The following is a 144,179-nucleotide window of genomic DNA, read 5'->3' as shown; positions in this document are numbered from 1 at the left end:
TGCCAGTTTCACCGCTTGGAGCATTCCCTCAATGGCATCGATTGTGGATTACCCCGCTCTAAAATCATATTGTGTTGTGAGTAACCTCCTGCAGCACATATTACGTCAGTCAGTCATGCCTTCATGAGCGTGTTTCAAGCAGCTTCCTCGCGTGTCCAACATAGCGAGCGGATGATACGTTGACGACGCCTCTGGGTCGCTTTTGCCCTTGCTTTATCAGCACAAGTCTCGTCACACTTCAACGGGGGAGAACACCAGCTTTCAAACATGCATTGAATACGTCGAGAGCCAAGTTCGGTCTGTATTTACATGCGAGCTTCAACACTTCGCTAAGAATACCATTCGGTCCTGACGCTGTTTTGTCCCTTATCGCCCTCTCTAGTTCCTTTGCAATGAAGAGTAGGAATTCCTCAGTGCTCACTCCTTCATTGACAGCGTTCTGCCTGCTGATTTCGTGGCGGAGTTCCTTTCTCCCACTCTTATATTCTGCGGATGTAAACGTTACCCCGTCTTAGCCTCTTGCACGCTGAGCAATCCGCCGAAGTCTGAGGCAATTCCTTTGTAAGTTTGCAATTTCAGCGATCCACCAACAAGCGGGTAATTTTCCGAGACGCTGTTTCCTTTTGGAAGCCAATGCATTACAAGCCGCAGTGATAAGGCTTCTTGTTGAATGGACTAGCGATTCAATTGCAGTTTTTTGTCTGCTCCTGGGTCTTGTCGCTGATTTGCCCCTTTTGAGAAAGCTTCGACAAATTTTGCAATTTCGATTATCCCAATTTTCCACCCGGTAGGCATTTGCCGGATGGCACAACATTGCGAAGAGTCGTTTGTCATTTTGAAGGAAATGTGCTGATGATCATTGGCCATGAAGTTTTCCAGTACCTTCTGTCGTAGGGACTGCTGACACTAAATACTTTGTAGCAAAAGTTACATCAGGGATAGTGGCTTCTCAACCTGGCGTTAAAGTCTCCTCCCACTAGAATTCTCCCTTTCGTGTTTTTAATCTCGTCCTTATTCCGGAAAGCTTGCATAGATTCGTTCGGTGTGAGGTAAACGCTAAAAAACGTGACTTGCAATTATAAGAAGGGCTATTGACTATGGGCGCTCACTCTCAATTGAATTGTATATCTCACCCAGACGGCAGCAGTGCCAGATATATCGGCATACCACGATGGTGGGTTCCTATCTCGGTACTCTGCACTGAATAGCAACAATACATATCCGCTTTCTTGCACCATCTGCCCCGTTAGTTCGTGAGCAGTTGCGCTCCTTTGCATACTTGCTTTCGAGATGTGGGATTCATGATGCTTGATTTCTCCTTTTCTGTAACTCTTCTTTGAAGACCTGGCAACGCTCAGAACCGGGGGCATGGGCCACATCTTCTTTCTGCAGACCGCGATCCTGGTAAAGGACACAGCACTTTGCCGATTAACAAGTCTTCGCTTTGTGTCCAGGTTAATCATATTTGTAACACAAATTGCTTGTATCCTACCTCGTGCAAGTTATTATATGTCCGTATGCCCAGCAGTCCCAACTGCGGGTGGGAACTGCCTTTCGCCTCGTTTTGCAAATAATTCATCAGATCGACTGTCTTCCATCTCCATTATGTCGTCATGTTTGTTGTTGCTGTTGTTGTTATTTGTGCTGCTGTCATTATAAAAAAAATTAAAATGCAGTCGCCTTAAATGATCCCCGTGACTCTTTATGTGAGTAGGGTGGTTACTCGTAGGTCTTAATGGTGTCACACTTTGAACGTACTTGCAGCCCTGCCAAGGTTATTATTGGGATGGAGGCAACTGCAATATTAACATGAAAGCCAATTCCACGAGGAATCACTCTCGTGTACTAAGGTACCGGAATGCCACAGCTATCAGCTCATGTGCTACCTATTCCGAATCGTTTGCGAAATCGTAAATCACTACCATGCCGGTCTTCGCCGTTTCCACCGCTCACGTTAGTTTACCATCAGGTTGACTAGTGGTTATCCTGGGCTAGAAACTGGGAAGTTTGAATTGATTTGGTTGGAAATAACAAGAATCGTCGCCATCCAGTAACTTTGCTCTGTCCGAATCCGTTCGGCTGAAAAATTTAAAAACCAAATATGGTAGTCCATCCACAATGTATCATATATATGCCTCGAAATACACTCCGTTTTGATATCTACTTAAGTAAATTTAATAATAGGATGTTATTATATTTTGAAAACTTACATACTACATTCATCTGATACTCCACATGGCTATATTCGGTGAAAAAAAATTTGCAACCCTGTTTAAGGTATATGGGGATCCCCTTATGTTCAACGTGCAGCAATGTAATTTACTGCAGGCGTAACCTTTCTACAGAATTGCGTGTAAATAGCTAGAACCGTTTTTGAGGAAAATGTGACAGACATACAGACGGATGGACAGACAGATAGTCAACCGATTTTAATAAGCTCTCGTTTTCAACAAACCTGAAGCTTAGAGCTTGCAGTTTCGGACATGTTAACATGTTAACCAATACGTAGTAAAATATAAAATATTCTTATGTACAGAAGAAAGGATAAATTTTCTTTCGCATATTGTAACATGATTCCTTCGACTTAAAGGAATTAATTTATTTCATAATCTATTCGCCTGGTCATGTGATGAAATTAGGTAGGTTTCTCCACTGGCGGTAAGGATATGGTCAGCTGGCGTCGATAGTATCTACATTCAACTCATTTTCTTAATATAAACGCACCCTAACCACCTAATTATAATTAACATTGTGTTTTGATAGATGAATCGAAACAGCAACTTTCACCATACACCATGCATGCAGTAATTGTAATTGAACAGTCTTACATAGTCTCCGACACCTTCAGCAGATCGACTTCAAGGAAGGCTGAAGCATCTCTGGATACCTAGCAAAAGATGCGCGAAAAAGATTCATTAAAACTACATAATTCACTGTCGGATGTTTTTGTTGATAACATGTTCAGCAATTGTAAGATGAGCAGCGACAATTAATGGTGGTTAATAACTGCTTGAAGATATGAGGCAAATTCTTTTCATGTTATTCATTGTGAATAATCATTGTGCTTTGTATTTCACAGCGTGGAAGATCTCTTGTTATGAAACCAAAGGCTTCGAGTTTTGAAGAATAGTGGACCCTTCGCCTCGTTGTTGCGCCGTGAGTGGATTATTGTAAGCACACATTGTTGTGTCTAGTTCAACGATTCTCAAACAAAAATAATTTCCTCGAATTGCAAGGTTAAAAGCATGTGTTTTGTTAAATGCACATATTTTGTAACATTTTTGCTGCCCCTTCCTTATCCTCGTTTTAAAAACTATGCCTTCGTATAACCTAGCCTTGGCAACCTTAGTAGTAGTAACAGTAGAAATGATTTGGTATTACAGGAGCGATACTGTCAATTCAAAAGTTGATGCTACTGGTATAGTACTGAGAATGATGAAGCAATTTAGATTGTATATATAAAATTAACTTGTGACCTGACATGAATATTTTTATGTAGTATGTGTATGACTCTTTTTTTGGCAGATTTTTTCTTACTAATTAGGTTCGTTTTAAGTTCATCATCATCAATGGCGCCACAACCGGTATCCGGTCTAGGCCTGTCTTAATAAGGAACTCCAGACTTCCCGGTTTTGCGCCGAGGTCCACCAATTTTATATCCCTAAAAGCTGTCTATCGTCCTGACCTACACCATTGCTCCATCTTAGGCAGGGTCTGCCTCGCCTTCTTTTTCTAGTATAGATGTTCCCCTTATAGACTTTCCGGGCTGGATCATCCTCATCCATACGGATTAAGTGACCCGTCCAGCGTAACCTATTGAGCCGGATTTTATCCACTATCTGACGGTCTTGGTATCGCTCATAGATTTCGTCGTTATGTAGGCTACGGAATCGTCCATTCTCATGCTATCATAGGAGGCTTTAAATTCGCAGCGAGAAAATCTACTCTGTGGCTGATTTGCCTGGAGTGAAGCCTCTTTGGTATGGGCCAATGATGTTCTGGGCGTATGGCGCTATCCGGCCTAGCAAGATAGCGGAGAATATCTTATATATGGTACTCAGCAACGTGATACCTCTATAATTGCTGCACTGTGTGGTATCTCCTTTTTTATGTATGAGACAGATAATGCCTCGTTGCCAATCGGCAAGCATTGATCCGCTGTCCCATACCTTCAGCACAAATTGATGAACCACTTGGTGTAACTGGTCGCTTCCATATTTAACTAATTCGGCTGTAATTCCATTGGCTTCTGGCGACTTATGATTTTTTAGCCGATGAATTGCACGGACTGTTTCTCCTGAACTTGGTGGTGGCAGTATTTGTCCGTCTTCAGTTGGCGGGACCTCCAACTCGCCGATGTTCTGGTTGTTCAGTAGCTCATCAAAGATCTCAACCCATCGCTCCAATATGTCCATTCTGTCGGAAATCAGATTTTCGTCTTCATCTCGATAGGATGAACATCGAGGTGTGAGCTTCTACCTGCTGACTTGTTGGTAAAACTTCCGCTGCGGTTGCTCCCTGTAATTTTCGAATTCATAGACCTGTTGGTTCTCCCAGGCTTCTTTTTTCCGTCTTTGAAGTCACTTCTCCGCTCGCCGGAGTTCGTGATAAATCCTCGCGCGTGCTCGCGTCCTTTGAGAGTGGAACATTACTCGGTATGCGGCATCCTTCCGTTTTGTTGCTAGCTTACATTCATCGTCAAACCAGCCGTTCCCACTTTTTTTGCGGCTGGGGCCAAGTTGCTTGGTGGCCGTATCAATGATACCGTTCTTCAGGTGGTTGTGAAGATCATTAATTAATTAAATTAATATAATTAATAAAAATGCCAAATAAAGATACAGGTATGCTACACCTTTAGGGGATTTTTCGGGGTAAATCAGATTTTCAAAGTACAAAGGAACTGACGAATAGAGGACTATGCGACGTAAATGCCTTTACAAGCATGTTCAGAGGATTATTTTGAAAGAAAAATGAAATTTTGATTATTAGTCTTTTCCTAACAGTGCGACTGGATACGGATTTCTAGATTATTATTTTAAACATCAGAAATACAGGACGGATTGCATTTAAGTAAACATTTTTGTAATATGCGCTTCAGCTCCTGGCACTTGCGTGCGATGTGGACATTTTGATACGTTTCAATTATTTTATTGAATGATGAGTAAACCACATATTGAGATATATATATTTCTCAACAAAGAGAGCAGTGCTAGCCTATAGAAATTATATACAAGTCGCGAAATCAGAAGCTGCTCGCTTCAGGTATGAAAGGTTTCATGTATTCCTTGTATACCATTTTTTGAGTGGAATTTGTCGAATTAGTACCTAACACTTAATGTATATGAATATATTATGTCAGAATATTCACTTTCGCGTGGTACTGACATCCAAAGTCAAGGGATTTGCACTGGAGAGACAAGCTTGATCTATTATAACTTTGCTAGTAACGATGCGATTTTCACCAAACGTGGTCGGACCATGCGTTATATCGGTATGACGGTATTTCGAAGATTAAGTACCGTTTAATGGCAGCTTCCTGAGTTTTTTCCGGATTTTTCGGTTGGGCAGGTTCTAAGAACTGGGCTGTGAAAGAAATGACCATTTTCCGCCCCACTCTCTCCCCTCGTTCATTAAATATAACTAAGACCAGCTTTGGAAAATACTAATTGAGGTCTGAATATATTGGGTGAAAAAAATGTACAGCTCCCTTTTGCATGTGTGGAGATCCCCCTTGAATTTCACGTAGAATGTTGATACTCACTGTATTCATGTCCGTTCACAGTTCCCACCTTTCTACTTGGTCAAAACGAGGGTGCGGGAAGACGGTCATTCAGGAAATTTGTAGGTTCCCAAAAAACATAAAGGCATATTGCCCACTTTGAGGGGGAAAATAGTGCTTAAAACACTGGCGCCGCCAAAAAATGTTCAAAAGGTACTCAATGGTTGGACTAAAGTTTGACAAAAAAATTCCAAAAAAGCATAAGGAGTGAATGAGGACCCGTCCCGAGACGATCATAATTTCAAGCTCGGGTAGTATGTCCTACGCAGACATACTAAGAAGAATAGAAGCTGAAGCTGGTCTCAAAGATTTGGGAGGAAATGTAAGCAGGATCGGGAGAAAAGAAAGCGTATAGAGATGCATAGACGGTGACCATCCAGCTACCCGCAGAAGTAGCGCACAAAGAAAGTCTGACATTGCCGGAACCGGCAAGTGTCCTGGTTGGTCTAAATCAACCTTAATCACTGTAGGGTTGTTCGAGATGGACTCAGGGGGGGGGGGGGGGGGGGCGTTGTCTTTTGGAGGTTTTTGCGCAATTAGACATCATATTGGCTAACGGCGGTCAGGTTAGTTCTTACCGGAAAGGGTGGTCCGGTTCGGGTCTGGATCTAATTTTTGTTAGTCCTTCACTAGCTCGCGATATACATTACAGTGTCAGTGAACATTACACCGACTGTGATCACCAGGCAATAGTTTTTCTTTTGAGCAAATCAAGCGGTTAAAAACCTACTCGTACAAGAATCAGGAGAACGACAGGTTGATCTGCAAAAGCTATTGATAAGCAGACGTTCAAAAATGTCTGTGGGCCTGGACACTATACCAAGCACAACCTCGGAATGAGCTATCCATATCAGGGGGGCGGTACCGCGACGGCATGCGACTCATGGATGCAAAGACGTTATACTTCCCCAATAGAAGGCCCAGCTGCTAGTGAAATAGTGAACTGACTCATCGTCGGCCGCCATGTTATCGGACCAAACAAGCGGCTCAGAGAGCAACCGGTAGGATTCACCAGGAGGTGAAGCAGCGAGCTTACAAGGAAGGTCGAAAAAAAAACTGGAAGCTGGCTATACAGCGAAGCAAACACTTCTGCATAGAGGCAGATATAGTTCCATGGGGAAGTGGCTACAAGGTTGTAATGAGAGGATTTAGAGGCCAGAGAACACCTTCAATTAATGTCCCGGTATCTTACTGAAAATTATGCAGAGTTAGTTTCCCTAGGAGAGCACACGCGGTTACAGTCTATAGACACCTTTAGATATGACTGTAATATCTCCAGTAACGACGAAAGATATTACTATAGATTAGCAGTAGGCTGGGAGATAACAAAGCGTCGGGCCTCGATGCTATACCAAACAAAGCCCTTAAGTTAGGTGTTCAGTCGAGATCAGACTCATCTGTAGAGTTGTTTGAAGCATGCTTAGTTTATGGGATCTTTCCCAACACATGGAAGAGACAATGGTTAAGGTTCGTGCTTAAACCTGGAAAGTCGCCTGGTGAACTATCTTCCTACAGGCCTATATACCTGGATGGATGAAAATGCTGGAACGAATAATCTATAGCAGATTGCTCCCGGCTGTAAAGAGTCTGGGTTGCTAGCGAGACCACAACAGTGGGTTAGGTCGATGACATAGAGGTCAATGTTGTGAAGATGCAGGCCTTGCACTCGCGGAGGATAAAACAGAGGCAGTCCTTATCACGAAGCGGCGTAAGGAAACCAATGCTCGTATCAAAATGGAAAGATATCATTACTGATAGATGCGAAGCTGAATTTTAAGCAGCACTTACAATACGTTTGGACTAAGACGTCCAGTGTTAGGATGGCTCTGGCAAGGATGATGCTAGATGTTGAGGGCCCGCGATATATCCGTAGGCTGCTTATAGCTAGCTTTACACTGCTCTCACGGCACATGTCGGATACCGTAAATACCTTCATAGGTTTAAACTGGACAGCTCACCCAGCTCCGGAGGACCCGGAGCATGTTTTTTCCATTGTCCTAGATTCACAGAGAACAGAGAGAGTCTAGTGTATCAAGTATCATCAGAAACTACTGGTTTATTTGGATATTTCCGTTTCCGTTCTACAAGACCAAATATATGTATGTTAGATGGCTCAGATATATGAATCAATATATGAGGAAAAGGAAAAGGAGGAAAAGGAAAAGGACGTCTTTTAATTAAATTATTAATCGCATTGGGAAGTACTAAAGATCATTTATTTTTTCAATGATCGACTGTAAGTCGGCATTTATATGACCAATAACAATATATTTGCCACTTTCTTCATAATTTTTTGTCTTCTTCAGATGTTTCACTTCCTTCTTCAAAAATATGTTCCCAAACAGAATGTTCCAAAAAGTTTAGTAGCTTCTCATCTGGAAATTCTTCTTGCTTTTGGAAATGGGTAATGCTTCTCGGTTGTGATGGGGACATGTTCTGTAAAGGTCAACTCCTTTGTAAAACAAATCCTCATTATAATCGATTAACTGTCTATCTGTCAGTCTGCCTGATTATCTGTCACACGGATTTCTCACAGAAACTGTGGGGACTGTGAACACCCACGCATAAGTGAGTTACATCATTCTATGTGGAACTTAATAGGGGTTCTCAATACATGCAAATGTGGGTGCAAAATTCTTTTCACCCAATTTTGTCATGTGGGGTAGCAAATCAAAGGTCTCGATTAGTACTTCAAAGCTGGTCTTAGTTCTGAAATCTAATGCACAAGCGAGGAAGGCGTGGGCTGGAAAGTGATCATTTCTTTCACAGACCCATTTTCCGAATCCACCCAACGGAAAAATCTGAAAAAAATTAAATAAGATCATCCTAGCATCATGAATGCGGCAATATAGGCTATAGAATACAACATGTTCCTACCAAGTTTGGTGGAAATGGCACTATTACTAACAAAGTTGTAATTGGTCAGTGACAATTTTGATACTTTGAATGCCAGTAGCACGTGAAAGTGATTATTTATTTATTTATTTATTTACTTAACAGACAATAAGCAGAGTAAACTCCAATTGCTTATTTCCCTGGAAGGAGGAGGAAGCAGTAATCTCATCCTATGCTTAAAACTACTTCAAGAGCAGAAATTAAAAGGACCAACCCGTTGTACGTTGTAACTTCGACAAGGCCTCGGAATCGGGGGAATAGGAGTAGGCTTCGAGCTCTGCGAAGTGTTCTAAGACGCAGAACGGCCGGTGATGTCGTTGGAGGCGAAGCAGTCCATCAGACCCGAGGAAAGTTTAAAAAATATGCATCAATCCAAAGTGGATCTACGTAGATGTAGGAAGAGAAGGTTCAGAAAGCGGAGGCGTGAGGGATAGTTCACACGAGGGAAGATCACCGAACATTCCTCGAGGCTATTCCTCACGAGAGAATTGAAGAGAGCTAAGGAAGGTCAGATGGAGTCAAAATCAGAGGAGGAGCGAAGTGTAAAGCCTGACAATTTTGCTGTTCGATTGGTGACCACGAGGCAATGGTTTACGCTTCAACCGTTTATTGGCGAAAATGACTTCGAGGTCTTGAGTGGAATTTAGGTATGATAAGCAATGTCCGTTAAGAGAGTAGGAGAAAGAAGGGGGTGAGGATTTTAAGGAGTAGCACATAGAGTGACACTTTCTGACATTGAGCGCTAAACCATTAGACGAGCACCAAGGACCAGAGTGTCTAGGTTAGATTGTAGGGAAACACATCTAGTAGGCGACGATATAGCGGAAAACAGCTTAAAGTCGTCAGCACTCAGATCTTTTTGTATACGAAATACACAAAATCTTTCATACCTGAAGTGTCCAGGTTCTGGTTTCCCGACTAATTTTACTTGATATAAGTCGGGATATTGGAAGCCTCTGGTATAAAGGTTTTGTGTTCATCTTATATGAGGCATTTTCAATGCCTGTTCTCCAATTCTTACATAGCTAAGAAAAGGAAATATTCCCTCATATGTCGCTAAACTTCAAGATAAACTTATGTATATGCTCATGTTAAGCAAACAAACATTGTATATTACCGTACGTATGTATATATATATCCATGTTGACGAAATGTGTCTCAGTGTTTTCGCTTTATTCCATTCACAAAAGTACGTGTACATATATGCACATATATGTACGTAAATTGAATACCACTGGTGCAAACATTCATATCTGTCTGTGTGCCCAATAGCACTGCCCGCAAACTTTATTAGCATATATATATATACATACATATGTCTATCTCAAGTGTACGATGTTGATATACAAATAACTAAAAAACGCTAAGAAAGGAAAACGATCAGGTTACCATGCACCCCGCCGTTCGCACGAGCTCAGCTGACGATGATGATGTCGTCATACAACAATTTGACCTATTGTAACTTTGTTGGTTATAGCATGATTCGCATAAAATTTTCCAGTCTCTTTCCTACTGTGACTTCTATTTCTGAAAAATTTTCATGTAAAATTGAATTTAAGGAGAATTTGAAGTAAATTTTTGAAATGTGCAAATATACTATTTTCAACTTTTTTTGACATGATATCGGCGTGGGATATATTTCACGACCTAGGATAGGACCTATGTAGATGGGTTCATCCTCATTACTTTTGTTTAAATTTTCGGTTGTCGTTTGTCACACATCGCCCATGGTTATATTCTGAGAAAAAAGTCTTACACTCCCTACGAATGTATATTTAAATTCAACTTAAATTTCTGTTATTCACTGCATGCAAAAGGGTCCACCGACTACACATTCGGACTGAATATCTGGGCAATAGCTTTACCCGTTTTGGGTGTTACAGATAGCTTTGTAAAATAAGGTGTGCAAACATCGAATATGTTTAATTACATTTTACACTTAATGTGTTAACAATTAACATATACAGTGAAACAAGTCGGGAAACCGAAAGCTGGACGCTTCAGGTGTGAAAGGTTTTATAAAGGCGTTTGGGAGTGTATTTGTCCCATTAGTATATAACACGTAATATATGCATATATTGTGTGAGAATATCCGCTTTCACACGATACAGACATTTAAAGTATTCCATTTGCACCGAAGCGACAATTTTGACCTATTATAACTTAGTTAGTAACAGTGCGGTTTCCACCAAACTTCGTAGAATTCTGCTCTATGTTACACCTTATTTTCATGGTGCTAGAATGAACTTAGAGGGGGGGGGGGGGTTGCAGTCAATTAATAAAAATTATAGTAAAATACTATTACTAACTTTATTTAAAGAGATGTCGATATGGAGGCTATTCCGGAGCCTAGGCACAATACAGTGGCAGCCTCTCGATTTTTTTCAGATATTTCAGTTGGGTAGTTTCTGAGAATGGGTCTTTTAAAGAATGATCATCTTCGGCCCAAGCACTCTGCACCTTTCCGACGGACAGACAGACAGTAAACCAATTTGCTTTTGCTTTACACAAAACCTTAAAAAAGGAGGATTGTATGCGCTATTTTCGAGTGGCTTCGAGCATTCATACTCCGGAGATATCCTATATTTTTTTTCTTTTGTGCGTACACGGAGGTGGAAAATCTTAGAAAGACACGTCCGCCGCCCGAACGGCGGAACTACAGCGGGCGCTTGTGGGATTCACACCCACTAAAAACCACCCCCGGTCTCTCCAGCCCCAGCCCCGCAGGACCACCATTGAGGTATTACTTCGCGGGGTAGGTTTGCTCTTAGGCACTCATCCTTCTCCTATTTGCAGCTTGCCTCCTTCTTTGTTCCTTCAGCAACTCCTCCTGCATTTGGATAATTGCGGAGCCAACCGCAAGCCACTTCTCTTCGGACTCCAGCATCTCAGTAACCAAGCTCTCCGGGGTCCCGCTCCTGCCCAGCACCTGGTTTAAGCTCCTCTCCATCGCAAATCGTGGGCAGTGAAACATCACATGGTATGCCATCGCATCTGGGACAGTTCGGAAAATCATCCAACCCAAAGCGGTGCAGATACTGCCTGTAGCAACCACCGTGTCCCGTGAGGAACTGGGTAATGTGGTAGTTGGTCTCCCCATGTTTTCGCTCAAGCCACACCCTAATGTTGGGAATGAGCCTGTGCGTCCACCGACCTTTCGTAGACTCGTCCCATCTGCGTTGCCAGAGATCAAGCGACTCTGACCTTGCCGCATTTCTACGCTGTGTATGCCCTTCCATATGTCTTGCATTGTACAGGACACTCATTTCTTTAGCCAGAATGCCAACTGGGATCATGCCTGCCACCACCAATACTGCCTCATCTGATGTGGTTCTAAAAGCACTGCAAACCCTCAAAGCCATCCGCCGGTAAACCGAGTTCACCTGCTTCCGTCTCTGAGAGTTTGCAAGCGCCTCTGCCCACACAGGCGACGAGTAGAGCAGGATGGAGCGCACCACTCCGGCTAGCACCAACCTCCGGCAATGTTTCGGTCCACCAATATTTGGCAACATTTTTACAAGTGCCGTGGTGGCACTGGCTGCCTTTTGGCATGCATGCTCTAGGTGTTCCCTAAAACTCAATTTCGTGTCAATTATTACCCTATATCCTATATTTACAAAACCTAAAAAGGGGGTGTAGTGAGGTATATAACAATAAGAATAAGTACGGCAACTGTCGTGAAAGATAATTTATAACATGATTCAATTGGCCAGTGTCAGTAAACATTACGGAGGAAAACTAAGTTATTATGCCTACATGTAACTACGATTCATTGGAATTAAAGACAGGCTTCACTTAAACCACTGCCAACATGCATATATGCAGCATTAGTCTCATATTGCCTAGCTCTACCGATTATTGCTCATCGTCAAAAATATGACAATGTACTCAAAGGAGTTCTCGCCTAAAAGTACATAATTGATTATAATGAGCGCGTGCATATTTTCATGCATTTCACTCAAAGATTGGATTTCAAACTGTTTAACGTTCAATGGCACTTATATTAATTAGTGTGCCTACTTAGGATTGAAGAAAGGTGTACCAAGGTTAAAACAAGCTGGAGTTTCTACAGATTTAGACGTCTAAGTGAAGGTTGAGTACTTCGTCCTGAAACTTTGCAATGCTAAAGCTAGTTTCTATTTGAGCAGGCGAACCTACGACTGGTTTCAATCCCAATGAAAGAAACCCTTCCGAAACACTTATTCCTCTCCTAAATTTCGCGTATATAGTACTTACCTCCGTTAAGTTTGATATATTGCACTAATTAGCTTATTACGGAAAATGAGCCGCGACTTCGCGCTTCAACTTTTGACCACTATTGTTTTTACCTTTGGAGCGCCGGTGAAGTAACTCGTACAGCACTTGCGCTACTCCTCAAGATTGGTATTAGGAAATAATGCACGATTGCAGATGGCTCAAGTAGTGAAAGATACTGCTAAAGAATATGTAAATTTTTTCGAGGATTTTCAGTTTCATAAGACGATTGAAATTTTCATAAAATCGATGCCTCTCACAATTGAGCAGATGGTCGAATATGATGAGTTGAAGTTCGTAATTTTCAATTGTTTTCGTTTCATTACTGTACGTGCGGTACCTTCTAGTATCATATATGTATGTATATGCGAGTTGCAGCTTTGAAGGTGATTGGCCAAGTACGAAATTGGCAATATTTTATATGAAATATCATTGCTGAAGTACTGACACACTTCTCCGTTGAACTCTTGTTACCAGTTCTGCACAAGACCATCACTAATTAGAAAAAATGCCATGGCAGATACTACGAATGCGTTGAAAATCGATTTATAAGTGCTACCAGCATTATTGGTAGTTTTTACTGAAGAGCTATCTGGCTGAGATATTGTACTGAATAGCTTTGCAGCCAGAAAAATGAAATTAATTCTTACATTTAAGCGTTTCGTCACAGAATTTATACACATTGTTTCCAGCGAATCGACAGCGCTAGCAGGTCAGTCAAACTTGGGAGACACACGGCAATTAGGGGTATTTTGATGATGCGGCAGCGCTTCCTGGCTTGGTTGTTGTGATTATTCCAGCTATAAAACATAGAATTTGAGCGAATTAGACATTCCCGCATATTCGAAAGGAAAAGGACCCCTATGATAACTCCTACCTGACCTTTCTTGGTGACAGGTCCCGCGACAGGCCGACCATGAAAATGCATTCATTGTCATTAGAAACAACATGATCGGATTGTGTAACAGATCTTGGAAAAATGCCAGTGCCTCCACCTCAGTCGACATGGCAGGACGGGCCCCGGTCCTGTCGAGAAATGGGTAAGGGGTTCGACGCATTGGCGGCGTCAGGACGAAATTAAGTTAGTCCGAGCAAAATAAATACGTGGCTGCAAGCTAAATGTTGGCACCCTAACAGGAAAGGCCGAGGAACCCGCAAGAGCCCTTCGGAAAAGGCGCATTAATATCTGCGCTCTGCAAGAAACCTGGTCTGGTGCCAAAGCTGCGACGTAGAACGCAAATGCGTTAAAAATGACTATAAACTTCTCTGTTTAAGTAGGCCACACACTCAATACGGTGTTGGCATTGGCATTTCAGAGGGTTCTCGTGCTGCTATTAAAGAAGTCGAACGATTTGATGATCGGCTGATGAAGTTCACTATTATATCAGCCGATCTCATTATTCACTTCTTGACCGATGTATGCACCACACACAGGTCGACCTGATTCCGAAAAAGATGCCTTCTGGCAACTTTTCGATGCAAAGACCTGCAATGTTCCTGCTGATGCCTGTATCATCATTGCCGGCAACCATAATGGTCTTGTGGGTGAAGAGGCAGACGGTAGCAGGTGCCATTGGGGAAAGGGGTTTGGGGCGCGCAATGAAGATAGCGAACGTATAATCGATTTTGCCGACACCCATGACTTTGTACTTATGAATACATGGTTCATCAAACGATTCTCTTATCTTCCTACATTTTATAGTGGTAATAGTAGCTCTTATGAATCAAGGCACGATAAAACTGCATGAGGAACGCACTGGCCCACCACGCACTAAATGGTGGAGATTTCGTGAGAAGAAAGAAGAAATGATCTTACTTACGCGATTACCAACCATTACGAATGTAACGAATGTGGAAGAATCGTGCAACTAAATTAAAGAAACGATCCACAAAGCGGCCTCTGCATCGTCGGGGTCACCATGCCAGGTAAGCGGTACATCAACCGAGATACTTGGCTTTGGAATGATGATGTTGAAATGAAGGTCCGTGAAAAGAAACGCCTCTACCACAAATTTCTCGACGATAAAACGCCTGCTAATTGGCAAATTTATAAGAATGCCAACCGGGAAGCAAAGAAAGCGATCGCTGTCGCCCGAGCGGTTAATTATAAAAATCTACGATAAACTGGACACTCGGGATGGCGAGAAAGATCTGTATTGATTTGCCAAAAGCCGATATGAACGCACGCAGGATATCGAGCACTTCTGTTGTGTTAATGGCACGAACGGTACTTTGTTTACCGACCGTCGAGCCGCGACGGATAGACGGCGAGAATATTTTGAGCAAATTTCAACTGAAGAATTTGTTCATCATCCACTTCCATAATTATTACCGACATTTGGAGCAGTTCCACTAGTCAGCGCAACTGAAGTCGAGGGAGCAATGAAACGAATGAAATCGGGGAATGCCACAGGACCTGACGACATCGCAACTGAACTGTGGGAAACGAAGAACTGGGACCTAGTACTGTGGCCCGGTGAATTCTTTAAACGGATTATTCAGGAAGGAAGAATATCATTTGATTGGCAAGAAAGTACCACAGTTTCAATATGGAAGAAGGAAACTTAGAACGTCTCAAATCTAGAAGTTACCGCAATGTCGTCCATCCTGTCGCTCTTTATGGTTCTGAGTGTTGTCCGACTACAAATGACAATAATATAAGGTCATCACGAGCCGCATGCCGGACATAGCATTGGTGACCTCCACATCGAAGCTATGACCGAGAAGGACTTCTACAAGTACCTAGGAATTCTGCAAGGAACCCATGCTCGAGTTGGTAATCTGAAGGAAGTTCTGCTGTCCGAATTCCTGCGACGTGTAAAGCTGGTGCTGAAATCGCATCTCTCGGGGAAGAATAAAATGAGTGCGTTGAATGTATTCACTATCCCTTCACTGGCTTATGCATTCGGAATATTGCCGTGGACGAAGATCGATCTGGAAAACGTCCAGCGGCGGATACGGACCACTATGTCTAAATTCCGAATGTATCATCTAAAGTCTGCCGTAGAGCGGATGAACCTGCCTCGTGACATCGGAGGCAGGGGCACAACATCATCGCCAAGTCGACTCGCTGCGCGCTTATTTTTACAGCAAAGAGCAGGCGAGTCCTTTGCATGCGGCTGTCTGTAAGGCAGACTGTGGACTGACTCCACTTAACTTGAAGGATCGATCCTTCAATCCTCTGAGTGGGGTGAAGTCGGACCAAGAGCGGATCGATGAATGGAAGTCGAAGGCAATGCACGGTAAACACGTGAATTGTCTTTGGTAGCCATTTGTCGATTTGCATCTGTCGAACAGATGGCTGTGTGCTGGGGAGCTCTTTGCTGAGACGGAGGGGTTCATGTGTGCCATTCAGGATGGCGTGGTCGCCACCCGAGCTTATAAAAAGCTCATCATGAAAGAACGGGTGGAGAACGACCAGTGCAGAATGTGTGGTTCGGCGTTAGAGACGTTGGACCATCTCATTTCTGGCTGTACTGTTATGGCACCGATGCAATACATCACCAGGCATAATGCTGTATGTAAGGTTATTCATCAAAACCTTGCATACAAGCATGGGCTGATCACGGGAACATGTCCGGTTTGCCGATATGAACCGCAAGCAGTACTTGATAGTTCTGCTTACAGTATGTATTGGGACCGGCAAGTTCTGACTGATCGCCATACCGCACACAACATGCCTGACGTACTGTTAGTTGACAAGACGGGTCGCTCCGCGTATATTATTGATATTGCTATCCCCCATAATAGCAACATTGAACGGAAATACGTCGAGAAGAAGGTGAACTATGAGCCATTGGCTCGGGAAATCGAAGAAATTTGGCGTCTCAAGCGGGTCGTTGTAGTTCCCATAATATTGTCAGCTACAGGTATTGTACCTAAATCCCTCACGGCTTCCCTTGATGTCCTGGGACTTTCGCACAGTCTGGTCCAAACATGCAGAAGTACACCATCCTGCATACGTGCTCGATGTTGCGGGGAGTACTGGACGGATTCTCCCACTGACCTACCACCGGCCACCACCACCAGCGCCCCTTTAGTTTTTAAGTAGGTAGGATCGCCCGAGCCTAAATGCTTGGCACTTAGTGCTAGTATTAGGTAAAATCCGGCATCTGCCGAGATTGTGATAACTCGGAAATAATAATAATCGTTGGCGCAACAATCCATGTTGGATCAGGGCCTTGAAGTGTGTTAGAGCACTTCATTCAGGACCGTAACGGTACAATAGGAAGCAATGTGGTCAGCATTGCGCTCGCCCGAGATTATTACCCTGATTTGACTCAGGTACTCATTCGCAGCTGAGTCGACTGGTGTCCGACGTCAAATCACGATACAAATTCCACTGCCAACAGTGAGATTTGAACCGCGATCTTCCATACGACAGCCTTGTGGTCTAACCACTCAGCTATCCGGACACATCTTTAACATTATCCAACTTTGTTATTCCAGATTCGTTCCCGATACTTTGGAAAGTTTGGAGAACAAGTTTCAGAAATTTAGTATTTCCAATTAGATCGTTTCGCCAACGGATTCATTAGAGTAATTATCGCATTATTGGCATTTAGTTGTACGCGGTCAAAGTCTACACCTAGGAAAGCTGTTCTGTGGGCTTACTGCGAAGTATAGGAAGCACCATCTCATGATTAGGGGACATTGCATATCCTTCTTTCTGGCCTGAAGGTGGTTCATTAAGCTATAGAAACGTAGCAACTCGGGAGTAAATTTCGTGTCACCCCGCCTGCGTCAACGATCAATGTAACTTGTGCAGTGTTCATTTTCTGTCTGTTTTGTAAGTGCAGGAGGTTTTAGAAATAAGCTGGGGACCTTCAATCAATTTGCAGTGGCTGAACAACATCATGTATTTCTGGAACATGACTTGATGACAATATAGTGAACTCTGAGCTTCCTCTTCTGGCTCAGCATATTTTTATGTTGCGTGCCACGTGTCTCCTCGCTTAACTCTCACACCTTTATTAGATCTTGTATCTACGTCCCCTGTGCTAGCAATTCTCACCTGTATGAAGAATTGTTTGATAGCTTGTCAGAACTCCTTACTGTCGAATGTCCTTCCTTCCCTTTTTTCCTCTGGGGAGATATTGACCTCCACATGCTCAATTGGCTTAGCGGTCCTACCCATCCTATTGCTTCTAACAACCCCACTCTCCCTTTTACTCTTTTCCTTTATTAAACACTTGTTCTGCCCTGAATTTCCATCTCCAAAAGCTTTTTGGGCGCATTCTCGACCCAAGTTCCCCCGAGCGCGATTTCCCTCTCTACCGTGTTTACTTTTTCAACAACTTCGCCCTCAACGCGTCTTCTTGATCCAGACTGCTCCGAGTTTCTCGGCATTCCTCTCCTCACGCCTTTGTTAGGTGAGCTCCTCACAGATAATCCCGATTTTAATGCAGGATCTGGTCCCAATAGGTTTCCTAACCTGTTCCCTGTTAACTGTAGACAGCACATTTCCCTTCCTCTGTGTATTATTCCAATCAAACTTATCCTCAGGACTACAGATCCTTCGCTAGCTGCGAACTACTATTCCATCTCTCTTCTTTCGTCCTGCTCGAGTCCTCGAGGGATACATCTACGACTGATTGACCGCGCATTTCGGTCGCCTCATTGCGAAAGAACAGGATGGTTTCGTGAAACACCGATCTATTGCTTCAAACCTCTTGGTCTTAACCACAACATTCTCCTCGCCAGACTCTCTCTCCCCCCCCCCCCCCCCCCCCCCCCAATCATCTCTTGGCTTTCCGCCTGCCACTCATACCGAGCCTGCGAAGTTTTTTTTCATGAAAACTAAGGTTCCATACTTGGCTCCCTGCAATTCCTGTTCTTTGACAATGACCTCCCCTCCGTCCTCACCCGGCTAAATTTGCTGGGCGCTGACGACCTGAAATTATTTGCCTCTGTTTCTTTTCCGGTAGACTGTGCTCTCTTTAAGTTCAACCTTGCTCTTTGGTCCGTTGGCGCTCGGTTAACAAGCTAACTCTATGAGTTAGCAAATGCCACTGGCTGTGCAATTCACTTAAACGCTTCCCAACATTCCAAAATGCCAGATTTTACCCTACTTTCCTCCTCCGACTTTACCTCAATTCATCCTTCTTTAATACTTTTCAACTCTCTTGTCAGAAACATCCTTAAATATTGCTTTGTTAGTTGGTTTTCCATTCGGATCCGTGATTATGGCGCTCTTGAAGCTGTACAACGTAAAATCACCCGGACTCTCTTTTTCGAAAAGAACCTTCGCGGGTGGACTATCCGTCATGACTCCGGGCCCTCAATCTCCCTTCACTGCAGCAACGCCGCATCTGCAGCCTTGATATGTGCACACTTGTCAAACTATGTGATTGCCTAATGGTCTGCTCTGCCAACTCCGATATTATTTACGGCATTGTTTTTCGGAGTACACGTTGCCAGTAAATTTTTGAAGTACCCTTCTTGTACCTCGACATTCACTTTCGCTCCACTATCCTTCTTTGGCTCAGTCTCCTTCGTTATTTAAGCGCATGTTAAGCCCTTTATTTGCTCCTCTCTTTAAGGACAATATTTAACTAGGAGTTTATTTTTGTGTGTGTGGTTTTTAATTAAATACATAAATAAACAAATCAGTGTCCCTTAAACTCGTAGGAAGATGCACCTCACTACATGCAAACAAAAGAAAATCCTCAAATCTTGTCGAAGTCGATAGTTCAAAATCTTATGGTTATAGCATATGAGAAGGTATGCAACAAACAACCTCATATTAAAAAATTTAGCAGAAAATATGTATTTTTATTTCAAAATCTACCCTTGTTAATAGTGAAGTTGGTGGTGCAAAAAAGACAATAGCAGACTGCATAGGTCGCATACGAACACCTCATTGCTCCAGTAGCAACGCTCGAATGAAGTGATCTTCAACCTCTTTGTGTCTGAAGATTCCCATCACCACTTAAAAGACCACTTGAAGATTCCGTATGAATTGCCTGCACAGTTAACCTACTAAGCAGGAAAAATATGTTAGTAAGCATCGGTAACCTCATGCTAAGGACTACTTGCAAACTGACACCTTCGTCTGCTTGAATGACATGCGGGGAATTAATAGAGTTATCAAAACATGTTAATGACATAGTCCGAAGTCGTGACTTGTGGATTATATTTTGCTAATTTTTATCTGCAGAACTTGAGCTAAAGTTGAGGTAGATTATGTGCGCTAAGTAAAAAAGAAGTAAGAAGGTAAAAGCTGGAATGGTGGATATTATCGCGTTCTTAAGCAGACTATGTTGAACCGTATCTGATTCTTTCGAGCAGTCTCTACGAAAAAAAGGTCGCCGGCGACGGTATCTATGTTGTTCTTAGTCGAAACGCGGAGTGACTTCCTCATACCAGAGTTAGAAGGTTATGAGGAGTGAGTAACGGCTGAACCAATTACCCATAAGTGCTCGCCGGGAAAAACATGCTCTCCATTAGCATTTCATGAGCGCAGGTATTCCGTCATTATTCGAGATTAACTATTGGAAATTCGCAGTGATTGCTCGCTTTGAAACGCTGTCTCGTCGATCTCATTCTAGTGCAAACGCGTGGAGCAACTTAGAAGTGTAAGGCGATGAATTACTGTAAGAATAATTTATGAGGTTTATGGTGTCGCACACATACATATTTTGATAAATTGTTGTCAACAAACGTTTGAGCAGGCGCGCTATGGATTGCGGAAATTTACCAAGTTTTGCATATTCTATAAAATTAAAATGTTTATCGGGAACCTTCACCGCAAACCTCCGCCCACGATATGCTAATAAGCTCAGAACATTTCCTGTAAAATATATGTATGTAAATTGAGGCAGGCTTGGCATTACTATTTGCGATTGCGAACTCATAGTAAGAGGTTACCACCAGATATTATGGTTTGTTTCATCACAGAGAGTTCAAATAGGCACCCCCGTAGATCTCTGTACATTGATCGTAATTGAGTAAATGGTATTCTTAAGGTTTTGTTGGTCTTTATATACTTAAAAGGGGGGGTGCGGAATTTTTTTAACAGAATATATTCATGTGGACTACCAAATAAAAATTAAATTATGGTAGTCCGGGCATATGGTATCTAGACCTACCCTCCGTTACGATATCTGCTCAAATAAAATATTTTTATATTTTGAAAATTTACCGCGAACACCCTATGAAAGTGTGGTCGAAATCTTACTTCCTCTTTTTCTTCAACCTTTGCCCCGTTCACAAACGGGGTCGGCTCGTCGTGATCGATTTCGCCATTTAGCTCTATCGAATGCCTGATCTGGGTGCAATCTCGAGACTTTTAAATCCCCATCTAGCGTATCAAGCCATCGTTATTTCGGCCTACCTTTTGGTCGTTTACCATCGAGTTCGATGTTCAAACCACTCTTGGCGAGTGAATTCTCGTTAGCATGAATTGCGTGACCATACCATCGAAGATACCTCTCTCGCAATTTTTCCACGATCGGTGCAACGGTGCATAACGATCGCGGATATCCTCATTTCGGATGTGATCAAAACGTGTCATGCCACTAGTCCAACGCAACATCTTCGTCTCCATTACCGCACGACGTCGTTCATTGTCTTTTATAGTCGGCCAACACTCAGAACCATAGAGAGCGGCAGGACGGACGACATTGCGGTAAATTTTAGATTTGAGTTGTTCGTTAATACGACGATCACGAAGAACACCAGTTGTGGAACGCCACTTCATCCAGGTTTCGCTAATGCGTGTAACAATTTCATAACGAAGTTCTCCAGTGGCTGATGGCGTGGACCCGGGGTACTATTATTCACAAAGTTACAAAAGGTCAAAATTGTTCCATTCACGTCAAATAGCTACTTGCTAAGACATAAAATGTCAGTACGACATCGGGTTATATATAAGTGGAACCATTGTGTAGCCAAATATTTTTACATAAACAGTCAATAAAATCTTTCATATCTGAAGCACCCAGCTTTTGGTTTTCGACTTGCTCAATATTTCTTTGGGAAGCAATGGTTTCTTCGATGGAGTATAACACCTATATTCCTCTCTGTAAAGTAAATTTCGAATGGGTTATAGGCCCAGGATACGCGATAAACCCCAATAAGTAGAAATTTTCACGAATAGTCTGAAGGTAAACTTGATTTGAAGAAATTGAAATATCAAACAAGTACTGGAAATGGTGCCGGTTCTGCAACGCCGTTTATAGCTGTTCATCGTCTACAGCCAAAAGCTCTGGATTTTTGGTCAACTTCGAGAAACTCAGTGGAATTTCAATCTAAATTCTTGGTGCGCATGTACCTTATACACGAGAACTTATGGGACTGCATCGACCAGTCGGAGGTGAGTATGTCTAAGGTCACAGATGCGCATGCACAACAAAAGACACTTGCGAAAATGGTGCTACCATCGTCGTTTTCCCATAAACGGAATGCAACAACTGGATATGAAGCTGGGACTAACCTAAAACGAGCCAGGAGCTATGCGGACGACTTGGCCATATGCGGACATTGTTTGGATGAAAGTTAGAACAATTGATGATATGATATGGAAGCATATCTCTTAAAGATCTGTGACGTGGATCAAAATCTACAAGACATAAATGCTCCATTGGATGATGATTTCTTGTCAGCATTGATGTTGAGCGGCTTACCAGACTGTGATCCACTTATAATGGCATTAGAAAATTCCAACATAAAATTGAATAGTGAAACTGCGAAGAGCCAGCTACTGCCGGAGAACCTGAGCAGAGGTTTTGGTAGGTATGACGGGAATGCATTGTTGACAAGACAGTCAGCCAAAATTTTAAAGAAACCCAAGAGTAAGCAAGTGTCGAAATTGTCCTGGTTGACTGCATTGGTAGTGGATATCAACTCGAACAACAGAAGTGCACTGTAGGATGTATTACGTACATAGCGATGTGTTCAAGGCCCGGTATCCCGCATGCTGTAAGTTCGTTAAGGGAATTCAACAATTGCTACTCAAAAACGTAAATTCTTCGGTACTTGAAGGACCAAAGACTTGCATTGCATTGTCTATGAATAGTCCTCAAATGATATTACGGGCTATGTCGACGCTGCCGCTAAACGTTCTTTCAAATTCCAAAAATTCTTGGGCGGATTCTTCTCTCGGACGTGGCCAAGAGTTCGCAATTTTTCTTGCTAAGAACTCAAGTCTCCGAGGAATACACTCCATCTTAGGCAGGGTTTGCCTCGTCTTCTTTTTCTACCAAAGATATTGCCCTTATAGACACCGTAACCTATTGAGCCGGATTTTATCCACAACCAGACGGTCATGGTATCGCTCATAGATTTCGTCATTGTGTAGGCTACGATATCGTCCATCCTCATGTAGGGGGCCAAAAATTCTTCGGAGGATTCTTCTCTCGAACGCAGCCAAGAGTTCGCAATTTTTCTTGCTAAGAACTCAAGTCTCCGAAGAATAAATGAGGACTGGCAAGATCATTGTCTTGTACAGTAAGACCTTTGACCCTATGGTGAGACGTTTCGAACGGAACAGTTTTTGTAAGCTGAAATAGGCTCTTTTGGCTGACAAAAACCGTGCGTGGATTTCATCATCGTAGCTGTTATCGGTTGTGATTTTCGACCCTAGATAGGAGAAACTGTCACCGGTCTGTTTGACCAGTGTGGTTTGATGTTGTTGGTTGGTTCGTCTTCGGTGCTGACGTTGCCACCATATATTTTGCTTTGCCTTCATTAATGTGTAGCCCAAGATCTCGCGCCGCCTGCTCAATCTGGATGAAGGGCAGTTTGTACGTCTCGGGTGGTTCTTCCTATGATGTTGATATCATCAGCATAGGCCAGTAGTTGGGTGGACTGGACTGGAGGATCGTACCTCTTGCATTTACATCAGCATCACGGATCACTTCCTCCAGGGCCAGTTTGAAGAGAACGCATGATAGGGCATCCCCTTGTCTTATACCGTTGTTGATCTTGAATGGTCTCGAGAGTGACCTTGCTACTTTTATCTGGCCTCGCACATCAGGGTCAGCCTAGTCAGTCTTATTAATTTCGTCGGGATACTGAATTCTTTCATGGCTATGTATAGTTTTACCCTGGCTATACTATCATAGGCGGCATTAAAGTCGATGAACAGATAGTGCAACTGATGTCCATATTCCAGCAGTTTTTCCATCGCTTGCCGTAGAGAGAAAATCTGATCTGTTGCTGATTTGCCTGTAGTGAAGCCTCTCTGGTATGAGCCAATGATGCTCTGGGCATATGGGGTTATCCGGCCTAGCAAGATAGCGGAGAATATCTTATAGGTGGTACTCAGCGACGTGATACCTCTATAATTGCTGCAATGCGTGATATCTCCCTTTTTATGTATGGGAAGATAATGCCACTCGTCAGGCATTGATCCGCTGTCCCATACCTTGATCACAAGCACATGAACCACTTAGTGTAATTGCTCGCCTCCAAATTTAACCAATTCGGCTGTAATTCCATCGGTTCCAGGTGACTGCGATTTTTAAGCCGATGAATTGCAGGGACTGTTTCTTCTATACTTGGTGGTGGCTACTCGCCGATGTTCTGCTTGTTGAGCAGTTAATCAAAGTATTTAACCCATCGCTCCAATATGTCCATACTGTCGGAAATCAGATTTCCCTTTTTGTTTCGGCAGGATAAACACCGAGGTGAGTGAGCCTTCTTTCTGCTGACTTGGTGGTAAAATTTGCGCACCTGGTGCGATTGGTCCCTATACTTTTTGAGTTCACAAACGCAGCACGTGGTCAATTTGGTTGAAAGTGGTCCCGTCTGGAGAGGCCACGTTTGTCTGTGGACCACTTTCCGCGCAAACCAGGTACTTTCAACAACCATTTCGTGTGATACTGCTAATTGAATAATTCGCCGTTTGTATTTTGATGTAAGCTATGAGAATCAACGTATCGCCTGAATACGGGCTCCATTGCTATTTGGCTGTTAAAATCACTAAGTATGATTTTGATATCATATCTGGGACAGGCTTGGAGGGTTCGTTCTACTGCCTCGTAGAAGGTATCCTTCTCCGACTCCGCAGTCTCCTCTGTAGGGGCGTGAACGTTAATGAGACTTATATTTCGGTGGATGTGGAGATAGAGTTTGGTAGCAGAGCTTTTGGTGTTGGTTAAGCAGGCGTTTCCCAGGTTTTATGCTCCATCGTGGGTACCAATCCACCTTTCGCTCTGGGACCTATACTACCCTTTGACTACTCACGATGAGGCATAAATGTATATCTGCGCATTTAAATTGGTCTAACACATCTTCACCAATTTCCACTTTACTCCGTGCACGAAAGCGTACATATATGTTACGTAAGTTAAAAACCACTGGTAAGCAGTCACACATGTCTATTACATTGGTTACCACGCGCAAGCTTTATTAGCACATGCATATACATGTCTACCTCGAAAAATTGGCATTGATATGTGAATAACTATAAAAGCCAATAAAGGAAAACTAAAACATCCCCATGCATCTCGCCAGTCATATAAGTTCACTTTATATGATGGTGACGTCATACACGTTTTAGGATGTGGTAAATTTACCTGAAATTTTATATCCTATATTATTATCTATGCTGATGGGGGGTTTTCTGGTAAATTTCTAAAACATAGTAATATAACATATATTATTAACTTTATATGTGCAGATAACGGATCGAGATGTATTTTGAGGCCCAGATTTCATATAGATGCACCACTGTTATTTTTTTCTGACTTTTTGGTTGGGTAGGTTCTGAGACCTGTTCCATTTTTTGGGGCACACATTTTGAACCCTATGTCCCTATGTTTCACCCAATATCAGAAATAAGATCAGTTTCGAAAAGTACTAATCGTGCCGTTTCATTTGATATCCCACAGACGTTTCCGAGTAAATCGGGTGTGACAGACGAACAGACAAACAGACAGACAGACGGACCTGTGAGGAGTTGCCAGATCTCTCATGAGGTGGAACCCGAGGTGGCAGACAGGGGCATACCTATTGAAGTGTAAATATGTGGCATGCAGGTTTCTTTTCTGACTGTGCTCATCTCCGGTTCTTGGACCAAAATGGCTATGGGAAGGATGCTCAGAAAATAAAACCAACACGGAAAAAGAGAGAAGGAGGATACTTACAATGCAGTGGCTTAGAACCCCAGTACCCGCAGATATTGGGAGTGAGCAAGTGGAGAACTTGGCCACCGTGACGTCTAATGCTTCAAGGGATTTAGAGTTGGAAAAAGAGGTGTTTATGCGAAGCAAGACCTCGTTAAGGAAACAAATACCGAAGGTAAAAAATGATGAGTTGAAAGGAGATCGTTGCCCGACTAAGGTGGTTTCGACATCCACGGAAGGTACTCCGAAACCAAAACATTGACCTATTCAGGAGAAGCTCCTCAATTCTCCGATCTCCACCAATGCCACAGACGGCAAAAAAATAACACAAGAAAGCACGTTAAATACTACGGGTACAGGTGTCTTTAGAAGGAGTAATTCGGCCAACACTCATAGAGAACAGAGTACCGACCCGGAGGAACTACCTTTCAAGCTGCTTGGAGCAAAATTAGTTGAGCTGTTGGAATTCATCAAGGACAAGCACAACGTGCATTAAGTTATTAAAAACATGGTGAGAGCCATTATCGAACGATAGTGTTAGCTACCTACCAGCAAAGAAAAGAGTTCGAGAGCAAGACGGGGAATTAGGAGGTGCCTGAAAGGAAAAAAAGTACACTAGCCGTTCCGAACAATGGAACTAAAAGCACGGAAGGTAAAAAACCGTGTCCCAAGTGCGAGCGTCAGAAATCGAAGTTCCCTTCGTCCTAAGGGAACGAAAATGGTGGATGGACGAAGGCTGTTAAGAAAAAGGCAAAGAGGAAAGCAAAAGTGCAACTTCGCGGAGAGGCAATTGTTGTCTCCATTAAGGGCAATTTGTCGAACGCGGCGGTTCTAAAAAAGATGAAATCTGACCTCGACTTAAAGGATCTGGGTGGAAATGTTAGCAAAATTCGAAGGACCCAGAAAGGTGATATCATGTTTGAGCTGAAAAATCCAGCTTGGGCGCACCTAAATAAGAACTCGCTTGGGGAGAATGTCACAGTTCGGGCCCAAAAGCGAGAGATCTACATACAGTACAAGGATCTTGATGAAATGAAGTCAAGAGAAAAAAATATACACTCTGTTGAAAGAACAAAGTTAAGTTTTAGGAACTAAAAGAAGAATCCACTGTGAGCTTGAGAAAAGTCTATGGTAATACTCAAACGGCCAGAATGCGACTACCAGTGGAGACAGCGCAGAAATTATTGTCGGCCGGAAAGGTTTGAATTGGATGGGTTGTCTCCTGCCTGAGAGAAAAGGTTTCATTATAGAGTTGCTTCAAAAGCCTGATGTTTGGACACTTCGCGAAGGCATGCACCAGTGGCATTGATCGATCCGATGGATGCAGTAGGTGTGGGGAGAAATGACATATTGCTAAGGAGTATAATAGGGATTCCAAATGTTTATTGTGCCAAGGAAAGAAAGGAAGGGATAACCGGCATGTTGCCGGAAGCGGTAAATTCCCGGAATTCACGAAGGCGTTGACTGCAATGAAAAAATGAGGTTTATTCAAATAAATCTTAATCATTGCAGGGTCGCTCAGGATTTTATTGAGCAGACCACTTATGAATCTCAAATCATGCCATAATAAGTGAACTCTACAGAAACCGTCCGGTGGTATATGGTTCACAGACTTGGTTGGTGGAGCGGCGATATGGGTCGCTAAGCTATTATATATAATGCTTCATGAGTCAGTGATTTCATGTGGACTAAAATAATATCCGTATTCGGATAGCTCAGTGGTTAGAGCACTGGGTTGTCATACGGAAGGCCACGGTTCAAATTTCGCTGGTGACAGTGGGATTTGTATCGTGACTTAACGTCGGATACCAGTCGACTCAGCTGTGGAAGGGTACCTGAGTCAAATCAGGATAATAATCTCGGGCGAGCGCAATGCTGACCACATTGCCTCCTACAGTATACTGTAGTGTACCGTTACGGTCTTGAATGGAGTGCTCTAACACACTTCAAGGCCCTGATTGTTGCGCCAACGATTATTATATAAAATAAGCGGTGTATAAATGTATAACTGTTACGCCCCACCCAGTCTGAATTTGAAGACATGTTAGACAATCTTGTTTTGGATGCAAGGGCATGAAGTCCAAAGGTAATTTTCGATGACTTCAACGCTTGGGCCCTCGAGTGGGGAAGCAGGGAGAGTAGTACAAGAGGCCGAAGTCTATTAGATGCTTTTGATCAGTTGGATTAAGTTTTGGTCAATGAAAGTAATGCAAGCACCTTTCGCAAAGGAGGATCCTCCTCAGTCGTAGACCTGATCCTAGTCAGCCCTGCACTGGCACGTGGTATGTCCTGACACGTTAGCGAGGACTACACCGGCAGTGATCACCAGCTAATCATTTTTGAACTGAGGAGGGAGCCACAGGTTAGGAGAACAGGATACCTAAAGTCGAGAAGAGCATCAGGCTGGTCTGCAAACGCATTGGATGAGGGAAGCTTCTTGGAAGTGTGGTTACTACCAAGGTAGGCAGTCCAACGGAGAGAGCTCTCCATGTTGCACAATCCATCGCGAAGGCATGTGACGCGTCCATGCCTAGGAGGTGCTCATTCCTCTCTTAAAAACCCAACTACTGGTGGAAAAGTGAACTGGTCAGTTTTCGAACAGCCTGCCATCGAGCCACACGAACGTCTCGGAGGGCGGTAGGTAGTAATGATCCGGGACAAAAGAAGCATGTTTACAAGGTAGCTTGCAAAACCCTTAAGCTTGCCAACCACCGGAGCAAGAGGGAAGCGGATGCAAATTTGTGGGGAAGCCTATAGAATTATGATGAAACGGTTGAGAGGCTGTTTATCCCCACAGTTCACGTGCGGTACCGTGTTGAAAATCATCCAGGGGTTATTCCCTTACCAAGAGAGGGGCACTGACATCTTTCAGAGATTTCTGAATTTGTCGACAATTCCTGCGGTAACCACGGACGAACTGTTGGAGATCTGCAGCCCAATAGATGACACATAGCCCCGGGCCGGGATGGCATACCGAGCTCTTAAGCTCACCGTAAAATCAAGACTGGACATGTTCGCTGAATTGTCCGAAGCGTGCATGTCAAAGGGGATATTCCCTACAGTATGGAAGCGGCAGAAGCTGGTACTGCTGCCTAAGGCTGGGAAACTTCCAGGTGAACCATCCTCCTATATACCCATATGTCTTCTAGACGCTATCGGAAAATGTTGGAGCGGGTAAGTTAGAAGAGATTACTCCCGATCGTCAAAAGCCGAGGAGGATCGGAAGTTGGACTCTGTAAAGCCAGATCAACCATTGATGCGAACAAAGTGGTTACTGGCTTGGCCAAAACTGCAATTCATGGAAGGGGTTGTTCCAGCAAATATTGCGTGGTGGTGATCCTGGACGTGAGTAATGCATTTACTTCGGCCAATTGGAACCTTATTCGAAAGTTTCTGGCCACGATTGGTGCTCTCGCCTATCTCATAGCTATTGTAGACAGCTACCTGCGAGAACGGACATTCTGGCATGACACCGATGATGGACTCAAGGAATATGTTGTCTCCGCGGGTATCCAATAGGGCTCCGTACTGGAATTACTGTGGAACATCAAATATGGATGGTGAGTTATACTCTTGTGAAACAATCAGTGCCGTTAAGGCTTGGTTAGAGAGCGTTGGGCTGGCACTTATTGAGGAAAAACGGAAGCGATCTTCATTACAAGATGCCGGAAGCGAAATTACGCCGAAATTAGAATCGACAATGCAATCATCACTTCTAAGCCGAATATTAGGAGTGATGAAAAATTGGGAGTGATGAAAGATATGAAGTTAAGTTTTAAACAACCCGTCGAATATGACAAGAGATCCATGGCGAATATGGCCCTGCCAAGGATAATCCCGAACGTGAACGTATACTTGTAGGCTACTAATTGCCAGGGTGGTGAACCCGATCTTGCTTTATGCCACCGCAATTTGGGGAAAAGCATTTCGCATATTATGTAATGGTCATAAATTTAGTGCAGTCAGGACCATCTAATCTCCGGAATGATAATTGGCATCTTTGCAGATGAGATGACGAATATATACAATCTGAAGTCAGTTTCTTCTTTGTTGCAGGCGAGCAACGTCGAAAGGGAGAGATTTTTAAATAGATGGTACGAGCGTTGGGACCTCTCGGGAAAGGGCCGGCGGATACACAGGCTAATCCTTACCATCAAGGAGAGGATGAGGAGACAACATGGGGAGATTTATTGTAATCTCACCCAGCTTCTGACGGAACACGGGGGATATCGCTAGTATCTCTATAGGTACAAATTGTCCAAACTGCGAGGGAGTCCCCGAGCACCCAGAGCACATATTCTGCCATTGTCCGAGATTCAGAGACGAGAGGAGAAATCTGGAGGAAGTTGCCGTATGGCTCACCTTGCACTCATTTCTCTTCCCTTTAATTGAATATGAGCAAGGACGTGTGCAATACTCTCCCTGTACAAATGTTTATCGACGCCAGATGCATTGAGGAATTCTTCCTGGGTTTAAATTGGATTAAGTTGATGACCTTAGCATTCGGAATTATTTGTAGGAAAACCACTGGTTAAAGTAAATATGCATGCGTATGAAATTGGATCAATGTGCCACTGGAAGTCGTCAACTCACGTCAATTTCCTTTCCTCGAAAGCTCGATAGTTCTCCAACTTCATGTAAATTTGGTTGCCCAACGATGAGACTGCTCCACTTTGCGGAGATTGCGAATAAACACGCAGACTTGGATCAATCGCCTGACCAGGTTACAAAAGTAATCTTTAAGTCGGAATGGCTTGGTGGCTATCAAGTGTTCATAATTGTTGCAAGTAATGTAAATATAAAGATGGAGACGCGAATGATGTAAACTGGCCACAATACTTTTAAAGCAAATAAAAGTGTTTCATCGATGTGTGCTTTTAATTTTGAAATGTTGGCCGTTTTAGTTCATTGTTTGGGTCATTGGAGCCGAATAATTTTACGATTTTGTGCGTGTGCAGGTCTAAGTTCAACAAACTTTCGTAAACATCTACGTAAAACGGTCGTTTTTCGAAAGTGTTGCATTACGTTCAGATGGTACTGCATTGTGCCAGTTTCAACGATTTTGTAAGTAATTTCAGTGATCGACTGGGCATTCGTTGCCTTCATATTTCACAGCATTTCAGTCGCCTGAACCAAATTTTTATTGATGCTTGTTTATTGCGCTTGGTCATTGTAAAAGATGTCGCATTCGAAATCATTGCATCTTGGCTTGTAAAACTTTATTAAGCACAATTTCGATGACAATCCTCTTTTTCGATTTCATCATGTCGTGTTAGATTCCTCAATGCACTAGATCATGTCATAACCTACATTTTTTCTGGATCTCTGAGCGTTTAACGACGCGAACGACTGTGCCGCTGAAGTAGTTACTTCAATATAATGAAGCTAATATAATTGTTACCCGGACTAAGATCTGATCTGTATGCTTAGGCGAATTTAATAGTTGAAATAATTTGACAAAAACTATTACTTCATATTAATTTGGCATATTGAGGAGACATCCTTTTATGTATAAGTTTGGCTATTGCCCTTTTCTGCAATCATTTAAGAAAACATGTCATTTTTTCGTTCGCAGAATATCACTTTGAAGGCTTTGTGTAAAGCAGAACCTGATTAAAATCGTTTTGGATATTTTGGCAAGAAGTTGGATTCGATTTACATGTACGAGTGACATGATGTTAGGTTTAAGCCTTCCTCATATACAGCCAGCGTCCAAAGAAAGTAAACAGCTGTATGAAGTACTTTTAAACGGTCATATCCATGGTAATATTAATAGTAGGCAAACAAGTTTTGTAGTTCAGAATATTTTATTTTGTTCTGTTTCTAAAACATAAAACTTTAAATATATAATTCCTCATAATATAAATACAATTAACAAGTCTGGAAACCGGAAGTTCGGCGCCTCAGGTATGAAAGGTTTTGTTTGCTTCTTCTGTGAGTACATTTCTGTGTACAACTATCCCATTTGTACGTAGCCCGTTATGTATATGCATTTAGCATGTCTGACTACCCACGTTAGTGAAATATTGATATTTAGTTGCAGTAAATTTACATGGTAAAGTCAACTTTGAGCTACTGTAATTTTATTTTCCTTAAACTTGGAGATAATATGCTCCACATTATATTTTATATTACTACCAACTTTTATAACTCTGGGATAAACTTAAGGGGGGTTTTATTCAATTTCCCCAAAAATATAGTAATATACTATTATTAACTTAATTTGAACGGATATCGATATGGAGGGCATTTGAGGCCTCGGAACCTGCAGCTTCATGATTTTTTTCAGATTTTTCGGTTAGGTAGTTTGTGGGAATGGCCCCATTAAAGAAATGATCACTTTCAACCCTCGCGATCTCCATCTTTCTAACTAACAAAACTAAGATCAGTTTCGAAAAGCACTAATCGAGATCTTTCATTTGATACCCAACATGACTATATTCGGTGAAAAAAAAATTTACATCCCCCTTTTACATGTATGGGGACCCCCCTAAATCTCAACGTAGAAGGATATCACTCACTGCATGTCTGGCCGTTCACAATTCCCACCTTCTCACTAAATTTCGTGTCAATCGGTATAGCTGTTTCTGAGAAAAGTGCATGTGACAGACAGACAGACAGACAGACGTATATTATTACTCGAAGCTCTTTCTCGTCTGAATCTTGTAGTTGCAAACACTGGATGCGTGAACATTTTCCCCAAGAGAGAAATGGGGTCCGTGATAGGTGTCACTTTTTTTAGCAGTGTTTTAGCTAAGGATCTGCAGTGGTATGTCAGTGAAGAATATACACATAGCGGCCACCAGGCCCTCATTTTTGAAATCAGGCATGGTAAACGAATGAAATGGTCTCGGACGAGAGCTGAAAGGTGGGCAGCTAATTAGTTTGACGATGAGATTTTTGAAGAAGTTCTGCAGCAAAATACAGCGCTTGAAGGAAGCGCAGAAAATAAAGCTTTGCAGATGTGGCACATCCATGCCAAGGTATGTCGCATCCCAGAAACGAGTTCAGAGCTTTCGGTGGAATTCTGAAATCGGAGAATGCCGCAAGGCCTGCCTCAAGGCTAGAAGGCGCAGTCAGCGATACGAGCAATTACATGAAGAATACAAAAACGCTCGGAAGAAATTACATGTGGCCATAGTAAAAAGTAAAAGCGAACACTCTAAGCGACTGTGTAATGAAGCTGACACGAACCCCTGGGGTGGCGTCTATAAAACAACAATATCAAAAGTTAAAGGCAAACGCCCCCACCGATTTCTTGCCGTACTCTGCTTAATGAAATAATAACGGATCTTTTCCCACAGAATGCGGGTACCGCTAACCTTCCTATCGTCGAGAAAGACACCGCCAAAGTTCCCATGGTAAGTGGAAAGGAGGTCCTCGAAGCTGCGGATAAAATTGTTGGAAGTAGAGCAGCTGGCTTGGATAGCATCCCCAATAAAGCTCTCATGACAGCAGTCAAATGTTTGCCGAGGTGTTCACCACATGCCTTAAAGAAGGAACACTTCCTACCTAACGGTAAAAGCAGAAATTAATACTAGTCCCCAAGCCAAACAAACCTTTGGGTGGTCTTACAGGCCGATATGCCTTCTAAATAATACTGGCAAACTATGTGAATGAGTAATCTATAATCGAATTTGCGAAAAGGATGGCGGTCTCTCCGAATATCAGTTCGGTTTTCAAAAGAGGAGGTCTACAACGGATACACTTGACCTAGTAGCTAACACAGCTAAGACGAGGGCAAATGTTGTGCAGTGATTAGACTAGATGTGAAGAATGCCTTCAATCCCGTTAGAAGAAGCAAGATACTTGAGTCCTTAATAACCTTAGGCATGGCGAAGTACCTGGTGCGTATCGTTGCCGACTTCCTAATCGATAGGATTCTGTGCTGCGAATCAGATGAAGGAATGAAATCATACCAAACGGCATGGGGAGTTCCACAAGGGTCTGTCCTAGGGCCACTCTTGTGAATTATTATGTATAACGGAGTACTGACCCAAAAACTTCCTGCTGGTGTGGCCTCCATTGGTTTCGCGGACGATATTGGTGTGACGGTTGTTGCTTTCTCGAAGAAATCGAGCTTTACACAAATGAAGATGTGATGTTACCAGTCCAATGATAGTTCCCAAGGGTCGTATTTGTGCCCCCTCCGATCCTAGCCTCTTTATCTTGCCTTTTCTCTATTAGAGTTTATGAAAAGTCGGAGCAGCTAAAGTGCCAAATTCCAGGCCAACAGATTTTGGGAGCAGCAATTGCTTAAACTCCACAAGATTGAATCACGTCGTTTTCAGCTTTGATAATTCTGACGAACTATATATTTCTCAATTCATGTTTCCTAATTTATACAAAATTTACATATGCTTAGTAGGCCTGTACTTTTAGATACATATGAATGTACAGTGTATGGGAGAAAATAGTACGTAGTAAGCAATGATAATACCCACATTTGACAGTATTTTACAAAGCAGTCTATGAGATTAAATCCTGGTTAGAGAATGCTGGTCTACAGCTCATAGAGCATACGACGGAAGTAGTACTTCTTACCAAGCGGAGAAAGTGCACTTTCACGAAGACCAAAGTTGGAACGCAAACAATTCATTCCAAAAAAGCAAAAAGTTGACTGACGGTTTCGCCGAGGGCAAAGGCAACTCATCAGACGGTGCCTCACTTCTTCCCTGGGAGCAGCGTGACCGAAACGATAGATGGTAATTGCTCCACTTAAATATAATCGCAAACACGTAATGGGTACGAATTATATTTAAGTGAAATCCGTCATCAGTCTAGACCTAAACCAGCCCGAAGTAAATAATATCCTCAATAAAAAAATCCATTCCAACCTGCTTTCCTTATTAGTTAGATGTAATGATTGACCAGAGGTTAAATTTCAGATTGCATGTGGAGGGTGCAGCAACCGAGGCGTATAACATCGGAGCGCTGGTTGCGAGAATGCTACCAAATATAGGTGGCCCAAGGCCGAGCTGTCGATACCTTATTTCGAAGGTGGTCAGTTCGATCCTACTGTATGCAGTCCCAGTATGGGCAGATGCATTGAAAAATATTGCAAATAAGAGAAAGATTGGAGCTGCTTATCGCATTAGTGTACTCCGAACACGCTGCGCTTACAAAACAATATCCAATGAAGCCGCTTGCGTGATAGCAGGAATGGTCCCGATTGAGATTCTGGCGAAAGAAATACAACGGCTTTACGATCGAACGTATCTTACCGGAGAATCTCCTGCCCGACAGTTTGCACGATCTGAATGGGGGAGAAGTGGGACGAGTCAGAAAAAGGCCGCTGGACTCACAAAATCATATGGAATATCCGGAGCGACCCCGCGGCGAAGTAGGTTTGGACCTAACTCAATTCTTCAGCTGATACGGAGGCTATCGAGCATATCTGTATCGATTTGGGCGTGATGATTTGCCATATTGCCGAAAGTGCCCAAATATTGCAGAGGACCCAGAACACGTCTTTTTTCATTGCCCTCATTCCATCGGCAAACAAGTCGGAATACCGGAAGCTCGCGCTTCGGGTATAAAGGTTTTGTGTTCATCTTACCTAAGAAATTTCAACGCACATTTTTCTACCCGTATACAGCTACAAAGCTACGAGACATACGTACATATTACGCTCACCCTAAACAAACAAACTGCCTATTTTTGAATACTGTACACATATAGGCCCGTATATAAATTGACGGTACCCATAGTTCCGATTTACATCTTATATCTATCAGAATTAGGCACTACCCGCAAAGTTCATTAGCACGCATATACTACATACACACATGTCTCGTTGGAATAATTGATATTCATATACAAATGATTAAAAAACTAAAACAAAATAATTCTTTTCCACCCAATTCATACTAACTTACTTCGTTGTGGTATTGACGAATTGATATGTGATGATGACGTCATGCAGGTTGTAGAGTGCACGAAATTTACAAAAAATTGTAAAGTTTTACCCCCTATAACTTTGTTAATAATAGTTTGATTTTCTTCAAACTTGACCAAATTGTCTATTATGTTCTTCATAATACGCATGCCAAATTTTGTACTTCTCCGATTAACATAAGGGGGGTGCCGGGTACATTTCTAAAATGTGGAAATATACTATTATTAACTTTATTTGTACAAATATCGGAACCGGATATATTTTGAGGCCTAGATTTCGTAGAGATGCACCACTGTGATTTTTTTCAGATTTTTCGGTTGGATAGGTTCTGAGAACGAGACCTCACTCCCCTATGTTTCACCCAATATCAAATATTGAACCAGTTTTGAAAAGTACTGATTGATACCCCACATGGCTACATTCTGTGAAAAAAAATTTTGCACCCTCCTTTCACATGTATGGGGAGCCCCCCCTTAAACTTAACACAAAATGGCGTCAGTTGCTGCATGTAAAGGGAACGGTAGATCACATACTCCTACCAATTTTCGTGGTAATCGGTCCAGCCGTTTCCGAATAAATCGGCTGTGACAGACAGACAGACAGACAGACAGACAGACAGACGGACAGACAAGTAATAGCCGGCGACTTCAACGCATGGGCAGAAGAATGGGGTAGCAGAGAAACCAACGCAAGAGGACGAATATTGCTGGAGACATTCTCGCGCTTGAACGTGGTACTTGCCAACTCTGGGGGAGCCAACACATTCCGAAGGGGAGAATTGCAATCGGTGGTAGACCTCACCTTCGTCAGTGATACCTTAATCAGAGACTTGGAGTGGCGTGTCAGCGAGGAGTACACACACAGCGATCATCAGGCTATCATCTTTCAAACCTCGCAAAGGAATAATTTGAAGCCATTCACACGAATAACGATGAGCTGGGTAACTAAGAAATTCGACGCAGAAATGTTCAAGGAGGTACTTCTGGAAGATACATTGCTATCGGGAAGCGCACAAAACAAAGTTTCACAAGTCGTGGAAAAATTGCAGCGGGCATGCGATGCCGCTATGCCTCGACGTAGCACTTTCCGAAGACGAAATCCTAATTTTTGGTGGAATTCCGAAATTGAGGAATGCCGGAAAAAGTGTCTCAAAGCTAGGAGACGCTCCCAGCGCAGAAGAAACCGACCTGAGTTCGAGGAGCTACACGTGCAATATAAAGATGCGAGGAAAAAATTGCAAGTAGCTATCGCAAGGAGCAAATCCGAACATTTCAAGCGGATGTGTACTGAAGCTGATTCCGACCCCTGGGGTGGCGCATATAGGTCAGTGATGTCATCACTAAAAGGCGAGCGCTCCCCACCGATTACTTGCCCAGAGTTGTTGCAGAATATAGTGAACACTCTATTCCCAGTGGATCTGAATGGTGCAAGTTTGCCTGCAGTACAGTTAAATCCCGACGAAGTTCCGATAGTGGAAAATGAGGAGGTTCTAGACGCAGCAAAAAGATTGGTTGAAAAAAAGACTCCAGGACCGGATGGAATCCCTAACATTGCCCTGAAAGTAGCCGCCAGGACAGCACCAGGTATGTTTGCCCAAGTTTTCACGGCATGCCTTAGGGAAGGAGAATTCCCCGAGCAATGGAAGGTACAAAAGCTAATACTCATTCCGAAGGCAGGTAAACCATTGGGTGACCCCTCCTCATATAGGCCGATATGTCTGGTCAATACCATTGGCAAACTTTTTGAACGAGTAATATATAACAGACTGCTCGCTGTTGCGGAAAAGGAAGGAGGCCTTTCCGACAAACAATTCGGATTTCGTAAGGTAAAATCAACTGTCGACGCAATCAGCATGCTGACTGGCTTGGCTCAGGCTGCAATAGAAGAAGGAAAAAGCTGCGCAGTAATAACCCTCGACGTAAAAAATGCGTTCAATAGTGCAAAATGGAATAAAGTCATCGAGGCACTCGACAAGATATAAGCCCCGAAGTACATTGTACGCATTGTAGTCGAGTTTCTCCTTGGGAGAAGACTTTACTGCGACTCGGACGATGGGCTAAAAATATTCCCGACAACTTGCGGAGTACCACAGGGTTCTGTCCTGGGTCCCTTGCTGTGGCTAGTTATGTACGATGGAGTGTTGACGCTACGTCTACCGGACAACGTGACAACTATTGGCTTCGCCGATGATATCGGAATAACGGTGGTTGCAAAGCACCAAGACGAGATCGAGATCTATGCAAATGAAGCGATATGGGAGATCAATTCCTGGTTGAGAAATTCTGGCCTTTCACTTGCCGAGCATAAAACAGAAGTAGTTCTCATTAGCAAGAGAAGAAAGAACACAACTGTGAAAATCAAAGTTGGCGGAAAGACAATTTACTCCCAACCATCGCTCAAATACTTGGGAGTAATTATTGACAGAAGACTCAACTTCAAAAGACACATTGAGTACGCCGCAACTAAAGCGTCTTCCATCGCTACAACGATCTCGAGGATACTACCGAACATTGGTGGGCCAAGACAAAGTCGACGTCTTCTGCTCTCCAGGGTAGTCAGCTCCGTGCTACTCTACGCAGCTCCAGTTTGGGCAACTGCTCTGAATAACAAAGTGAACTGCCGAAAATTGGGAATGGCGTATCGGTTAAGTGCACTCCGGGTATGCAGTGCATATCGGACAACATCAGGAGAAGCGGCATATGTACTAGCAGGGATGCTCCCCATAGACATCTTGGCGAAGGAAAGTCGGCGACTCTACGACAAAACGTATGCAGCTGGAGAGTCTAGCGCATTTCGACGGCAGCTGGCACGGTGGGAATCTATCGAACGGTGGCAACAGCGATGGGACGAGTCCCAAAATGCTCGTTGGACATACCGCATCATTCCGGATATTCGGAGATGGTTTGAACGAAACCATGGGGAATTAAGCCACGAGCTAACACAATTCTTGAGTGGACATGGAGGTTATCGTGCTTATTTACATCGATTTGGTCACGACGAATCACCATGCTGCCCAAGATGTGGTAACGTGGCTGAGAATGCGGAGCATGTCATATTTGATTGCCCCAGGTTCACCGCGCACCGAACAAGAATGGAAGCGGTCGCAGACAGGCGTTTAACACCCGAAAACATTGTGGAGTTTATGCTGGAGTCAACGGATGCCTGGAACCAGGTTGTAAGGGAACTACAAGCTATTCACCAACAGCTTAGGCAGGAAGAACTACGACGAAAACAAGGAAGGCAGAAAACCATAATGAGCCGCAGCTAAAAGCTGATCCAGCCCCGCGATGCAATACTTGATAGGAGTTCCGTGGGGAGAGTGGAATGAGAAGGAGGTGGTTTTAGTGAGTAGAAGTCTCACATAACTGCGTGGCAGGAGCCAGCAGTAGGTTTTGAACCTTTCCACCTTCCAACGCCGAAAAAAAAAAAAAAAAAAAAAAAAGACGGACAGACAGACAGACAGACAGACGGACAGACAGACATCGAATCGATTCTAATAAGGTTTTGTTTCACACAAAACCTTAAAAAAGGAGACAGACAGGCAAACAGACGGACAGACAGAGAGACATTGAACCGATTTTAATAAAGTTTTGTTTGCAAAAAAGAATACAAAAATATAAACTCTATATTCTCGCATCAAAAGAAAGTATACACTTCAATATGTCATAGAAAAACACGTAGTAGTAACGTTTTATATAAACGATTGATGCTTAATTTAATATTTCTTGACATCGGATTCACAAGATTTCCTGTTATTATTGGAGGAATTGGATGCCACTCTTCCATCAACACTATTTTAAGGGCTGCTTTGCTCGATATGGTCGGTTTTCTTATTTGTCGATCAAGATGCTCCCACAAATGCTCAATTGTGGAGGGTGCTCCAAAAGCTTTGGCGTTCTATAAAGTAGCCATTCCCTTACATCTTTAACCGTGTGCTTGGGATCATTATCATGCTGGAAGCAAAAAGCAGCCATATTGAATCTAAGCACAACTTCCCAAAACTCTCATGAACAGAAAATTCCCAATGCCACTTGCCGCCATACATCCCCATACCATAACGCAGCCACCACCGTGCTTGACAGTTTCGGGAAAACTTTTCCTTTGGATTTTCATATATTTTATGATTTTTTTTGCAAAATATTTCAAATTTACTTTCATCACTGAAAGCAACGTTTTTCCAGATTGGGAAATCCATATTTTCGTACTTTTTAACGAAGTCGAGGCGTCGCGCTTGATTCTTTCGGGATATTAACGGCTCCTTTCTCGGTGTTCTGCCATGTAACTCATTCTCATGTAAGCATCGGCGCATAGTACTAGTACTTACACTTGCACCTTTACTATCGCTTGTCAGATGTACTATTTTCACTGCACTTTCTAAAGGGCTTTTTCGGACTCGACGCACTATATTTCGTTTATCGGGGCATGAAAGACTTTCTGGTCGTCCAGAACGACGACGATCTTCCAATTGTCTAAATTTTTAATAATTAACCAACATTTTTAAGGTTTTGTTTGTAAAACAAAACCTTATTAAAATCGGTTTACTGTCTGTCTGTCTGTCCGTCTGTCTGTCTGTCTGCCTGTCTGTCTGTCTGTCTGTCTGTCTGTCTGTCCGTCACACGCATTTTTCTCGGAGACGGTTGTAGTGATTGGCACCAAATTTGGTAGAAAGGTGGAAACTGTGAACGCTCACGCATATAGTGAGTTACATCCTTTTACGACGAATTTAAGGGGGGGTCCCCATACATGCAAAGGGAGGGTGTAAATTTTTTTTTCATCAAATATAGTCATGTGGGGTATCAAATTAAAGGTCTCGATTAGTACTTTTCGAAACCAGTCTTAGTTTTGACATTTGTTGAAAAGGTGGGGGGTGCGGGGGGTTGAAAGTGGTCATTTTTTCAACGAACACATTCTCAGAAACTACCCAACCGAAAAATCTGAAAAAAATCAGGGGGCTGTCACTATATGGTGCCTAGGCTCCGAAATACCCTCCATACCGATACCTGTTCAAATAAAGTTAATAATAGTACATTACTATAATTTTTAGTAATTGACAGGAAAACCCCCCTTAAGTTCACCCTGGAATCACAAAATTTTGCAACAGTATAGGCTACAGCATAGGACATCATCCTGCCAAATTTGGTGAAAATCGCACTATTACTAACAAAGTAATACTAGGTCAAAGCTGTCGCTTCTCTGCAAATTCGAGGCTATGAATATCAATATCACTTGAAAGTGGCTATTTTCACATAATATATGCATATTTTACGTGCTACACGCTAATGGGACAAATGCACACCCAAATCTCCTTATAAAAGAAGTACACAAAACCTTTCATACCTGAAGCGTCTAGCTTCCGGTTTCCTCACTTGTTTTACTGTACAATGGTTTCTATTTACAATAACGCCAATTTCACGCAAATATTTACCTTCATTGGATAATTTTATAGTTTGCTCGCGAATCTTAATAGAAGTTTGTCTGCCCATGATTATAAATGTTACAAGTTCTTTAAATCTTACGCATTCTTGACAACCGTATTCGCGAAATCGTTGAAATAACCGTGAATCGAGCCGGATTTGTCAAAAGCTGGGGAACTACTGACACACTACACGCTGCGCGGTTACTCATGGAGAAACACCGTGAGAAGCTTCGCTCTCTTTACATTGCATTTCTAGATATAGAGAAAGCGTTTGACCGTGTGCCACATGAACTCATCTGGTATGCTTTACAACAATACTTAATACCAGAAGAACTCGTGCGCTTGGTTCAATTGCTCTACCACGATCCGAAAAGTAAATTTCGAAGTATGGCGGGTGTATCAAAACTGCTTCGTGTCTCTGTTGGTGTTGGTGTTCATCAAGGAAGCGCCCTCTCACCACCGCCCTCTCCACTCCGGGATATCCAACGTCCAGCGCCTTACACACTGCTTTATGCAGATGATGTTTTCCTAGCATCTGATAGCAAAAATGATCTCGAGCAACTTGTTCAAAAATGGAATGATCACCTCGTGCAACATGGTCTCAGATTGAATCTAAACAAAACTGAATTTTTGACAACCGATCCCCATGATACAAGCACAATCACTGTCAGCGGCAGTGATCTGCCCAGAACTGAGCGGTTTAAATACCTCGGGTCAACGCTATCAGCCAATGGAGAACTGCGTTATGAAATTGCTTCACGCATTAACGCAACCTGGATGAAGGGGCTTTCCACAACTGGTGTTCTTTGTGATCGACGTATCAACGAAAGTCTCAAATCTAAAATTTACCGCAATATTGTCTGTCCTGTCGCTCTCTATGGTTCTGAGTGTTGGCCAACTATAAAAGACAATGAACGGCGTCTTGCGGTAATGGAGACGAAGATGCTACGTTGGACTAGTGGCGTGACATGTTTTGATCACATCCGAAATGAGGATATCCGCGATCGTTATGAGGTTGCACCGATCGTGGAAAAGTTGCGAGAGAGGCGTCTTCGATGGTATGGTCACGCAATTCGTACCAACGAGAATTCACTTGCCAAGATTGGTCTGAACATCGAAGTTGATAGTAAACGACCAAAAGTCAGGCGTAAACAACGGTGGCTTTATACGCTGAATGAGGATTTAAAAGCCTCGAGATTGCACTCAGATCAGGCATTCGATAGAGCCAAATGGCGGGACAAAGGCTGAAGAAAAAGAACAAGTTCTTTAAATCTTAAATAATTTTTGGTGTTAACACTTACCAAACGATTAAATACCAAGAACGTTATTACCAAATATAAACAGCAACTAACAAAACGACCCCCGGCACGGTAATTTCCAGGTATTTTCCCCTTGTACATAAAGGGTATACTTTCATTTGATGCGTGAATTTAGTGGTTTTTGCATATTTTTGTCGATTATTTTCATATTACCAGGAATTGTATGCATTCATTTTTATGTTTCGGAAAGTGAACAAAATAAAACATTCAAAAATACAAAAATTTTCTATTTACTTGTAATCTTAACATGTATATGACTATTTAAAACTGCTTGATAGAACTGTTTACTTTCTTTGGACGCTGACTGCATATGAAATGCATAATTGCTGACTGTATATGAAATCCATATGTGGGGCATAGTGCACGAACTATGCGTACGCGTCATCATTGTGAGTTCTTAGCAATGTGGTGTGGCTCTGTCCACGATTTTCCGAGAAGCTAACAAAATTTCTTGACCGTTCTGTCATGTAGCTCTAGGACGAGCCACATCGTCTTGGGATAGTGGGTCCTATTAGCATGGTATAACCCGTAATGCAGTTGTCACTTCCACCTTTTGATTAACTCATTTACGGACATCTGGCCCGTTGTTCAGTTACTGTTTCCTCAGGCCAGAGTAGCCCGATGACATGATATAGATATGAGTTGATGAAATTTGGAAGCGTTCTGATAGCATTGTATGTGCTATTCCTATAGAGTATGCGGACCATTTCGTTTCGTCTTGCTCCTGCAACGAGCTGTGGAAAAGATCAAAATCCTTTAACATGTCCATTGCTTTTCTTTGAAATTCCTAAATTGCAACCCCACTTCTCATCACAAGACCGGAGGAGACAGAAGAAGACTGTTTTGTAGAGGGAGAAGAAAGTGATTTGCAAGATGGAAGGAGGACTAATTGCGGAGTAATTTTTAAAGACAGTTCTAAGATGCTTTAAGACTGCGTTCTTTGAACTTAAGTAGGAGCGTTATTTTCTGTGGGAGTTGTGGAATTTAAATAAGGATTAAGTGTAATATCGATGTAATAAACATTTCTGCAGTACTAGCACAGTACAATAAAGTTGTTAAGGTTACGAGAAGAATAGTTTGTTTTGGGAGTCATCACTGGGTAACTTTGGCTTTTGTGTTTTTCTGTTCACGAAGTAACCACAAGAAAGGAGAAACAGAGTGAATTTTACGGTAGTTGCTTTCGGGCGGAACATAGAGTAGGCGGATTTGTGATATAAATAACATTTGCGAATTATTCTTGCATATACTCCTATTATTTAGCGCATTAGGCGGCAGAACTTTCACTAACCTCCACTAACAATAAATTGTTGTCTATTAAATTTACCACGTTTTGATGTTCCTTGCTTTAATTTTTTAGGACTAGCCATTGAACCAATACGACTCTCGCCGCGAAAGTGTAAAATTTTCGGGTAGTTCTGCATGGTTTGGATTAGATTGTGTAAAAGTCCCAGGACTTCAAGGGAAGCCGTGAGCAATTTGAGCTGACAATATTATATTATAGGAACTAGAACCAGTTTCTCAAGACGTCAAATTTCTTTGATTTCCGAAGCCAATGGTTCTTAGTTTACCTTCCTCTCCACATATTTTCGTTCAATGTTCTTATTATTTTTTTTTGTTTGTGATATGAGAAATCTTAATATCAACGCTAAAATGTCTACAATTCGTAAAAGACTTCTAAGGTGCAAATGAGCATCATTCAGTAGCCATGAAATGGGGTTCAGTGTCATAGAGAACCAAAGGACCCCTAATGAATTCCGGTAGAAAATGTGTAGTGACCGCGGCTGCGTGACGGGAGCGGAATCTCATTCTGCTCTTTCTTAATTAATTTGCTGAAACAATGCATTTAATAGTGTGCAATTGCCTTAATGTTCGCCGCAGATTGCACATTATTGAATGCATTCGAGCGAATTGATCTTGACAAGAGGCGAATGATTTGCCGCATCCGCAGGCGCATGCGCATGTTGCTGCAACATTGCCTAGCGAGTGAGAAAGGCTATGTAGCGGGAATAAAAGCGGGGCACGAACAAAGAACGGAGAGAGTGGTTTTTTGTGCTTGGTTGAGGACAGGAGAAAAGAAGGAGCGGTTGTTTTTGGAATCGAGGAAGAGGAACAGAATTCAATTTTTATAGAAGGAGAAATAAAGAAAGAGGAGAGAAAGTCTTAGAGAAGAGAAGAGGATCATTAATCCGAAGGTGTGAAGATTTTCGCGAGCAAAAGAAAAGAATTCAATCAAGAAAACTAACACCATATCGTGCTAAACCCTAACGCAAGTGCATTTTAAACGAAGATTTCGTGAATAAGTTCAAATCGTTGACAAATCGTTCAATCGTTAACAAATGATAAATGCACAGTGATTTAAAGCAAAAAGTAGAAAAACAATTGAAAAGACAGATAATCGAAATATCAAATGAATGAAGTTAATATTTAGCGGCAGAAGTAAAGTGTCGGAATTCCCGCGCTGTGTATAAACCAAAACAAACACATAAAACGTGAAGTACGAAATTATAGATAGAAAGTGAATTAACGTTAGTTTTTTTCTAAGGGCTATATATTTTTTTTATTATTAATATATTGAATTGTAACAAGGAAATAGGTACCAGAAGCATCAATCCGAGCTCGGAGTGACATCTGCGTAAGTTGTTTGTTTATTTTCTTTTCTTTTTTCTTCTTTTTATGATTTTTATTTTATTTCCATTCTTTTTCTGTAAATTTTACATTTTGGTTATTTTTTTTTTATTTTATTTTCATTTTTTTCTTTAAATTTACATTTTGGTTATCTTTATTTTCATTTCTTTTTTTTTTTGTAATAATTTTTTTTGGTAATAATTAATGAATGCGGGAAACTCCACCATGCTATTAACATAGTATGCTGGTCCCAAGCCCAGGTAAAGGAGGAGGGTTTGAGGCAACGTACTCTGTACTATCCTCAGTAAAACAAAAATAAAATGCTGAGATCAGGGAAAGAGATAAATAGAGTATAGTTGGACTTATTCTACTATGCTAAATTCTACCTGATCTCTCTTGGTGACAGGCCCCGCGACAGGTCGACCAAGAAAATGCATAGACTGTCGTTACAAACATGATGATCGGATTAAGTCACAGGCCTCGGAGAAATGCTAGGGCGTCCACCTCAGTCGACGCGGCAGGACGGGCCCTGGTCCTGTCGAGAAATGGGCAAGGGTTCTTGACGCATGGACGGCGTCAGGACGTAAGCAAGTTAGTCCGCACACAACGAACAAAACAAATACGTGTCTGCACGCTAAATGTTGGTACCCTAACTGGAAAGACCGAGGAACTCGCAAGAGCCCTTCGGAAAAGGTGCATTGACATCTGCGCTCTGCAAGAAACCCGATGGTCTGGTTCCAAAAGCTGCGACATTGAACGCGAACGCGGTAAAAATGGCTACAAACTTCTTTATTTTGGTAACCCACACACTCAATATGGTGTTGGCATTGCCATCTCAGAGGGTTTCCGTGATGCCATTAAAGAAGTCGAACGATTTGATGATCGGCTGATGAAGCTCACCATTATATCAGCTGATCGCACTATTCACTTCTTCACCGCGTATGCACCACAGACAGGCCGACCTGATGCCGAGAAAGATGCCTTCTGGCAACTTCTCGATGAAAAGACTTGTCACGTGCCTGCTGACGATTACATAATCATTGCCGGCGACCTTAATGGGCATGTGGGTGAAAAGGCAGACGATAACAGGTGCCATGGGGGAAAGGGGTTCGGAGCGCGCAACGAAGGTGGCGACCGTATAATCGATTTTGCGGACACCCATGACCTTGTACTTATGAATACATGGTTCATCAAACGATTGTCTCATCTTCCCACATTTTATAGTGGGAACAATAAAACGCAAATCGACTATATTCTCATAAGACGTCAACATTTTACCACTGTCACTGATTGCAAAGTCGTTCCCTATGAGACCATCGCACCTCCACATCGGTCGTTGATTGCTGTCCTGCGAATTAAGCCACCGATAAAACAGCGTGAGGAACGCACTGGCCCGCCGCGCATTAAATGGTGGCGATTTGGTGAGAAGAACGAAGAAACGGTCTCACTCATACGATTGCCAACCATTACTAATGTGGAAGAATCATGGAACCAAATGAAAGACACGATCCACAAAGCGGCCTCTGCAACCCTCGGGGTCACCAAGCCGGGTAAGCGGTACATGATACTTGGCTTTGGAATGTTGATGTTGAAATGAAGGTCCGTGAAAAGAAACGCCTCTACCACAAATTTCTCGACGATAAAACGCCTGCTAATTGGCAAATTTATAAGAATGCCAACCGGGAAGCAAAGAAAGCGGTCGCTGTCACCCGAGCGAACCATTTCAAAAATCTTTACGATAAACTGGACACTCGGGATGGCGAGGGAGACCTGTATCGACTTGCTAAAAGCCGTGATGAACGCACACAGGATATCGAACACTTCTGTTGTATTAATGACAAGAACGGCACTTTGCATACCAACCGTCGAGCCGCAACGGATAGATGGCGAGAATACTTCGAGCAGACTTCAACTGAAGAATTTGCTCATCCTCCACTTCCACAATCATTGCCGACATTTGGAGCAGTTCCACTAGTCAGCGCAACTGAAGTCGAGGAGGCTATAAAACAAATGAAATCGGGGAAAGCAACAGGACCTGACAACATCACATCTGAGCTCTGGAAAGCGAAGAGCTGGGACCCAACACTGTGGCTCAGTGAATTTTTTAACCGGGTTATTCAGGAAGGAAGAACACCATCTGACTGGCAAGAAAGTACCACTGTTCCAATATGGAAAGGTAGCCCAGCAGAATGTTCAAATTACCGTCCGATCCGGTTACTTTCCGATACCATGAAGATTTTTGAACGCATTCTTGACAACCGTATTCGCGAAATCGTTGAAATAACCGTGAATCAAGCCGAATTTGTCAAGAACTGCGGAACTACTGACGCAATACATGCTGCGCGGTTACTCATGGAGAAACACCGTGAGAAGCATCGCCCTCTTTACATTGCCTTTCTGGATCTAGAGAAAGCGTTTGACCGTGTACCACACGAACTCATCTGGTATGCTTTACGACAACACTTCGTGCCAGAAGAACTCGTGCGCTGGGTTCAATTGCTCTACCACGATCCGAAAAGTAAAGTTCGAAGTATGGCGGGTGTATCAAAACCGCTTCGTGTCTCTGTTGGAGTTCATCAAGGAAGTGCCCTCTCACCACTCCTCTTTGTCCTTGTTATGGACACCGTCACACGGGATATCCAACGTCCAGCGCCCTACACACTGCTTTATGCAGATGATGTTTTCCTAGCATCTGATAGCAAAAATGATCTCGAGCAACTTGTTCAAAAATGGAATGATCGCCTCATGCAACACGGTCTCAGATTGAATTTAAACAAAACTGAATTTGTGACAACCGATCCCCATGAAACAGGCACAATCACTGTCAGCAGCAGTGATCTGCCCAGATCTGAGCGATTTAAATACCTCGGCTCAACGCTATCAGCCAATGGAGAGCTGCGTTATGAAATTGCTTCACGCATTAACGCAACCTGGATGAAGTGGCGTTCCACAACTGGTGTCCGTTGTGATCGACGTATCAACGAACGTCTCAAATCTAAAATTTACCGCAATGTCGTCCGTCCAGTCGCTCTCTATGGTTCTGAGTGTTGGCCGACCATAAAAGACAATGAACGGCGTCTCGCGGTAATGGAGACGAAGATGCTACGTTGGACTAGTAGTGTCACACGTTTAGATCACATCCGAAATGAGGATATCCGCGATCGTTATGGGGTTGCACCGATCGTGGAAAAGTTGCGAGAGAGGCGTCTTCGATGGTATGGTCACGCAATTCGTGCAAACGAGAATTCACTTGCCAAGATTGGTTTGAACATCGAAGTCGATGGTAAACGACCAAAAGGCAGACCTAAGCAACGGTGGCTTGATACGCTGGATGGGGATTTGAAAGCCTCGAGATTGCACCCAGATCAGGCATTCGATAGAGCCAAATGGCGAAGCCGATCACGACGAGCCGACCCCGCTTGTGAACGGGACAAAGGCTGAAGAAAAAGAAGAAGAAGAATTAATGAATCCGGGAACAAGAACCATGTTGATTGAATAATCCTATCGTAGTTTGAGGACATCCTCCCTTTTGTTCCTCCTTACTCCCGCGGAATTTCTAGAAGGGACATCCTCTAAAGAGAATAACTGGCCGGAGGATGTCGAGGAAGGGTGGGAACCTCAGAGGCCGCGCCTCATACAAGATCTGAGGCAGAAGAGACAGCAATTGAGACGGTGATCCGTCGTGGATCTTCCCCTCCTTGATCGCGGCACTCGGGTCCGGAGACTTACGGCTCCACGCGCGCGGTCGAGCCGGTGTTTTTTTCTCTTTTTTAATTTCCAATTTTAGCTCGCGTTCTGTTTGTCCATCGATAGGCCGTCGCGAAATTCATTGTAAAGTCGAATTTAAAATCCGATGCGGACCCACGCATCGGAAAAGGCACGTTGTTTTGAGTAATGAAGCGTGAGGGATCAAAGCGCTCAAAGGACCCCCCCACATTCCCGAGCCTGGCTAGCACAGAGGTGTGCAAGAACGTGTCGACCGAGCACTTTGATGGAGCTTCAGTCTTTGTGGGCGGACCTTCACGGTCAATTTAGCCAAATTGTTTAGATTTTTGGGATATCTCTGCCCTCTAGGTCGTTATCGGCCACTAAGGATGATCGACCTGATCTCCTAGTTCCACTCTTACCTTTACAAATGTCCCTCCGTATGAGGATGGGCTCTGGGGTATTAATACCCTCAAGTGAACGCATTGTCAAGGTGGTATGCCACCTTTCCATGACTGTCGTTTGAAACTTTAAGATACAGATGTAAGACATCGATTTGTCAGATGTATTTGGCGCTATCAAAAGCCTTGGAGTAATCGAAGCAGCGACTAAAGAGATTTTCTTTGGATTCTAGTTGACTATCCTAATATTACCGAGCCACAACCTCTTGACCCAACTCAGCAGCCTTTCTATTCCCCGGACGAAATTTTGTTCTCCAGGGGCGCATTGACTGTTCTATTAATAACGGACATTATGAAATTGCAGAGGGTTGATAAGCAAGTAATCTGTCTTGTGTCCGTGGGTTCCTGCACTTGTCCCTTTTAAGGATAAGGTAGGAAATCCCTGCAGTGAGGAAGGGTGAAAATTCCGATTAATGACCCGGTTTATGTTATGTGCCAACCGATCATGTATACTGGTGAACTTTTTGTATCAGAAGTTCTCTACACGATCCAGCCTTAAGCCCCGCCAGCTGTTTATGTCATGTCGAAACTCCTCTTCGGTAGCATTCATAAAATGCATTCCCTTCTAAGTTGCAAGGTGGGCGCCTTTAGGGGTAATCTACTCAGCATGCTCAAAATATTGGCCGGGTAACCCCGAAAGTCAACCTCTATATTCTTTCGCTTCCGTTACCAAAAACTGCACTGTCTGGGCATTCCGTTGGGATTCGTTGAGTGATCTGAAAAAACTCCGTGATACGTGGCATTTTGGATACGCCGCCGCAACCAACTGCCTACGACAGAAAGTTTCTGCATGAATTTTCAGAATATCTAGTCTATGCAAAGGATCAATATCCGAGAATTCTGCAGGCGCTTTTTGGAATTCGTCGCGAACCCTAGTGGAGGCTTTCAGCTGTAAGACAAGAGTGCTTGGGCGAGTACTGAAACTGTTGCCTGCATTGTGGCGTGGTGATATTGATGCCGCCGCCACGCTCCTGGTCATTCTGATGTCTAGATGTCGAACTGCCCTACGAGTAGCAGTTTCGATGCTTTGTTTTCCATTACGAGATTTACATTTTATACTTAACTGTTAGGTGTGGTGATAGCTTCCTCCGTGAGTAATCTACAAGATTGCAAAGTTCCTGTACTTCCCTCACCGACCCTCTGAGACAACCATTCAAACTGAAGCTGTCTATCCCTTCTTCTTTCACAACCGGGGTTGGAGCCGTCGACAGCGAGGTTTTTTTTTTCTCAAGTATTTTCTTATTAATTTTTCATTTTGTTTTTATTTTCTCTTTATTATAATACCTTTCATTTCCTCCATATTACGCTTTAAGTTTTTTAGTTACTGTTTTCCTTCTTTGCCCATGTTGAAATCAAGTTTTGATTGATGAAGTTGTAATAAGTCCTTGAGTTAAATCTTTTATTTGAGGACTCTCTCTCACACTCCTTCTTAACTCCCGCAGAACTCACACTAATAATGGTCATCCCCTAAGGTGGGAACCCTGAAAGTTGCGCCTCCTAAAGATCTGGGGCAGGGAAAAGATTTATTGAGGATTCGATCCGTCTGGACCTTCCTCCTTGATCACGACACTCGGGTTGAGAGGTATCTGGCTCCACGTGTCCGCCCGAGATGGTATTTCTTTTTATTTTTTTTTATTTTTAGCTTTACAAAATGACGTGAGTGGGACTGTAGTGGTCAAAGGACCTCCCTCCCAACCTTACCAGCACAGAGGCGTTCAAGCCTGGAATACTTCAGTGGAGCTGCAGTATTGTCGAGCGGTACTTAACGGTCAACTTCGCCATTTCTTTAAGTTTTTGGGATAGCTGGTCAATTGATCGATTCGGGTGGTATTTGGTCATTTCATCCGGTAGTTCGGATCCGAAGAATCGTTTTTTTTTGGCATTAATTGAATCTAGATATACTGCAAAATATATGAGCATATGAGCAAAGTGATTTTTTTGATATTCGGAGCCGTTCGGAAATTAGAGTGTTAAACAGGTAATGTGTGACATGCAGGTTTATGTCGATCGCCGTAATAAAGCGCGTGTTTATTGCTCCGAATGGCGTTCGAATCACTTCGCTAAAATCATAAGAATTGAAGGCATGTGTTTCTTCAAGAAACCTAAGGTTGATGGACTAGGTATAGCAGTTGGTCAGTTAAAAATTGCATTCTACTTTTTAAATGCATTTTTCGATCCAACGAAATTCTCCGAAATTTTCACGACTTATTCCGGACATATTTCAACTGTCCACAAACTAGGATAATTGCAATTCATTCCATAGTTTTTTTTTATTCATTAAAGAAACCCTGAAAAAACACCAAAATTCACAAAAAAAGGACCAGAAATTTTGCTTTCAATATTTTTTAATAATCCTAGTTTACGGACTGTGGTTAAGTCCACACTTTTAAATTTCCCTTTTTTCTTTAAGACGATTACATCGCCTTCTAGTGTGGCAGCAGAAAAATACCCTTTTTGGAGGTGGGTGTATAAGTTGCTTTGTATTTCTATAATGAACTATTGTATCAGGCTGGAAAAATTACTACGTATGCTGAAAATATTAATAGATATATGGTGAAAAAATCGTATTTGTATTTAATACAAAAAATTACTAAAAAAGCAGAAACAAACGCCCTTCACACGGGATGACCCTCTTAATGGAAGGGACGAGCTTTCTTGCCAGTTAGATGGCGTCCTACCTTCCTCAACAATGTGATTGGAAATTATGTTCCAGTATTGTCGGGTCCAGTTGCTTTCCTCGATTTCATTCATTTGATTGCCCCGTGAATTTCTGTGGCGATGACAGGTGGAATCGCTCTAGCGCTTACAGTCTTTGCGCAAGTAGTGGAGGATCAAATTCTTCCATTGAAATCTGCTCGAAGTTTTCCACCCATTTGACCTTTGAGGTTTGTTGGTCGATAAACAAAGCACCATTATTGCCATTATTATTTTAGGACACTCTCTATTTATCTCCGACACTCACTACTTTGGCCGATAAATCTTCCCTTTGGCAGATGTGGTTGTGGTGAGTGAAGTTTCGTAGTATAACCCAGTCCCTTCTTTTCTTGTACGGGGAACCCCCTTAAATTCATAGAAAAATACTGATAATTCCTGCATATGTGGCATTTTTAAATTCACCTAAATAACATGTCAATATAACCGTGTAAGCGCCTGTGAAAATCAGAAGACGATCGAGATTCAAATAAAGTTAATAAATCTCTCATTTATAAGTCGTTTAGTTTTTTCTTACAAATTTTTTAACTGAAATGGGAGCCAAATATTATGCGTAAATGATCAGAGTCAAAGCATCCAAGGATGACTCATTCTGTGGATCATCTGCGACGATAAAGAATTTAGTAGAGTCTCATAAATGAGACCATATCTACGTCTGATCCGCAGTTTAATGCTTTTCCACTATTAAAAGATCATTTGCTTTTCTTTGCGTGCTGCAAACGAGGAGTCATCTATATCGCGGCTGGCTATCAACCCGTTGCCTTGCTGAACAAGACCAAGACGAATTGGCACAAAGTTTGGAGTGCGACAGAAACCCGTCCGTACCCAAAAACTGGTAGCAGTGATAGTGACAATATTCAATACCCCTTAATGGAAATTAGTAGCGTGTTCATGGTTCGGAAGAATTATTTAAAAGAAGACATCACTGTTAACTTACCGTGTGAAGTTTGGCAAATGACTCCTTATCTAATTGACGTTCGGCGGCTTCTGCTTTGGATATTGCAACGAATATGATGTTGGTTCAGTTCAAGCTAAGTGGTGTAGTACATAGCACTTGTACTTCATTTTCTTCAGGTTGATATTCGTATGACGAGAAGCAATTGAACTTGAAATTTACTAAGCTTGCCCCAAGAGGAGATGAATAGTCATAGCAAATTCGCCTTATGGATAAAATGGGAAATTTTTATGCAAGAGAGAATGAATCTTTCCAGAATGCCGAGTCAACCCCCCATTTTGGAAATTTAGTTAAAACTTCATCCTGTATTTGATGGTACCATGTACCTTACCAGATTTTCCACCATTAGACGGATATTTAACCCATTTTCCAGATATCTTCTTAAGCTTTCAAATCTTTGGCGGGTGAGGAAAACATGTTCCGCATCTTCGTTGCACCTTCCCACGTAGGGTAAACGGGCGATTCGTCTCACCTTGTTTTGCGTAGTTTAAACTTATGTTTGCGATAAGCATGCGCGCCCACCAGCCATGCTTCGCCTGGCCCCATGCTGTTTTTCTCGTAAAAAATTGTTAAGCTGCCCCTATCCGGTATCTAGGAGTCAAATACTGTCCATATCGATATCTACTCAAATTAAGTTAATAATAGTATTATATATTACTATGTCTTTGGGAAATTGACCAGAAACCCCCTTAAGTTGATTTTAGAGTTGTAAAAAATGTTAAGACTATAGTATGAAGCACTAGGCTGTATATACGGAAGGTCGCGGATCAAATCTCACTGGTGACGGTGGGATTTGTATCGTGATTTGACGTCGGACACCAGTCGACTCAGCTGTGAATGAGTACCTGAGTCAAATCAGGGTAATAATCTCGGGCGAGCGCAATGATGACCACATTACCTCATACAGTGTACTGCAGTGTATCGTTACGGTCTTGAATGAAGTGCTCTAACACACTTCAAGGCCCTGATCCAATATGGATTGTTGCGTCAACGATTATTATTATTATGAAGCATAACCAATATCATACTATTACTGATAAAGTTGCAGTAGCTTAAAATTGTCTTTTCTAAGTAAATTTACTGCAACCCAAAATACTGAATATCAATATTAAACTAAAGTGAGTAGTCTGACATGTTAAATATACATATACATTACGAACTACCTACAAATTGGATACCTTTGCACATAAATTTACTTACATAAGAAATAAACAAGCGTCAAGCTTCCGGTTTTCAACTTGTTTGTTTTTTTTTTTAAGGTTTTGTGCAAAACAATGTGATGTTTCACTGCCCACGATTTGCGATGGAGAGAAGGAGCTTAAACCAGGTGCTGGGCAGGAGTGGGACCCCGGAGAGCTTGGTTACTGAGATGCTGGAGTCCGAGGAGAAGTGGCTTGCGGTTGGCTCCGCAATCATCCAAATGCAGGAGAAGCTGCTGAAGGAACAAAGAAGGAGGAAAGCTGCAAATAGGAGAAGGATGAGTGCCTAAGAGCAAACCTATCCCGCGAAGTAATACCTCAATGGTGGTCCCGCGGGGCTGGGGCTGGAGAGACCGGGGGTGGTTTTTCAGTGGGTGTGAATCCCACACGCGCCCGCTGTAGTTCCACCGTTCAGGCGGCGGAGCTGCGACGGAGCTGCGGCGGACGTGTCTTTCTAAGATTTTCCACCTCCGTGTACGCACAAAATATATATACATGTATATATATCTCGGACCTTGGAAATGTACTAAAAGCTATAAGAATAGAATAGAAAGAAACTTTCCAATTTTCCTTGTTGAAGTATATCTTATCGATTAATTACTTACACGTATATGTATTTCAGGAAAAAAAATTAAAGTCGAAAGCGGGGTTCTCCAAATTTGGATTCAGTTTTCGATCCGGCTTTCTTGTCTGAAAGATGCCGTGGGTTTGAACGGAGTATAGCATCATTCCTCAAATATATTGACTCAGCTGATGATATCTGTTTCCTTAGCCTTCATCAAATGGTGGAGGAGGAGGCAAGAAGGACCGGACTACAGATAAGGGTTCTCAGTTTGGCGTCTGGTCAAACAACAGTTGACGTTATTTGAGCTGATGGTGACATACCCCTTAACAAATTAGCAATGCTGAATTTGTCTTCCATCTTTTGTGTAGAATCAGGAAATGCAACTATTGTACCTTACCTATATTAAGTTGAAGCTTCAATGTTTTCTCCGTGGTGCTATATGGGAAATGGCCGCCACTTCCAAGCCTTTATCACCTTGTATCTACTTCGTGTTAATGCCCTGAGACAAAGCAAGAACTGCGACGGCAGTAAATAGGACGCATATTGAGAAATAGCAGCAGCTTCGTTACGGGTTGTTAAGCCATTTAATAGAATTTATTATTCCAAGACCAGGTGTACTTCAGTCTAGAGCTATATTGTACAAAACAAGAAGAGAGCAAACTTCTCGGATAATTGTGGGAGGAACTGAAATACATTGTTTGAAACCGAAAGCTATAGCGCGTTGCAACTGGCGAGCTTGCACATGACTAAAATATACGGCGGGCTATTTATTTTTCGTGCTTCTGTCCCTAAAAATCAATGTGTTCATCGTGACGTGCTCTATATGGGCTTTAAAACACAATTATCAGCCGATATCACAACAAAGTTCTCACGGCTCCAATTGAAAACTGAAAATTAACATAAAACCATCTTGCGACCCTGATGGCAGATCGATGGAGAAACATCTCACAGATTGCACTATCGTTTAACACTCTTTTTCTGGCTTCAGCAGGTAAACTCCTATTAGACCCGCCCTTTTTTGCTATTTTATATCCTCAATAATTTAAGATGTCTCTTTTCGTGTCCTAATGAAAGCTAGGAGAAAGACCCTCAAATTAAATTAAATTACTTTAAGTTATTATTGTGCGTGATTAATATCTTTTTAACTTAAGACAAATCTCCTTGCGCTAGGAAAATATCCCATATCTTGTGTTCTTGATGCGTCGAGTAATATTGAGTACGTTGTCAAGATTATCGATGCCTTCGATCTTCCTTCCATTAATGCAGATAAGAAGAATATGATGATCCTTTGCACTGAGAACATTGGATTTGCTCGTATTTATCTTCAGTCTAACCTTGTTTTCCACCATCTCCAAATTTGGGGCTAGTTATACAAGCGCCAACACTCGATGAGTGAACCAGTCAACATTAAAGGGGTCACCGAAGATGAAAAAAAATAAAATCGGCGATCGAATGTAGCTCTCAAGGACTCTGCTTTGGACTTCAAATTGCTTTAAAATTTTACTTCAATGCAGCACCTGACATTTTGCGAATATGTGAGGGGCTCAGAAAATATACTCCTTGGTGATGTTGTGGAAAGCGAAGGAAGCGAAGACCTACGTAAATTCCTTGTAAAATGATCCACTGTGTTATTTTCACCAGTGCAAAATGATCCAGAACAGAAACCAGCATGACCATGAAGTCAATTATAACTATGATCTTTTCAACAACAGGAAACGCGAAAATATCCGGGACAGATGTCCTTTTTCGTGATCTTAAAGAGCAGTCCCTTTTTCATACTCTCGAGAAGACTTCCGATTCTTAGGATTTAAGAATCCGTGCAAGTAACAATTCCCCAGAAATTGTAGAGGTTCTCTTAATATCTCCACGGGGATTCAGCGCAACTGAAGTCTAGGAGGTAATAAGACGAATGAAATCGGGGAAAGCCACAGGACGTTTGATCTCTGAAAAGCAAAGAGCTGGGACCCAACACTGTGGCCCAGTGAATTCTTTAATCGGATTATTCAGAAAGGTAGAACACAATCTGACTGGCAAGAAAGTACCACTGCTCCAATATGGAAAAAGAAAGGTAGTGCAGCAGAATGTTTAAATGACCGTCCGATCCGGTTACTTTCCCATACCATGAAGATTTTTGAACGCATTCTTGATAACGGAATCTATACAAAACTGAATTTTTGACAACCGATCCGCATGAAACAGGCACAATCACTGTCAGCCGCAGTAATCTGCCCAGAACTGAGCGATTTAAATGCCTCTGGTCAGCGCTATCAGTCAATGGAGAACTGTGTCATGAAATTGCTTCACGCATTGACGCAACCTGGATGAAGTGGCGTTCCACAATTGGTGTCCTTTGTGATCGACGTATCAACGAACGTATTAAATTTTAAAATTTACTGCAATGTCGTCCTCTATGTGGTCGGCTGTAAAAGACAATAAACGCCGTCTTGCGGTAATGGAGACGGACATGTTGTGTTAGACTAGTGGCGTGACACGTTTTGATCACATCCGAAATGAGGATATCCGCGGGGTTGCACCGATCGTGGAAAAATTACGAGAGTTCACTTGCCAAGATTGGTTTGAACATCGAAGTCGATGGTAAACGACCAAAAGGCAGGCTGAAACAACGGTGACTTGATACAATGGATGGAAATTTAAAAGCCTCGAGATTGCATCCAGATCATTTGATAGATCCAAATGACGAAGCCGATCACGACGAGCCGACCCTGCTTGTGAACAGGGCAAAGGTTGAAGGAAAAGAAGAAGAAGGGAGGGTAGCATTTTCAAAACAGGATAAAATAGATTATTCTAGAATTATAGTTTTAATATAAATGAATGTCGGGATGGGAATTAAGAAATTGGATGGACTGTATTGGAGAAGTTAAGCTTTGTTCAACAGTGGGAAAAGGGGACAAGGCGAAAGAAATGTTGCAAAGTCCGGGACCCTACACCTTTACCGATTTTTCGACAAAAAATAGTGAAGGCAGATCAAGCTTATCTAATGCGTCGAGTAACGTCAAGCTTGATGCCATCGTCGGCACAAACACTCTACCAAGCTAAACAAATTGATCGTTACGTCAAATTGAAAATCTTGGTTTTGTTAAATTTAGCTACAATATTTGCGACCGCAGGAACACAGAAAGGGTTGTGCTTCCATTGTTCTAAATTTATCTTATCACTTTCTGTATAGCACTTCAAGTAACTGAGAATAGTAATGCAAAAGTAACAAATAAAATTAAAACGTTCAAACTATTCAAGCGATATAAAACCTTAAGTTGGAACTTCTACTTCATTCGCTGCGACGCTTTCTCTTATCTGCAATCGGTGTCGTTGAATCTTCTCTGTATAACAGTTTACGGCTACTCTTCCGGTTGTGAACTTTAATGGATGGTGGGATAAGAAAGTAAATTTTGGTTTGTGCCTAAGCTAGTATAGCATTGGCATGCATCGAAGAAAAAAGTTTTCGATTTTTATGCTACCATTTGCCTATAGTAAGGAGCACGTGATTTATACTTACGATGCAAAACATAAGGGCTTAGGTCACTGTAGGAGCCAAACAAATAAGTCTACTTTGGAATTTGGTTTTAGCGGTACACCACTGGCCTCGCGCGGCGGAAGCAATTTCTCCTACAGTTTTTAATTTGCAATGAACGAGAATTTATTTTTCAAATCTACATATTGGTAGGAAGAGAAGTGCGTAGGATTTTTTCGATATATCAATATTTGCAAAATCGCCGCGCTTATAAAAAAATCAACATTTTCTATAAAAATCGCCGGAAAATTATTCATAAAAAAAACTATTCACTGAATTACAAAAATCCAATCCATGCGATCAAAATTTGTTCAAGTGCCCAACTTGAAAAATATAGCGTCGAGAAAAACGCGTTTGAAATTTTCGCTAAGTTAGCATCGTACTAAGAGGGGTTCCGATATTTAAAATAGAAATATTTAGATATTTTCCCCACCTTAGGTAAACCATTCCTTGGAGACCTCAAAGATTTCTTCCGTTATAGGATCGGATACTTATTATCCCTCATAAACACTACGAGCTAACTCTGCAAACCTGAGCCGGCTAGATTCTCTTTTCTTTATCATAACTGTAATGGTCTTAGAAGTCTGTGATATTAAAATGACACTTAAAAAGTTAGTTAAGCTCTTCTGGCAACCACTGAACCTACCTTGCTATGCTCGCTGGGATTTTTAGATCTTCACTTATTAGGGTGGAAATCCGGCTGACATAAATAGTCAAGTATTTAAGAGTACATCTCGACTCCAAGTTAAGCAGGAAGCACAGGTTGACATATGCACTATGAAGATGGACTTTGCTAGCAGCAATAACCTGCTGGAGCAGATTCAATAGCTCGACTGTACTTGAGGCTATTCTAAACCTAGCCCCCATTCATTCAGGTGGAAAGGCGACTAATTATCCGCTAAGTGAAAATCTTTGTGAAAGAATGACAGAACCCACAAACGGCGTTTCAAGGCTCCTTCTGGTTTGTCAGGATTAACGCTTTTCTTATTTATTAATTTGTATTCATAACATACTCCAGTTTAAGGCTTCTACAGAAGCGATGTTGTGTCTACACTTATTAGAGATCCCAATAAATTCGTGCTACGCTTGAGATGCTCAGATCATTCCTCAGGGATCGGTACGTTTCAAGTATCGCCAGTGCCTCTGTTTAAGATACACTAGCGAATTCTGGAAGGCCGCATTCGAGCATATTCCGGCTTCGACTCCACAGACCATCTTTGATATGTCGGTAAAAAATACTGTTCCATAATGCTCCAACATATCGTCGGTCTTCTACTCTACCCTTTTTTTTTAGATCATGTTCAAACACTTTATGTCCTCCAGGAGCCAGAGTAAAGTTTCGTGTCCCTGGCTATCATCACTTTCCAGGTCATCTCTACCGAGTTAGTCCTCCCTTCCGAGTTGGAAGGTCCACTGCAAAGTTTCAGCTTACGTGTGACATAGTCCATGGGGGATGCCCAGATTTCCATCCAGAGAACCATCCTCGGCCGGAGACCCCATTTCTTTGCAAAGGTTCTCTTGCAGGCATAAAAGGCTATACAGGCCTTCTTAACCCTCAGTTCTATGTTCAACCTCCAATTTAGCTTAGGACCCAGGATTACACCCAGATACTTTACATTAGAGGAAATAACCAATATTTGTTCATTCAGCCGTGGTGATGGAATTCAGGTATCCTTGTCTTTGTGACGAATAGCATCAGTTGCGTTTTGGTTGGGTTTATGCTGAGTCCACATCTTGCGGCCCACAGGCACACCTTTCGCAACGCTCCTTCCATGATGACGCTCATAATGGAGAGAAACATCCCTGATACCAATATCACCAAGTCGTCGGCATACGCCACCACCTTCACCCCGCTGATATCCAATGTACCTAAAATTTTGTCCATTACTATTAACTAGAGCACCGATGAGATGGCGCCACCCTCCAATCAAATACCGGCCAAGGCTTCCTTGAAGGCGTTGGTATTGACGTTGGTAAAAGCTCCCTCTATATCCAAGAAGGCAGCAAGGGTACACTGCTTGTACTACAGCGACCGCTCAACCGTGTCAATTACCTCGTGGAGGGCGGTTTCTGTGGATTTTCCTTTGAAGTAGGCATGCTGGGACTTAGAGAAAGGTGTTCTCTTCATAATCGTCCTTAAGTGAATGTCCAGGACGCCTTCTAGGATCTTCAGCACGAAAGAGCTCAGGCTGATTGGTCGAAAGTCATTCTCGGACTCATGGCCGCGCCTGCCCGCTTTCGGTATGAAAACCACTCGTGCGCGCCTCCAGGACTGCGGGACGTATCCTAAAGAGATGCAGCTCCGGTAAGTCTTAACAAGCCACGGCACAACCCTTTCGTGCTGCTTCTGTAGCATGACTGGCATTTCGTCATCTGGGTCTGGAGATTTGTATGCGGAGAAGCTGTTTACCTATAGCCCAGTCGACCCTATCCTCGGTAATTATCGATTTGATAGCCTCGCACAGCTGGGGTTGCCGCAAACCCTCCAAGCAAGGTTCTGACTCACAGTCCTCCCCTCTGGTGGAAAAAAAAGTGTTTGGACCAGCAGCTGCAGGGTTTCGCTAGAAGATTCTGTCCAGGAGCCTTCCGACCTTTTAAGAAAGGATGGAGTCTTATGCTCCTTAGACAGAATCCTACTGAGCCTCGCGGATTCACTTGTGTTTTCGATGTTCTGACAATAGTCCAATCAAGACCGCCTCTTGGCGTTCCTGATGGCCGATTTGTACTTCTTCAGGCAGTCTTTGTATGGCTGCCAGTATTTTTGCCTGTATCGGATCATAAAGATTTCTCTGGTCAGCTTCCTGAGGCGAGAGAGATCTTCATTCCACCACGGTGACATGGTCTTTTTGCTGTACTTAGTAGGGCACGAGACTTTAAAGGCGGTATCGAATGCCTTTTCCAGAACCCCGACCTTTGACTTCAATTCGTCTGTCGTGCCAATTTTACGAATTTGCGCACCAGAGAGTTTGTTCTTAATTACCTTATCAAACTTTCTCCGGTCGATCCTCCTGGGGTCTCTAAAGGGCTTGGAAACCTCTGCGGCGAGATCTAGACTGAAAAGTATCCAACTGTGATCAGAGAAGGATCTCTGGTCAGACACTCTCCAGTCCTCCACCCTAAGAATTCCATTGTCGGTTATTAGAGTGATATCAAGGACCTCCTCCCAACCGTCACAGTTCTCCGAGCAGGGGAAATGGAAGGTTGGTGTACTGCCCTGTTACACACCGATAGATTTTAAGTAATAATAAAATCAAAGAATGACTCACCGCTTTCCTTGATTTCGGAGCACCTCAAAGTGTATTCCTTGCATTAGCGGAACGGTTGTGCTTTCTTGCCAGTCAAATGGTGTTCTACCCTTCTCAATAACCCGATTGAAGAATTTACTGATCCAGAGCATTGAGCCCCAGCTCTGGCTTTCCAGAACTCGTAGCTGCTCCACTGCGATGTCATCGGGACCTGTTGTTTCCCTCGATTTCATTCGTTTTATTGCTCTTCCGACTTTGGTCGCGCTACCAAGGGGGATTGCTTTAAATGCCGGCAGTGTTTGTGAAAGTGGGGGATAAAGAATTGTTTCGTTACAATCTGCTCGAAATATGTTTGCTACCTATCCGTCGCGGTTCGTGGGTCGCTAAGCAAAATACGTTTCCTGTCATTAATGCAATGGAAGTGTTTTGGACATAATATGTGACGTAATAGGTACTAATGGGAAAAATGTCCACCCGAATCTTTTTATAAGAAATATACAAAACCCTTTTATATCTGAATTGTCTAGCTTCCCTTCTCCCGAATTGTTCATGGGTGGTGTAGGCAAATAAGTCATCAGTGAATGGATAGCAAATTCTGCGAGAAGACGAGAACATGCAATTCGGTATGGATAGTGAGACTGTCATCTGTGATGACAAAGTATTTGCCATTTGCCCAATCTAATACTTACATGGTGATGAATAGCTTATCCAAGTAGACGATATCAAAAGCAGTGATGACGGCCTTATCGGCCAACGAATATCAGATTTCACTTTTCAATATTTAAACACGCTCGAAGGTAAGTCAACCATTGCTGAACTTCAGCCTCTCAATTTCCTTGCTCGGGTTCGTATTCCCGGCGTCATGAATGTTTGTGTTCCTCTTTGTACTTGTTTCGATTTTTCATTGTAATAAACGCCTTCTTCAAATTTCAATGGTTCCACGCTAACAGGCATATGGTTATCTTGTCCTTTCTTTTCTTCAGGCAATATATATTTAGGGTCACTGTTGCACTTTTTGCCATTTCTTCGTGAAGTATCCAATTTTGATGCATTTGGAATAATTCCCTTAGGCAGTCAACCCATCCAATGGGAACTTTTCCGCAACAGGCTTTTCCACAAAATCACATCCCAATATCGATTCCTCCTCTGGATATGAGTTTCTTGTATATTTATGGGCATTTTCCCCAAATGATTCAGCTTGGTCGCCATCAACTTTGCCTAGTTTGATTTTTTTTTAGCTAAAACATAAGGTCCCTTCTGGGTTCTACTTACTCAGCTAACCTGCTTCCACTTTTTTCACAATAAAAATTGATTCAATTTGTATTGAAGCATGTACCTGGTCAAGAGATTAAGGTGTGAAGATAATTTTCCGTTACACTTCGTTTTTTGGAATGAGATCTCTTCACGTATTGCCGTAATTTTGAGGTTTGTTTGGATGCTTACAATTCTCATATACCGTGGTGCGTTCCTAGTATCTCCAATTGGGTAGTAGTCCATACTGTCTAAATGTCGGGTAGCGTCCTTCCGTGTCCAAGTCCAACCAACTACTGACCTTTGCTGAAGATGTTGAAATAAAGGAGAGAGCAACCTGAGATGTGCACTGTCTTCATCCAGATGGAGCATTTGGTAGTAGGGGCGAAATCTCCGGCTGCACATTAATGAAGGCAATACGAAATACATGAGGGCAATGTCAGCACTAAAACGAAGGAGGCAACAACATCTAGCAGCACTAGTCGATTGAGAGCAATAAAAATTTGAGAATACCATTGATAATTTCTCCTATCCAGGGTGACAAATCAGAATCATTGGCAGCAATGACGACGAATTCCGCGCAAGATTGCTGGCAGTTAACAGAGCCTATTTCAACTTACGAAACCTGTTCCACAGAGTCCAAGCTCTTATTGTGAAAAAGCTCTTACTGTTCCACAATTTCCCAGGAATACATGGGGATCCCTCGGAAATTTGGGTTCTTAACATGAAAAATTGCGACCTCTTAGCTGCATTCTCCGAAGAAGAATGGATGATTCCCCAGCCTATTTAATGACGAAATTTATGAGTCTAACTATAGATAAATAATAATAATCATTGGCACAACAACCCAATTCAAGACCCTAACCGTACACTATAGGATTACAGTACCCAATAGAAGGCAATGTAGTCAGCATTGCGCCCGGTTGAAATTGTTACCCTGATTTAACTTAGGTACCCATTCACAGATGAGTCGACTGGTATCCGGCGTTAAATTACGATACAAACTCCACTGCCACCAATGAGATTTGCACCGCGACCTTCCGTACAACAGCCTTATGCTCTAACCACTCAGCTATCCGGACACAAATTGTGGATAAAATCCGGGTTAATTGGCTGGATAAATATGATGCAGTCTAGAAAATCTACAAGGTCAATGGTTATGATAGTAAATGAAAACGTGGCAGCTCTTGCCTCAAATAGAGCGCCCGCGTAGGCCAGGAAATAGGATAGTTTTAAGGTATATCGAATTGGACCTCTTCGCGAAACCGGGATGTCTGCTCGTTATGAAGGCAGGCCTAGACCAATTACCAGTTCACATGTGGATAGTGTTGATGATGAAGCCTTTGAGCAACAGTTGTGGTCATTTTCCGCCTATCGCGTTCAACTTGATTTTGTTGCCAAGGTTTCTTCATTTCAGAATTTTAGACAAAACTTCGGATATAACTCTGTTAATGGATAGACAAATTCATAGACGTCTTCAATGTTCTAATGTTCTGCAACCAAATTACTAAAGAAAATGGAACAACCACGAAGGAGTTCAAAATATTCCATTCGAACTTCAACGGTATTTACAACCATAAAAATGAAGTAGAACTATTCCTAGAATGTGAAAACATAGACATTTTATTGGTATATGAAACCCACCTAACCTCAAAGAATGAATGGAACTTATCTGCCTCAACCTATTGCCTAAGGGGGTCATCCTGTGCGTTGGATCCAAGGAATCGATTTATGATATCAATTCTATCTGTACATAGTGTAGAATATAAGGGCAATTAATTGTTTGATATTCGGAGTTGTTCGAAAATTACAATGTTAAACAGGTAAAATGTCAAATCATCATCCGCGGCGCAACAACCGGTATCCGGTCTAGGCCTGCCTTGATAAAAAACTCCAGACACCCCGGTTTTGCACTGAGGTCCACCAATTCAATATCCCTAAAAGCTGTCTGGCGTCCTGACCTACGCCATTGCTCCATCTCAGACAGGGTCTGCATCGTCTTCTTTTTCTACCATAGATATTGCTCTTATAAACTTTCCGGGCTGAATCATCCTTATCCATTCGGATTAAGTGACCCGCCCACCACAATCTATTGAGCCGGATTTTATTCACTATCAGACGGTCGTGGTATGGCTCATAGATTTCGTCATTATGTAGGCTACGGAATCGTCCATCATCATGTAGGCGCCCGAAAATTCTTCGGAGGATTCTTCTCCAGAACGCGGTGAAGGGCGATTTTTCTTGTTAAGAACCCAGGTTTCGGAGAAATACATGAGGACTGGCAAGATCATTGTCCTGCACAGTAAGAGCTTTAAAGAAACCGTTTTTGTAACCTGAAATAGGTTCTGTTGGCGGCCAACAACCAAATGGGGATTTCATCGTCATAGCTGTTATCGGTTGTGATTTTTTACCCTAGATACAAGAAATTTTCAACGGTCTCAAAGTTGTAGTCTCCTATCTTTGTTGTTTTCGTTTGACCAGTGCGGTTTGATGCTGTTGGTTCTTTGGTTCTTGCCCCTGACGTTGCCACCATATGCTTCGTCTTGCGTTCATTTATGTACAGCCCCCGATCTCGCGTCCCCTGCTCGATCTGGCTGAAAGTAGACCAACTACTGGTCTACGTCAGCGTAGACCAGTAGTTGGGTGGACTTGAAGAGGATGTTGCTTCTCGCAATACATTTGCAACGCGAATCATTTTCTCCAGGGCCAGCTTGAAGAAAATGCATGACAGACTCTTGTCTTAAACCGTTATTGATGTTGAATGGTCTTGAGGGTGATCCTGCCACTTTTATATGGCCTTGCACATTGGTCAGGGTCAACCTAGGTAGTCTTATCAACTTCGTCGGGGTACTGAATTCTCTCATGGTTGTGTACAGTTACCGGTCGTCAGGTATTGAGTCGCTGTTCGACACCGTGAGCATTAGTTGATGGGCCACTTGATGTAATTGGTCACCTCCATATTTAACCAATTCGGCTGTAATTCGATCGGCTCCTGGCAACTTATAGTTTTTAAGCCGGTCGATTCCATGGACTGTTTCTTCTATGCTTGGTAGTGGCAGTATTGGTCCATCTTCAGTTAGCGGGACCTCCAACTCGCCGATATTTGGTTGTTGAGAAGTTCATCAAAATACTCAACCCATCCCTCTATTCTGTCGGAAATCAGATTTTCCTCTTTGTCTCGGCAGGATGAATATCGAGGTGTATAAGGTTTCACCTGCTTACTTGTTGGTAAAACTTCCGCGCCTGGTGCGGTTGTTCCCTCTACTTTTCGAGCTCACAGACCTGTTGGTTCTCCCAGGCTTCCTTCATCCGTCTGTGAAATCGCTTCTCCGCTCGACGGAGTTTTTGGTAGGTTCCTGCGCGTGCCCGCTTTCTTTGAGAATGCAACATTACTCGGTATGTAGCATTCTTCCTTTTCAGTGGTAGCTTACATTCATTGTCGAACCAGCTTTTTCGATTTTTCTTGCGCCTGAGGCCAAGTATGTTTGTGTGTATCAATGACAACGCTCTTCAGGTGGTTGTGAAGATCATTTGTTGATGCTTCATCTCCAGGATCTCTGTTTACTGCAGTTATTGCAGCATCCATTTCCCCCTTATAGGTGCTTTGGGGGGCTGTGTTGTGAATGCCTTCAGTATTCACTGTGACCTGATTGTCAGAGGGGATTGTTGGTGGTGTTGTAATTCGAGCCCGGAGCACTATGCCAACGAAATAGTGATCCAAGTCTATATTGGCCCCCCTATATGTTCTGGTATTCAACAAAGCTGAGAAGTGGCGGCGTTCAATCAGCACGTAGTCAATTTGGTTGAAAGTGGTCCCGTCTGGAGAGGCCCATGTATGTTTGTGGACCGCCTTCCGCGCAAACCAACAACTGCTAACTGAATTATCTGCAGTCCGTTATCAATGGTATCCCTATGTAAGCTATGGGAGCCGAAGTATCGCCTGAATACGGGTTCCGCCCCTAATTGTTTATTGACATCTGCGAGTATGATTTTGATATCATTCTTAGGACAGGCTTCGAGAATCGCTCAACTGCTCAACTGCCTCTGCAGTCTCCTCTGTAAATTTTTCCAAATTTGCCTCGGAAGCGCAGAGTGTATAGCCTTTCGCTTATATTTTCAAAGCCGATAAAAGCCTTGCCAGGCTACAAGTATTATCTCACGATCAGGAAATACCTCGTCTTTTGCTGGGGACCTCTGCCAAGAGTGGATTCCGCACTTTGGTATTGCCGCCATCATCATCGCAGATCAGGGAATGCAATTTGAATCTACTCTCTTTCCGGAGCTCGGAAAGCTACTAGGATTTAAACGTCAACGGGCAACTGTATACCATCCGCAGTCCAATAAATGTCTAGAACGTTGCCATCGGACGCGGAAGGCAAACATTATGGCTGCGTAATGAACTGTCTTGGCCGCATTTCTTGCCTTGCGCTCTGCTTGGCCTTCGTACAGCCGTCCGCGAACTGCTTATCCTTAGACAAGCTGAAGCCTTTCTTCCAGGAAGCATACAGCACTAGAACGAAGCGACAACGCAGGTTTCTTTTTGACGTCTCCCAGTCGACCGCAGTTCAGTGGCAAGAACCAAAATATCGATATTTTCCGCTATCTTGCTAGGCCGGATAGCCCCATACGCCCAGAATATCATTGGCCCATACCAAAGAGGTTTCACTTCAGGCAAATCAGCAACAGATCAGATTTTCTCTCTGCGGCAAGCCATGGAAAAACTCCCGGAATATGGACATCAGTTGCACCATCTTTTCATTGACTTTAAAGCCGCCTATGATAGCATAGCCAGGGTAAAACTGTACACGGCATGAGAATTCGGTATGTCAACGAAAATGATAAGACTGACTAGGTTGACCCTGACAAATGTGCGAGGCCAGATAAAAGGAGCAGGATCACTCTCAAGACCATTCGACATCAACAACAGTCCCTTATCATGCGTCCTCTTTAACCTGGCCATCGAGATAGTGATCCGTAGTGCTGAGGTAAATGCGAAAGGTACGATCCTCTTTAAGTCCACCCAACTACTGGCCTATGCTAACGATGTCGATATCTTGGGAAGAACGACCCGAGACGCCTTCATCCAGATCGAGCAGGCGGCGATTGGCGCGAGATCTTGTGTTGCACATCGATGAAGGCAAGACAAAATATATGGTGGCAACGTCAGCACCGAAGACGAATCAACCAACAACATCAAATCGCATTGGTCAAACGGGAAGAATAAAGATAGGAGACTACAACTTTGAGATCGTTAAAAATTTCTACTATCTAGGGTCGAAAATTGCAACTGATAACAGCTACGACGATGAAATCCGCGAACGGTTGTTGGCTGCCTACAGAGCCTATTTCAGCTTACGAAAACTGTTCCGCTCGAAACATCTCACCATAGGGTCAAGGTTTTACTGTACAAGGAAATGATCTTGCAAGTCCTTATGTATTCCTCGGAGACTTGTGTTCTTAGCAAGAAAAATTGCCAAATCTTGGCCGCGTTCGAGAGAAGAATCCTCTGAAGAATTTTTGTCCCCTACATGAGGATGGACGATTCTGTAACCTACTTAACGATGATATCTATAAGCTATACCATGACCGTCAGGTAGTGGATAAAATCTGGCTCAATAGGTTACGATGGGCGGGTCACTTAATCCATGTGGATGAGGAAGATCCAGCCGGAAAGTCTATAAGGGCTATATCTATGGTTGAAAAAAAAGACGAGGCAGACCCTGCCTTATATCGAACGATGGCGTAGGTCAGGATGCCAGAGAGCTTTTAGGGATATCAAATTGGTGTTCCTCGGCTCAAAACCGGGATGTCTAGAGTTCCTTATTAAGGCAGGCCTAGACCGGATACCGGTTGTTGCGCTGTTGATGATGACGATTTGCAAAACACTTGCAAAAAGTATTTCACCCCTTTTGCCGAAGATGGAATCAAGGGTTTCTAAAATATCCATGCCTACACCGAAGGGAAGCTTTTCATTGAGAGTCAAACAAGCTACTCAAGTCTTTAGAGAAAAAGTGGACCCAAAAAAATATGCAGATATGACCTAATTACATTGGGGAATTGAAAGTATTACTCAGTGGTCTTTTTGGATGCGGCGCAAACCTTCGATAAGCGTGGCAGGAGGGTTTGATTTTCATAATAAAGAAGCTGCTTCCAGTACAGCTTTTCGGAATTTTGGAATCTTTTCTTTTGGAGCGCAAATTCAGGGTGAAATACAAAAGCTTCAAGGGGTGCGAATAAAACATCCAAGCTGGAGTCCCTCAGAGCAGTGTCCTTGGTTCGACATTCTACCTGATCTATACTTTGGATCTAAAACTCTTCCTAATATAATAACTTCAATGATACTGCCATTGTAAATATCCACACCAATCCTCAGGTTGCAGCAAAAATCTTACAAATCCACCTAAGGCGAATTGAAAAGTGTTTTACAAAATGGAAAATTTGTGTAAGCGAAAACAAGCGTTGTCACGTCACTTTCACCCTGAACTGGCAAAACTGCGCTAAGATGTCAATCAATGGTGTAACGATTCCTCAACATAATGACGTAACGCATCTCGGTTTGGACCTGGATAGACGACAAAACTGGCGAAAAAATATTGAGATGAAGGCAATGGAAATGAAGTTGAGAACAAAAAATCTGTATTGCTTCTAAATAAAAAAATCTATGCTGGGACTCGACTGTTAACTCTGGTAACTTCTACACGGTGGGTACAACGCTATATCAATCGTAAATGTCCTCATTTTTGACGGAATCACGATATGTCGATCGTAAAGGAAGCCAATTGCTAATTTAACCAGGTTACATTAGAAGCATAGTTCACCATTGGCTGAGGTAATCGATCCGGGATTCGTAAACCGGTCGCTCCTGTACAGGTCACTTTTATTGGTAATGATGGCACCGGTTTCATTGTAGTTGCTCGGAAACTCTGATTTTCTGCAATTTCGCCTTAGAATGAAGTAGTTTTGATGTTACTCCCATACTTCTTCTTCTTCGATTACGTTTTCGCTGCAATGCATGCCAGATAAAGTATTGCGCTGTCAAACGTTTTCTCTAGTTCAAGAATGACAATGTATAGAGGGTGGTGTTTTCACAATGGTTCTTCATGAGTGGGAAAGACGACCCGAGCGAGGGCGGTACTTTGATGCGTAGGACGATGAATTGCCGATGTTGAGGTACACTGTTCTCCTGGCAACTTATGGTAATATAGGAGGGTGATGAGTGTCCGCGGTGGTCAAAGGGTAGTATAGGTCCCGGGGCGAAACGTGGATTGGTACCCACGATGGAGCATAAAACCTGGGAAATGCCTGCTCAACCAACACCAACAGCTCTACTACCAAACCCTATCTCCACCTCCACGTGGTGACCGCTGGGAGCTCTTTCGTAACGAAAAGCTGCAGACGGAGAAGGATGAAGGCGAGTCTCCCGCGCCTAAAAACGGGACAAATTGTACCAACTGGTCCTCCAGGTTGGGGGTTGGGTAGGGCTGACAACCCTACACGGAAAACAACCGTTACGAAGCCACAACAGGAGCCTCGGATAGGACGGATATTAAAACGACGGACCCGGCAACGACAAAGGAACAACGATTTGCGCATTTTCTCATGGAACGTGCGCTCCCTGTACAGAGATGAAGCTGATAAGCAGCTAGCCGATACCCTGTCCCAATATAGGGCTGATGTAACAGCGTTGCAAGAGATGCGATGGACAGGGACCGGTTTCCTGGAGAAGAGCCACTACACCATATATTATAGCGGCCATCCAGTAAACCATGTGCTCGGAGTAGGTTTCTTAGTCAGCCAAAAAATTAAACCTGCTGTTATCGGCTTTGAAAGTATAAGCGAACGGCTATGCACTCTGCGCTTGCGAGGCAAGTTTAGAAATATAAGCCTCATAAACGTTCACGCCTCTACAGAGGAGACTGCAGAGTCGGAGAAGGATACCTTCTACGAGGCAGTAGAAAGAACCCTCGAAGCCTGTCCCAGATATGATATCAAAATCATATTAGGGGATTTTAACAGCCAAGTAGGGAAGGAGCCCGTATTCAGGCGATACGTTGGCTCCCATAGCTTACACGGAAAAACAAATGATAACGGACTGCGGACTATTCAATTAGCAGGGTCACACGAAATGGTTGTTGGAAGTACCTGGTTTGCGCGGAAAGCGGTCCACAAACATACGTGGGCCTCTCCAGACGGGACCACTTTCAACCAAATTGACCACGTGTTGATCGAACGCCGCCACCTCTCAGCCTTGATGAATGTCAGAATATATAGGGGGGCCAATATAGACTCGGATCACTATCTCGTTGGCATGGTGCTCCGAGCTCGAATAACAATACCACCTAGAATCCCCTCTGACAATCAGGTGAGAGTGAACACTGAAGCCATCCACAACACAACCCTCCGCGACACCTATAAGAGGGAAATGGATGCCGCAGTAACCGCAGTCAATAGAGGACCTGGAGATGAAGCATCAACTAATGATCTTCACAACCACCTGAAGAACGTTATCATGGATACGGCCACAAATATACTTGGCCCCAGCCGCAAAAGGAGTCGGAACGGCTGGTTTGACGATGAATGTAAGCTAGCAACGGAACGGAAGAATGCCGCATACCGAGTAATGTTGCATTCTCAAAGAACGCGGGCACGCGCAGAGACTTATCACGAACTCCGTCGAGCGGAGAAGCGACTTCACAGACGGAAAAAGGAAGCCTGGGAGAACCAACAAGTCTGTGAACTAGAAAAGTACAGGGAGCAACCGCACCAGGCGCGGAAGTTTTACCAACAAGTCAGCAGGATGAAGCCTTATACACCTCGATGCTCATCCTGCCGAGACAAAGAGGGAAATCTGATTTCCGACAGAATGGGCATATTAGAGCGATGGGTTGAGTACTTTGATGAGCTACTGAACAATCAGAACATCGGCGAGTTGGAGGTCCCGCCAACTGAAGACGACGGACAAATACTGCCACCACCAAGTTTAGGAGAAACAGTCCGTGCAATTCATCGGCTAAAAAATCATAAGTCGCCAGGAGCCGATGGAATTACAGCCGAATTGGTTAAATATGGAGGCGACCAGTTACACCAAGTGTTTCATCAACTTGTGCTCAAGGTATGGGACAGCGAATCAATGCCTGACGATTGGCAGCGAGGCATAATCTGTCTCATACATAAAAAGGGAGATATCACACAGTGCAGCAATTATAGAGGTATCACGTTGCTGAGTACCATCTATAAGATATTCTCCACTATCTTGCTAGGCCGGATAGCCCCATACGCCCAGAACATCATTGGCCCATACCAAAGAGGCTTCACTCCAGGCAAATCAGCAACAGATCAGATTTTCTCTCTGCGGCAGGCGATGGAAAAACTGTTGGAATATGGACAACAGTTGCACCATCTGTTCATCGACTTTAAAGCCGCCTATGATAGTGTCCGGATAGCTCAGTGGTTAGAGCACTAGGCTGTCATACGGAAGGTCGCGGTTCAAATCTCACTGGTGGCAGTGGAATTTGCATCGTGATTTGACGTCGGATACCAGTCGACTCAGCTGTGAATGAGTACCTGAGTCAAATCAGGGTAATAATCTCGGGCGAGCGCAATGCTGACCACATTGCCTCCTAGTGTACCGTTACGGTCTTGAATGAAGTGCTCTAACACACTTCAAGGCCCTGATCCAATATGGATTGTTGCGCCAACGATTATTATTATTATTATGATAGCATAGCCAGGGTAAAACTGTACACGGCCATGAGGGAATTCGGTATCCCGACGAAATTAATAAGACTGACTAGGCTGACCCTGACCAATGTGCGAGGCCAGATAAAAGCAGCAGGATCACTCTCAAGACCATTCGACATCAACAACGGTCTACGACAAGGGGATGCGCTATCATGCGTCCTCTTTAACCTGGCCCTCGAGAAGGTGATCCGTGATGCTGAGGTGAATGCAAGAGGTACGATCCTCTTCAAGTCCACCCAACTACTGGCCTATGCTGACGATATCGACATCATGGGAAGAACCACCCGAGACGTTCAAACTGCCTTCATCCAGATCGAGCAGGCGGCGCGACATCTTGGGCTGCACATCAATGAAGGCAAGACAAAATACATGGTGGCAACGTCAGCACCGAAGACGAATCAACCAACAACATCAAACCGCACTGGTCAAACACAAGCACGAACAAGAATAAGGATAGGGGAATACAACTTTGAGACCGTTGACAATTTCTCCTATCTAGGGTCGAAAATCACAACCGATAACAACTACGATGATGAAATCCGCGCACGGTTGTTGTCAGCCAACAGAGCCTACTTCAGCTTACAAAGACTGTTCCGCTCGAAACGTCTCACCATAGGGTCAAAGCTCTTACTGTACAAGACTATGATCTTGCCAGTCCTCATGTATTCCTCGGAAACTTGGGTTCTTGGCAAGAAAAATTGCGAACTCTTGGCCGCGTTCGAGAGAAGAATCCTCCGAAGAATTTTTGGCCCCCTACATGAGGATGGACGATTCCGTAGCCTACACAATGACGAAATCTATGAGCGATACCATGACCGTCCGGTTGTGGATAAAATCCGGCTCAATAGGTTACGGTGGGCGGGTCACTTAATCCGTATGGATGAAGATGATCCCACCCGGAAAGTCTATAAGGGCAATATCTATGGTAGGAAAAGAAGACGAGGCAGACCCTGCCTAAGATGGAGCGATGGCGTGGGCCAGGACGCCAGACAGCTTTTAGGGATATCGAATTGGTGGACCTCGGCGCAAAACCGGGATGTCTGGAGTTCCTTATTAAGGCAGGCCTAGACCGGATACCGGTTGTTGCGCCGTTGATGATGATGATGATGAGTGTCCGCACAGCAGACAAGATGCTTGTTACCCTTATCACGTGTAGCGAAACCTTTCCCACCGCCGCACGCCTTCTATCTACATTTTCGGTGATATTGACAATTACCGCTCGGCTATCAAATCATTTGAATTTTTTAAAAACGTTGATAAAACTCTCAGAGATTACAACGAGACACCGTGTTGAATGCGTGGGCTACCAAAGTAGAGGAAGTAGTTCGGAAGGATGTTCGCAATTTCTGCGTCATACCGACGAACATACCAATCTTAAACGTTCAATGACGGATTTTTATTTGTACTAGTTTGCTAACCTCTTAACCCTTGTTCGTTTGTCGGCAATGCGGAAGCTAGCCTACTGGCCGCCGTCCTAACATTTCCTGTGGCAAATTCAAATTGACGATCATTTGATTAATGACATTCAATGGAGGTACGTATTTATATCACGTGGAAGGTATGACTATATCGGTTACCTAGTCCTTTCATGTCTGGGAGCTGCACCATTGTTCGTTAAAAATACATGAAATTTTCTAATACGCGTTCCAGCCTTGTTGAGAAATGAGGAAGGGCTCTTGGCACATGGAGGGCACCAAGACATAGGTTAATTATTCTAATATTGGCACCCTCACTGGAATTACAGAGGAACTCGAATAGCGCTTCGGAATCGTTGGATCAATATTTGCGCTCTACAAGAAACTTGACGGTGTGGTGTTAAAAGCTATGACATAGAGTGCGAATGAAATGAAAATGGGTAAAAACTACCCAATTTTTGAAGCCCGCGCTCTCAATATGAGGTAAACCATACCATCTTTAAAGGTTTCCGAGACGCCATTCTTCTTTTTCTTCAGCCTTTGTCCCGTTCACAAGCGGTGTCGGCTCGTCGTGATCGGCTTCGCCATTTGGCTCTATCGAATGCCTGATCTGGGTGCAATCTCGAGGCTTTCAAATCCCCATCCAGCGTATCCATTGAAAAAGATTTTTCAACCACACTGCAGACCTGATGCTGAGAAAATTGTCTTCCGTCATTTGACTTGATACAAAGACAACGTGCTTGCCGATAACTTTATCTTCATTGTGGGTGATCTTAATGGTCATGTCGGAAAGAAAGCAGACGGCAAAAAAGCAATGCGAGAAAAATGTTTAGAACGCACAATGAGGGTTGCGGGCGTACAGTCAATTTTGCGGACCCTCACCACTTTGTACTTGTCCATACAACGATTTTCTAACATTTTGTGTTGGGAACGCCACCATTTTCTCATTGTCACTGACTGCAAAGTCGTTGCCTATGAGACCATCACAATACCTAAACATCGGCCATTGATTGCTGTCGACCATTATGAGCATTGAAGAAATGTTAATTCAAGTTAAAAGCACGATCCACAAGCGGCAACTCTCGTGAAGACAACTCCCCGTAAATAAAAGGCTGACTAATTGATAAATTTAAAAGTTTGCGAATAGGCAAGCAGAGGAATAATCGTTGTGCTCGAGCAGCCCATTGCAAAAATCTTTACAATAAGCTGGACATTCGAGATGACGAAAAAGACCTACACGGACTTGTCAAAGGCCGACATTCGCGCGCACAAGATATCGAACATTTCTGTTGTTTCACTTACAACATGATCCCGATTAAACCCAATTAAGCAAACACTATCACTAACTGAGTAATTTAACTATTGTGGTGCCCGCGGCTTTGCGACGTTGACAACATTTTCTTTGCCTTGTCCAGGGACAATCTTCGTTTTTTTCGGTGCTAACATTCCTTAGTTTTCCCAATTTACTCATTTCAATTTACCAATTCCTATCCCTACATTCCAATTTTAACTTTCAACTTCAACATGTAATTTTTATTTATTTAATAAAAAAAATTTAATTTATTTACATTGGCACAATGCCAATTTTTATTTTTATTTCCCAAATAGTACAAGCCAATATTGAACCTACATTCACTTCAGTTGGTTGAACCTACATAATTTGGGAACGTTAGAGGCGGATATTATTACCCTGATTTGACTCAGGTACTGATTCACAGCTGACGTCAAATCACTGATACTGATCCGACGTCAAATCACGATGCCACCAGTGAGATTTGAATCGCGACCTTTCGTACAACAGCCTTGCGCTCTAACCACTCAGCTATCCAGATGGCAGGCGGCGTCAACTTGGATATAATTCGCACCCTTATCATGCTTTTGCGATTATCTAAAGGCACATTTTTCACCTCTTGCCACTTTCAGTCATGCTACTCCCAGGGCAGAGATGAGGCAGCATCTGATAGGTTACCTCTGCTCTGGACGAAAGCGTCAGTCGTCTTTTTCTTTTTAAAGTTTAATCTTTACTTTGAATTCTTGACGGATAGAAAAAAAAACAAGTGTTAGAAATGTCAGAAGTAATGGATTTATTCAAACAGAGCTCTGGGTGAGGAATTATTATTATTAACGAAGCTATAGATGGCAAAATTTCCACATTTCATTTAAGGGACCTACGACATAAATGACGTCATCATTATAAAAACTGAACTTATATGAAAGGCGGGGTCCATGGGGACGTTTTAGTTTCCCTTTTTCGTTTTTAAGGTATAAAACAAAACCTTATTAAAATCGGTTTACTGTCTGTCTGTCTTTTTTTTTCATTTGAGGAGGTGGTAATCTCCAAAAGACACTGGCCTGGACACGACAGCGGTGAGATTCTTACCCACTAAAACAGCCCACCCCCCCTCCCCGAAGCCCCGTGGAACCACCATAAGGTATTACATCACGGGGCGGAGTCAGCTCATTTTAGCTTGGTCCCCATTCGTCTCTACGCGGCGTACGTAACTACGCTTTTTTAGTCTCCTCTGCCTTTCGCAGTTTGCTCTAGATAGATACGACCATGGAGTTGATCGCATCCCAGTCTTCCTGACATGCTAACATTCTCCTAGAGTCTCCTCTCGGTTCTTCCTTTCCTCCACAAACCTTGGACAGTGGAAGAATACATGCTCTGGGTCTTCTCCATTGCAGTTTGGACAACCGGGTGAAGTATCTAGTTTAAACCTGAACAGGTAATGGCGATATGATCCATGCTCCGCGAGAAAGATTATAATTAATCCCACCGCCCCGTCTCTCCAACTATTCCTTGATGGCAGGGATGAACCTGTGTGTCCACCGACCCATTCCCGAGCATTCTTAACGCTTCTGCCATCTATTTAGAGATCTCTTCCTTTCGGCGTTGTTCGTCTGCGATAAACGAGAGATAGACTTCGCCTTGTATATATTCGTCATATCATCTACCAAGATGTCAATGGACATCATTCCAGAGATGACGAATGCTACATCCTCTGAGACAGTCCTGAATGCCGAGCACACACTTAGGGCTGTTCTTCGGTATACTTAGGTATACAGTTTGTTAGCGTTAAATGTACCCTGCAATACCTTTCCCCAAACTGGAGCTGCATAGAGCAGGATCAAACTCACTACCCTAGCTATAAGCAAGCTAAAAGTATGTCGTGGCCTTCCCACTTCCCACATCATCCTTGCCAGGGCCACACTTTCAGTGGATGCTTTGTCATAAGCATACTGTACGTGTTGCTTATAGCCAAGCTTCCCATCTATCATCACTGATATGATTCCCAATTTGAATACGGGCAAAATTTCTTTAACGGTGGTTGATGATGAGGACCGCTTCCGTTGTTTCCTCCGCAAGTGTCAGACCAGAAATCTCTAGCCAACCCTTAACAGCACTGATCGCTTCGCATGAGTATAACTCAGCATCTTCGAGATGTTTTGTGACCACAACCAGTGCTATTTCGTCGGAGTAGCCCATCACCGTGGCTTCCTCCTGAAAGGAAAGATTAAGTACATCATTGTACATGATGTTCCACAGCAGTGGGCCCAGTATAGAGCCCTGTGGGACAACCGCAGAGACAATGTATTCCTGGGGTCCGTCATCAGTGTCATACCACTGCCTCCGTTCTTGTAAATAGCTGTTGACAATAGCTGTAAGATAAGCTGGAATGCCAATCTTCGTCAGAGATTCCCGTATTAGGTTCCAATTGGCCGAATTGAATGCATTTCTCAATCCAGGGTTACCACCACGCAATATTTGCTTGTACTGCCCTTTCCGTGGATTGTATCTTCGGCCAAGCCTGTAACCATTTTGATGGCATCAATGGTTGATCTGCCTTTACGGAACCCATACTGTCAATCTGAGAGGTCTCCCTGGCTCGCCACTCTAGCATTTTCCCCACAGTGTCCAAAAGACAAGTAGGTCAGTAGAAGGTTGGCTCACCCTGAGGTTTGCCAGCCTTATACAGTATCACTAACTTCTGTCGCTTCCATGATGCAGGAAATATCCCCTCGGACATGCACGCTTCGAACAACTCAGCGAACATGTCCGGTCTGGATTTCATGGCAAGTTTAAGGGCCCTGTTCGGCACGCCATCCAGAGCCGGAGCTTTGTTATCTCCTATCCTAGTGCAGATCTCCAGCAGCTCGTCACTGGCGGTATTGCCGTAACATTCAGAGGTCGCTGGAAGCTGTCTATGCTTTCCTCTTGCTGGGGGAATAACCCCTGGATAATTTTTAACAAGAGTGAAGGGCACGTGATCTGTGGAGATGATTGGCCTCTGAATCGCCCCATCATGGATTCTATAGGCGCTTCCCAAATGGGTTTACCTCCGCCTGCGAACAGAGCTCCTTAAAGCATTCCCTCTTGCTCCATTGGAAGGCGAGCTTAAGGGTTTTGCGGGCTTCATTTCTGGCGCGCTATTTTTGCCCTTGATCGATTCTGCCTACCGCCCTCTGAGCCGCTCCTCTGGTCTGGCGAAAGGCTGATCGAAGGCTGGCCAGTTCAGTATTCCGCCACTAGTTTGGTTTTCTACTGGGGAATGAGCACCTCCTAGGCATGTCTGTCTGTCCGCACCACTGTATGCTGCCTCGGATCCGAAATATCCTCCATACCGATATCTATTCAAATAAAGTTAATATTTATTATTATTATATATTATTATATTTATTAGTACTTGGCTGCAAAATCCCCCTTAAGTTCATCTTAGCAAGAAGGCTATGTAGGCTATAATGGGTAATGTAGGCTATAATATGGAACATGATCCCACCAAGTTTGGTGGAAATCGCACAATTACTAACAAAGTTATAATAGGTCGAAATTGGCCTGTGAATGTCAGTCACCCGGAAGTGGATACTCTCACATAATATATGTATATATTACGTGCTAGGTACTAGTAGGGCGAATGCGCACTCAAATGTCTTTATATAAGAAATTTACAGAAGCTTTCATACCTAAAGCGTGCAGCTTCCGGTTTCCCGACTTGTTTTTAGTTGTTTGCATGTCAGTGTCAATTACGTGAGGTAGACATGTGTATGAATATGTGTGCGCTACTAAAGCTTGCGGGTAGTAACTAAGGCATGTGTGTATCTGGCTACCAGCGGTTCATAATTTACGTACATGGAAATGCGTAAAGATGCGTTAGATCAATTTAGATACGCACGTATATGTGTATACATCGTCATGCGGTAATAGACAATGTTTGTTTATTTAGTTGTATTTATGTGGTTGATATTTTTACCTCTTATTTATTTTATTTTGATTATTTATTTGCTTGTATTTGTAATTATTTCCACCATTTTGTTTTTATTTGCTGCATTTCTAATTTTTCTAATTATTCGATTTTAATTTTGATTTAGTTTTTATTTATTTTCTTTTTTGTTTCTTATGATATAAATATATTGCCATGAAGTCTGGCTAATTCTTTTTGATTTGAGGACTACCTCCTCCCCTTTTTCTTTCTAGCCCCGTAAAACTCTCTTTTTAAAAGAGGACATCCTCCAATATCATAGTCTGAGGATGTCAAGACAAGATGGGAACCTCAAAGCCTCGCAATACATCTGAGGCAGGGGATGTGATGGCGTAGATCCTCCTTTTCGATCGTGGCACTCGAGTCCGGCTCTACGCGCGCGGTCGAGCCGTTATTTGTTTTTTTTTGCTTTCAGGTCTTCTCAGGTTTAGCTTGAATGCGGGTTATTTCGATAGGTCACGCTAAACCTCTTTTCGGTTTATTTTTCTGGATCCAGTGCGAACCCACGCATCGGAAAGGACACGCTAGTTCTATGCAATGTCACGTCACATTTGTTACGTTGATATAATTTTCCTAGCCACTTTCGTGGTTTGGATATTCCAACTCGAAATTACAAATTTGAGTCTTCAAGCTTCGCCCACGGATGGGAAATTGGTCGTTGTTGCTGCCCTGATCTCCTTTGCCACGCTAGAGGGCTGGTGAATTGGGTTCTGGAGAGAAGATGAAAATGAGAGGAAGAACGAGTGTTGTTAAGTGTTTGTGAGTGCCATGTCGTTGTTGCGGTTTGGATTTCTTGTCTGTTTTTCGTTTGTCAACCAGGACCAAACCGTTTAACAGTGTAGTGCAGCTAGCTGTGCAGTGCATCCGATCAGCAACTAGGCCGACTAACCGGAGGAATTAGTTTTCTAGGTATTTCTGGTCTCGTCACTGTTTTTGGCAACACGTCTCGGACGCCGCCGCTCATTCGATTTTTCTTGGTGCACACTCGTCGAGAGTTAATTGCTATAATTTGTCAGAACTTTTGACTGGTCTGTTTGTCAAGAAGCAAATCATAGAAAATGCTAGCTGGTTTCCAAACGAAAACTACCGAACTGGGAACTTATCACTAAATATTGAAGTAAATGATGAGAATGGTCCGATCTAGTTTCCATTGGGGTCTGGAGGGTTGAAATCGGCAGTATGGATTAGGACTCCCGTATCGTAAGTATTGTGAAAGTGAATAGAGAAAGCGATTAAGCTGCTAATTTAAGCAACTTCTTTGCCTGCATTCACCACCTATTCGCCCAATCCTATGTTGAACGCACCAAAATAAATTCAATAATTCATTTGAAGGAGTTCGTAATGCTTCCACATAAAAAGGTGAAGCTTACTGAGTTAGAAATATTACAACAGATTTTTCAAGTTACATTTGAAGAGCGAAAAGTTTCCTCTTAGCTCGAGTGCGAACAATAATAATAAAAAAAATATTTAGCCCCTGGAAAGCATTTCCTTGTACAACCAAGTAGACATCCATGTCTTTTATATTTAACAAACCTACGATGAGACGATTGTAATGAATGAGAAATGCTGAATGTAAACTGGAAACGTGATAATTAATATGAAAAGCCGAATAACTGAAAAGTATGTACTTGCCTAAAGGCCAAATTTCTACAAGAACTAATTTGTATCCTTTTGTATTCACATGTTTTCTGTTTGTGATAATGTAATAATAGGGGGACGCGATCTTTTGAAAAATTGGTAGTTTTAACGAAATCCCCATTGAAGAAGCAATTGGTTAATATTGGGTCTTGCTTAAAATATGAACGACGTTTATATGTTAAAAAATTAGTTATGAATTATTTTTAGTATTATTTTACATGAAGAAAAGAGATAAAAGATTTAAGGAATGAATACACATTTAGTGAACATAGGAAGAAAAAATTCTCATTATTTCTCATGTTCAATACCCAAATTTACAATAAATCTCATTTACAAATGGGACGCTAAGATTAAACTATACAATACTAGTCCATAATTTATTTAAACAAGCGAATCAATTAACTTTTAGGAAGGTACACCAGAAAACAAATTTAATTTCCAACATTTAATTTTGCATCTATCGGACGATATCTTAATTTGTTGTGTACGAACAATATTCAGTTACGGACCCCTACAAAGCTTGTAATAATAAGAGAAATACAATAATACTGCCTTCAATATATCTAAGCAAAAATAATGTGTGTCCCAATATGGTAACAACTAAGTTTTTAATTGCAATTTGAAAGTACATAATTTTATTTATTTATATTTTTTTCTGAAGTAATTTAAGATTATAAAATTAAGTATGAATTCATTGAGTTGATTTTGTTCTGACGTCCCCAGAAAAGTGTCAGTCCTCCCGTTTTTTAGTGTTCACCCCCATTATGTTCGTAGTGGCAGGGGTGAACGTTTAGGTTGGGCTGGGCTCTCGCAGGGGCACGATGTCATTTGGCCCCTCATGAAGAGGGAAGGAAGACGGTGGCCACTCGTTGCGTAGACGTCTGAATCGGCTCAGAGCTAATACTTTCCCGTTCATTCCGCCCGCGTTAGGTTTTTATGATTTAGTCCCTCCGATATTAGACCGTTTGGTAGTTTAGCTCTTTTGGGTAGAAATCGTCGGTGGTATCAATCAGCCTCGAGACTTCACGTTTCTATTAACGCGTGCGGTCCGGTTCCTCAAATTATCTCGAGCAGTCGGTGTTCACGACTGGCAAACCTATTAAGGAGTTTGATTGGTTGACAGCTTTGGTGTCAATGCTGAAACAAAGTTGGTCCCACGTGGAACCATAGTTGATGCAAGCACGTCTCGAAGAAGCACTTCGATGGAGCTTCAATATTTGCGGGCGGACCTCCACGGTCAATTTTGCCATTTTTTTTAGGCTTTTGGGATAGCTCCTTCCACTTGATCGCCTCCGGCCATTCAGGATGATCTTCTGATCACCGCCAATCCCATTTTGTCACTACACTGTCTTTGATCAATGCTATCAACCAATGGTTTTTCTAAGAGATGGAAATCTTTAAAAGACTAATCTTAGGGTTCACGATCCCTGAGTGTGTGGGATTTGAGATTCCCCCATCCAGAAGCTTTCGTTCATATTTAGGGTTGATTTTTATTGAAGATGAGAAGACCCTATGGTCGACTCCAGCAATTTGGTTGGCTTCGTTGAGGAACTGGCTGTTCCTAAGTAGCTTATGTCTTTAGCATCCATTATGTTAGTTCCTTACAGCAAGGTATATCATTGGTATACAAAAGAAACAGTGTTGATCCCAATACATTGCCCTGCTGTATACCAGCTGCATTTTTCCAGTTCAGAGTAGGTTCCTTCGTATTTATTTCACTCTGAATAGGCGTTCTGATACATATGATTTTAAGATATATGGGAGGTCTGCAATTTATACGACATATCTTAAAGGCACACTTTATCAGACGCTTGGACGACACCGAGAAGAATGGCTGTGCACACCTGCTATTTTTCCGTTACATTTTCTATCGTATTCGTGATTGGAATGTGGAATGCTTTTCGCGGAAACTGAATTTGTGAGGTGATATTCGATTTCGAACCACAATTATTCGCTTCAGTCTCTTAAGGAGAAGCCTTTCCAATAGCTTGGCTATAGTTACTGTTTAGTAAGTGGAATTTGTTGTCTGGGTCCTTTTAGATCTTTTGCGGTCGTCCACAGAGACATATCCTCTGAAGGATTCGTTTCCATATTTGTTAATTAAGGCCTTTAACTTATTTGTTAGAAAACTTATGGTTTTTTTTCTTTCTATTGTATGGTTTCGTTGCAATAGTTTGCGAGCCCTACGTCTCTATGCAATTAGTTCGTTAACCTCTGCAGGACAGTCAGAACATTTTTTATTCAGTTCATGAGGAGCAGGACTGCTTTTCCAAGCCATCTCTTGTATCTTCATTGTTAGCAGTTCGATCTCCTCTTTGAGTTGTTAAGCAGTGTTGATTTGGTCATTTATGCAAACTTTTCTTTGGGTGTGCTTTTTGAATGCTGCCCAGCAAGCAGAGAGGATAGTCTTTTGCAAAGGTTATCGAGAACTACCACTGGGAGGTTTGAGTCGACTTGATCCAGACATGGACAAGGATCATCACTCACCTTTGCCGAGTCAAAGGCGATCAGGAACTCTACCTTGCGTATCTGAACCCATTGAACCAATGGTGAACTGCTTTATGAAATTGTTTAATCGCGCAACTCAGATAAAGTTTCTTCCACAACTAGCGTTTTTTGATACGTTCTATCAATGAACGTATCAAATTCGAAATTTACATCTGAGTCATTCGTTCTCTATGGTTTTGAGTGTTGGGCCGCTATAAAAGACAATGGACGGCGCTTCACGGAAACGGTGACAAGGATGTTATGTTCGACTAGTGATCGCGTCCAGAATGAAGACTCCCGTATTCAGTTAGACTCATTGTAGAAAAATTGCGAGAAAATTGTAATTCGCGCTCACTTGCTAAGATTAGTCTGAACATCAGGTTCGACGGGAAACAACCGAAACAACGATGACTTGTTAGACTAGATGGTGAGTTGAGAGCCTTTTGACTGCCTCCAAATTATCCCTGTGATCGAGCGAAATAGCGCAATTGATTAAGACGCGTCGACCCTGCTTCTGAACGGGAGAAAGATTAAAGAAGAAAAAGACATTGTTATTCATGCCTATTTACTACACGTTGTTGGAGTGTTCTGACCCGGCATATTTTTCGAATAGGAAACTTTTCGTTTAGTGACCACGTAATCGCTTCTGTGTGGATAAAGTTGCACATGGTCCGCACTAGAATCGAAAGAATTTCCGAAAAGAAAAACGCATATTTTGTAGAAGTTCTCTTTTTATTTTCGTTTGTTTGATAGACAGCAATTTTCTGATTGCTTGTTCTTATATAAATAAATAATAAATAATTATTACAATTGCTAAATGGTATAGATGACAATAATAAATAGAGTGCCATGATCTTAGAACCTAAAAAATTCTTACATATTTAAAATGCACTGCGGTAAAATATTGCCATAGAAATTCATTTAATTTAAAGTTCGTTAAAAGGGAGTCAATAATTAGAAAAATTCAGTAGACTGGGCTTAGTGTTATAATTGATATTGTATGGTCTAGGTTTGTGTAAATCAGTCGATTCATCAAAATTTGTTTATACATGAGGGAAAATAAATAAGTCTAAATTAGAATCGTTACATTATTTGAAATGGCTTTTCCTTGAAATTATAGTTAAAATTTAGAATATGCTGCTCGTATAAAGGTTGTTAGAAAAATTCATTTTCGTCCTAATGCCGAAAATTTATCACAGCGAAAAAACTACGCATAGTTTCCTAATATTGTCGTGTCTGGGAACAAATTTAACAAATGTTCGATCCATTTGATTCGAAGGCTCGTTTTACATGCTAGTTTCTATCCTAAGCAACTAATTACAATGAATATTTTTGGAATGATTCTGAAGAGCTAAACTAATGAATACTTTAATTGGAATGGAAGAATGTGCGCACCATGCCGGGTTAAATGCTCTTTAACCTAGTGGTGCAACCTGCAAGGAACCTTCAGTTAAAATAAGTTAGAGGTTTTCGCTACCGCGCGTTCGGGCCCTAAGTCTAATGTTTTGGTCTTAAGTTGTGGCTCTTTAAGTTGGACAAACTTCTAACGAAAAGTGAGATCGATTTGTAGATCATTTTTGCACGGGAAGCTATTCGACGTGGGCACCCCTCTGTCCTGCACGTCCGCGGTTCCTGGCATTCAGGGCGGGTTTCGCGGAGATCCTCAAGCGATTCTTCCGCCGTCTCGGCTTTGACTGATTGGACGTGTTTGAGGCACTACTGTCAATTGAACTTGTTATCCTTCCGGAGGAGTCAGCAGATATCCGCCTTCGATTACCAGAAAGCTTTGGTCTTCCGCAGACATTTGGCTGTCGTTGTGAGGCAAGAGTTCTATTTAATCCGCGCAGGTATTTCCCGAAATTGGCTTTGGCAAAGATTACGTCCACTCCGGTCTGCTCCTCTGTCTCATGAAGACTCTGCAGATTGAGCCGCAGGCACATTTCACGTGGCGAAAGAGGGCTAGGGGGCTTTATGCACGCGGTCTGATTAATAGCGGTTTCGATTTCACACAGCAGGGTTTTAGCGTTTTGTACAATAGTTGTCAGGTTGGCGTTCTCATTCAAACGGTTCAGGTAGCTCAGTCCAGCGACATAGACTTGAAGGCGCTTGTGCTCTAAGCGTAAGCAGAGCTGCAATAAAAGAAAACATGAATTAATTATTATGACTTTGCAGACTTCCTTCTGTAAATAACTAAGCAATAATTGAGCAACTAACAAAATTGACTACAGCCACCAACTTTCATTTTCACTATCGCCCAGCAGCCATGTTTTACTGAAGTGCCTCTCGAGGCATAGCCAAATTTGAGAAGGTTCGGTGTCGCCGCTTTCCTTTGGTGGTTTCTATTTCAAAACCTCCAAGCGCATATGCATGTCGTTAATCAATTTTTCAATGGCAGTGGCCTGTGCAGATATGCAGGCGACAACGTTTTGGTGTTTGTTCAATGCGATTATTCCCGAAAGGAAAAAGTCCAAACTGTTGCACTTGTTATTCATGCATGCTTTCGAAGGTGGGTGTATCAGTTCATTAAATGTTGGTGGCTCCGTGAAATTAAGTTGCTGGCTTAGTCAAAAGAGAGAGAGTGTTTGTCGCAACTATCTTTGCTTTAGAAGACAACAATGTAAACAATTTTGCTGGCTACTACGTATCAAAGATATTCGAATTAAGGTTGAAATTTATTCTAAATATTAATAGAATGGTAAAGAAATGGAGAACAAAAACTCCATAGTTCTTGCTAAGTCAAACTCATTCACTAAGATGTGCAGTGAAAGGTTGTTTCAGAGAGCGAATTTGCAAATCTGGAATGTAGTAGACCAATTAAAAATGAAGGTTGCACTTACTTTATCAGTTCTTCTGCTATGTTCGAAAAATGAGTACTGTTGGGATTTGTGACACCAATCCGTCTTATCGCTATTATTGCAGCTGCCATACTTAGTAATCAGCATGTTTTTGAGATGACGTTTGAGTGGGTCGAGATTTAGATGCCTCTGTAAATGAGAAGAAATTTGAATTATATTTCAAACCACTTTGGACCGAGGTGTTGGAATGAATCATATTTTACGGGTGAATAAAAAAATATATGAAGAGAATAATTTACCTTTTCTATAACTGCATGGTCGTCATATGCATTTGCTGAACAGGGATTCTGCCAAGGCACCGAATCCGGGAACAGTTGCCTAACACGCTCCGGGGTACAGATCTTCAAGTTAGCGTCGGTACGCTTAATCAGTCTTTTTTTGCAGGCAAAGCTTTGTGCAACGCCTGGTTTGGCTTTTGGTCTATTATGGGCCGTGTCACAGTCGGCTGATCGACACTGGCTAAGGCTCCTGCTCGTTGCGCCGGCCAGTGGCACAGCATCCACCTCAGGCAACATTTCTGTCAATGTGGCATACAAAATGACAATGAAAAACAACCACTGGAGAGTGGTGGTTCTAGTGTGCAATTTACTGTTGTGGAACCCCGTCTTGTTATTTTTGATGTTGGTTGCCGATGAGCTGCAACCACCTGAAAAGATACAAATGAAGGAGAGTTGTTAGTTTTGTTCGCGCTTTTAAGCGACACTTTGCTACAGGCGAAACTTAACCACTAATTAGTCATTAAAATCTGAAAACATGTTGTTATCTAGGAAGATTTATAGTCAGATGATGCCCCTCATATCTGACGACGCTATGGGAAATTGCGAAAACGTGTTGGCGTTATTTGAAATAACTTCAGAAGCTTTCAGAGCTTGCTGGGCGCGCAGTGGTCTTTACCAATTATCGTAGAGGCACGGAGATTTTCCCAAACAAGCACAAATGCCGTTTACTTGGCAATTCGCGGTGGTCACCTGCTCTATTTTGACTGAAGTCATGAGTGTTGTATGTATTTGATCGATGCTTTTGTCGAATATATTCATCTACCTTTTTCCACAATGAAAATGGTTGGAAACAAAGTTGGGCCGTAGAGTCAGCAACGGGTTGCTTCGCGGTTTTTAAAGGCTTTTATTACCATAGCACTAGGCTAGTGGTTCGATCTAAGCAAATAGTTTTCTTTTACCTGCTTTCATTAGTTCACTGGCAGGGTCGCTTCCAGTCAAGGTGTTCAGTATTAAGTAGCTAAATTTTGGCGGGTTCACACACTATCTAAAGTATCCCAAACTATACACAACATTAAAATGTGAAATGTGAGTTAATCAGATGCAGATATTTACTTTTGTAGTCCCAACGACAATAAATTGTTTGCGCCAGCTGCCGTCCAGAGTAGGTATCCCCGCGATATGCAGCCTCAAGTGACGATATAAACAAAACCACCAGGCGAATGATCGTAGACCGTGGAGCGCAAGCTACCAGCTTCTCATGACCGCCTGAACTGGAGACTCGGCTCTAACGAAGATGCCGGTGGAAGCTACATGTGTTTCACTTAGCACAAAATATATTACATGATTAGATGAGTCAGCCAGCTATCTGTGGGATTCACTGACCGCTTAACCATCATAACATCATAATGACGATCTCCACAATGATCACGTTTAGAGCCTGGGAGCTTCTGGCTCTATTACTGTTCACTGCTCATCATATTTCTATTTCATTTCGCCAGTTTATTTTCTATTAAAGTCTAAGGTGTCCATAAATGAAAAATGACGTATTCAACATGTGAAATTGCGCTTGGACAGAAAAAAGTGGAAGACGGCAATAATTTGGCAAGATCATATGATGATGTCAACCCTATCAATACACCGAGTAAGTGAAAGAGTTGACGCACTTTTGTTTTGCTTAGTTCACGTATGCAGGGGGCAATAGGCAGAGTTGGTTACTCAGTTTGGTAAGTCGATCGGGCAGTGAAGGTGCAAAAATATTCGGTCAACAAACGAAGAAAACGGCGATAATTTGATGGAGGTGATTGACGAGGAACCGATCCGATTTCAATCGGAAACTTTAACATTATTGCCTTGATTTTATGGATCAATTAATGGCACTTAACACGGTGCTTTTGTGATGATCCTGATGGTTATGTCACATTTTCCAAATATTTATTGTAATAGAATCTACACTTTCGTCAATCCAGTAGATTTTTGGGTGACGAGGTAAACATGATGATTAACGTTGATTCTAAACGAGCGAGCAAATTAGCGGATGGCTAGAAATCAATTGAAATTTAATGACAAAGGAGCATTCTCCTGAAATAAGAGCAGAGAGAAAATTTGGGAAGCTGTGATAGATGCCACCCTCAAGATACCCAGCTATCGGGACTTTTGTACTTATACATATAAGTTAATTCCAATGGGTATAATTTAGACTAGTGACCTTGAAAGTGGATTTGATTATACTTTGATTATAGTTGATGAATCTGATGTAACTAAGGAGGCTGCGATCCAACCGTAAATTTTGTTTTCAGGAAAATTAATAACAAGGCTGTCAGCTAAACAATTTACGTACGTTCTGCAGTGCTGCGATATTGTCCAGTTGAAACCTTCTGAACAGATGTGGACACCCGGTATATGTTCATGCCCATAGGCAGGGCCATAGAGAGAAAATTCGGGCCCGGGGGGAAATTATGCGGAAAATGTAGCCCGGGGTGAGAATTATACGGATTTGGGGAGAAAATTATGCGAGCCCACCTATTATTCTTTTGTTCTATTTTCTATTGAAATTTCTGTTTCGGGCCCGAGGGAAACCCCCCCCCCCTTTCGATGATGAAATATTTCCAATTTGAAATAATTAAGTCGAAGATCAAATAACACAATACAACTTCTTTTCAGTCGAGTTTGTAATTTTCTCAACCAAATTCATACTTTTTTCGATCAAATTCCTAATGTTCCCAACTAGTTTTTTTACTTCCTCCCGCAAAATTTATATCTTCACCAAGCACTTTCGTAGCTCTTTCGAAGTGAATCGTGAGGTCAAAATGGATTTTGAACATTTAGAAAAGCAAAAAAACAATTGCCTGACAGTTTTATGGTTTGTAACACTGCAGTAGAGACTTGTTCGTATTTTAAAAGAAATAATTTCTAAAAACATCATTCGTTCCTAAAATGTCAGCCTATGAGGAAGAATCCTGAGATATGGTAAGTGGAGAATTCGCCTGTCAATTAATTAAAGAAGGGAATTTTGTCTGATAACTAATAAATTTCAATCAAGTAAAGGCTCAAATTTTTCCGGAGGAATTCACTTTTAATTATGGTAAACTTAAGAATAATTTGAAATAAGTGAGTGGCATAGTGTAATTAATGAGAAAACTGTCTGGGAATAGTCCAAATTTCAACTATGACGCCTCTTTGTTTGGAGCAACATGAATTTGATTAGGGAAGCTATCAACCAGACTGAAAAATCTTTATCAAAAACCAGCTGTGGATATCAAGTTAAATGAGTGCCGAGACAATTGTTGCAGTTTTACAAAAGCTGTAAGTGCCCAGACCTTAGTCTAAAGTCTGGCGATTCTATGAAAGACTGGCGCTTGTCTGTCATTTTTGCAAAAGAAAAAGACAGAATTAGGAATTCAAGACTGGGTAGACATTTTCTTTGAGCAGAATGGCATGCTACAGGAAACAAGGACATGGCAAACTGTTACAATTGTTTGGTATTAGGAAGTAAAGTAAAAAGTAAAAAAGGAAGTTAAAAAAATATTTAAGAATGTTGTCTTAAATTCGTTTGAAGGGTGTCGATCGTAGGCGCGAGAAATTAAGAAGTCCTAAATGAGACTGAACTGCACAAGCAGTTTGCGGCGGGAAATGCGCCAAATGGGGAACAACAAAAACCAAATGAGGCTCATAAAATTCAGTAAGTCAATCCAAAATTATTTGGGCAATATAAACAATTGATTATGTTTCAAACTATGTATAAAAATTGGTGGATGAACAAAATTACTGCAGTTGAAGTCTAGTTATTTAAATCAGAATTGAAGAGTGAAAAGCGCTAACACAGTAAAATCCCGATAATTCGTATCGTCAAGGGACTGACGATTTGGTACGAAACATCGTGATTACCAGCTATTGGAAGTGCAAAATAAAGAAGATTAGCTCTGGGCACCGTCAAATTTATACGAATTAGCTGTAAATACGAATTATCAATGTACGAATTATCGGGATTCTACTCTATTGCTATTTTCGTAGTTCAAGCAATAATATCAAAGAGATTTTTTGGTGGTAACTTCATCAATGGACCCACTAACTTCGCGAGGACTACTGCCTGAAGCTTGAAGTGGGTTACCCACTGCAATGCCAACTGATGACTGGGACTGATATTATCAAAACTAAAGAATAGTGTTTATATAAATTAATCTATTTTATAGATCTCTTTTCCTGCAATGGTACAAATTGCCAATTTATCACCGCATCAATCACACATTTGCATCGTATTAATCCTCAAAATTTCTGATTGGGTGAACTACCAAGCACACCTGACACCCACTAGCGGACTACTCCCTTCTCGGGATGAAATTTCATTTTCATTTTTAATTGAATTACACCTAAAAAAATCAGATCCAATAGAACAAATCGCACATTAGATTTAATGTGTTACAAAATAGTTGGATAGTCGCGTGGGCGCCATAAATATATACTTGCAGAATATGGAGAGATCGTTGAAATGTAAGATAGGGTTATTGTGCGGCAGTGGAGCACAGCGTCGCCGAGATTCCCTGGCACTGCCACCAAAATGAATCATCCAGCCAAGGTTTGTAAAATCTTCGAAGCAAACGAGTCTGCCAGTGGTTTAAGTTTTCTTGTGAAATTCTTTCCGTTAAAGGAGTCGGGATTGATCATGCACGGCCATCCGGGTAATGGGCGAAATGGTAGAGTTGAGGCCAGCTGATCCTCCGAATGGAATTCAACAAACTTCATACATATCTTTACTCAGGAATTTCAGCGAAGTAGTTGAAAACGACCGAGATACCCTTCTAATATGAATGAAAAGATTGTAAATTTTTTTGTCTTTTGACCCATTGAAAAATTACTAATTAATCAAAATCAGGACCCCATCCTTTCAAAATTGGACTCAGCCAACGGTTGTACCCCCTTCCTATTCAGCAAATTCCGCTACGCACCCTCCAATTCAATAAACTACTATTGGAACTTATTCATTCAAGTAAAAGATATTATGCCAAAATAAAAGAAAGTACACACACCACATAATATTCGAAAAGAGCTACCAAATACAGTTTCGCCGGTTGCGATGAGATTCGTTGTATAATTGCTGCCGATTCGGCTCCAAACTGGACGGCTTTCTTCACTTATTTTTGCTCTTTCTGTGTGACTGCAGCTCGCATAAATCATTAATGCTCACAAGTTGATGCACAATTGCTCTGCTGTTTTAATCCATGCAAGACACCGTCGGATTCGAAAATTTTAGCACCACACAATTACCCGGACATTAATCAATTATTTCCTAATAAGTTATACCCGAAGGGCATCTGCCAGGGATACTCGCGCTTAAACTAGTCCGACGACGATAAAGTTGATACTGATATTAGGCAAGGTTACGCAATTAGTATTTATATTATTCTCCTTAATTCGAATCGGATTGACGAAAAACTAAATACTGAGGGAGTTAACAGACTTAGTGCTATACTAAATGTTAATTGGGAAGTGAAGCCCACTCAGAGGTAAGACCGTTTAGCCACGACTAAACGCTTCCACGTTTTTTCAACTACTGAAGATACTCGAGTGGAGATGGTTTTCTAAAAACCCAAATCCAGATATGTTTCCACTATATACTTGACTTAGTCAGCCGAGGAACTACCACCGAAACTCGGAAACTCTCAGGGAATCCAACTGCGGTTATGAGTAAGTATGTGCTGTATGTCCGCTGTGGGAAAGGCATAGCTCCGCATTTAAGAGAGCGTGTAGGTGCCCCGACTTGGAAATCTGAATGAAAAATATCTTTAGTAGTTCGTTTTCCATTCGTATGTGCATATGTACATTTCCTGAATATCGTGCGAGCAATGAGAAAATGAGGAGCATGCACATGAGTTGGTCATGTTTTCAGACACTCGTTACATAGTATGCATGAAGGCTTTGCATATACATAGCTAGGTACGAAAGGGAGGAATAGCCTAAGGGACTCCTCGAAAGGCCGGAATTCGAACGTTCATTAAATGCACAGATCCGACACAGATGCATGCCTACATGATGCGCTTGTGCATTTCCCACAGCATCCGAGCAATCCGAACTCACGAGCGGTGCAAACGGTCTCTCTTGCAAAGACGGCAAGGTATATACAGCCATATATAATATCCAACATAGTATGTGCCCAGAGAGGAAGAGTATCTGAGATATATTGCTTTGGGTATGTAGATAGAAGATACCCCGCACACCAGTTCCCACGCTGTGGTAGTAAACCAACAACTCATTGGCTGACTCGCTGACCGGTCAGTGAGTTAATGCATTGAACGAGTACCTACTCGAGCGTGGAATGTGTCACGAACTTTTCCCAAACCGACTCCATCCCCATTCTCCAGCGTGAGCTGCTCTGGGCTGATTCATAGATACTCGTATAAGGTTAGGGCCAGGGATTATGTGAAGTTGAGAACGGGAGCTGCTTGAAGGAGGACCACGAGGGCCAAGGCAGTTTACTATGTGCTCGCGAAAATGCCGGCATATGACTTCTTGCAGACGAACACTGTTTTTAGCAGCCGGCATTCGAAAGTGTGCACATACATATTTACTAGGGAGAACCACGTGTTGCGATGAAAGCATTTTGAGTTTCCATTCATGCAGCTAACGTTGGTGTTCGCGGATTAGTCATGACAATATTTGAATTCCACGTTTGGTAGGCGCCTAGGCTAATATAGTGAAATTAATTGGAACAGGGCCGTTGGTTCAAGTTATCACTTCGCTTGAGTGTGAAACAAATCTGCTTGGTGGTTAGTGTGACTAATTGAGAATCATATCGATATCGGCCGGCAAATTACCGAAACCTTACATTACGTTCGAGACTGGAGAAATAATTCTGTAGGAATAATGATTGCGTTAGTATAATCATGATAGATAGAAACCCGAAGGTGACGGCGAAAAAAGAACCCTGGGAAGACGATATGTGAAAGACGGGCTTTCCCGTTTGTACTGCTTATTTCATAAGATGACGTTGGTTGCTGAGCAAAGGTGTAGAGAATATCTTAGCTCCTCTGATAAGTGGGATTGCAAATGTTCCTCAACGTTAAGATAGAAGCTGCAATTTCGAGGACAGGTGTAATAACTCCATGACACACGGAACAACTGACACTAAAAAACGACATAATGACCCAGTAATGTAGTATATACTATATATCAGTGCATTAAATGATAGAAGTAATCGTTGCATCAGCAACCGAACATTGAATCCTCCCAATGGAATTCTTTTGTTTCATCACGCTGTATCATTCTTCATTTCGCAATCCAAAAATCAAATAAAATGATTATGAAGAGATACACAAATTTTTAAAGATCTTCCAAACCCAAAAACTTTCTAGAAAACTGATTGGAATTTTAGCGTACTCCTTCATTTGATTCTTTTTGAATCGGATGAGTAATTATGAGCTACACGACGGGAAGAATGTTTGCAACCTCATATTGCAAATTTTGATCTAAATAGACTTCCATTGAATATGAATAAGAACAATCAACATTTCCGTTATTGCTTCCCTCACATATGTTGTGTATGTACTTATGTACGACTCATTTGTAGATTATCCAAAGAAGAAAGTAGGTATGGACTATTATGTTCAAATCTCAAAAGCATTATCCGGAATCTATTAGGATTGAATTTAGGTGCCTGTTCGTCGACAAGGAAAAGGGTCTCGGCATGAACTTTTCTCGAAGACTCTGAATAATGAAATTTTGACAAAATTAGATAATTTATGATATTCCGGGGACTGGCAGGAGTGAATATTCTCCATTTTTTTTCTTGCCGGAAGAGTAAGCAGATCCTTGACATGTGTCTTTCTATGAGACCTGTATTAGGATTGTCGGTACCTTTCAGACCAGTCGAACAGATAATTGAAGAATTAATGCCAATTTTTATTTTTAAGCATGTATTTTGGCAGACTCCAGCTTACACGATATGCTTATTGAACATATTGTTTTCGCTACTTAGTCATCGGAATGCAAGTAATCCCCCCCAGTTGATCACGTCATTGGCATAATCTTTTAAAGAGTAATCATGGCACGACTTTTATGAATCAGTACCGGCTGTTAAGTTTGACGTTCAAGAAACTAACAATTATTTTTTCTTCACATCCCTATTAGCACTATTAACAACACAATTGCATTTCCAATAGCCACCACATTGCATGCCTTTTCTAACAAAAAATTTTCGGAATTTCCGATAAATCGGCCTTCAAATGCGTGCCATCTGAAATGTAAGCAGGTATGCACGTATGCCGGTAAGAAGTAGTGTAGTACGAATGGTTAACATCCAATTTAAAATTGTGCTCAGCGTTCAGAAACGGAAATCAAGCCGTCATTTATGACGCGTTGTGGAGCCATATCTGATCATATAGTGCATAGTATATATAGTATTTGTAATGAATTCATCTGCCGATGATGTGCATCTGAAGTCACTTTCTAAGTTAACTAGTCACCACAGACTCCAAATTAATAGCAACTTTGAAATCGAGTTCCTACGAAAACAACAAAGCACATTAAAGATTCACTGAATTTCTAGACTATCTGAAGATTGAGAACTAATAAGAAAGCCTTTCAAGTATCTAGAAAGAGTAAATGCTACCCGGAATGATATTGAATGGACCTCCAGACACTTGTTAACAATACAAAACACTGCTGCATCAGGTGGAACAATATTAATAAGAATTGCAAATGGTTGAAGCACTTGGGTGGTTGAAATCGTTTTAACCTTTCCTCTTCTTGTATTACTTAAACGTTACAAACTCACTCTATTACACGAAACATCTAACTAAAATCACATTTTGATTTTTTCTAATAGTACCGGAAAATTTTCAACTTAATAACATCACTTCATGCAAAGAGAACTTTTCAAGATTCTTACATTTGGTAATTCTTAATTCCTTACAGGACATTTTGACGGCACTTTGATTTAAAACTGAACTGAACTGAATTGAAGAGGCAAAATATCTCCAAAAACTTGAATACGATTCTCAAACTTGTACTAATAGTCAATTGGACAGACAATTTGCAACTACTATTAGCCCAATAGGTGTAGGCAAATTTATACCAAACAGGCAGTCCTTTAGGTAATTGATTAAGCTGATAAGAATTCTGATTTGTGGTGATAAGCAGAGATTCGACAGCGGCACGAAATTCTGCATTTTTATTGCTAGCAACTTGCAAAAATTGGGGATAGTGATTGGCCCATCCTACTGCGAACAAGCGAACGGCCCCCCTCTCCATCTCCTTCAGATTTTCAATCTTCACTAGTTTCATTCATTCAGGTTTAGTCAGATCATCTAAGAATCAAAATAATTTAATACGAGATACATTTCAGGTATTCAGGCTTTATGTGTTTTTAGAATGAACTACAACGACAGTAGGTATGGGAGCACTTCCTGCGTAGTAGGGGTTGTACAGCCCGCGAAAGGCAAGTTATAATAATGTTCACAGTTTCACAGCTCGCGGTTCTTTCATTAAGCTAATAGAAAGATCAGGTAATCGGCTATGAGGTGACAGACCAACATATGTATGTTTGAAATACTTCAAAAGGCATTGAGAAGTTTTGATGGAATCTCCTAATGCGAACCCGTATTTAAATGTGGTCAAAAGCTTTGGATGGGATAAGCATTTTAGCTATCGAATTAGTACTATTTCTTGCCCTAAAAGGGCCTGAATATGTAGCAATAATATGAAACAATAACATTTTAATATTAATTAATTTTCCTTTAATTTTAAAACGTAATAATTTGTAACTTGCTTCTAGGAATAATAGAGCTTCACAGTGAAGAATTGTATAAAATAAAAGCAATTGTATGTTCAGTTAAGGGTATGATACCCTTTCGCCACAAGTAGCGCAGTAGTTAATAATTCGTGCTAAAGGATATTTTCGCGGACCATATGAAAATTTAATTCAGTTTTCAAGTTCAATAAATTGACGGTTAAAATAGAAAGCGACCGATTAAGAAGCTAATGCCATTTTCAATTTTTTGCAACGAAAATTTGGTAGAGCGAATTAACTAAATTATAACATTTTACACGAAGTTTAAACTCACTTTTTATTACAAAACTGATCAAATTAGGAATTACCAGCAATATTAGAACTTGCGAAATTTTTAAGTATATTAATGTAAAACACTATTCTCATTATAAACTTCAGAGATACCTTCAACATTTAGCTCCACAACAAACAGAATCATATTGATAGGTTAACAATTCACTTACTTTTGGATTTCGGACTCCTTGCAAACATTTTCAGAAACCTTTATTAAATAGATAGATTGGCAACTGAAATTCAACTGATCAGTACTTGATATATCAAAGTATTTATACTTATTCTTGGGGGGCTATTCGCTAAAAAAACTACATATTTCGATCTGTAATAGATAAGCGATTTTACACTACTTTTTATGCACATTATCATATCTACATACGTGAAAGCGTAGATTACGTATGTAGATAGTGAAGACGGTCAGTGATGACCTTTCATCCTATGGAACATTGCTTTGAATATATGCATATGGCATACGAAGATGTGTAGGTTTCCCTAAGCATGCCCTGCAAATTTACTCCATTTGTGATCCACACACCATACCAATGTAATGATATCAAAATGTGATTTATTCTTCCGATTATTCCATATCGATTCGTCATACCTGCAATTTTAAAATACTCGTATTTGCTGAGGTTGAAAATAGGATGGCACTTTTCAAATTTAGAATCGCCGTTTAACTCTTTATGTATGACTTTTTATGTATTCAGGACGATTTTAGGTTTAAGGTAGGAGGACAGTGTAACCCTCGAAATTTCAACATTGTTTCAATATTTTTTTGAATAAGAAAATAATACACGATCGTTCTGAAATGTTAATATGATATTCAGGGCCACAGAGAGAAATTCGGGGCCCGGAGTGAAAATTATGCGCGGCGGGTGTGAAAGTTATGCGGGTCTTCCTATTAGATTTAGTTTTCATTAACAGGCCCCCGCGGGGGGATCCCCCATTTTCAGCCCCTCTTCAGACCTGACGAGTTGATGGAAACTTAAAATAAACAACAACTTTTTCTACTTAATTTTGCATTAAACAAGGAATGTTTTTTATGAAAAAAAAGTGGTCTCACTGGGGAAAGCACACAGCGTTCTGTCGTGGATCGAATTGTCGAAATATGGGGAATCTCAAACATACAAATATTTTTAAAAAATGAGAAAATGGCGAATTTGTGTAAAAAAATTTGTGTTTTTTATGTCGAATTGTTACAAAAAATTATTTATTTTAGAAAATTAAATATTTATTAGGTCCCGAATGGGGTATGTAGAATAAGAAAATCAAATTTTAACTAAATCGGTTATGCAGTTTTTTGTGAATGCTTCTTCAAGTACAACACGTTTAAAGTTTTGACAATAGATTGCTGATTAGATGTTCCAAAACGTTTTCTTGTATACTGTATCGATTTCTTATTTTCTAATTGCATATATGAATTTTCACATAATGCTTAGACCTTAGTTAACTGACTATCACAATGAAGGATCGACTATATTATATAGAAAGGGCCACTTCAGCAGCTGCTACAGGCTAATTTCCATTTCTATACCTACTGCGGCGCGCTTCATTCTTTGTGCTATAACTTTTGAAATATTGAGAATTTCAATCTGAGTTTTTGGCTGCACATTTTAAATATTTTATGCTTTTGAAATATGTGGAGAAAAAAAATGATTTTTTAAAATCGTCACTTTGTATCACCTTAAGTACTCAGTTTTATGGTTTTATGTTTTCCGGTACGAGAGTTCGTGCCGGATCCTGAAAAATAAGCAAAAAGGGGGGCGAGCTAAGTCTGAAAATAAAAAAATAATGGTTGGACCGCGCGCGTTGTGCAGTAAAACTCCGAACCCGCGTGCTGCGATCGTAGGGGATGGTCCACGATGGATGGTTCCATCAATATACCTCCTGCCTTAGATGTATGGTGAGACGCGGCCCCACGATTTTCTAGGCTTGTGGTCAAGCATTTGTTCGGCTCGAATACTTGAACCACTGGAAGATAGCCCATTTTGACTCACAACTTCGTTTTGATATGTCAGATAGTGACATAATAGTTTCTTAACATGGCTCCCGGCTAGACTTCACATGCAATTGACTTTATCTTTCAAGTTTTAGGTTTTGCGAATTTTCCCCCAAAAGCAACTCTTCCTATGCCTCAATTGCCTTCCGACCTTGCAGAGCAGAGTTTTCCTATTCTTTTCTTATAGTATATCACGAAAGTAGAGTGTAGACTTAAGTCTTGGGAATATGGGCCTGGTCGGCTGATGGCTGAAAGGTTGTGGCGTCCGAGATTTTGGGAACTGTCGCTTTTTGCTTTTATGTGAATGCCAATTCTTTCTAGATTTCGACCCGCGGTTACTGATCCTATCTCTCGTGTGACGAGAAAGAAGTTGATGGTTTACGGGAATTTGGTTGGAAACGGGGGTCGCCCCAAATACTTTGTATCGGGTTGAATAAGCGGGCTGAACGAATATTAAGTTGGAAGCAGAGAATTGTAGCGTGAGGCTGTGCCTGGTTTTCCCCAATACTTTGTCTCCAGCGAAGACTAGATTGGCACGGATTTCATCGTAATTTCGTTTTCATCTTCTCTCTTTGCAGGGAAGAAGGAACGGATAAGCGTGCGACATTTACTTGGATAACGGGGCTCGCAGCTAAGTGCTGGGTCCGGCCGTCCCCAACGGTGCATTCTCATCTCGTTCACGGATTCCAGTCAAAGAAGAGTGGATTCTCGCATTCCCCTTTTTGTGTTTTGTTTCTTTATTCTGCTATTCTACGTGGGACAACGACTTTTTCTGTGTGTCTTCTATTATATTTACTTTGTACATTAAGAGGCTGCGATGGCACTTTGCCATCAGTAAGTTTTTCGGAAGATTTGGAGCTGGATTGGAGGGGTGGAAGTTTTTTCTCTTGGTACGTCGAGTTCCACTTACTTTGCTTTTTTTTGCTTTTATTTTTTTTTCCTAACAAGTTCTTTCCTTAATATCATTCCCTGTATTTTATTTTCTTTCACTCATTTTGGTTTGCTTTTCGATTGGGCGTAGGTTCATTTCTCTATTTCTTTTTGTTTTCTTTTCTATCTGTTCTATTTTCTTTATTCCTTTTTTAAGGTTTTGTGTTTACACAAAAAAAAATCGGTTTATTGTCTGTCTGTTTGTCCGTCTGTCAGTCTGTCTGTCTATCTGTCCGTCACACGCATTTTTCTCAGAGACGGCTATAGCAATTGGCATCAAATTTGGTAGAAAGATGGGAACTGGGAACGTTCACGCATATAGTGAGTTACATCCTTTTCGTAGAATTTAAGGGGGGCTCCTCATACATGCAAAAGGGGGGTGTAAATTTTTTTTTCATCAAATATAGTCATGTGGGGTATCAAATTAAAGGTCTCGGTTAGTAGTTAGTAGTTAGTTTTGACATTTGTTGAAAAGGTGGGGAGTGCGGGGGGTTGAAGGTGATCATTTTTTTTAACGAACCCATTCTCAGAAACTACTCAACCGAAAAATCTGAAAAAAATTAAGGGGCTGCCACTATATGGGGCCTAGGCTCTGAAATACCCTCCATACCGATACCTATTCAAATAAAGTTAATAATAGTACATTACTATAATTTTAAGTAATTGACAAGAAAACCCCCCTTAAGTTCACCCTAGAATCAGAAAATTTTGCAACAATGTAGGCTATAGCATAGAGCATGATCCTGCCAAAGTTTGTAAAAATCGCACTGTTACTAACAAAGTTATACTAGGTCAAAACTGTCGCTCCTCTGCAAATTCAAGACTATAAATGTCAATATCACTTGAAAGTGGATATTTTCACATAATATATGCATATTTTATGTGATACATACTAATGGGATAAATGCACACTCAAACCTCTTTATAAAAGAAATACAGAAAACCTTTCATACCTGAAGCGTCTAGCTTCCGGTTTCCCGACTTTTTTATTCATTTTCTGAACATAGGTTCATCCTGTCCACGATTTTTGGTGAGCCTAGGTTCAATTTTATTTGTCAAACCCATTCTTTAGATTTTGTTATAATAAATAGTTTATTTATTTATTCATTCCTATTTATATTTACATTTATGTATTGTCAAAGTTCTTTAGATTGTCCTGGTAGAATATTAATTGTTGTTCGAAGTAGTTGGTAAGCTATTTGATTTCGACATAAACTAGACAACATATTGGTCTTCAGCTATATTTCCTCGAGTAGCACCTAGCTGATCTGGAGTGGTCCCGGCTTTGCGACATTGACAATATTTTCTTTGCCTTGTCCAGGGACAATCTGGCCGGAGAATGCATTTAATTATATGCAATATTCCTTAACTGTCCCCCTTCTATCATTCCTTAGCTTCCCCAATTTACTTTTGCCAATTTATCAATTCCCATTCCTTCATTCCAATTTTAACTATCAACATGTAAAATTAAAATTAAAAATAAATCGAATTTATTTTATAGAAAACGTAATAACTGATCGGTTTCTCCTAACCCCACGAATTTATTTGCATTCGAACAATTCCAAATTTTGTTTTATGTTTCAAATAATGCAAGCCAATATTGAACAGTGAAAATATACATTCACCTTATTGGATTGTATCTAATTTTGGAACGTTATTATTGTCTTTGCAAGGCAACGTTACAACATAGCGAAGGGATCACCACGTTGTTGTAGCTGTATGCTCTAGTTGTAATTTTGTCTATGAACGAGGCATCAGGTGTTGTTGTTGTCGCTATGCCGGCATGAACTTTTAAGTCTACGGCTACAATTAGCGAAATCAGGATGAACGGGACCGAGACCGGCTGATGGCTGAACAGCTTATCAGCTGGACCGGGGAATTGATTGGCGGTTTTGGAGAGAGTTAGTCATTTTTTCTTTATGGAAACTTGTAAATCCTTCTGAGGACCTTAAGACATTGTGTTGCAAGACGGTGCTAAAGGAACTTTTCTTACTTCAAATCTAATAAAATTTCGAGTGTAACTTTCTAAAAAGGAAATAAAAAAATAAAGAATAAACTAAGTAGGAAGACTGTTTTCGTCCGTAGTTGAGGGCGAGGGTAGTTTTCATCGTGAAAAGGGGCATCCTCCAAGGTACTGGCCAGAGGATGTCAACGCAGAGTGGGAACTTAAAAGGCCGCGCCCCACAATACATCTGCAATACATACATCAACATCGAAAGAAGACGCGATCCGTCGTGGACCATCCCTTTCGATCGCGGTACTCGTGTCCGGAATTGTACGGCTCCACGGGAGCAGTCGAGCTGTCTTTTTTTATTTTTGAATTTCAGGTTTAGCTCACATCATAATATTTCGACAGGTGCACGCGAATCCCCCGTTTTTGTTTATCTTTTCAGCATTCGGTGCGGACTTATGAACTGGAAAGGAAATGTGAATTTTTGTAAAATGACACGTGATGGATCGAAGTGTTCGAAGGACCCCCACATTCCCGACCTCCTCCATTTCAGAAGCCGCATTTGGAAACTAAACAGCTACATCATCAACAATGGAAATGAATAAACTCAAAATGGGGGCAGTGGTAGACTCAAAAATTTTAAATTCTTGGCAATATATCTCCTTATTAACGCTAATTGGTATGGTTATCGTTCAAATCGCTGCATCTAAATTTATTGGGGATAAGAATTATGTCAAAAGACATTATGTATTTAAGTTTTTTTTGTAGTGCTTTGAACATACCACGTCAGAATGATTGATGAGATCTCATAGTATCAAATGATAATTGCTTCCAAAAATGAGAGAAATACTATGATGCTGTTTAAAAGCATTGGATGGGATAGGTAATAGTGACTCATAGCGTGAAACTACTAATATTCGAAAAAGACTAGGACGACTGACGGTTTCATCCAAAACGCAAGTAAGTATTGCAAATGATAGTGTCATAATCTATTGTTAATTACATAATAATCTTCGCGTGGATATTTTCCTTTACCTAGTTAAAATACGAAGGAGAGATTGGATTTGGATGTGTAGATATATGTACTTCCTTATGATTAAGGATTGCAAAATAAAAAGTACCAAATGGGTATAAGTGGTTATTATTTGGCAGAGGCTATGCAATAAGTTCGTAGGCATGTTCATGGAAACAAACCGATTGCCCGAAATTCGGGTTTCAGTGGATTAGGATGTGCCAAAAAACTTAGCCCTTGAGAAAGAAAAATGTGACGTTTGAAAAAGAGTTTATGGTTTTCTTATTTAATATGTTCAACGAATTGAATGGGAAGTTATTCTATTTATAAATGGGGTTTGGAACTGATTGACACCTTGGAATATCTTTTTCAAATTTATTATGTAGTGAGTAGTTTTTGGGAATGAGATAGCTCATAACCTCTGTTTTCTTGGTACTCCAAGTAATAACAAAAGTGAGATTCGTTTTTAACTATTTCGTTATATACTCAGAAGGAGTTGTAGTATCAAATCTCGCGCTTTCAAATGTGTGTGACAACTAATTAGATATTCAGGAACCTAGGAGCAAGGCAAAGTTTTTATATTCCATTTTTGTATAAGCTAAGTTAGTTAACAACAAGTATATTTAAGGTGGATGAATCAATCGAATACAAATATGACCTCGAATAGCCGTATCTTGGTTTTATCTTATGTGCACATATGTAAATTATCTATATTTCGCACAGATTCGCTTCAACTAATACGGGCGTGTTATCTTGAACGTTGCCACCACTTATAGCCACTTTCTTATTTATAAAAAGATAAGGGTAATACCGAATCTTAAATGTCCGAGAACAAGTTCTATCAAAGAAGGTTGACTCACTAACAATTGAAAATAGGTTGTCATATGGTAAGTGCTGAAGAATGTTAACTTTTCAGTCACTTCACTAGTTGATTAGAACTTTGATAACCAAAAGCTTGCCGTTATTCCCCGGAGTGTATGAATTTTTCCTTCCTCCACCTCCAGCTGAGAAACTATTTTCCACTGTATTTTCTAAAAAATCCCCTTTAAATATATGAGGTTTTCAATGGTTCTCCAAGATATACGTAGTTTTGTAGGGAATTGAAGTTCCAATTCCTAGAAAGCAAACCAGTCAATCTGTATTAGACACTCGCAGAATGTAACGTTGCCTTGGCTACTTCTGACTTACATTCTTATTTACATTTCTTTTGACGTTTTCATATTTGTAACTGTTTAATAAATAATTGTTTTCACCCAGATATTGGTTCCATGGTGGGCCTATCTTGGGGGTTTTTCAACAGGGAGTCTAGCAAAATAAATATTGATTAAAATCAAATACAAAATCGAGCATTTGTTATTTGGGAAAAAGGTATTATCAATCCTGGGGGAATAATTCCCAACGATTTTCTAAGAGGTTTCGTGGAATTTACCTTAATTTTAAAAGGTATTTTACAAGAAGAAAACTACCTCTAAAATTGTGGGCAAATTAAAGTTTTTAGAATTACCATCATAAAATATGGCCACGTGAGGTATCAAATCAAAGGGCCTAAGTAGTACTTTTCGAAACTGATTCCATATTTGATATCGGGTGAAACATGGGGGAGTGAGGGCTCAAAATATGCCACAGTGGTGCATCTCTACGAAATCTAGGCCTCTAAATACATCCGGTTCCGATATCTGCAAAAATAAAGTTAATAATAGCATATTTCCACACTTTACCCGGCAACACACTTATGTTCATCCCAGAAGTACAAAATTTGGCATGGTATAAAGGATAACATAGTGCACATTTTGTTCAGGTTTGAAGAAAATGCAACTGTTATTAACAATGTTATAGGGGGTGAAACTTTGCTATTTTTTGTAAATTTCGTGTATTCTACAACGTGTATGACGTCACATATCAATTCGTCAATACCACAACGAAGTGAGTTCATATGAATGGAGTGACAAAGAAATATTTTGTTTTAGTTTTTTAGTCATTTGAATATGAATATCAATTACTCCAAACAGACATGTGTGTATGTAGTTGTAAAGTATATGCGTGTCAATGAAGTTTGCAGGTAGTGTCTAATTCAGATAGATATATTTGTACATTAAACACATGTACATATATATGCTTCTGTGCAGGAAGTAAATCGGAAATGGAAAAATATGAAGGATTATGTTGGATGTGTAGCTACATATGGATAAAAAAATGTGTGTTGAAGTTTCTTACATAAGATGAACCTTTACACCCGAAGCGCGACCATCCGGTATTCCGACTTGTGTTTTGTGAGATCTGGCTTCAAGCATTGTAGAGCCACAGGCGCATTTGACTTTTCTGAACGATCATTATATCATTGAACAGCTTTCAATATTTTTTGTACTGAAAAATATTATACAGTTATGTTAGTTAGTGGCCGTTCAAAAAATGTATTTTTACTTTTATGTTTTACGGTGACCAAAATTGGGGCGAAGTAAACAAAAAGTGTCAAAAGTGAGTATATAATAGTTGCATTATCGAGCATCGAGCATTACCGTAAGCCTATAATCGTTAGGAGTTTGAGTATATGCCCTAATTCCAAATTGTTTAACTTTGCATCTGGTATTAAGTATTCTCCAAGGTACGTCGAACTACTTTGCACAAGTGCCGGATACTGTCCCAGAATTTCTTCTCTAGGTAATTGTGTCGGCAGCGATAACTGATAATTCTCACTATGATTCGAAGGTTCTTCTTGGTGGGGTTTAAATTGTCCTTTGTAGACTTGGGTTCCATTCCTGGTAGGCTCGTCCAGTATATTTCCCTCAACCGATTCTCTTCATTTTTTAATGCCATAGCCATGAGCTCGTTTCCGAATCCACAGAAGGGTTTTGCCCATATAAAGGCATCCCTGCTCCCTTCCTGGCTAGTTCGTCCGCTGCCTCATTGCCTTCCAACCCAACATGGCCTGGAGCCCAGATTATCCACACCTTGTTACACGAGCCAAGTGTATTCAATCTCTCAAGGCATCCCATACCAGTTCAGAGTCCACATGGTTGGACCTAAGTGCCGTGATCGCTGCTTGGCTGTCAGAATAGCAATGTTCTGCCCCTGTAGTTCCTTTGGAGATTAAAGGAGCAACATCTTTCTGTGGCGTATATTTCCGCCTGAAGTATGCTAGTGCGCTTACTCATTGGCTCCAAGTACATTTTCCTTTGACCAATGATCCCAGCACACGCTCCTTCCGCTGTGAGGGATTCGTTAGTGTACCAAGTAACTAGTTGATGATTTAAGCCGCATGTCATAGCCTTGTTACTCCAACGTATTTCAAACTTCTTATCGAAGTGAAACCTCATCGTCATGGTATCAATAATTCGGGGAACCGCCAAGAAAGAATATGAGCTTTCCTTCAATTTATGCAGCTCCCTGCCTCACTGACACTCCCAGTTATCCTGAAGATTGCTCTCCTTGCCTGCACTTGTATGTGCAGATGGGAAGGGGTTAATCCCAGAAGGACCTACAGTGATGCGGTTGAGCATGTCCTCATTGAACCAGTGATACACACGCAAGCCATTTTGGAGTTTGTGTAACTCTGTGACTTGTGTGCTGAGTTCAATTCTTTCTGCGCAGACTACCGCCCTATAGGTAATCATTAGCCTTACTATTGCAGTGTATATCAAAAGTAGTATCTTCGGGGCGTAACTTCTTTTGTTCCTGCTATGGACCTGTAAGTCATCAGAGCTTTCGTATCTTTTCAGCAAGTGTTTCCAGCATGCGTCTTCCAGAGAAATTTTTGGACTAACGTAATTTCCAAATATTTTGGCAGCTGCTTCTCGTTTCACTTCCATGCCATGTGACGTTACGGCTTTCAGGTAATCAAGCTTAGGTTTTTTAGTGGATGGTACTATGGTGGTTTTGACATGATTAATATGTAGCCCCGCTTTCCTGCACCAGGCACTAGTAACCCTTAATCCAATTTGGATTCTATGACATAAGGTATCACATATTTGCCCCTACAAATTAAAATAAATGTCGTCAGCGTAACCCTGGTCCTGTACTCCAGTATTTGTTAGCTTGTGCAGGAGTTCGTCCATTGCCATACTCCACATAAGCGGTGATAGTACCCTGCCCTGTGGACAATCTTGAGCAGTATTTATGACAAAAGGATTTGTCCGGGTAGTACTTCTATTTGCCCATCCAGAAAGGCAAGGTGTTTCCCACTCCCTTGATATCCAAAAACGTACACAGTGATATTTCTTTTGTTTCTATCGCATTCCATAATACATCCGTCAGCTGATACAAAGGATTTTCCACCGTTTTGAATACGAACGATGTAAGACAAATTGATCTGAAAGATTTAGGGTGAAAAGGATACTTTTTACTCGATTTAGGAATAAAGACCATTTTTGCCGGCTCCATGCACTTGAAATATATATCCAAGAGCTATGTTGCCCCTTACCACCCTTAGGGGAGACTTTAAGATGATCCTTACCCATATGGATTAGGTAACTGGCCCTAAGAATCCATGAGGATTTGCTCATGATGAATAGTTTTGAGTGGAATAGATATTATAAGCTCACTACCAATAATCGTGCGCGGATCTGGTCATCATAGCTGTTATTAGCTAGATGGACTTGAAGAGGATAATGTCTCTGAGTCGCGGGACACTATTTCTAGGGGCATCTTAAAAACATTATGTCGTATTTCCTTAATTTTATCCCCAGATTGATCGTGATATTTTTATCTACTCTATTACTTTAGCCAGGGTGGACTCAGTCTTATTGCTTTTTTCGGTCTACCAAATTCTCTTATGACCATCTAAAATTTTAACCCGGTTACGGTTGCCTTGAAGTCGATGAAAGATTTGCATCGAATAACGCAGATAGAATATATGACCTGTTGCTGATTTGCTTGAAGGGAAGCTTCATCGGTGAGGACGGATTATATTGTTGGCGTATGGAGCCTAGCATGGTAACGGATGGAACTCTTTTTGTATATGAGTAAGATAATTCATCACCCGTATATTTCAATAGATAATTCATCACTGGTATATTTCAATAGTTCGGCTGTAACTTCGTCGGCTCCAGACGACTTATGGTTCATTAGCCTATTAATTGCAAGGAGGATTTCTTCGACGCTTGGCGGCATTTGTCGGTTATCTGTTGGTTGAAGGTGATCCCATCTGGAGAAACCCACTTTTGTTTGTAGATCTTTTCACCCGAAAACCAGGTATTTTCCAATTTCTTATGCGACCTCAATGACTTTCAGTAGGTTATGCCTTATGAATGTGATGACCTCTATCTTTTGCCCATCCTATTTAGTAATTTTGTAATGTGGTGCTTTTAATAACTACAGGATAGTTTTTAAATGGGCGTTGCTCTGTGAATATGTGCCATATATCGGAAGTTAGCACCTCTCCTGCAACTCGAAGCGACGGTTTAATAATTTCTTGCTGCGCATTCACATTAGAGGCTAAAACATTGTTCCCCGCGTGTTCAATTTCTTCTTATGGCTTTGAAAAAGGGCGTTATTGAAGGGTTTAGATGCAGGGTGCTTCCCATTTGGCTAATTGATAATTTATACCGAATCTATTTTCTTGTTGGTCTGCTTCTATCGTTGTATCAGAAATATTTAACGCATCTTTACAATTAATATAGCAATCGTTACAGGTTATGTAAATTATGTTCAACCTTTTAATTAACTTCTTGATGCATTTTCCCACGTCTAATCAAACATTCTACTTGAAGGTAATCTCGTGCCTCCCAGGGCGTGCGACAAACCGATAATCACACCATAACAGCTGATAGTCTTATCATGATTACACAGTTGTGCTCTTTTTCGGCTCTCTTGATGTACGACGTGGATAGCGATTCACCGAATCCCATTCTATATGAGGTCATATGAGGAATCCATGACGACATATGAGGAATGCTATTCCATGACGACATATGAGGAATGTTATTTCATGACGACATATGAGGAGGAATTCTTTTGAGTTTTTTCAGCGAATTCCTAGGAAGTCTCCATTTGGGGTACTGGTCATGTCTTATTTAGGATAGGTCTGGACTAAGTGGGGTCGATCTAATCTACGCCGGTTGTAAATTTTGTATTTTGTCAGAAAAATAAAGTAATTCCACAGTAAGCATTGATTCATACTACCGGGGACACTTGATGCATAGTTGCAGCTGTGTTGTTTTCTGGCGAAAAAAACAATTTCCGTTGGAGGGTGGCAGTAATCATTGCTGCGTTGACTTTTCCGGATTCGTTTCTTATCCATAAGCTTCTGGTTAAGTTGATGAGGCATTAGGTTATTAGAAGACATCGTAAGCAAATTTTTAGTGCATAGATTGACTGAAAATAAATAGGGCATATACGCTTAACGCATACGGAAAAGTAGCCAATGAGTCATGAAGAGAATAAAAGAAGTTGGATCGCGTAACATTTATATGTTTATGTATCCAATAGATGCAATCCAAATACGTTTTTACTGTAACTTCCGCAGAACATCTAGTGAAACACGAGTTTAAATTAATAGGAGTTGCTAGGTGAAATGATTACGCCGATGTATTCACGGAAAAGGCAAGCAACTGGAAGTCTTCGGAGTTTAATTTTGGAGAACATATTCAGTTTAGGACAGAAGCACACACAGGCTTGGTCAATCGTTTTAACTAAATTATTGTCCAGATACAATTTGTTGCAAAATTTTCACTAAAAATATAATATAACTTAATCCCAAGGAATACGGTGCCCTTACCCTCTGAAACGTCGATGTATATCTTGCATTCTGAAAGTTAATAAGATGCTTCTTTCAATTTTATATGCAAACTATTGGTATCTTCATACGGATTAGGAGAGATACCAATCAGGATAGAATGTCAGTGTCGCATTAAATTGAAAAGTCCTATAAATAGGACGAAAGTATTCTTGCTAGATATTGATTGCTACGTCGGTAAAATCAGCTTTCGTCAATCACGATCAAATCAATGGTTGTTGCTTATGCTTATTTAGTATCACATATTATCCACTTGAATGTGACAATGATATAGTGTTTTGAGTTTTAATAGATTTAAACAAAAGAAACAATTTTATCAGTAATAGTAGGATTGTCCCCAAGCTTAGCAGTGTCATGTTTTATATCGGAGTTTGTATTAATGCGACTATGTTTCTATGATTATAATTCTACGACTAATTTGAGGGGGTTTCTACTCAATTTTCCAAAAATATAGTAACGTGCTATCACAGTAGCCGCTCCAAAATTAGAATTCGTAGAAATTAGAAAAGCTTAGGAATTAGATCAAACAATTTATTTGGAAGGGCCGCCCTGCAATATTCTAATTTCAGGTCCTTTCGTTACAAGTTGTTTTCTTATGTTCTATTTTCCATTCTTCCAATATTTTTCTTTTTTAAAATAGAGTAGGTGAATGTGTTTACGTAATAAATGTTGGACTTCCGTAACGGTAAGCCGTAGCCACCAATTGAATATTTCCGTTTGACATATTATTTTGGGCCAACCTCGCCACCTAGTACCCCATCGGTCGAGCACTATCTTCTTCGCAACAAAAATCTAAACATAAGGCGCAAAACGGGTCCATATGTCAGCGCTCCTCACAATCTTTCTGATAACTGTTGTTCGTAGAAAGCTGCCTAGTATCTGAGTAAAGTTGCCGAAAAATCCCATGCTAACTTCTACAAGCAGAAAAATGTGATTAGCGTTGTCCGCCGCCCCATTGCGAAGCACACAGGGAAAAGCTGAAAAACTGCATGTCTATTTAAAAGCTGGGTAAATAAATAGTCAATCTCACCATGATTTCGGTTCAACCGGGAATTTAAGTTGCTGATAAGTTACGGAACCTATCCGCTTCCTGAGTGTATGCAGTCGTTCTTCAGGAGTAATTACCTTCTTTGAGTTTCCTCCTTTGCATTTTTAAATCGTTTTATTTTCCTTGCCAAGAGCGTAACGGGATTCACTCCTACGACCAACGCCACTCCTGATTCTGAGGCAGACACCACTCCGAAAGTTCTCCGTCTCTGTACTGGCACAAGGCGATTTTGATACATCTCCTTGCCTAGTGGTTCAGTCCAAACCTGCGGCCCATAATACAAAACAACGTGTCTTGCTCTCAGGACGCAGGACCCTCAACGTTTGCTATCAGTCGATTTGAGGCCGAAACTTCAGCTGTGCCCTCGTTCGCTGCTGTTTTGATTTACTTGAAGAACCTCATCCTCAAGACGACGGTCAATCCTAGGTACATAACCGTTGGATATAAATATGCTTAGTTGGCTTTGTGCCTATACCGTATGTCCGACTTTTCTGGCATGTAGGGTCTTAGTGGAGTTTCATAAGAACTTGTTTGAGAGGCCTGGTCCTTGTACTGTCTTCGACGCGATTTTCACACTCCTTTGGCCCTCCAGCGCCTCATAGAACAGGAGCGGTCACTCAGATAACCCCTTAATATTCGCAACATGTAACCCGGCCTGTGAAATGAATTCTAGTGTACCTGTAGCATATCTGCAATCTTACGGAATTGAATGCATTTCTGACATCAAGCGTTACGAAGAATCAACATCAATGGCTCTTCGCCTCAGCTTGATGAGTATTATCCATAGTCCGCGGATTTCTCTATTCTAAAGCCGAACTCTTGCGGATAAGTCACACATATTGCACATATCCCTACGGTGAATTTACTCCTCATGAGCTTTTCCAGCATTTTCCCGACTGCTTCAAGTATACAGAATATTTGGTATGAAGACCGTCTTCTTTGTTTTAACTGATCTACACCAACCTTGATACTTCCCAGTTACAAGAAAAATTGACCCTTGCAGGTAAGCGTTGCGTCGAGGGGTAGGTCCCGCTGCGGCGCGGCGTCACCTTCTAGCTGATCCATACATTGCCATTGTGATGCGTGCCACCTGTTGGTTGTCTAAAGATTGTATAGAACGGCGAAACAAATGCAGGTCGAAAATAAAATGTGTCCTCAAAAGCATAGAAGCCCCGTAGGCTGTCGCTATCAGGTTCATAACTGAATTAATTACAGTGCCGGCTATAACGCCACCACCTCCCTAAGTGTCCTCCAACGCGACTCAGCCGAATTCAGGCGCGGTCCCAAATCCAGCGATAGCGGTTCGTAATAAGGTGGGGCATCATGTGGCTGGGTCCATGGTGTTCCAGTACTGTTCGTTGATTAGCACTAGATCCGCTTTTACCTACGCAGCGCTGCTGGCGCAGTTCGCAGTTTATTGAAGAAAGTTTTAATCCCGAAAGATATTCTCTTTTTTTAAAGCCCGCTTGGAATTCAGTTCCTCGGGCTGCACTGCGATCGAGTTGGAAGAAACTTTGGACCACTGTGCGATAACACTGTCATGAATATGACTTTCAAGAGGAAGGCTATATTCATCATCATCATTCACGGCACAACAACACGTATCCGGTCTAGGTCTGCCTTAGTAAGGAATTCCAGACACCTTCGGACGATTGTTCCCTCGAACATGGCGAAGAGTTTGCAATTTTGTTTTGCTAAGAATCCAGGTCTCCGATAAATACATGGGGACTGGCATCAGATCAGATCATAGTCTTGTACAGTAAGAGCTTTGACAATATGATGAGACGCTTGGGGCGAAATAGTTTTTGTAATCTAAAATAGGCTCTGTTGGCAGCCAACAACCGTGCGCGGATTTCGTCGTCGTAGCTATTATCGGTTGTCATTTTCGACCCTAGATAGAAGAAATTTTCAAGTGCAATTCGATGTTGTTTTTTATTTGGTTTTAGCGCTAACGTTGCCACCATGTACTTCGTTTTGCCATCATTAATGTGTAGCCCTAGATCTCACGCCGCCCCGATCGGAAAGAAGATACACTGTACATCTCGGGTTCTTCTTCCCATAATGTCAATATCGTCAGCGTAGGACAGTAATTGGGTGGACTTCAAGAGGTTGGTGCCTCTCGTATTCACATCTGCATCGCGAATCGCTTCTAGGGCCAGGTTAAATAGGATGCATGATAGGGCATCCCCTTTTCTTACACCGTTGTTGATGTTGAATGGTTTCGAGAGTGATCCTGCTGCTTTTGTCTGGCCTCGCACAACGGTCAGGGTTAGCCAAGTCAATCCTATCAATCGCCGGGATACCGAATTCTCTCATAGGCGTGTACAGTTGGCCCATGCTGGCTATGCTATCATAGGCGGCTTTAAAGTTGGTGAAGAGATGGTGCAACTGATGTCCATATTCCAACAGTTTTTCCATCGCTTGCCACAGAAATCATCTGATCTTTGGTATGGGCCAATGATGTTCTGGGCGTATGGGGCTAACCAGCAATATTCTACTTGCTAGTCTGACACTTATGCACGAATTACAGATCTGCTCCAACTTCTAGATTAGGTGGATGATGAGTTTTTCGAATGGCACAATACGCAATGTTAGGATTCCTGGGTCTTGTATGAAGGAGCAGGAACCCGGGTTGAAAAATAGAATGATGACATTATTGGGCAAAATGTAAGTTCGTCGACTTGCTACGATTCCGAGAACGATGAATTGAACATATGGGTCTCCAATGTAAAGGCAATTGAGTTTGCTAATGATCCGGTGAGCTCGACTAATAGTTCTTTATTTACCGGCGTTCCAAATTTTTCGCGAATAAAGGCAATCTAAAATAAATAATTCATTATTTTATGCATCACAAATTCTTTGAATAAATACATAAGCATAATTAATCTTATATGGAATTCTTTTGAAATGAAGCTGGGCGCCTTTATTTTTTACATTATGAAGAACGTTTAGAAATTAGAATTAGTCAAAACTTTTTTACCAATTTTCCAGCGGCTAATATATTAACTTTGTTTGAGCGAGTATCTGTGCGAAAGGTGTATTGGAGCCTAGATGTCATATAGGAGTGATTTTTTTGCCCGAAGCGACGAAATCTACTGTCAGTGTGATCACTACGGCAACGAAAATTGCAGAGACAGCAATAAGGGCCAATAAATGTTGAGCATTGGTTACTCTTGACGTGAAAAATGCCTTTAAGTCTGCGAGATGGAGTAAAATACTTGAGGCTATAGTGAAATTAGGCATTCTCAAATATTTGGTAGTGTTGATATTGAACTCCTAGAGAGAGATTGTTGGGCTACGATTCGGACGATTAATCTAAAGCGTTTCGGACAACGGTCCGTTCCCCAGCCGCTCTAGTGGATATTAATGTACAATGGCATTCTGACGTTACAGGTCCCTAAAGGAGTGACTATCGTGGCAGGAAATACCAAGGAGATCGAAACCCCCTCAAATGAAACAATTCAGGAAGTTAGATCCTGGCTCACAGAGCATAAAACTGAACCTCAACAGAAACACACAAGATGATATGATGATATTACAAAGATCGAATGAGGTGAAACAAATAAAAATTAATCCACACGTTCGGTGATGACCAACTTTTGTGTTGTTCGGTGTGAATGCAAACAATTTTAAAGCAGTCTATGTAGATGGCTTTTTACTTTAATCTGCTATAAATGAATGAAATCCGTGAAGCAAGATAAGTTTCATAACCAATTCAAGTATAAATCTACCATTCTTCTACGTAAACGCTGTTCCAGTAATGCAAGCGGTTCCAAACGTCTTGTCCTGCAATATTTTTCCAGTTTCTTTGCTTGTGTTCTATTCCATGCAGAAATATCTTTCTGCTTCCAAACTTCCAAAGACTCATTCAAATCGTACGAGTATTACGCTGAAGATAGACGTACATTCGAATGCATGTGGTATGTACGCATTCGGAAGCTACCCACAGACGAGCCTCTTTTACGTGTTGATAACAAGCTTCGGGTATCTTATCTGAAACATCTGTCGACACTTGTAATATAGTCGACAGCAGCAGTAAATGAAAATTTATCTGGGTTTGCACATTCCTGTTTTGATAACGAAAAATGTCAGCAATTGATTAGTGACGTACACCTCAGCAGGGGTCGAGTGGGCTCAATACGTAGACTTTTTTTAGTTTCGTCACAGAACGATCAGCTGTTAGGTGCATTTCTAGATAATACCAGGTTTCTGGCGGGTTATACTGTGCTTTCGTGATAAATTTGTTTAACGCTAGCTTAGGTAATCAAGAACTTGAAACGGTGTCCTAACATATGTATGTAGGTATAATTGGGCGGTTGACGGGAATAGCCTCCCTTACACCCTTGATATCCCACGTAAGATAAGCACAATAATTCGAACAATAACTTTAATTGAAAGCCGAGTTAATTACTTTGCAGCCTTATCTAAGCCAAGGTTGATTTGGTAGTCCTCTAGTGTGTAATTACGATTAGAGTACTAATAGACGAGAAAATTATTACTAATTAAATCCTGTCGATTTCATCATAATTGAGCAGACAGTATGTAGTCGCTATTTTCTTGCAATGACATCAGATGAAAATAATTGCGAAATTTCCTACTATCTGGGTGTCAGTGCGTGGTTTCGTTGAAGTGCATGGCAGGGAAGCAGGAAGCATATCGCCCTTTGGAAAATACCGTCGCAATAAAACCAGGCTTACACGATCAAAGTGTTTATAAGCAGCGATACATAATACTATGCGTAACAATGACGCGATAACACAACCGTTTTTAACACTCATCAACTTTAATCATCTCCTTTCGATCTTACGCTGTAGGGTCTTAACTTTTGCTTCGATTTTGTGGCGCTGCACACATGAAAGCAGGGCAATTACCATGAACTACTGGCATCTTGGTACTACATACATTTTACTATCTAAATTTTCAGCAACAGTGACGTCGGCCGCAATCTGTACTTGTTGGGAGATATTTACTTGTTCTTCTTGAATTTGCAACTAGTTTTCTATAACTTTTCAATGGGGGCGACTTAGAATAGTATAGAACCAGTGCCTACTTAAAACTGGGATAAACCTAAAATTTTCAGAGCAGGACGAGGTATTTACGGATATACGAAAACTTCTCGAAATCATTTTACACGCATGATGAAAATTGAAATGATTGGACGTGATATCGTGCTTCCATCAAATTTGCACTTAGCCAAGTCGTCACTTATAATAGGTTCGTGTGTAGCTTCCAGAATCGGAGCCACTTCACCTTCTCATCTTGTAAGTTGTTGGTGCAGTTGGTCCAGGTTACCGACATTGCAGCGGCTTGCACGGCGGTAGCTTTGACGCCTTTCTTCTGGCAAAATTGTTACGGAATGCAACCAAATCGGATGGATTACAGATTGTCAGCCAATTCGTAAGATTATGTGCCTCAAGTAATTTAGTGGTAATATTTCTTGTTATGAGGGAAATATGAGTTGCTTAAGGGGTAGACGAGTTTATATAAAACGGTTTTGTTTACTTGAGTGTTTTATACAAATTAGGGAGTAATGGCCGATGGAGAGTTTATCAAAGCTTTAACAAAGCTCTATACCACTTACATCTTTTAAAATGACGGTACTTCTCCCGTATTAAGAATATTGATGAGAATACACAAATGACGGAGCGAAGGTTTGCTTTTCAAGGTTTAGTATGTGTCTCAATACTTTCCAAGCCACACCAAATCTGTTTTGGTACTAATCCCCTTGACTTCCTGTATCGAACTCAAATCATCTGATCCAGGCAAATGCTTTGTTTTTACCTGAATATTTAGCATAATGTTGTTAATTGCGTCTTTCTGACCGACTTTAGTTACATAAATGTACACATGCAGTATGTAACGAAAGCTTGAGCTTTGACGAAATAGAGCAAATTATTTCCATATGGTTACCATAAACACATGTGGGCCATAGTGCGTCAATCATACCTACATATGTATGTGCCGTTGCTGGCAGTTTCCGACAATGTAGTTTACCTCCTTTAGGAGAATAGAAATGGAATAATTATCGAGTGAGATTTTGAATGAAAGGAACGAATATGATAGACGGCCGTTTTCCATCAGATAGCTACTGTTCAATTTTCGTAAACCTGCGATATATAGTGAGCTGTGGTCGTTTAAGATAGGTGCGATGTCTGAAGCGGTTACTGTTTACATCTGATAAGTGATCCCAGCCAGTAAGGTTAGCATGGACCGTAACGATCGCATAAAAAATTATTCTTTGCGAACTAAAAAAGTCATTCGATTGAACAGAGATCTTTTTGGTAACTAGACCTACGAATTAGAATTGCCTACATAAATCTTTTAACCCTGTCTATGTCTATCCAATGTGTTTTTTCCATTTGGTTGAGCTACAATTAAATTAAAACCTTGTCCTACTTAATGCATCGCCTCCATTCGATTAATCCTCGTCATGCTGCGGTTTGGTCAATTATGTTACCGTTTGCGCAGATAGATAGCTCCTCCCGGTTTCAGGGTTTTTCCTTTCGGTATGTTTGGTTTGCTGGTATTCTGAATACTCTGACCTAGTGGTTTATTACCTGCTTTTCCTTTAACTTTATCCTATCGTGTCTTAATGTTTCTACTTTCCAATGTGCAACTCGATTGTTCTTGGAGAGCCCTGTTGTGTTTTTTTTTCCAATTATTATTTAGTTTACTTGGCTCTACTCTCTGGATCTGACGATGTCCTATTTTGTGGACATTATTATACGGAAAGAAGTTGTTGCCAATTATCGACTGCTACTATAACAAGCAATGACGATAAGAGAAAATATTGTATGCATGTCGGAAGGGAAAAAATTTATGGTATCGAAAAAAGTGACATAGGTACCTTTATATACGCATACTTATGTTTCAGCAAAAAGAAAAGATTTTCACTTCTACTGTGGTTATATTTTGTGGTATACATCTATGTACAGCATACATCTTTTATAATGACCCCGAAGGGACCAGTGAAATTCGGTCGTTATAACCGTAGATCGCTATATACATACACTAGATGAATAGTCCAAAAATATTTTTATTAAGGTTTTGTGTAGAACAAATTTCATGGAAATCTGGCCATTAACGCCAAAGTTATAGCATTTCACACCTAGTAATTTCGCGCAAATTTACTGCTTCCAAAGCCATGCAAATAAGATGCTGACGTCATAATTAACGAAAATAATTGATATTCGCGTGAAATATTTAAGTCGCATTTATGAAGAATCTACTTCTCCCCAGTCCCTTTTACGGTTTTGTGTAAAACACTTATGTGAAATTGAAGCCTCGAAAGATGTCCCATTCCAATATCCGCTCACATAAACTTACTAACTTTTAGAAATTGACTGGAAAATCTTCCTTAAGTTCATCCTGGGGGTACTTGTATCGACATAAAGGACAGTACCGTGCATACGTATGCCAACTTTCATGAAAATCCAAATATTAGTGTCAAAGTTAAAGCAGTTCAAACTTATCAATTTCGTGCGAACTTACCGCATCTTAAGCCATACAAATAAGATGCTGAAGTCATAATTAACGTGAATAATTAACTTTCGAATGAAATATTAAATTTCCATTTATGAAGAATCTAGCCCTTCTTTGTTTCTGTTGTAGGTTAAGTAATATTAAACTCCGAGTGTGAAGTGAATGAGGTTGACTATTATCAATGTAGTGCTTCCATTAAATGACTTATTTAAATCGCTTTCTAAAGAATAGAGCGCAATGGCATTTTTCACTATGTACCACGGAACTGTCATGCACTCATCGCTCCTCACATATTCTTCTTTTTCTTCAACCTTTGTCCCGTTCACAAGCGGGGTCAGCTCATCGTGATAGATTTCGCCATTTCGTTTTATCAAATGCCTGATGTGGATGTAATCACGAGGCTTTTAAATCCCCAGACAGCGTATCAAACCACTGTTGTTTCGGTTGGCCTTTTGGTCGTTTACATTCATAACATCTTCTGAACGTCGTTTCCCGTTAGCGCGAATTACGTGACACCTCTCTCGTAGTTTTTCCATGATCCTTGCAGCCCCATATCGATCGCGGATATCCTCATTCCTAATGTGACCAAAACATGTCACCCCACAAGTCCAGCGCAACATCTTCATCTCCATTACCGCAAGACATCATCTATTGTTTTTTATAGTGGGCCAACACTCAGAATCATAGAGAGCGACATGACGGACGACATTGTGGTAAATTTTAGATTTGAGACGTTCGTTGATATGTCGATTACAAAGAACATCAGTTGTGGAATGCCATTTCATCCAGGTTGTGGTAATGCGTGAAGCAAATTCATTACGCAGTTTTGCATTGGCTGATTGCACTGACCCGTGAAATGTCGCTAATTGAACTGAGCGTTTTAGATATCTCGAGTCAATGCTATCAGCCATTGGAGAACTGTGTTATTCTTCTCACATAGGGAAACACAAAGTCTTTTATACTTGTAGCATTAAGCTTGTTTAAATGAAGGGTAAGGTAAATGAGTACAGCAAAAATAATAGATTCTGGGTAATTTACTCAGCAACATGGGTTAGATGATTTGAGTTTCGTTTTAACAAAAAAATTCTTCATTTTAGTTTGTTTTTGTGGTTTCCTCTTTTATAAAATGTCTCTTTAGATTACTTTTCAAATGTGTTGACCAAAATCTCTTTTATCTTAACTTCACAACTTCATTAAATGTAAAAAAAATGTTGAATCGTTTGAATCACTGAAAATGCAATGTTTCAAGTAGGCAGTTGGAAATCGATAGTTTCATCCACTTCCATTTCGGCGTTATTTGCATCTGAATTCAAATTTCGATTTGTGAAAACTACACTGAACTAAATCTTTGCCTGTTTCAAGTTAATTATCAATACTTGAAAAATGTTTCTAACAATCTTGTGTTGCTAGGTCGTCTACAACCAAAGGGCGAACCCATTAAGCAAAAGGTAGATTTTCCCCATCCTCATCTCGATCATTTTGTAGACGACGTAACTCCGCTAAGGGCGGTAAATCATCTTCATTAAAAGAGTCCTTGATCCATTGGTTGAAGAGCTGCCCTAGTATTTGAAGGAAGAGAGACTAGTTTTATTGCTTTTCAATTTTGAATATTACAGTGAGCTGGACAGTTATCCAAGAGCAAAAAAAATTTCTTTTTTTTGCCGAATAAGTTTATTGTCCCATTTCAAATAATACTGACGTCCTCCAGGCTCTTGGGTTGTTTTCGTATTCAACAGGTAGCGATTTAACATTTTTAAAACATCGAAGCCGTTTAGCTTTGTCAGTAACCACAAGTTTAACTTTTTCCGATCCAATCATATTTGCTGCTACAAGAATAGTCAATCTTTCGTTTAAAAATTTAACTCGAACACACCTTTCTCCTTTAAATTTCATTGTTTTATCTGGCATTATTCTAAAAAATAAACTGATTTCATCTGTATCGAAAATTTTTTCTTCTATGTATCCTTTTCTTCAATTTGGCCATGTTTCTCTTTCTAAATGGTTGTATCCATCCAATGGTAATAATGTCGGCCACTTCGCGGATAATATAGGACCCTTAATTGGAATATTGCGGCTTCTTTCAATTTTAAAACATCTAAGTAAAATATCATCTAATCTAGATTGGTTACAAGACCTAACCTTTTTTAATTTCACCGAAGTCGAATTGTTCTCATACACATTCTATATTTTATCATGGTTCTTCTAAATTCTGGAAATGGTTGAATATGCCACCTTAAAAAATGAAGTACCATGCATGCGCATTTGTAAGTACCGCATATTTATTTAAAGTCTTTAGCAATGCTGACATTTGACTCCCCAGCTTCTGAACGTCAAATGATTGCTCCCTTTCGGCGATTGTAAATGTTTTTCTTCTCGGCCTGTTGACCTTGTTTTGGCTTTTTTAAATTTAGTGAAACTGGATTTTACTCCAAGAAAAGGTATCAGGTCGCCTGGTTTACGATAGGAATCGCTTCACTCAAGGACATCACACGTCACCACTCTGGCAAAAAAGTAGCCGTCCAGTAACCGTGATACGAAGAGAGAGTAACAAACAGAAACGAAAAACCAGGGGCTTCGTCCGAATGGTTGGCGCTCATTCTTTCGTTTACGATAATTTCACTTTTTAATTCCTTTTCATTGCTTGTGTGTTTTGAAACAATAAACGATAAATTTTTTAATTTAAAAACGTTTTCCAATAGTTTTCCCGATTTGTTCCTGTTTCGCGAAAAATAATCTTTTTATCCTTTTTTCTTAAAACGTCGACCCCAATCAAAACAAAAATTACACTCTTGAAAGTTTCCACCGAGACCGAGAAAATTGATGCCTAACTGACCATAACTTGCTCTTTCGGACTGGCTTCTTATAACTCGGTAGTTCCCTTAATTTGATGATTTCCTGGCCTTTACTTACTAACTGCGCCGTTATAAGATTCAGATTCACCCAATTCGTCCCTGAAATTGTTGTCGCTATAAAAGGTTGGTCGTAATATCCGATGTCGTTATAAACGATAAGTTACACATTCAAAAGTACTCTTTCTGGCCGGGATTTTTGAAATTTGTCGTAAACATGTTATAAACAATATATACTGTACATAGTAGAATATGACCACCAATATTGTTCGTACACTGCGAAAAATTATAAGAGAGGAGGTTGAAGGACGCACATTCAAGTACGTATAAGAAGATATAATACAATGAAAAGATGAAAACATTAATTCCCATCTAATACAGATCTCACAAGGAATATGAAGATAACCGAGTCTAACAAAAGTATTGGAACAGTAACATGATGAAAATCAATCAAATTCGAACGTCCATTTCAATTTTAAGGGGGTCATCCCGCGTGAAGGCCGTTTTTTTGGCTTTTTTTTAGAATTTTTTTTCTGAAGAACTGTACAAAGATACAAATACGAATTTACCATAGATTTAATAATATATTGAGCATGCATAGTAATTTTTCCAGCCCGACCGCATAGTTCATTATTGAAATACAGAGCAATTTGTACACCAATCTCCAAAAAAGGTGTTTTTCTGCTGCCAGGCTAGAAAGGAAAAAAGTAAACGGCATTTTAACGTACAGATTTAACTATAGTCCGCAAACTAGGATTATTAAAAAATATTAAAAGCTAAATTGTTGGTGTCATGTTAAACTTCTTTTTGTGAATTTTAGTGTTTTTTCATGGCTTCTTCAATGAATAAAAAAAAAAAAAACTACTGAATAAATCGCAATTATCCTAGTTTGCGGACCGTCGAAATATGTTCTGAATAAGTCGTGAAAATTTCAAAGAATTTGGTTGGATAGATTTTGGACTACGGTGGCAGCCGATTTTCAACATGCCGCTTCGAGAAAACGCATTTAAAAAGTAGAATGCGATTTTAGCCATAAAACCTTAACTGACCATTAATCTGCTATACCTAGTCCATAAACTTTAGGTGTCTTCAAAAAACACATGTACAGCCTTGGCTTTACTTCTTCTCCTTTTAGCGAACTCTTTCGAACGTCATTCGGACCGATAAATACGAGCTTTATTACGGCGATCGACATAAATCTGGCATGTGACTTATCACGTGTTTAACACCATAATTTCCGAACGACTCCGAATATCAAAAAATCACTTTGCCCATATAATCTACACTATACCTAGATGCAATTGATGCAAAAAAAATCGATTCTGCGAATCCGACATACGGGATGACCCCCTTAATTTTATGTATGCAATTGTAGCTACACGATAACGATTGCATTGGAAATTGGAAAGATATTGAGTTATATCGGAGGAAATTTCATTCCTAGTTTCCTGTCATGTCATCCGGAAAAAAGTTTTTGATGAGATGTGCGTTTATGGATCTGGAATTTGAGTAAATGCTGCAGTTGCTCAACCAGGTTAGGATTTGCCGATTGAGGAGGCATGTGAAGTCGATGTGGGACGTTATACAATAGCCATTCTGGAGCCGAAAAGGAAGCGTATTTGGGGTTTATTGGCTTATTGGAAGACAAATGGCTGCTAAATTCTTCCTTTTCATGTTCTAGTCAATAAACACCTATCTATTCTTTCTGGTCGGTTTGAGGCCCCAAGTTAACTGATTTCCGTCACCACACTTCACGGTTGCATATATGTCATGAGTTTTAAGCTCTGTATTCACTTGCCTACCTTCTACCTAAAGAGGCTGTAATCACATAGAATTAAGAAAGTCGAAGACTTCTATCGGTTATTTTTGGAGATGAGTGGTTTTCTTCTGCCCGGACGGCTATAAAACTTGGATACCCACAATAATCTGTGGATGCTATAAGAGAGAACCTATCGGCCCGTTCATCTTCATCTTCCTTCAATGTGCGCGTTTTCCGAACTGCCAGCTTCTGTAGTGCATCGGTTTATTTAAGTCCAGCTTAGATAAAATCGTTTCATAATGTGGTAAACTGGACTGCATTCAACGGAAATGCTTCTTTGTTTCAGAAATTTTACGGTAATTTTGTCCTATTTCACGAATAGATCGCAGATAGTGTAATGTTAGCAGTTTAAATTTTCGGTCACTTTGTAATTCAGCAAAACGTAATGTTGGCAATAATTTCGTTTCGGTTTATGTTGAAAAGTATCTAATTTAATTAAAAAGTACCGAAAAATGAGAAATGATGATGGACGTCGAAAAATAATAAGTTTGGTACTCTTCGTAAGTTGGTGGCAGTTATGAGATTTTTGAAACTTTCATTTCACATATAAATTTTGGATCGTTTGGCTGAACTTCTTCAAATGGTGTAACATTTCATCTGAACCTTTAATTTGTGTCGATATTTTTAGCTACATTATTCGCGTCGCAGGTCCAAAATGACTCCAATTGGAAAAAGCAAATAAATAGCATCATATATAAAAATCCGCATATTTAAAAAAAATAACCCCTTTTTAAAAAGAAATTGATTTCCACCAAACCTGCATTGTTGCAAAGTTTTGTGATTCTAAAATGAACTTAAATTATAGTAATATACTATTATCAACTTTATTTGAACAGATATCATTATGGAGGTTATTCCGTAGCCCAGGCATAATGAAAGATTTGATTTTTTTCAGATTTTTCCGTTGGACAGTTTCTGAGAATGGGTTCGTGAACGAAATGACTCCACTCCGGTACTCCCCAGCTTTCTAATAAATATTAAAACTAAAACTGGCTTCAAAAAGCACTAACCGGGACCTTTCATTTGATATCGCACATGGCTAAATTAGGTGGAAAAAAATGTACACACCCACCCTTAAACTGAACGTAGAATAACTGTTTCCAATAACTGTTTCCCAGAAAGTAGACCCACAGACAGTAAACCGATTTTAATAAGGTTTTGTTTTACAGAAAACCTTAAAAATGACAAACTAAACGCCACTTCAAAATATTAGCGAAAACAAAGCCAGTTCCTTCGAATGTCCTTACAGCTACTTATAATTGACATTTAGAACACATTACCTTCTCCATTAAATGACATTTACAAATGTATTTGCAACATTTTGAACATTGTTGAGATTGTTTCTGGTTCTTTTTTCGGTCTCATAGATGAGAATACCCTCTTTTGCGTTTAAATTTTTCCATGACGCCCACACTTAGATTTTCACTACTGTAAAAGTTTCGATATATTTCATGTGTTTTAAAAAGTTTTCTATTCTTTTTTAAAATCAGCAAAAAATTGCCGAACATTCAATGTGTTTTTCGTGAACAAATGGTGTTTTTCTAAATTAGAAGTTTTTTAAAAAACTAACCATTTGTATCGTTTTGTGCCTCAAAAATTCCCTGCACGTGTTATTTCCATTATCCCCAGAGCTAACTGTACTGTGAAAGTCATTTACATGGATAATGACATCGTCTTCCGAACAACTAAAATCCTGTATCAATAATAAGTTCATGGTCACATAACCCCCTTCTACCCTCGAAATCAAACTTATCTTCCAGAAATATATGTAATGCGTGGACATTTAGATTTCGGGACATCTTTGTTTCAAATTAATGAAGAAGAAAACAAAAATAATTATAAATATTTAATTTAAAAAAATATAAATAACTGGTGTCGTGGGTTCATTCAGATCCCAAGCCATTTGTATTTCTGCTGATTAAAAAATATAAATACTGGAGGAAAAATGCGTACGATTCCAGTTAAGATTAACAAAGCAGGAATCATTCAGATTTCTAATAAACTTTCGGGATTTTTCTTTCTAATTTTTCGGATTCGGATTGAAACTGTGTATGATATTGGGTAAATAAAATTATATCAAGATTTTGGAAAATTTATTTCATGTTGCGTTTTTTTCCTTATTAACATTTGAAAGCAAATAGGCATAGACACTATATTATATGCGAAACACGAGTTCCCGTGGACGCACTTTCGAATTGTAATTATAATTCCCATTCGGAATTAGCCAGGAAGTGCAAGGTTAGTCAGCCTACTATCTCCAGAATACCGAATATTAGCAGTTTTCGGAGCTTTATAGCAACTATGGTATAGAATAGAAGAAAAAATTCTAGCAGAAAGGCGGTGATTCTCGAAAGGACTAAAACGAAATTGATAAAATTGGCTATGGCAAATAGGAGAAACCTGCGAAGAAAATTGTAGAACTCTTGATTGGTCTTGGGGTGGGTATTTCTCCTCGAAGCGTTCAACGGATATTTGCAGAGAAAAATTTATTGACGCAATTAAAAAGGCCCAGATTGACTCCACTCATGCTTAAAAAGAGTCTGATTGGGGCTGAGTAGGCATGGTGCTACATGCAAAATGATTTGGATAAGGTTAGCATTCAAAATATTTGCCCTTTTGAAATTTGGAGAAGGAAGTTCCAAAGACTTTATTCTATAATTCTTTTTTGTTTTTCGATAATTTTTAGTACTGAGCCTCTTGAATTTGTTTGGGCTGGACACTTTGACGAAATCCGTAAAATTTCTTCGGAGATTGCCACAAGAGGATTATTCTAATGATTGGATCTAAAAACAAGTGAAACGTCCCCCTACTATAATTATAGGGAGCTGTATTTCTGCTGAAGGTCGTGGGCATCTATTTGAGTGAATAGTGATAAATTCATGAAAGTTGTGAAAGATGTTTTTCTGCGGCATAGAACAAACTCAGGCACCGATCATCGTCCTATACATCTGTGCATTATGCCTGCAAGGCAACGCCATTTCAAATTCTTCTTCTTTGGGTTGGACATTCTCCGGATATGAATCCATATCAGAACCATAAATTGTAAGAACCCCAAAATGATATAGTTGATATTATAAAAGAAGTCGGGATACCGGAAGCTTGGCGCTTTGGGTATAAAGGTTTTGTATTCATCTAATGTGAGAAACTCTCGATGCACAATTTTCCATTAGTTGCTAAGAATACAAAGTATTCCGTCATATTTTGTAAAATTCCAAGGGACGCATACCATACATATCAACGCCAGTAATACTTGTTTATCCTAAATAAACAAATATTGTCTATTATCGCATGACGATGCATACATATATATGTGCGCAATTTAATTTATCTAACCCACCTTCATGCATTTCCACTTTACTCCGTGCACAAAAGCATTCATATATGTTATATACGTAAATTAAAAACCAATAATAACCAGGTACACATATGTCTATTATATTGGTCATTATCCGCAAATTTTATTTATTATATTTATTTTATACACATACACATGTCTACCTCGAGTAATTGACACTGATGTGCAAATGAGCCACAAAAAGCGAAGCGTCCCCATGATGAAAACGGGGAAAAAGGCAACATTTTATTTTTTACATGCCGTCGCGACAAAAAATTCACTGAGGAAGAGGACAACTGGTCTCGAAAATACCGTTGCATGAGCAATTAAAACGCATTATTCGGTATTTAAAAAATAAAATTTTGTCTTCTTTTTCCATTATAAAATAAACCGAAAAAACAACACATATAACTGAAAAATAATTATGATGATGTTAATGATGAATCACATACGTCTTAAGGTGCAATAAATTTACTTGAAATGCGAAAATTTGACCTTCTATTAATTTGTTAATGATAGTTGGATTGTCTAAAAACTTTTTAGAATTATGTCCTATATTATTGAATATGCTGACACCGAATTGGGATGAACTTAAGGGTAGTTTTCCCGCAAATTTAATGCGGTAATATACTATTATGGCATAAAATGGTAATATACTGTTATTATGGTAATATACTATTATTAACATTGTTTGTGTCGATATTGGAACGGTATGTATTCTGAAGCCTAGATTTCATATAGATGCAGCACTGTGTTTTTTTAAGACTTTTCAGTTAGATAGGTTTAAGTAATTAAGATTACTTATATTTTTATTAAAATATTTAAGCGAACTCAATGCGAATTCTATACAGCAAACTCAACGCGAATTCTATACAGCAAACTTAACTCAAATTCTATTTTTTTAATTCAAAAAGGACTTCCGTATTCTTTAGCAATTTTCAACTTAATAATTAAAAATCAGTGACAGGTCTGAAAAACATAATTACTGCGATCTTCCACTCCCTTGGCGTGCCACGCAAAGTGGATAGATCCGCGCCATCTATTCGCTCGCAACATTCGAAATAAATTTCGAATGCTGCGAATCCTGCCGCGCCACATCACTCCGCCCCCAGATGAAACCTAGGGGTTTCAGCGACTGATCCCCGAACTTCGTTCGCCGTTAATCCACAAAGCGGACACGACGTTGCTTCGGGGCGCACGCGGGTTTCAGCCTGGACAAAGAGACCGCCTTTTTGTGACCACCGATCTCGAGCTGGAAGAAATGTTCTCCCCGCTCGAGAACGCGGTACGGGCCCTCATATGGAGGCTGCAGCGGCTTCCGGACGGCATCCGTTCTGATCAGCACATGCGTGCATGTGTCCAGTTCCTTGGGCGAACAAGCAGGTATGGACGAGTGTCGAGTGGGTGGTGGCGCCTTGATGCGCCGGAGATTGTCCCTCAGCAGACGCACCAACCCCGACTCCGTGAGACCCGATCTCTTGTCGAAGACCGGATCGCTTGGGAGTCTTGGGTTCTCCCCGTAAACCAGCTCCGCGGGGCTGGCAGCAAATTCCTCTCGGCGGGTTGTACGAAGGCCGAGTAGGACGAGAGGCAAGACTTGCGTCCAGGACGGGTCGTCGCGTGCCATAATGGCGGCGAAAATCGGGGAACCAGTAGTGATAGGACTTCCATATTCTTTAGCAATTTTCAACTTAATCATTAAATTCAGTGACAGGTCTGAAAAACATAATTACTGCGATCTTCCACTCCCTTGGTGTGCCACGCAAAGTGGATAGATCCGCGCCATCTATTCGCTCGCAACATTCGAAATAAATTTCGAATGCTGCGAATCCTGCCGCGCCACATCGAGAAATCGAGTGAGGCGGGGATGTTAACTTCGGAGACACGAGACAAAGCGTCAGCAACAATGTTGTCCTTCCCGGACACGTGCTGGATGTCCGACGTAAACTGGCTTATGAAGCTCAGGTGTCGAAGCTGACGAGGGGACGCTTTGTCGGGCTTCTGTTTCAAAGCGAACGTGAGAGGCTTATGGTCCGTGAACACTGTGAACGGCCTGCCTTCTAGGGAGAAACGGAAGTATTTGATGGACAGGTATGCGGCGAGCAGTTCGCGATCGTAGGTGCTGTAGTTCCGTTGAGCGGGATTCAACTGCTTCGAGAAGAAGCTTAACGGCTGCCAAACTTGGTCCACCTTTTGGTGAAGGGCAGCACCTACTGCGATGTCAGAGGCATCAACAAAAACGGCTAGGGGTGCATCTTGCAGAGGAAATGCCAAGAGTGTAGCGTCAGCCAGTTGTTGACGAGATTTGTCAAACGCGCAGATAGCCTCTTCAGACCACACGATCTCTCGTGTGTCCTTAGTTTTGGGGCCAGACAAGTACGCGTTCAAAATGGACTGGAGATGGGCGGCCTTGGGCAGGAAACGACGGTAGAAGTTTAGCATGCCCAAGAACCTCCTCAACTCCCTCACTGTCTTTGGACGCGGGAAGCTTGTGATTGCTTGCACCTTGTCTGGGTCGGGCTGTATTCCTTCAGGGGAAATGAAATGGCCGAGGAATCTCACCTGTTGTTGAAGGAATTTGCATTTCTCAACGTTTAGGACTAAACCGGCCTCAAGGAGACGTTGAAAAATGCACTCGAGATGGGCTAAGTGCTCAGACTCAGTGGAAGAAGCGACCAAAACATCATCCAAATATACGAAACAGAATTCGAGGTTTCGCAGGACTGAGTGAATGAACCTTTGAAAGGTTTGCGCCGCATTGCACAATCCGAAAGTCATTCGGGTGAACTCGAAGAGTCCAAAGGGTGTGCATATTGCCGTCTTTGGAATGTCTTCAGGAGCTACTGGAATTTGGTGATAAGCCTTGGTTAAGTCCAAGGTCGAAAAGATGCGGCAATTTGCGAGGTGATGCGCAAAGTCGTGGATGAGTGGAATTGGATATCGGTCAGGAACAGTCTGTGCATTTAGCCTTCTGTAATCCCCACATGGGCGCCATTCGCCGTTTGGCTTAGGGACCATATGCAGTGGGGAAGACCAACAGCTGTTTGAGGGCCTGCAGATACCCTGTTGAACGAGTTGTTCAAACTCTTTCCGTGCTATTGCCAGTTTCTGAGATGGTAGAGGACGCACCTTCGAGAAGATCGGGGAACCAGTAGTGATAATGTGGTGCTGCACATTGTGCTTCACTGGTTTGGAGAGACTACAGTTGGTAGTAATCTGGCTGAACTTTTGGAGAAGTGCCCGAACACGAGAGTCGGTAATGTCTTCTAAAAGAACGGAAAGATTATTGCCTGGGTGAGATACCATATGTCCCAACGAATTAAGGTTGGTCGTGGAATCTATAAGAGACTTGTTTTGCAAGTCCACCAGCAATCCATAGTGACACAGGAAGTCTGCGCCTAGTATGGGGAAGCTGACATCCGCCAGGATGAAACGCCACGAAAACGTCCTACGCAAGCCAAGACTCACGTCCACTTGCCTATACCCGTACGTGTTTATGCGGGAGGAATTTGCTGCCGCAAGTTTGAGCGGTTGAGGGAAAAGTTGATGATGCTGGGGTACGGGAAGAACCGAAACCTCCGCACCCGTGTTGCTCGGACGAATTTTTGTCGTTAATAGAACTTCACCAATGTCGGCGATGGTGGACAATTATTCACTTTTAATATTGACTTAGAGTGAAATACAATTAACTTATAACAACTAAAACGGCGGCACCTGCTGAGGAGGCGGCGATGGTGGCGGAGCCTTCGGCTCCTGCTGCGATAGCGATGGTTGCAGCGGTGATATTGGTGTCGGCTGCGACGGTAGCGGCTACGGCGGTGACGGCGGCGGCTTCGACCTCTGCGGCGATGGTGGAGTTGAGTGCGGCGGCGAAAGTGGCTGCGGCAGCGATGGCGGCTGCGGCTGCGGAACTCTTACTTATCTCCAATCGGTTGTTGCGGCTGACTGCTGGGCGATTGTGCTTGCGCAGACTGCGATTTGTTGATGGGGATGATGATGTGCTTGAGTTTTTGAATTTTGCAGGTTCTGGGAATTCGGGATCTTAGTTGTTGATGCTGTTGGTGCGAGTTCCGGGGTCACCAATTAAGTAATTAAGATTACTTATATTTTTATTAAAATATTTAAGCGAACTCAATGCGAATTCTATACAGCAAACTCAACGCGAATTCTATACAGCAAACTTAACTCAAATTCTATTTTTTTTAATTCAAAAAGGACTTCCGTATTCTTTAGCAATTTTCAACTTAATAATTAAAAATCAGTGACAGGTCTGAAAAACATAATTACTGCGATCTTCCACTCCCTTGGCGTGCCACGCAAAGTGGATAGATCCGCGCCATCTATTCGCTCGCAACATTCGAAATAAATTTCGAATGCTGCGAATCCTGCCGCGCCACATCGTTTTGAGAACGACTTCTGTTTCACTTTTTGGGTCACACATTTTTAATTCTATTCCCCCTATGTTTCACACAATATCGGAAATAAGATCAGTTTCGCAAAGTACTAATCAAGCCCTTTCGTTTGATATCCCACATTACTATATTCTGTAGAAAAAATATTTCCTCCCACTTTCGCTTTTATGAGGACTCCCCCTTGAAACTCAACACAAAATTGCGCCACTTGTTACATGTAAAGGGAGCCACACAAAGCCTTAAAAAGATCAAGGATATTTGGGAACATGACAATGGAAGGTGACAAAATTTTAAAAAATTTCTATGTAGTTTAAGAATCAAATCACAAACTTCAAAGAAAGGATAAGTTGAAAGATATTGAGTGTATCTTCATCAAATACTGATTTTATATACATATAGATTCTACTTCAAATTAAATTTGGAAGAAAAATTTATTTCAGTTTAATTACCAAATTTTTCAATTATTCTAATTTTCTGGTGGTTTACTGTACTCCTACTTTCACTACTGGTTGGAGATATCTCTCCTTGTTCTATAATAGCTAAGGCCGTCCTCTGAACATATTCTAATCACGGTATTGGCTTCAGCGAAAAAAGTTGAGCAATGGTTGACCCGCTCAAGGATCAAAGCCAACGAAACAAAGTAGCGCTTTCACATCTATAATAATATCAAAATTCTCCAAAAAGTGCTGTCTAAGATACTGAGAATCATAACTTTTGTAGTATCAAATGATCTGATTTAATCCATATTTTAATTAAGTATCATCGCTGAAAAAGAGACAATTTTGCTTTCCTGAAAACGCTAATATTAATGGTTGATAGCTTTTTGCTCTCGAACGGTGGAAACGGATCTATACAGTTTTCAAATTTAACATTTGATAACTTTTTGTTACTTTCTATGTAGTAGAAAGGCCCAAAAGTAAATATGATATAACGCAATAATAAAGTAAGGAAAATGTAAGGAGGATACGTTGTCAGCATCTCCCGCTTCTTGAGTTTGCTTGGGCTTGGGATTTATGTCGTCGATGATTTTGTAATTAAAACATCACTGGACGGATGACCGTTTTCAATAAGATCTGCAATACACAAACGCCCAACATCTTAGTTATTTTTCGACTTTTCTACCATTTCTGTGTAAACACAAAACCTTATTAAAATCGGGTTACTCCCTGTTTGTTTGCTTGTCGGTCACACGCATTTTTTGCAGAGACAGTTACATCCTTTAACGTCGAATTTAAGGGGGGGGGGGCATACATCCAAAAGGGGGTGTAATTTTTTTTCATTAAATATAGTGATGTAGTGTATCAAATGAAAGGTCTCGGTTAGTACTTTTCGAAGCCGGTGTTAGTTTTAACATTTTTTGGAAAGGTGGGGAGTGCGGGGGGTGATAATTTCTTTAACGGACCCATTCTTAGAAACTACTTAACAGAAAAATCTGAAAAAAGTCAAGTCAAGTGTTCAAATAAAGTTGATAATAGTACATTACTATAATTTTTAGTAATTGGCAGGAAAACCCCCTTAAGTTCGTACGTTCTAGAATAACGAAATTTTGCTGCCATATAAGCTACAGCGTAGAGCATGATTCTACCATATTTTTTTGTCGCTTCTGTGCAAATTCAAGATTTTGATTGTTAATCACTTGAAAGTGGATACTCCCACATAACATATGCATATATTAAGTGCTCCATACTAATGGAACAAATGCACACTCAAATGTCTTTATAAAAGTAATACCCCAAACTTACCTGAAGCGTCTAGCTTCCGGTTTCCCGACTTCTTTAAAGTTGATGTTTATACCCATGATGTTGATTGTGGAGTTGAAGAACCGTGTAGACGCAACGATTTTACTCTATTTAAAAAAAATTATCCTGCTCTGCACGCCAAGCACCTTCCCGACAGGGAGTACGTGGTCTTTAGTTCATTCCTCATAAGTCCTTTACTTCTACTCTTTTTGAGTTGGGAATTAGTCGATTATCAATTACAATGACAAAGTTGCATAAGGGCCAACATTTTTAAAAATTTGGAAGAAATCATTTTTCCTGAGTTTAAACGCTTGGATTCCCAAAAGCTGCGTTACCAAGTTGATGGATTTGATGGATCAAATGCATTATTGTAAACAGGGAACAAACGGATCTAACATCGGAAAGAATGAAAACAACCCGGGGAATTGGAAGCTAAACGTGTATTGCTTTTATAAGCAATATACTGAAGGTTTTGTGTATTGTTTTTATAAGCATTCGCTCCATTTGTATCTATTATAGTTCGTAATGTTTATGCATTTCAATTGTCGGACCATTGAATTTAGTATGATGTTGACATTCAAGGTCTTGGAATGCAATAAATTTGCATAAAAGTGACAACTTTGATCTATTATGACTCTATTAGTAATAGTGCCATTTCCACCAAACTCTGTGTTTGCGGTGGGGGAGAAGCTATAGCCTTTGAGCACTTAGGCCATGGTGGCCCATTTTACTTGAACTAAACTCTATAGTATAGCTTTTATTTCCGAATTATTACAATCTCGGCAGATGCTGGATTTTACCTTATACTAGCACTAAGTGCAAAGCATTTAGGGTCGGACGATCCTACCTACTTAAAAACTAAAGGGGCGCTGGTGGTGGTGGCCGGTGGTAGGTCAATGGAAGAATCCGTCGAGAACTCCCCGCAACATCGAGCACGTATGCAGAATGGTATACTTCTGCATGGTTTGAACCAGACTGTGCGAAAGTCCCAGGACATCAAGGGAAGCCGTGAGGGATTTAGGCACAATACCGTAGTTGACAATATTATGGGAACTACAACCACCCGCTCGAGACGCCAAATTCCTTTGATTTCCCGAACCAATGGCTCATAGTTCACCTTTTTCTCCACGTATTTCCGTTCAATGTTGCTACTATGGGGGATAGCAACATCAATAATATACGCGGAGCGACCCGTCTTGTCAACTAACAGTACGTCAGGTTTGTTGTGTGCGGTATGGCGATCAGTCAGAACTTGCCGGTCCCAATATATGCTGTAAGCAGAACTATCAAGTAGTGCTTGCGGCTCATATCGGTAAACCGGACATGTTCCCGTGATCAGCCCATGCTTATATGCAAGGTTTTGATGGATAACCTTACATACAGCATTGTGGCTGGTGATGTATTGCACCGGTGCCATAACAGTACAGCCAGAAATGAGATGGTCGAACGTTTCTAACGCCGCACTGGTCGTGCTTGACCTTCGACTTCCATTCATCGATCCGCTCTTGGTCCGACTTCACCCCACTCAGAGAATGGAAAGATCGATCCTTCAAGTTAAGTGGAGTCAGTCCACAGTCTGCCTTACAGACAGCCGCATGCAAGGGACTCGCCTGCTCTTTGCTATAAAAATGAGCGCCCAGCGAGTCGACTTGGCGATGATGTTGTGCCGCCACGTCAACTACGCCCCTGCCTCCGATTTAGCGAAGCAGGTTCATCCGCTCCACGCAAACTTTGGATGATGCATTCGGAACATAGTTGTCAGTATCCGCGTCAATATTCCGAATGCATAAGCCAGTGAAGGGATAGCAAATACTTTCAACGCGTTTGTTTTATTTTTCCCAGAGAGATGCGATTTCAGCATCAGTTTTACACGTCACAGGAATTCGGACAGCAGAGCATCCTTCAGATCACCAATTCGAGCATGGGTTCCCTGCAGAATTTCTAGGTATTTATAGAAATCTGTCTCGGTCATAGCTTTGATATGGAGGTCACCAATGCTATTTCCGGCATGCGGCTGGTGATGACCTTTGTGGTTGGCTTGGATTCGTCACTTGTCTAATCCAAACTCCAACCGAATATCACGGCTGAACACGCCTATTATTCGCAGCAGACTTGTATGATAACATGGTCGTCAGTCGCAGCATACAGCTTGATGCCATCTAAGTACAACAAGTGTGTCAGTTCGCACCTTAGCACGTGGGCCATACTTTATTGCAAAACCATGCCTTCTAACATCATTTAGTAGCCAGGAAAGGGGATTCAGTGCCGTACAAAACCAAAGGGAATTCAAGATACCTTTCCATATACGGATGGGCTCTGAGGAGTTAGCACCCTCAGATGTACGCACTGATAAGGTGGTATGCTACCCTTTCATGACTGTCGCCAAAAACTTAGTTTCGGATCAATGCGACACAGATGTAGGACATCGATTAGCCAGGTATGCGGGATGCTATCAAAAGCCTTGGCATAATCGAGGAAGCAAATAAAGAGGTTTCTTTGACCTCCAGCTGCTTGCCCTACAACCACCGAATCGATAACGAGTTGCTCTTTGTAACCCCTTGACCCAACTCGGCAGCCCTTCTGCTCCTCGGACAGAATGTTGTTGGTCTCGAGGTGCGCATTGACCCTTCCACCAATAATGGATGTTACGACTTTGTAGAGGGTTGGTAAGCAAGTAATCGGCGGGTGCCTTCGGCGGTGATCCACTCAGCATGCTGGGTGGGTAACCCCCAAAGTCCACCCCAATACTCTTTTGCTGCCGTCACCGAAAACTGTACTGTCTGGACGCTCTGTTGGGATTCGCTGAGCGATTTGAATAATATCCGCTGGTTCATCATGTTGCATTCTGGACTCGTCTGGAATGACTTTCGCCATACCGTCGTAACCGACTGTATATTACAGAAAGTTTCTGTTTTAGTATGGAGAATTTCAACTACGGGTGTTTTACTGGGGATGGTATAGTTTCGGTAAACCCTCTGCTCTATATTTCTCACCCATCTGCTGGCATTGCCAGTGCTGATCTGAATCAGTTTAGCAATCTCGTGCCTTAGTGCGCCCCGCCGACGTTCCAGACGAATTTTCCATGGTGGATCTCGTTCGTCACTCAAACCAATAACGCGAAAGCGAATGTTCTGACCGTGCAATCTGATAGCCGTAACTGCACCACAATACACAAGTGATTGTAGTTGCAGCAGCGATATGTCAGCACACAGGCGAGATGCAGTCTCATCATTGATCTGAGATAGAATTCCCGGAATTACTGGAGATGCATAGAGCCTGGGAATACATGGCCTATGCAAAGGATCCATATCCGAGAATTCTATACACGCTCTTTGTAATTCGTCCCGAATTTCAGCGGAAACCTCAGCTGGACGGTGTAGAAGAGTGATTCGGCGAGTACTGGAACTGTTGCTTGCAGTGCGGTGTGGTATTGTCGATGCCACTGCTTCTGCCCCCATCGACACCAGTTTCCACGGTGACCTCAAGTCGAACAACTCCCTGCTAATGGCCGGGATTGTATCGTTGCAAGTTATAAAGCGGGACAGGTCTGCGATTCGCTGCACAGTCACGTGCGCGAATTGCGGGAAACGCTCGATGAGCCTATGATGCAACAAGGGGCGGTAAGCTGTTGTACCCACCCTCGCCGTTATTTCGTAGTAGGAGCGGATGATGAGAAGGCTCATTTTTTGAGTCCATTTCATCCGCTGTCTACTCGAGCCTGATGAAGTGGTCGCCACAGATTGTAGCGAAATAGTTGAAGCAGGCGGAGCAATGCTCCTGTCCGTCGTGGCGCCTAGACGGCGAACCGCCCACAACTAGCGGTTTTGACGCCGTGCTTCTTTTTTTGCAAGTCTAGAAAACCCGTTTTAAACTTAACGAAAAATAATCACTGCATTTATGGGGAATTACAAAGGCACCTTAGCGTTTTTTTTGATCGGTATTTTGGTCGTTTATCATCGATTGCGCTGTTCAAACCAATCTTGGCAAGTTACCATACCATCAAAGACACCTTTCTTGCATTTTTTTACGATCGGTGCAACTCCATACCGGCTGCGGACATCCTCATTTCCTATGTGGTCAAAGTGTATTATATCACTACTCCAACGCACCATCTTCGCCTCCATTACCGCGAGACGCTGTTCATTGTCTTAGAAAGTCCGTCGTTCGGAACCATAGATTTAAGACATTCGTTGGCACATCGATCACTAAGAACACCAGTTGCGGAATGCCACTCCATTCAGGTGCCCTAATGTGTGAAGTATTTTCATAACACAGTTCTCCATTGATTGATAGCATTGACCCGAGCTATCTAAATCATTCGGAGGTCACTTACACTGACAGTGATAGAGCCTGCTTCATTAAGATCGGTCGACAAAAATTCTATTTTATTCAGATTCAACCTGAGACCGTTTTGCATGAGGCGATATTTCCATTGTTTGACAAGTTGGATGTCCCATGAAAACTGACAGGGACACGAAGTGGTTTTGACATGCCCCCACAGTTTAGTTTTTGGATGGTGGTAGAACAACTGAACCCCACACACGAGTTATTTTGGTAATAAGTGTTGCCACAGAGCATACCAGATGAGTTCGTGTGACACACGGTCAAACGCCTTATCTAGATCTAGAAATACAATGTAGAGAGGTCGATGATTCTCACTGTGTTTCCGCATGAGTAACTGCGCAGCGTGTAATGCGTCAGTTGTTCCACAGTTCGTGACAAACCCCGCTTGATTCACGGTTATTTGAATGATGACACAAATACAGTTGCCAAGAATGCGTTCCAAAAGTAACGGTCATGATAGTCCGCAAAATCAATAATACGCTCGCGATCCTCATTACGTGCTCCACACCCTTTTCCTCGATGGCACCTGTTGCCTTCTATCTTTTCAGCCACGTGACCGTTTTGGCCGCAATGATGATGTAGTCATTAGCTGGCACGTTACAGCTTTTTGTATCTAGAAGTTGCTAGAAGGTATCACTGATATAATGGTGGTATGGAGGGTATTTTGAGGCAGCCTTAAAATAACTTATCACTTTCCAGTTCCCGCACTTCCCTTTGTTGCATCAAATGTCAAAAAAGGATTGAAAATTACTAATAAAGACTTTTCACGTGATACCCCACATGCCTATATTTGGTGAAACAAAATGTTTGCACCTCTTTTTGCTTGTAAGGGGACAATGGCCTTCCTCCCCCCAAATTTAAACCCTACGCAAAAGGAAGTCACCCACAGCACGAGAGGTAATTCAGAATTCCCACTTTCCTACAAAATTTCGTATCGTTTCGTGTCTTGCATCTCGTAACCACAAGCGATAATTGTTGTGCTGAGTGATCATCGAGGTAAGAAATGCTATCTTTAAGCTGATATTAAGTGAAGGAAGGACTGTACTGCACTAGGATGCACATCAAAATCGAGAGACAGGGAAGTAACTTAATCCATTTTTAACACCCGGGAAAATACCAAAAAATAAATAACAACAAATCGATGAACATATATTGCGCAGGACAAATTCTCTTATGGGATACATTTTCATATAAACTAATGTCATTGGAGAAATTAAATTCGAATTTTCGTTTCTACCTTCGAGTTGCTATTACATAATTGAGCTCCATCTTACGTGTTCTTGGCTGATTATACAGCACTGGTAGGATTGTGTATTTTCCGTAATAAAAGTAATCAAAACATCGATTTATCTCTCTAATTGTGCGGATTAAAATACTAATTAAGATAATAGCTCCTTGTTCGGTGCGCAGTTATTTCATGCGGACTACTTTGGAATTCCAAAGATTATCATAAGTTGTGACAGACTGAGGAAGTATGAATGAAGCACAGGCCACCAGGGTTGACAGGCCTCCATTTAGGGTAAGGTTATTTCCTGATATTATCAGATCTGCTGTTTATTTTTTTAAGAAAATGGAATATGAAATGATCGAAATGTTCCCGTTGCATATTAATTTAAAGAATATATCGATGATCAGAGGGTTTCAATTAAGTTTGCAGTAAGTATATATACGATTAACTATGTATATCTTTGGAGCGGTGAACACATGCAGTGAATAAATAGTTCTACATTGAGTTTGAGGGGGACCCATATATGCGAAAGGGGGTTTACAATTCATTAATATATCCATGTAGCCTATGAAATGATGGGACTCGATTAGTAATGAAGCAGATTTCAGTTTTGAAATCAGATGCAAGGAGGGAAGTGCGGCCATTTTCAAAAACTGCACAATATCTAGGCCCCCTTATCGACATCTGCTAAAAGCCTCCTTAAGTTTAAGTAAAACTATTAAAAGAAAAAGTTTCCGATTTTACTATGGATTTATTTTGGTTTTTGAATGCAGATGCAGATACGTGTTTCGGACACAACATGTGTTCTTCAGTCCTGGCTTTGTACTAATTTGTTTCGCTTAACTCTATAGCCTTATATATCTTGATCTATTAAACTGATTAACCTAATAATTATTATTTAATTATCGGAAATCATAACGCCTCCTTAATTACCTGGAACAGTTGCCCAAGTCGGTGTTTAACAGGCTGGCATTCGTCTATTTGAATATTTTCAGGCGTTCTCCGGCATCTAGTTTGTGGGCTTCATGCATTTTTGTGTAATGTCCACGTTCTCCCCAGAAACGTAATGGCGACCTTCTACTATGTGTTATGCGATTCCATGCTTGACCTGCCGTATTGGATTTTTGGCCGCTTGCCCTGCCTCTTTGATATTTTCACCAACCGCTTACTCTGGCACATATATCTTCATTCATTCTGGGCATGTGATATTATATAATAGATCCCACTCTCTTCCTTCTTAGATTTCGGGTCCTTTACGCACCTAAGCCGAGTTTTAAGTTGCGCATGTCTGCTTGTTGGGACTGCCTCTATTTTAAATTCTTCAAGCGCATTATTGATCCTGTAATACTGGATCCCACTATTGTCTTGTCGTCCGTTGTTTCCTGTTATTTACAACCATGTTATTGTATCAGCTGTTGCAAAACTACTAATACCACTTATCCGAAAATTCTAAGAATCCAAGATCTTTCCCAAAGAGTGGAATCAGGAGATGACCCAACGCCGAAAAATGGTGAGAGTTGGAGGTTATTTGTGTACTTTAAGCAGTCGTAAAAATAATAGCTACAATAATATTGGGTCTCACCATCTCCAAAGCTTGATCGACAGGGAATACACTGACTCCCGCACTTGATTCTTCTACACTACCTCATCAACGCCTCGCTAACCATTATGATGCAGTGTGCGGAGTTCAGATCTCCATTTCATTTGCTGCACCTTCATCGGGTCAAAAAAATTCCGCCACAGCAGCAACAGGGTGTGTATCCGGAGAGCTCGGCCCAAGAAGGTGAAGCTATTGTCGAGGTTATATAATAATAATAATAATGGATGGCGTAACAATCCATATTGGATCAGAGCCTTGAAGTGTGTTAGAGCAATTCATTCAAGACCGTAACGGTACACTACAGTAACACTGTAGGAGGCAATGTGGTCAGCATTGCGCTCGCCCGAGATTATTACCCTGATTTGACTCAGGTACTCATTCACAGCTGAGTCGACTGGTATCCGACGTCAAATCACGATGCAAATCCTACCGCCACCAGTGAGATTTGAACCGCGACCTTTCGTAGAACAGCCTTGTTTTCTAACCACTCAGCTATCTGGAGGTTATATACGACGGCATAAAGCATCGAGGTTAAACCTTCGACGTGTTATTTCGATTATACAAATGAAGGCGGACAGGTGGCGCATTAAGAAAGGGCGACAAATGCGTTGCTGGCTATGCCCTCCAATGGAATCCAAAATCCCAGACTAGCTCGCGATTGGGTCGTTATAAAAACGCTTAACGCTGAAATATAGAAGACAAATAAAAACTTCTCAATTGGACTTGGAGGCAGTCGTGGCTCATTTGAACAAACCTACAGCAATGGTGCGCAGGTACAATTTAAACGCTTAGTATATACGTATATATCCACTTTCAAACAATAGCATATTAGTGGGACCATTTGCATTGGGCCCAATTACCATATTGCCACATTATTGATAATAAAATAATGAAATCTATCAGAAAAAAATGAATTATTAAACATTGTGTCAACACGAGGATCTAAAAGTATCGGAGAACCAAGGAGATAAAAACACATAACTGGAAATCAAAAATGTCTTAAATAGTCAGCACTATACAATTTTCACAGGGAGGATGTAACAAGTGATGCCAAAAATTTGGTTGAAACTGGTCTAATGGTTTCTGAGAAAAATTTGTGTATACAAAGGTTCCTAAAGGTAGCTTCCAACGTGGTTTTTACAGATACTACATACAGCGAGGGCTGAATGACACCCAAATAATTTGCACAAGCGACGCAGTTGAACTATAGAAACTTACGGTCAATGGTGACCATTAGTTACTTTCTGCCGTAATGAAAAATGATTTTGTTGACAGAATTATACAGCTGTATAATTTCCGAGAACGGATCCTTGGAGTAATTTACCCTTTTCAGATCCTCCAACTCATCCTCTTTGCAACCAATGTCAAAACTAATACTGGTTTCGGAAATTATTAATCGATAACTAATCGATACCATTTTGCGACCCCCCTTTAAGTGCAACATTCAGCAATGTAGTTCACCGGATGTGCGGAGGTTCACAGTTCCAATCTTTTCATGTGTGTCAATAAGTGCAACTGTTTTTGAGAAAAGTGCGTGCTGATAACTCCGAGGGTAGTAGTTTCGATCCAACCCTATGGAATATTCACTACTAACATTCCAAACCCGGCAGAAACTTTTTACAATCTGTCAATGATAAATTGATCTACTCATCGATATTTCTTCCCAACAAGGGAGTTAAAGAGATTGAAATTACGGAAAAAATACAAATTTTGATATTTCGGAAAAAAATCTAGATACCTTGGATTTAGATTTACATTCAAGAAAGTCAATCAGGCGGCTTAGGAATAAAATTCTATGAATTCTTAAAATTTGTGTTGATGCTTTACTTTTTTATAAAAAGTATGTAGGCTTCAGCATTAAAACTGAAATAATTGGCTACAAAGATTTAGGCAGCGCGAGATTTTGGGCTGCACATTAATGAAGGCAGGGCGAAGTACATGGTGGCAACATTAGCACCAAAGAACAAAGAAGCGACAGCACCAAATCGCCTTGGGCAAATAAGAACAATGAAGATATGAGACTGATGCTTTGAGACCGTCGAAAATTTCTCTTATCTAGGGTGGCAAATCACAATCCGCCCACGACTGCTGGCCACCCCTGACTGCTGGAACCCATTTCAGCTTACAAAAACTGTTCCACTTGAAACGTCTCACCATAGGGTCAAAGCTCTTCCTGTAGAAGACAATGATCTTAACACTCTTTACCTATTCCTCGGGGACCTGGGTTCTTAACTAGAAAAATTGCGAACTCCTGGTGCCATTGGAGAGGAGAATTCTCCGAAGAATTTTTGGCCCCCTACATGAAGTTGAACGATTCCGTAGCCTGCATAACGACGAAATCTATGAGCGATACCACGGCCGTCAGGTTGTGGACAAAATCCGGTTTAACAGGTTATGGTGGGCGGGTCACTTAATCCGTATGGGTGAGAATGATCCAGCTCGGTCTATAAGTTCACTATCCATGGTAGAAAAAGAAGACGAGGCAGACCCGGGCTTAGATGGAACGATGGCGTAGGTCCGGACGCCAGACAGCTTTTAGGGATATCGAATTGGTGTACCTCGGCGCCAATTCGGGATGCCTAAGCCAGATACCGGTTGTTGTGCCGTTGAGGATGATCATGAAGTTTTAACAAGACCCATTATCTGTTATGGAGCCCTCGGGTGTATCACTTTCTTTACAAACAAAGCCATGGAAAGGTGAGAGGTTTTCCAATGTTTAATGTTTGCTTACAAAAAGCATCGCAGAAGTACTAAAGTATACATATTGGCGACGGTCTGCCTTAGTGTAAAACTCATTCGAAAATATATTCCCAATATTGAAAGAATCCTGCACGAGGAATACTAAAAAATGGATAAAGGTGAGCAAAAGAGGAAGAAAGAAAGAGGCTCCGCCGCAAATAAGAATTCTAAGGAAGGAAATGTGTTATGTCTGCTGAAATCAGTGTCGAGTCGACTGGATCAAAGAAAAACAAAGCGGTGCAGAACAGGATGGTTTGCACTGTGAATTTTTCTGGACCGACGACATTAACATACTTCGGATCATTGTGGATCATTGTGCGGAGATTAGATCACTGCCTCAACTGTTCTCTATGAATTTCGAGAAAACTTTTGACAGCATCTATAGAAAGTTAATCTGGAAACCCGTACGCGTATATTGTCACTCTCCACATCAAGAAAAAGTTCGTCAGAAGTCGAAAGCGGGGTTCGCCAGGATTGCATCTTGTTAGCAATATTTTTTCTTTTCGTTATCGGTGACATTTTTTCATGCTACACCGGCTGGAGGACGGCAATGGATCAAGTCCACCTCAATTACGCTGATGATATCGCTTGCTCATTCAATAAGTTTTTGGGGATTTGACGATCACTGGGGCATGATCCGAGCTCAGAACGTAACATAGTTATTCTGACTGTCAGCCAAGTGCCCGTTAAATTTTTCCGCTTAGTGGTGACATTCTTCAAGTTAGTAGAAGAGCGCAAAGATGCGCTGAACCGCCTGGACAACACGATCTATGCCATCTTCCTCTGCGTTCACGGTCGTAGGAATATAGAAAGGGATGAGCAGGCCACCAGACTGGTCTTAACAGTCCTTTGGTAGGTATACTCGGCGTTCTGCACTGCTTGTCAGCTGGTGGTTTCAGATTGCGAAGATTGATCACCTGCGATTAACTAAAAGAGATTTGACCCTCGTTCAACAGGACTTAACCGCGAGAGCTTTTGGGCCAAACGAGCGAATCCGAACAGGATTTTGGCGGTTTGCAGGAGGTATAATTCGCATTGTTGCCCTTACAGCGAAGGAGAAGAAACTCGCAGGCACTTTCGTTGCCCAACTCCAGCGCATTAAAGCGATCGGTTGTAGGGTAGCGGAGATGCTGTCCTTCGTACACTATGGACTGACTGCGAAGGATTGAATAGGCTAAAATCTGCTGCCTTCGCCCCTCCCACAGCAGCTACGCATTTAGAAGTTTGTGGTATGAAAATGGTGCATTGCAGTGCTAATTGGTCCTTTCTGAGCGGTCACTGATAGCTACTTCCAGGTTATGGGCCTTCTCTAATCAGTTGAGTTTTAGGCAAAGTGATAACCAGGTCCCAGTGGGGACAACTACCAAAAAAACCAAAATTCTCAGTTTGACGAGTTATTGCACTCTTCTTGCTTGCATTAGTGGGCAGAATAGCCAACGACATATTAATTACCTAAAATCTGTGAATACAGCCTCAAAAATGTTCGTGTCAATGTTCTCTCTATGCTGCTGTATGGGAGTGGCACGCGGAAATTGACCACCACTCCGAGCTTTCATAAATGCATGTCCGCGTCGTGTCAAGGTACTACTTTGGGACAACAACAACTGAATCATTTTGATGCCAATGGATGTGTTGAGGAGATGTAGAAGTGGTAGTGGAAAGGAGGTTATGCCACGAAATAAAACACTTTAAGGTGGACAGAAAACCTTTTACCCGAAGCACCCAGCCTCCGGTATCCCGACTTGTATGTCTTAAACTGAATACCAGGAATAATTTTTCTAGCCCAAGTGTTGTTGCAACTTAGATAGAAGTAGCTTCTTAAAAAGTTTTGTATGCAATGGGAAGCTGTTTATGACTTTCTAAGATACAACAAGTGTTCGAATTGTTAATGACTTCCAGCTTGTGGGAGAGTGATCAAGGCGGAAGATACTATTGAAGAAATATGTCAGTTAGATGATAGTAAGTGTGTTTTCAGGATCGATGTCTTTTTTTTTAGAAGAATTGGTTCTTCTATCGTCAGCTAAAGGTTGGACTGAAAAACGTTTCTTAAGTGATGAGGTAAAAATTGATCTGGATTGGGTTTCCTTTTTCACACAGCAGCGAAGAATCGGATCTGCAAACTGTACTAGTCTGTCCTATTCAGTTTTTTCGCTACCCTATAGAGGAAATAATTCGTGGTTGGAAGAGACGCTACATTTTTAAGAAAACATTTAAGATCCTTAGGTTTTTCCTTTCCAATGTATACCGTGATTTTCTCTAGCCGTTCTTCGGTATTTTTTTTTAAATTCGATGATCTTAATTGTTGCATTTTCCTTGTCAGCTTTTGTTTCTTTCGTATAGGTTCCCCAATTCTTTTCGTCGGCTTTGGAGGATCTGAAATTAAACATCTGGATTTCTCCGGTGTGGTTCACTTTTGTGA

General features: G+C 41.4%; 2 protein-coding genes across 3 annotated transcripts; one reads left to right on the top strand and one right to left on the bottom strand.

Annotated features, from left to right (window-relative positions):
• Positions 1-30,797: 30,797 nt before the first annotated feature.
• Positions 30,798-113,739, top strand: LOC119658206. Its single transcript, XM_038065473.1, has 3 exons — positions 30,798-31,062; positions 99,122-99,203; positions 113,608-113,739. Exons 1-3 carry the CDS (start codon positions 30,866-30,868, stop codon positions 113,737-113,739), a joined length of 411 nt encoding a protein of 136 aa, XP_037921401.1. The 5' UTR covers positions 30,798-30,865.
• LOC119658474 lies at positions 84,143-92,024 on the bottom strand. 2 transcript variants are annotated; one of them, XM_038065909.1, is made up of 4 exons: positions 91,515-92,024; positions 86,512-86,918; positions 86,255-86,401; positions 84,143-85,546 (listed from the first exon to the last, which is right to left on the bottom strand). In XM_038065909.1, the coding sequence occupies exons 1-4, from the start codon at positions 91,660-91,662 to the stop codon at positions 85,007-85,009; spliced, it is 1,242 nt and encodes a 413-aa protein (XP_037921837.1). In that variant the 5' UTR covers positions 91,663-92,024; the 3' UTR covers positions 84,143-85,006. The 2 variants fall into 2 exon arrangements, with proteins under 2 accessions (XP_037921837.1, XP_037921838.1); XM_038065910.1 differs by having other exon boundaries at positions 91,539-92,024.
• Positions 113,740-144,179: the final 30,440 nt, after the last annotated feature.

Source organism: Hermetia illucens, chromosome 5 (assembly GCF_905115235.1).
Source record: "Hermetia illucens chromosome 5, iHerIll2.2.curated.20191125, whole genome shotgun sequence".
NCBI lineage: Eukaryota > Metazoa > Arthropoda > Insecta > Diptera > Stratiomyidae > Hermetia > Hermetia illucens.
This window is presented reverse-complemented; position numbering and strand designations above follow the sequence as displayed.

Coding starts and splice junctions, on each gene's coding strand:
- LOC119658206 (XM_038065473.1), top strand. CDS start 30,866: ATGTGTGCTTTTAATTTTGAAATGTTGGCCGTTTTAGTTCATTGTTTG. Junction 31,063..99,121: donor GTGCCAGTTTCAACGATTTT/GTAAGTAATTTC, acceptor CTCTCTTTGCAG/GGAAGAAGGAACGGATAAGC. Junction 99,204..113,607: donor GGGTCCGGCCGTCCCCAACG/GTGCATTCTCAT, acceptor CTGACGTTACAG/GTCCCTAAAGGAGTGACTAT.
- LOC119658474 (XM_038065909.1), bottom strand. CDS start 91,662: ATGATTTATGCGAGCTGCAGTCACACAGAAAGAGCAAAAATAAGTGAA. Junction 86,402..86,511: donor ACCATGCAGTTATAGAAAAG/GTAAATTATTCT, acceptor TCTCATTTACAG/AGGCATCTAAATCTCGACCC. Junction 85,547..86,254: donor ATAGCAGAAGAACTGATAAA/GTAAGTGCAACC, acceptor CTTTTATTGCAG/CTCTGCTTACGCTTAGAGCA.